The sequence below is a fragment of the Mytilus trossulus genome, chromosome 3 (genome assembly GCF_036588685.1).
Source record: "Mytilus trossulus isolate FHL-02 chromosome 3, PNRI_Mtr1.1.1.hap1, whole genome shotgun sequence".
NCBI classification, from domain to species: domain Eukaryota; kingdom Metazoa; phylum Mollusca; class Bivalvia; order Mytilida; family Mytilidae; genus Mytilus; species Mytilus trossulus.
Genome location: NC_086375.1, coordinates 88,069,466 through 88,192,461, shown reverse-complemented (window position 1 = coordinate 88,192,461; position 122,996 = coordinate 88,069,466). Strand labels below are relative to the sequence as shown.

The 122,996-nt window shown below is 32.1% G+C and overlaps 4 protein-coding genes and 1 long non-coding RNA gene across 5 annotated transcripts; 1 reads left to right on the top strand and 4 right to left on the bottom strand.

The window, feature by feature from the left end:
- Positions 1–8,702: 8,702 nt before the first annotated feature.
- LOC134712751 (uncharacterized) lies at positions 8,703–13,049 on the bottom strand. The gene is made up of 4 exons (XM_063574598.1): positions 12,393–13,049; positions 11,522–11,561; positions 10,598–10,678; positions 8,703–10,115 (listed from the first exon to the last, which is right to left on the bottom strand). The coding sequence occupies exons 1-4, from the start codon at positions 12,765–12,767 to the stop codon at positions 9,703–9,705; spliced, it is 909 nt and encodes a 302-aa protein (XP_063430668.1). The 5' UTR covers positions 12,768–13,049; the 3' UTR covers positions 8,703–9,702.
- Positions 13,050–16,009: 2,960 nt separating this feature from the next.
- Positions 16,010–18,456, bottom strand: LOC134712750 (uncharacterized). Its single transcript, XM_063574597.1, has 3 exons — positions 17,985–18,456; positions 17,471–17,594; positions 16,010–16,942 (listed from the first exon to the last, which is right to left on the bottom strand). Exons 1-3 carry the CDS (start codon positions 18,375–18,377, stop codon positions 16,566–16,568), a joined length of 894 nt encoding a protein of 297 aa, XP_063430667.1. The 5' UTR covers positions 18,378–18,456; the 3' UTR covers positions 16,010–16,565.
- Positions 18,457–21,064: 2,608 nt separating this feature from the next.
- LOC134712747 (uncharacterized) lies at positions 21,065–62,165 on the top strand. Its single transcript, XM_063574596.1, has 3 exons — positions 21,065–21,199; positions 55,896–56,072; positions 61,675–62,165. Exons 1-3 carry the CDS (start codon positions 21,076–21,078, stop codon positions 61,821–61,823), a joined length of 450 nt encoding a protein of 149 aa, XP_063430666.1. The 5' UTR covers positions 21,065–21,075; the 3' UTR covers positions 61,824–62,165.
- A 160-nt stretch (positions 62,166–62,325) lies between these two features.
- LOC134712746 (integrator complex subunit 4-like) lies at positions 62,326–101,945 on the bottom strand. The gene is made up of 19 exons (XM_063574595.1): positions 101,886–101,945; positions 97,365–97,674; positions 97,001–97,107; positions 95,894–96,079; positions 95,065–95,204; positions 94,557–94,677; positions 93,368–93,439; positions 92,532–92,706; positions 91,471–91,676; positions 89,968–90,110; positions 88,864–88,979; positions 87,912–88,045; positions 87,469–87,611; positions 86,987–87,080; positions 86,138–86,206; positions 65,328–65,518; positions 64,429–64,726; positions 63,980–64,100; positions 62,326–63,175 (listed from the first exon to the last, which is right to left on the bottom strand). The coding sequence occupies exons 1-19, from the start codon at positions 101,937–101,939 to the stop codon at positions 63,030–63,032; spliced, it is 2,826 nt and encodes a 941-aa protein (XP_063430665.1). The 5' UTR covers positions 101,940–101,945; the 3' UTR covers positions 62,326–63,029.
- LOC134712749 (uncharacterized) lies at positions 70,132–84,487 on the bottom strand. The gene is made up of 3 exons (XR_010106315.1): positions 84,400–84,487; positions 70,898–71,004; positions 70,132–70,415 (listed from the first exon to the last, which is right to left on the bottom strand). It is a non-coding gene; the product is annotated as an uncharacterized LOC134712749 (long non-coding RNA).
- Positions 101,946–122,996: the final 21,051 nt, after the last annotated feature.

Genomic DNA, 122,996 nt, shown 5'->3' with positions numbered 1-122,996 from the left:
TACTCCTCAAGTTAAAAGTAGTTTCCATTTTTGTGTATTTTATGAAAATTGTACGTATCTTCTAAACCCAATTGGGAAAGTTGAAAGTATTGTATCAGACAATCTTACCAATCAAAATTTCAATAAGATAATTTGAGTATGCCTAATAAACTTGTTTTGTGTGAAGTCTAGTGGAAATTTGCTTGAGAAAATTAACAATAAAATTAAAGTATTTAATTAATAAGATAAAATAAAAATTTCAATGACTGTTTTTAAAAAATGGAGGGCCAATGAGACAACTCTTCACAAGAGGCCAAATGACAGAGAAATTGGCAAATGTAGGTTAGCGTTCGACTTTCAACATTGAAAAAAGCCCATACCGCATCGTCAGCTATACCAAAGATCCCGAAATAGAAAATGTAAAATAATTCAACTGAAAACACTATCGACCCCCTCGGTCGACCCCATGTATGTACATGAACGAAATTCAAATTGTAACACAGCAACAGACGATAATCACTGAACTACAGGCTCCTGACCTAGGACTGGCACAAACGACATACAATGGCGGGGTTAAACATGTTAGTGGGTATCCTTAACTCCCCTTGATCCGGGGACAGTGGTGCAACAGAACAATACAAAAACTATACACACCAAAAAATAAACAAGCAACGCAGATGATCAACAGCAACAGACAATAAATTCTCATTTACCCAACCCTCCCCTAACCTGGGACAGTGGTGTAACAGTACAAACGTTGCGCACGATGTTCCCACAACACGACGTTACACCACCACGACGTCAAAGAGAGTTTTCTGAACTTTTTGACGTACATTTATACAATTTGCAAGTTTCAGTTGCTTTTTTTATGTAGTTGGTTGATTCTAAATCTGCCTCTATTAACTTTGTGATGTCTATTTACAATGATTTTATTTACCTCATGTTGTGGAAATCGATTAAATTATGTTTACCCTTAATTCACCTTAAAATGTTGTATTATCGTAAGTAATGAACTAGAAGGAAGGAAAAATGGGACAGAAGTATACAGTTTTCAATAAATGAATTATAACAAAACTTTAATCGCAGGCTGCTAAAATTGCATGGTGCATTCCATCTGTCATTGTAAAATTTTTCATATCCCGATTCAACCCTAATACAAATATATCCGACAGTCTGCAAGCATAGATGCAAGTAAATAAAAGCATCTTTACCCTTGATTAATTTGAATTGAATTGTATTAAAAAATTCCTTGACACATAACTTGTCGAAATACAACCATTAAATAAAATTATTATTATAAACCGATCTTGAAAATTATTTTCCCAGTGATTTGAAATTGCTTGCTTTTAAAATGTACCAATCTTCTCCTGACCGTCCGTATATAAAACGGGGTTGCATTTATTCAATGAAACTATTGTTTGTCGCTGTTTCCGATAAGTCTTTCAGTTACCTCCGTTTCATGCACAACATGCACTGTGTTTGTTTTTTTTGTAACAAATAGCAATTTCTTTTTAATTATACCACGCAATTTGTTCTAATATCAAGAATATTTATAGTACAATGAAACAAATTTTGCACATGTTACATCGCAAAAAAAAGTGTTTGTTTGGATTTTCCGACGTTTTTTGACGTTTGGACAAAATGGCTACTGTTTTTTAATGTTTCGTAGCATTTTAATCCTGTAAGACCCAAACATGCAGTTAATAAAAAAAAAGAATCTAGAATTTATGTTCTTTTCGTGTATCTAACTTTTGTTTTGGTTAATTATGAATTACGTATTGAAATATCAGGTAAAAAACCTGCATTAATTGCTTGGACAAATGAAATAATAACATGGACAAAATGGCTATGCTTGAAAAACGACTGTGTAAAGATGGTTTTATTCAATCTACAACTTTTGAACCCACGAACAATGAGGCAAATGTTTGTTCTTTCGGTAGATGTTATAATTGTCTCACATTGTTTAGACATTTTTAGCTATGTCTACTTATAAAACTACCTTTCAGCCGTTAAGTCAACGAAAAACGTCATTGGCCATTTTTTTTATTCCAGCTTAATATGCAGCCACCGAGTCAAACGAAATTCGACAAAAAAACGCCTATAATTTAACCAAGAACTGACACACTTCGTTGCTTCTGACAAGTTTCGAGAAGATCAGAAAATAAGAAACAGGACCACTATACATAAGAGATAAAACAGTTGTTCAAAAATGTAACGTTGGACATCCGTTTTTTCACATAGCTTTGTTGTTTTCATCCTCAAATATCCTAGATATTACTAAGCATATGACCAAGAGCTATAAGAACATAAAGTAAAACATATACTGAATTAGTTTTTATAGTGGTTAGTGTTTGTTAACATTTTATTTTGTTTTGCGGAGGAAATTTCGAAGATTCGGTTTCGAATCATAGGGGTTGTAGGAACAGCGTGCGTGACGTTTACAAAAGAGGGACGAAAGATACCAAAGAGACGGTCAAACTCATAAATCTAAATCAAACTGACAACGCCAAGGCTACAAATGAAAAAGACAAACAGAAATCACAATAGTACACATGACACAACATTAAAACTAAAGAATAAACAACACGAACCCCATTATAACATCTACCGATGAATATTTTACAACGATTACAACGTGACCGGGTACTTGTACATCTCAACAACAAAAAGGCACTTAGTAAAGATATCAGAGTATTCACAGTTACTGACAGCTTATTCAAAGCCAATAACAGCTAATTATCAACCAGTAAATATCTACTTTCACCATACATGCCTGAACTGGACACAAATGTAAGTAATTCAAGACAAGTTTAAGTAGTTTTTAGTTTCTTTATAATGTTGTGTTTTGTGTACTTTTTGTGTATCTATTGGTTTTAAGTCATGCCGTTGTCTGTTTATTTTCGACATATGAGTTGGGATGTTCCTCTGGCATTTTTCGTCCCTCTTTTACAAAGTGAATCATTTGAAAACTGTATACATCATTAAGCAAAATATATTCAATTAACCAAGTAATTTGTAAATCATATTTCACTTATAAAATTATTTGAGGAATTTAGCACAATTATAAGTTACTGTATTAGTAAAACATGGCAAACCTGATTCAATAATCAACCAGCATCTAAAAGACTACTAGTTAGATAACAATTCCAATAAGGAACCAAACAATCCAACAAGACACACCCTTGCTATATATTTTATGCAGAACACCATATTTACTAGTGAATATTGTAGAAGCACTCTGTCCACTATGAGACATAAATTTAATGTTCAACAAGGCGTTCCCCGAATCGTTAGGTTAAACAATTATAGTGTAATCAAATATTCGAATACACGAATTAAAAAGGATATAAGAAACAAGCATGACCCAAACTGCTACATTTACATTCATCTACAAGACATAAGTCAAGTAAAGAATTGAACAAAAATTTGAAAGCAACTTATAACTGTATTCATGTAATATGGTTGTTACATGGACAACATGTGGACATATGATTTAGGACACAGGACAAGGCAACGATGTGACCGTTTGTTTTGCAGTTTGGCTTAAGTGGATTCCGATTTATGGTGAGTCTGAGGAGTTAAATTTCATCTGCCAGTCTGCCTCACAATGTTGCATGTCCTTAAGCTAACTTTGAATTGTGTTACCATGATGAAGTACAACGAAAACCGAACTCCATGACAAATTTAAAAAAGTGAAGTTCGTAAAAACGTACAAAACACTATCAATCAACGGAACTCGTTTTATTGCTAGCTTAACTTCCAACTTATGTCAGTTGTTTATAGTTCCATTCATGTCTTATGACACAGAACGCAATCAGCAGAAAAAAGTCTTACATTTGATGACCGTTCTTGAGTAGAAATAAGACGCATCATTCTAGCAAACCCTTCTTGCGGGACTTCAGAGTACCGCAGAAGTTTCTGGTGACACTTCTTTCGAAAATACGAACTAAACGAAAGTTTCGAAGCCGTTTTAAGTTTGTTCCTCAGAGTCCTGCATGACTCTGATTTTTTTTAATTAGATAGTTAATTTTTCATGACCAACGGAGATTTGACAAAGTGGGATATGTATGGGTAAAATTTTGTAGAAATATTATCTTGTCCAGATACCTAATGTATGTCGAGATTCGCCAGTTATTCTATGATTCCATTTGTCTTTACCAATGATTTTTCTATGCATGCATATGGTTTTGTTATCTTTGCCGGTTGATGTTCTCGTTTTCGTTTGTCTTAAAATCTTAAAATAATAGTTGATTTATTTCGTTATCTGAGCACGGTTTCGTTATTGTTTCTAAATTGATCAGCAATTTTAACATCATTTTTTCTTATGGCAGCTCCTGAATTTTTCTAGATTTGATTACTGATCTCGGCTTTTTTGTGTCTAAGATAAATATAGAATATAACTTCTTACGATCGTTAAATTGGTCTTTCTTTACAGGATTGTATTTCTTGTAGTTTTGATTTGATTTTATTTTTTGAGGGGGGTCTGCACATTTTAAAAAGATTTCTTTTCTTTCTTGTAAGACACTTTACTATATACCATTAATGCAAGCTTGGTGCACTCCAGTTGAAGGGATATTTGATAGTACGTGTGTTCCATGTTCCCGATGTTATAAGCTCCCACTTTTATCGTTCTAAGCTTTGTATTTGGGAAAGACCTTGTGATTTATTTTTGAAAGTGCATATGTTTCTGATTTCATGTCATCGGTGTCTGCTCTCTTCAATATGTAAACATGCTTTGCATGGGTTCTTGTGTCGCATTATTATCAATATAAAGACGATATAATCTTCGCTTATAAAGGGAATTGACTTGTATGTTTTTACAAATGTATTCGCACGTAAGTGTCGGTTGATGAGAATGCTGATGTGGGGATATGTTACTTCTTACTCATCAAAGTAGTTATTAGCCTATCAGCTTGCATGTATTATATAGTCAACATATACTAAGGTGGATTTCCGAATTATTATCGGATAGGCTCATGTCTTCAACTAGCCATAATATTGATGATTTATGTTCTTTACGTGTTTCATCCATTTATACATTGTATTAAGGTAACCGATCATCTTCTATTGTCAAATATGATTTGATAATATGATGCTTCCATTGTAAACCGTTGGGAATTTTTTTTTTTTTTTAAAAGAGAGAGGACTTCCAAAAACGAAATATGTTCTCACATTGTGGCATGTTTCAGCACAAATTGTTTGTTTTCTGTTTAGAATCGAGCGAATTTCATATTTTTGTCACCGATATTTGCTCATTATTGAAGGTCGTACAATGGTCTTCGTTTTTTGTTTTATTTATTCACTGTCCTCTGGCGAATAGTTTCGCTGGCATACAGTTGGGTGCAGACCAAGCATTACATAAAGTAAACGCAAGTTAACGCCGCGTGCACATATTTCGTTAGTTAACTTCAAATTTCCAGTTAACTAGTAAACGCACGTTTACTATAATTACGTTAACGTGGTCGAAATGGAAATTTCTAATGTCTACCCTAGTAAACGGGCGTTTACTATGTGTCCGTTTAGTCAGTAGTAAACGGGCGTTTACTTCAGAATTCTTCAAATTTATTTTTACGTGCACTTAAAAGTAAACGGGCGTTTACTACAGATTGTACAAGAGTATTTTTACGTGCACTTGAAAGTAAACGCACGTTTACTTTTCGCGTTAACTGATTGGGAAAATTTAGAAATAAACTTCAAGTTCATTTGCACATTTATTTTATAAAAAACGACCTTTAGTCTTAATATTTTACGTATATGTGTTTCAAACCAGAACAATTCAAAAACTCTTTTAATCGAAATATTTAATTACACAAAATCATTTTCAAAAAGTCCATTAACTTTACTGATTGGCAGATTTTATATATTTTCTTTCAAAAGTTACATGTTCAAATATCGATAGGGAAAGAAAGGTTATCCGAGACATCGGGAGAATATTATATGATGGGATATAAACATCATGGTTTACGTTGTTTCGTTCCCCATTTATAATCTTCTTTTTCTGATATACAGTTACAGCTTCATTATTATTGAAGATTACGAACTGTTGCATGCGCGGAGTATATGTTTAAAAAATATGAACAAAAATTTATCTTTAACTTAGTAGAATACTTGGTGATATTTACATGAAAAAAAACAACAAGTGATTAAAAAATATGTACATTGTTATTTATAGAATTAAATTATGTTGTGGAGAACAGTTGGTGTCAACTGATCTCTGTAAATTTCAATGGTTTGACTTGCTACCACAACTTGTGGCAACATGTTCCATTGAATGATTGTTTGCGGAAAGAATGACCATTTGTAGCTGTCTTTAGAGGTGGATATTTGCCGAAATGTTTGAGTATGTAATTTTCTTGTTCTAGTATCTGATGGTATGAGGACTAGTGATGGGATTGCAATGAGTCCATGGATGACCTTGTAGAACATGATAAGTCTGGTTTTGAGGCGGCGCTCACTGAGTGAGGGCCATTGTAGTTCGTTTAACATGGATGTAACACTACTGGTGTTGTGGTAATTGTTACATACATATCGGGCCGCACGCCTCTGTATCATTTCTAGCTTATTTTTATAATCTGCTGTGTGTGGATCCCATAGACTACAGGCATATTCAAGTTTTGGTCTCACTATTGATTGGTAAGCACGGGATTTGATACTGGAGTTAGAAATTTTTAAGTTTCGCCTAAGAAAGCCAAGAGATTTATTTGCATTTGATACGATGTTGTTGTAGTGAATGTTCCATTTTAATTAAGGGCATACGATACAGTTACAGGGAAGGCAATGACGTTGCTAACGTAATTTGTTATTTTCGCGACGTCAAACTGTGATATATCGAGAAAAGATGCATTTTTCGACTGATTTTTATCATTCAAACTGATTTAATTTGAAAACGAGTTCATGGACCCCTATTTTTCAAAACGGCATTTTGTTTCATTTTGCAGGGAAAATATGTGACCCGAATTTTATAAAACTGTAAATAGAGGATTTTTTTTAATTTTGATAAACATGCAGTAAAAAATGACGTTTTTTCCTCAATTCATGAACATTTGATAAATATGAGTTATTTCTGAATAAAAAATTGCATATTTTTTATAATATTTATAAAATACAGAAATTACCGATTATTTAACAAAAAACAATTTGTGTTTATCTTTTATAACAAAAAAGTTATGTCTTTCTTTCGAAAAAGAAATTACGGCCACAAATCTGAATTTTGAGCAAATATACAAAATTTCGACCTCATTTTACTCAAAAAGTAGCACATGGAGGTATATTTTTTATTACATATTTGATTTCATCAGGTAAAAATTAGCCTATATGCAAATTTTCACGAACTTGTAAATACAGGTTCAAAACTGTATCGTATGCCCTTAAGTTAGACTGTAGGGTTACGCCAAGATATTTTGCAGATGTTACTAGTTCTAAAGTATGGTTATGAAGGATGTAATCGTGTTTAATTGTCTCTTCGAATTCCTAACTAAAACTCGGTGCATTTAATACATTATTTTTAATCGAAATTCACCTTGTTTGCCTTGGATTAACATGTCGATAAGATTCTGTTTTGACAAATGATAAAAAACGTAAATTGTACAGTGTATAATTTGAAAGGGGTATCATTAAAGTGTAATATAAGTATGTACATTTGTACCATCTCGTCAACTTAAATGTTCAAATGTTGCTATCTTTACATGGAAATATAACTAATTTACTATGCAGCTATATATAGTGCTAATATGGTCTGTGTTTTTGGTTATAATGCGAGTCAGTGTGAGGTTAGAAAACTACTGAAATTTGTTTCAATATTCAATATTTTGAATAAAAAAAGGACATGCTGGCACTTTAAATTTATGCAAACAAAATTCATTATACAATTAATCCTTACATAAAAATATAACTCATTTAATATGCTGCTATATAGATTTACATGATAGAATGCTTATATGGTCAGTTTTGGTTGTTGCGGACAAATAATTCTATTATATGAGTCAGTCTGAGGTATGAAAACTACTGAATTTTGATTACGATTCAATATTTTGAATAAAAAAAGGACATGCTGTCACTCTTAATTGATGTGAACAAATTTTTTTAGTCTTAATATTCAAATATTGCTACCTATTTTATTATACAATCAATCCTTACATGAAAATATAACTCATTTAATATGCTGCTATATAGATTTACATAATAAAATGCTTATATGGTCAGTTTTGGTTGTTTCGGACAAATAATTATATATTACGAATTAGTCTGATGTATGAAAACTACTTAATTTTGTTTACTATTAAATATTTTGAATAAAAAAAGGACATGCTGACACTCTAAATTTATGCGAACAAAATTTTATAGTCATAATATTCAAATATTGCTACCTTTTTTATTATACAATCAATCCTTTCATGAAAATATAACTCATTTACTATGCTGCTGTATAGATTTACTTAATAAAATGCTTATATGGTCAGTTTTGGTTGTTGTGGACAAATAATTTTATTATATGAGTCAGTCTGAAATATGGAAACTACATGTATTTACGATATCTCACCATATTCATATGGGAAACCGACAATAACAGATTCTAGTTCTTCGCAAAACAGTAAAAGATTGGAAAAAACTGCTTCAACAAAACTCCTGCAGTACCTCAACTGAATAGTTCACTGAGAATACCATTACTAGCATCTTTATTTTTTTTCTCAACATACAAATATAAATAAAAAAAAATAAAAAAAAACAGAGTCAATTTTATTAACTAATTATGTATACTCATATTTACAATAATGCAGATGACAAATGCGGATCTTGAATGATACCAAGTTATATAAAGATTCAACAAAACGTCTGATAATGATTTCCATTACATGGACACACAGATGGTTGTTTGTTTTGGGAAATGAATCATATTCTCCCATATAAACATAACTATTTATAAATATTTCGAGCTGCACAAGAAAACGAGAAACTTATATAGACCTACAACAAATATGGTACATACTACATTGTGTATTCTTATATTGCTTGCATTAGGGCAGTGTTTGCAAGGAAAGATACTATGTAACTAAATACAACAAAAGAATAATCAAACGGAATTTCGACTCTTTCAAATCGAGAAGAAAAGAATTTGCAATTTAATCAAATTATCCAACACAAGATGACGGTCATTTGATTGAAAACAAAATCATAGGATTAAAAATAAAATCCAAAATGTGTTGCGGAAGCTTTACAGTCTCTTAAATGTCACGATCAATAAAGGCTGCAACAAATGTTAAAATGTCTTGACATGGTTAACAAACAATATTTTGAACAATTCAACAAATTAAATCTGACAAAGCCATTCCCAAGCCATTTATATACTTTTCCATTGCTAAACAGAGGGAAAAAACGTAACAATAAATAGTTCTATGCTGTCAACATATAACTTTACAACAACAAAACTGATTCATGAAAACATCAATCAAAAACAATCATGATTGTTATCATTCTATTTCAACTCAATTTTCAAAACGTAAAATTTTTAAAGCTACTTCGAATTCAATATAAAAACCTATAAACGAGTGCCATTTTGATAAAACTACACTTAAAACAATAAACAATAAACAACGAAGAGATTTAGTACAATATTAACCTCCGATTAAACATGTAAAACATAACATCACACGACACAGATGCATTCCCCCACTCACTTATTCTATCTCATAATCCACATACAACCTTGTCCACTAACACACACAATCACAACCTAAACATACCAAAATAACTAGCATATGTCGATTTTTTAACATATTCAAACGAGTCAACATATGAACCGATCTCATAACCACTTTGTAATTTAAAAGTTCCACATAAGAAGCTGGTATGGATTCGATCAGATTCCGCCGATCCACCATATTTGCTCATCAACATGGAAATTTCTCCTGTTTTGGGCAGATTCGGGTGGCGGCGAGTAATGTTATGATATACTGTCGGTACAACTTTTAAGTAACTCTCGTCTGCAAAGTCGAATGTAACAGCTGCGTATATGAAGTACAGAGCCGAATCGCCGAGATTATGTCTAGGCACTACAAATCTGTTGTCAACAGCACGGATTCCATTGGTGAAGGCTGTTCCAAGTCCATCCTCTCGCAGAGTCCATGTTAAATTGTTTGCTGAGGAAAGAAAATTTAACTGATAACAAACAGATAGTCTACATATTTAATTTAACCCTAATATGAGACAGCCTACTAACTTATAACGTTATACTAATACAGGCAGGTTTTATACAGCGGATCAAACTATTTTTTCAGCTAAATGTTTATGTTTGGAATTTTCCTCTCCATCACTCAAACAATTAGACATTTTAATGTATATCACAATATGTAACAAGATGTTGATATATCATGACATATATATGCATAATAATCTCTTCACCATATATATTTTATGAAATTAACAGAGTTATTTCTTCTGCAAGTTCTGTTTGACGTGCTGTACTCACAAATAACGATAGTATTGAATGGAGTGATTTTTTTATTTTTATTCTAATTGAAACTATAAAGAAATGATGAAATACGCATCAAAAACAAATTTGGTCCAGCTAAATGTGTTTCTTTCTTCAAAATCACTGTTAAACATTAATTTATGTACATACCTGTCGTGTCATGGTACATGTGAATTGAATGTGGTCTCTCCCGCCACCATTTTATTGATTGCCGAACCCTTGAATCTTCAGCTGTAAAAATAAATATATGTTATTGTTATTCAAATGCACAGATATGTCATATTTTATAGAGTAGAAGATGACTCTTTTATTTGATGAACATCATATTATTCCCATGGGTAGCTTGTTGGGTCTGTAAAGAAAAGGTTGACCGATAATTAACGGAAAAGTGTCGCAAACAATAATTTATTGTACATTTCCATCGTCAAAATCATTTACAGATTTCTCTTTCACTTCAATGTCTGACAAACCAAACATAATCATTTCCGATATTCAAATGTAATTTTGTATTTATCTGTTTAAAGCGAGATAACTCTGACATATATTAGATACAATATTCCTGTGCTTGCATTTCCTATCATGATTTTCTTGATAGAGGGTTACTACTCACAAAGAAGCTATTAAACCAAGAGTTCCAAATGGTGAAGTTGAAATCATCCCTTCGTAAATTTTACGAACGCCATCACGAGTTGGTTGACCGTTATAGAATAACCGTTTCACAAATGATATCGGATATGTTCCTTACGTCGTAACTACAATCCCCTTCCCTTTCATGAATTTGACCTACAGAATTAGACTATTTACCGGATTTGTAATCACATAAGCAACACGACGGGTGCCGCATGTGGAGCAGGATCTGCTTACCCTTCCGGAGCACCTGAGATCACCCCTAGTTTTGGTAGGGTTCGTGTTGTTTATTCTTTAGTTTTCTATGTTGTGTCATGTGTACTATTGTTTTTCTGTTTGTCTTTTTCATTTTTAGCCATGGCGTTGTCAGTTTGTTTTAGATTTACGAGTTTGACTGTCCCTTTGGTATCTTTCGTCCCTCTTTTAGAACTGAAATATTAAACTTACTGTAGTCATGTTCGCCTGGTGGAAACTGACGTTCAACAACCTAAAATGTTAAAATAAATAAATAACTAAAATTACATCATGACATAATTTTCAACCCCGATTTCGCAATATTCCTCTATTTGATCGTGTATCACTTACTGCCTTTCGCTATCACCATGATCTATTCACATAATTAGATTGGGGTCTAAACTTGGTAGTTTTATCTTCATATTTTTGCACAATTAAAGCATCAGGATAATAACACTTCACTCTTTCACAATTGATTGTATGCATATTTAATAATTCAATGAATCAGTTTGGAATTAACAGCTATGATACGTCAATCAAACTACACTGTTGTATGGTATTGTGAAATTAATGGTCAAATTACATAACGTGAACATTTTATCTGCATTTGTTCATAAGCTTATAATGTACATTTACACTGACATTAAGTAATTATGTATCAGACTTTTCTTAAAACAAATAATACGTGTAGGCCTTATATTATATTACAAAAAATAATTGTTCCAGCATTTTCATCATGATAGTATCCTTGTTTGTTTGTAGTAAGGTGTTGGGTTTTTTTTTGTGAAGTTAAACGAAAAAAAAACCAACTTAACCCTCGTAATTTTATTTGTTCATGTTAAAAATATAGTAGCAATGATCTTTATGATTCTTTTCAAGCATACACACTAATGAGTGATGTCAAGTTTAGCTACGGACCTAAACATGTAGCTCTGAGGACCTATTGATATTTTATGACAATTTGCGGGTCCGCAAAATAAAAAAAATATAAGAAGAACCATAAGAGACCATAAGAGTTACTAGTAGCCATCTATGTAAATACATTCTATACCCCCCCCCCTTTTTTTCTGCACAGGTTATTTACCTTTCGCATCAGCGTTGTGATGTCTGGGAGACTTGTTATGCAACAAAGCTTCTGTCCGTTTTCTGTTATTTGTATGTGGTCATATAAAGTGTCCTCCTTTTTAACATCAGGTCCAAGATAATCACATGGAAAACAAACTCCAGAATCCGGCATTTTTATATTAACATAATCAGCTTTAGCGTCGTCATCGTCATTTTTTCCAAACGTTTTGAAAATAAACAAAAATATGAGCGTACAGAGTAGAAAAATGTTTACAACAAGCGATACTTTGAACACATTATTCAGCCTCTGTGTATACTTGTCTGTTTTGTTACTATCTGTCATACTGGTTGAATTGCTAATAAGCATGTTATCCGAAGGATTATCTGATTCCATTTTTAAAGATTCCTGCGTTTATAACTGTGTAAATGAATTAAATAGCAAGCACCTGCTGTTAGTATAAAGCATGCATAAACTCCATGGCTAGATCATTTTTAAATGTTGACCTAAGTCTGTTTACTAGAAATTCCCAGCGCTATGTACAATTCTACTTCCATTTTCATAATCTATAAATGGATCGATATTTGCCGCAATACGTCAGCATAATATTAGCTATATTTAGGTCATGTTTACAAACAAATACGATATAAAGAAATCATTGTAATGTACGCTAACATGCGATGAATCGTTTATATTTGATTTGATAAGTGTGTATTAGCAGAAAATAAAATATGAATTGATGTATCGTGGCTACATTTAGTACAATGTATGTTTAGCATTTTCTTTTTGTCTCGTATCCTAAGATATTTATATGTGTAAATTTACAGCGAATATAGGTCAACCACATTTTCAGAAAATTGTATTTGTACATTATGCCAAGGCTATATATAAATACAATAAACAACCTTGACATACATGGGTGATTTTATTATTTATTGCTTAATATTTCCCAATTTGATAAAGAGAAAAATATTCTGCTTGACGACATAAAAATATTATCAATGAACCCCGATTTTCCCCGTACGTTTTAGTTTTGAATAGTAAAAAACAAGATTGGTAGCGTTGAAAAACTAAATAAAATTCATCGCACTTTGCGAAAAAAAAAATCATCAAATGCAAAGGGCAATATCAAATCTGAGATATTTACAACATGTCGGCTACCATTGAATCAACATATTGCATTTCCACATTAATTTAATGATCTATGCATATTTTGTCATTGGTAAGGACATTTTTCGACTCTTAAATAATTGCAACTAATGAAGAAAACAATCAGTACTTGGTGTCTTTTTGTTGTTGCCTATGGATATACAAGTACCCAGCCACGTCAACTCTGTGTTTTTGTTAGATGTATTTCCATTTGAATCCATCTTATGAGTTAATTAATTCTTTTTCAACTGATTTGGATCCCACTTACATGTTTAACTCTGCCACATTATGTATGTACATGTATGTGTCTGTCAATAATTCAGGAGCCTGTAATTCAGTGGTTGTCGTTTGTCGATGCATTACATATTTGTTTTTCGTTCAAGTTTTTATACATAAATTTGGGCGCTAGTTTTCTTGTTTATCATTTCGGGGCCTTTTGTAGCTGAATATGCGATATGGGCTTGGCTCATTGTTGAAGGCCGCATGGTGACCTATAGTGGTTAATTTCTGCGTCATTTGGTCTTTTGTATCATTGGCAATCATACCGCATATTTTTTTAATAGCTAAAGCGGACTATACTTAAGAACACTGATTTGATTCTCCGTGTCTGGTTCAGAAAACGAACAACAGACATGTACATCCATTTGATATATTTTTTTTAGAGTAGAGGGGGCAGAAGAGTTTGAAAATGAATTATTTTACCCATTAAGAATTTTAATTAAAATAAATACATATTTGTCCAACATAGTATGGAAATGCAACATCAAGTAAAATCTGGTCATTTACAGTGCACATGAATACATTTTCGACAGTATTTCAATACAACTCTCTTCCACAGGTCAGTTCAATAACCAAACTTATTTGGTATTATAAATATCAAGATTTCAACAGAGAATTGGATTATGTTAAACTTTATGAAGAGATTTTAACTGGTGGCTTATTGACTGTCTATTTTCTCTAAACTTTCTTTCTTTCTTTTTGCTCATTGTAGAAGACTAAGGTTACCTGTAATTATTTACATCTATGAAGTTGACTATGTTCTAAGTATTGTTTCTAAAATCGAATAAAATCGGCAGTACAGTTCCCAGTGAAAGATATATATATATTATCGCTTGGGTTGCTGTACAAGTTGTAGGTCTACGATGTCGTATAGTTGCTCATTTCTACTTCATTTTGATTCTGACGGACAGTTGTCTCAATGGCAACCATACTACATATTTTGTTATTAATAATTCATGTTGTTTGGTGTAGAACTGTTTATGGTACGGTTTCCATTCGCGTAAAGAAATGGTTATTTAGATTCCAATGAAGAAGGCCGTGATGGCCGAAACGTGAAGGAACTTGTGTTATAGATTTTATAATATTATGTATAAATATACCAGCAATATGTATTTTTTTAATATTTCTCGGATATCGCTTATAGTTATATCAAACAAAATACTTATGAGTTAAAAGAGAGGTGGGTAAGTTTCTATGTGACAACAACCCAATGACACAAATAAATATAACACTTGCAGTTAAATTAGTACACCATTGTTCCTGGAAGTGTCATACGTGTTACATGTCTGTCTAATTTGAAGCCTATAATTCTCTGGTTTCTGTTGGTAACTGTTTTCCATTCTGTTTTTTTCGTTTTATTTAAAACCGACTGTACAGGATTGATTTGTAATCGTTGTTGCAGGCCGTACGGTTACATGTAGTTATTTACGTCTGTGAAGTTGAGTTTTGGTGGATAGTAGTCTGATTACGAATCATACCAAATGATTTATTTGTGTTATAAAGAGAAATCCTAACTAAGCAACACATATTTGCCACTGCAATTGTGACATCCTTTAAGCTGATTTTAACAGCCGGCCATGACAGCACCATTCCCGATTAATATTGTCGAAAGAATGATAAGAATCATGGGAATCGTTGCTATAAATTCAAACTTTAATTAAAATTTGTTAAAATAATTATTTAATCACGACAACAATCAGATATCATTCAGGAAGCGTTTTACGACAGCCTTTTGCAACCGATTTGAATCTATCGCATGGTTAAAAACGACCGAATATATCCCGAACGCGATCCGACAGAGTTCAGACTGTGGTGACCAGATAGTGAACTGATGATGACGGAAAATATACGGCGTTCACACACTTCCGATTAACCAAACGAGAATACTCATATCGTCCGAAGCAGTGACAAACTTTTTCGTTCTGTTTCAGCAGTAGGATTACTAGGATAAGCAACAGACCGTTCATCTTTCTGGTTATGCAATGCCTAGATAATTTGAGCTGGAAGCCGAGTGCTGACGAGTAGATGTTCGGCTGCCAACCTCAGGATATAGTGATACAGGGTCGAACATATGGTGAGGTTTGACTCCATCTTAAGACATCATTATTATCACTAGCAGAGAGCGACAGATATTTAGAGATGAGCGTTTCAATGAAAATGACAGCAGAAAAGCAGAATACTACCATCTGTAAGCAATAAAAGGAAATTCAGAGGTTTTCAAGAACATTTCTATTTTGACCAATAAAGAAATAAGTTTAAACGAACCCTATATCACACATATTAATCAACCAATTAGAGATTTAAGTGAACTTATATACAAAACCAAATGAAAATGAAATTAGAGTATTGTTTTCTCCTTATTATGCGTGCATTTTGTAACAGTTCAAGCAGTGAGGATCGATGAAAATGAACATTCAAAACAAAAATTGCTAAGGATTAATTTTAAAAAACAAAACGTGCATTTAAAAAATAAATCTCTCGTGTAAATCAATATATAAAAAAATTATAGATTATATATGTGGTTTGCTTGCCAATGAGTTTATAATAACAACAACTTTGGGCATGCAGCTAAACCAAACCCGCAATCAAAAAGTAACAACCGAGGCGTAAAGCTAAAATAAAGACATATACATTGTAGTACAATATCGAATCAAATTGTTTTGCGTTTATTACAGACATTCTGCACAATTATAGGAAGGTTCAGTATAAAATGAACCACTGCAAATCTGGATGTTCTATGTCAAACTGTGTGTAAGTATTGCCGAACTAGTATTGTCTGATTTCCTGTAACCCAAAGACGTTGCTAATTTTCATTGCGTAAAGATTTGGTATATTTGTGACGTGCAAGGATAGCTGGTCACCCTTTGCCAAATTCACGGGAAGTAAGATATTTTCTGGAATAAAAGATAGAAGTCCACTCCTATAATGGACATCATTGTGAAATAATACATCGTTTTTGTTTCCAGCATGTCGAACAATCTTCAAAGACACTATACCATTATCAGATGTCTGGTTGATTACTCTGAAACAATACTGCAGTGACACATATATAATATAACTTCCATCAGATTGTACTGTCAAAGATGTTTTGCTGTTGTGGCGGCTTTCTTCTCTCGTGTGCTTCGAAGTCATCAGTGTTACTTCTGCAATACAATTGTTTATTCAAATTATCATTTGTACAACTTAGTTACTAGTATCATGATACGTACATGATGTTTTTAAGACGTTTGTTTAATTGTTCGATTGGTGAGTACGTGTTGCGATGTTCAGTTAAAAAAAAAACAGATAATATTCTAATGGACTAAAGTATAAGGTCTTCGTGCTGCCCCTACTTTTTCTTTATCGATATGACTTTTGTTATCATGTATGTTGTGCTGAAGGACAAACACCACATCTAAGACCTTGCAAAAGGTCGAGAGCGATTGTTCTCACGATACGAATCTAACATGTTGAAGGTGAAGAACCACCGTTCGGAGTGATACTGGTATAGTCTATTAATTCATCATTTGAATAGCTCCATAAGCGGATGCCGGCCCCTGTCCCACTCAGTCCACGTCTGTCCTCTGCTACTAGCTTTGTTAAATAACATCAAAATAATTTTGAACAAAAGTGAAAAAATAAATAATTTTTTGAAAAGAATAAGCCAGCTTCATATTGATGTTTATATTTACCTGATGCGTTATTCTTCCACAAATAATATAATTCACCAAGTTTTTGTCGAAGAACAGGGCGGTTTTCATCTTTATAAAGTTGCTCTTCGCTTAAATTTCTTCGGCCGATGTACTCTGTAGTAAACTGAAAATAAAGAAAACGTCATGATATATTGTATATATTGTCTCTTAGCATCGACAAGGCAGAGCGGCACAAAAAAACTGTCGATGGTAATGTGACCCAGCTGAAATAAAACAAAAACACTGAGATAAAGATATAAAATCAAAATCGAAATACTCTATTATATACGGTAGATTTTCTGAATTATGTTGGATCTCATTTTGTAAATGTATCAACAGTCTAAATGAATAAGAATTCGCTAAACACAATACACAAATTTTGAATAGTTTGAACAAGTCAAATCCTTAGTTAAAATAATTTTGCATGTGAAGATTCCTTAGCTTGTTCACGTTAATTAAAAGACTTGATAGAGTAAAAACTGATGTTAAGAATGCTTGTATAAGTTATACATACCAGTGTTAGTAAATTCCTTACTGCTTGGTCCGATGTTTTGTGGCAGTATTGGATATTTTGAAAGCTCGGTCCATTTGTAGGATTTCGTTCACACGGAACAAGTATGAAATCTTCCGACGGCTTTTTTATTCTCTGCCTGTTAACGTCTGATTTTGATTTAAGCAAAGCTACCCCTGCTGTAGACACGGCTATCAATAATACTATATTCAAAATAATCGACAAAATGCAAACATAACAACATTTTGAGATTTTCCTTTTAGGCTCGATGTTTTCACATTGAAAATTGTTAAGAAACGCGCTGTTGTTTTCACTATTTCCCTCTGTAGTATATGACGGATGCTTGGAATACTTTTCAGATTTACCGGTCGACATGGAAAGGAGTATATATGGCATCCTGCATTGTCTTTACTTTGATTTTAAACTGAAATCGAAAGTACATTAAAACCGAAAGAACATTTCAAACTGGTAAGATTATATTTATAAATAACTATTGATCGACTTTTAGAAAATCATTGGTGAATCATAGCTATAGATGCATACAAATAGTAGTGCTAGTAGCCTACATTCTTCTTTTAGAAAAAAATATTTTCTTTGAAACAAATGAGAACAAGTCTGGATCATTTCCTGTGTTTAGATGTGAATTACGAGCTAGGTCATCCGTGACTTTTATTTAAAAATATCTCTTTTTTCTTTTCTTTTTTTTAAATTTAATGGAATTTTAACGTAAACTTAATATTTGTTACAAACGTCTTTAGTTTATTAGTTCATTATTTTCTTACATTCAGTTAAAGCACCAAACGCGTCCAATGGTGTGCAACAATCATTAACTAGCCAAAGCTGGTTTTGATGCAAACAATTTATCCCAATTGATTACATTATTTTAATTTGTTTGTTTCGTTACAAAGTGGATGCGTTTTGCAGGATGAGGTTGAGGAGATAATAAAACATATTTTAAAGTAAAAAAAAAAATTACTACTCTAAATGTCAGGATTTCCGAGATAGCAGACTACTGATGTTTCTGTTTAAGCGATTGTGTTGGGAAAATTGTATTATCATAATTATATGCTGTGTAACGTGCATCATACACATATCTAAGTTGTACATAACTTGGTGATTCTGTTTGCATTGGATGTTTCTTTTTTCTCTTTTTCTTGAAGTTGAGGGGTTGGTACCCTGAATGTCACTAACTTAACTGTTGCAATACTAAAATATTATCTACCAGGACCAAAGTAATAGAGTAGAGATTGGCCCTTATCTATATGTAGTAATCATATTACAACAGCTAACCAAGACCTTCAAAAGTCTGAGTACATAGATCAGCGTGGGGGTGTACAAAGTATATCACATTATCTAACTTGACTATTGCATTCAGGCATTGCTTAGTGGTAATCAAAATGTGCCGTTGTATCAAAGGTAAAAGTGGGCATACGTGTTATACCCAGATCTCCTAGACCTTTCACGAGTTCGATATCATAGGAAAGAATTGAATGATGTGATGTATATATATGCGAGCCCAGGTGGTCGTGTGGTCTAGCGGGACGGCTGCAGTGCAGGCGATTTGGTGTCACGATATCACAGTAGCATGGGTTCGAATCCCGGCGAGGGAAGAACCAAAAATTTGCGAAAGCAAATTTACAGATCTAACATTGTTGGGTTGATGTTTAGACGAGTTGTATATACATTATGTACACAGCCATGTATCACCATCATTGATGGCGATCCGATGGATACATAAAGGCAACAGTAGTATACCGCTGTTCAAAACTCATAAATCCATGGACAAAAAACAAAATCGGGGTAACAAACTAAAACCGAGGGAAACGCATTAAATATAAGAGGAGAACAACGACACAACACAGAAACGCAACACACACAGAAACGGACCAAGCAACAGACAAAACACCACGAGAATAACAAATATAACATCAAAACCAAATACAAGAATTTGGGATAGACAAGTACCGTGCCACGTCTTATCTCAATATCTCAAAAATAAGAGAAAACACAAACGACTCAACGTTATGTAGAGTTGTCACTGACTCAGACGTACTTATGAATATAATTTTTTCTGTGACTGTATCTTACATTAATTTGTAGGATCCTTTACTACAGATAATTTAGCTGATCTGTAACAATAACATCTTCATGCCTTATATATCATGTACTGTAGTACGCCGCTAGATTAAAACTGACGTGGAAAGGTAACACATGGCCAGCGATAGCTCTTTTTTTGAGAGCCCAGGTGGTCGTGTGGTCTAGCGGGACGGCTGTAGTGCAGGCGATTTGGTGTCACGATATCACAGAAGCATGGGTTCGAATCCTGGCTAGGGAAGAACCAAAAATTTGCGAAAGCAAATTTACAGATCTAACATTGTTGGGTTGATGTTTAGACGAGTTGTATATATATATATATAGTGTCATTTAAAAACAAAAAACAAAATTACCTAACTCCAATGGAAATTCAAAATGGAATCTGACCAATATTCTCTTGGAATAGTGTGCCAGCAAACGTTGAGTTTGTCTGTATCAAATAAGCCTTAAAGGCTTTCTCCAATACTAATGAGGGTCTAAATGCATAGAATAAAAAATATTTAAACTCTATTTAGTACTTTGACCCATGTGGTTAATGTCTAAGTTTACAAACCAAAAACAATACTCGATTTGGACTGCAAATTAAAGACCAATATAAAAAAGAAGTTGTGGTATGACAAACCAACCTCTCTACCTCTGGTACTACGACCCAGATAATAGTACAGTACATACTATAGAACAAACAAAACGCAAACGAAAAATCTACTTAATCGAATGAAATACTTTTGTGGGTAATAAGCTTATCATTTTATGAGACAATTCCGACGTAACCTATCCTTCTCGGAATTCTATCTCGGAATTCTGCAATAGGCGCAATATTTAGGATAGTAGTACAACACACTAACAAAAGACATAAACAAACAATTCAAAGGATTCTATTCTTTTTAAATCCCTAGTATTGTAGTATAAGCAATTAAAAATATAAATTTAATAAACAATAACGTTAACCTACGAATCATTTGTCATTAAAACTGCACTGTATATATGTAGTTTAGCAAATATGAAAATTACAGTATCAAAAGTCCTTGTGCTTGTTAGTGGGCTAGTTGGCGTTATATTTTATTGGTTGGCTGTCATAAATGAATATTGGCATACTGAATCAAGTGATAACAACGTGTCTCAATGTAAGTAAATATTTAATCGTATTTGTCACCTAAGAAATTAAAGAGTTGATCGGTATATATGTAAGCCTCAAATCTATGTCCGGCCTCAAATCTATGTCCTTTCTGCATATAGATGTCCTTTTTAATATTGCGTCATAGACGTTCCAAATCTATGTCCTGTAGTGTCTCACATCTATGTCCTTTATTTACTCAAATCTATGGCCATGTTTGGCTCAAATCTATGTCCTTTCATTGACGTGAAACATAACAGAACGTCATCAAGTACAATAAAAAGTTAACAATTACAGGTGTAAGTACGACCTTTAACACGGAGCATTAACTCACACCGAACGAACATTGAACAAGTGGTTTATATAACAAAACCAAGGTTAACATTTTATCTATTAATACACATGGTTAAAAATTGCTTTATGGTTTGTTTTTTTAAACCGGAGGAAAATCTGTTATGAATGGTGGACTGATGGAATATTTTCAAAAACGTCAACTGGAGATTTATCTTTTTGAAATGTTTTCTGACAATTATCGGGATATCTTTACTTACTCCTACTATTGCGGAATATTTATAATTCTAAACTAATCCAGCCACAAACAAAGGGACTGCAGTGTTGACATCTGGTTTCTGGAGAGAAGAAATGTGCCAAAACATAAAGAATAATTCTTCTCGGGGAAATATTTTCTTTATCAAAGACATTATTACAAGTTTTACATTTAGCTAAGTAGATATCAGCTAACACCAAACAATTGATATATGTTCTATTGTGATTCACAAATTTTTCAATTAAAAATATAAAGAACGTTTTATTTTTTATCAATTTTGAATAATTTTTTGGTGCTAGTACTCAAGGAAAAACATAGATAAAGTGGTATAAATGTCAATGAAACAGCGATATGAACAAATTCATAACGAAGTACGTTGAAGTTGCAAACAAATATTCATTCTTGGCTGTCTTTTTTAGTAAAATAAATATGTGTACTTTTATTCTTAAAGACGGCATACAATAATAACCCACGCATGTAAAGATTTTAACCACACATATGGAAAAATGACTTGATAAAACAAAAAGCATATACATGTACGACCGTACTTGAAACAATATTATAAATACCAGCTAAATAATTTAGCCGGATTTTCTTAAACGCATACTATAATTCAGCTTTTCACATACATGGAGAACACACATCAATTTAATATTGAATTATGGGAAATTACTAAATGAAATAAAAAAAAACTATAATGCCGAACTTATTAGACTGGCATAAATTTGCGCATGGCGAAACAAATTGGAAAAAACATTACACAGATTTTACACCTTATCTTTGTAACGAACACAGATTTGCGAATGACGTCACGATTGAAAATCGGACACAGATTTGAGGCCGAATCTTTTTTACGGGCATAGATTAGCGATTGACGTCACGATGGGGCATAGATTAAGAAATGGACACAGATTTGAGGTCGTACATAGATCTGAGGTTTACATATATAATAATGATACCAATATTTATAATAATATTATTATTATTATTATCTTCATTATCCTCAGCATTTATTTACCCGAATTTAGTGGTGCTACATTGAAGGTTGAATTTAGGTTGATATTTCAAACAATTTTTACTTTTTTTTCATCGGATGAACAAACATGTGTGTACCTAATTATTTCTAATAAATAGTGATATGCCAATACCTGTTTCAATATTTCAAGCATACTTTTGAATAATCTTACCTTATTTTTATTTAATGTTTTTTAATATTTCATGACATGCTGTGTTATTATATATACCTGTATATATGCGTTTTTATTTTGGAAATAAATTGTACAGTCTCTCATGATTTTAAATGTTAATCTTTGTGGATTATTTGTTTTTTATGTTATATACCTTTGTCCAAATTATGTGTAATTTAAGCAGCAGAATCTATAATTTTGATTATTGAAAGCGGTTAATTCTAACTATAAATGCGATGCGATTAATTCTAATATGGGTCTAATAAATGAGGTGAATTTTTATGGATATTTAGACATGCCACAACTGACCATGTTCTTTTGATGATTATGCATTTTCTTGGCAGTTGCAACAAAAATTTGATAGACATTTAAAAGTAAATTCAGATGACTCGATTGTTGTTTGGATGTTTCCTGAGGCAACAGACACCAGATGGTAATTCAAAATCACAAGTTAAAGATAAACTAAAACCGTCATGGCTTAAAACGACAAAGACCGACAGACTTACAGACATACAACAGCACACAAAACACAATATTGACAACATAGAAACCCAAAATCTGAACAACACAATCCCACTAAAACTAGGTGTAATCCTAGATTCCCCAGAAGGGTAAAAGCACATCCTGCACCCTATGTGACACCCGTCCTGTAGTTCATGTACTAGTAAGTACAAATCCAGTTATCAGTTTAATTCGGTAGGTCACATGGAAATGAGATGGGATTGTACTTACAATTTGAACATATTTTTTGAAATGTTTTGTTATTTGATTTTGCCATGTGATTATGAACTTTCCGAATTGATTTGCCTCTAAGTTCATTATTTTCATCATTTACGAACTGATGATTTTAACTTCACAACTTAGAACTCTTTGTTCAAATCCTTCTGTGTGAGCAGGAAATCATGTAAGATAACATGAGTATAGAATATCATATCAACTGAGAGATTTATGCACCGCATATGCGGGAGCTGCTGGAATAAAGCTACATAGAAATTGAAAGTTATCTATTAGGCAGCTGAAGTTACATATTTTGTCTTCAAGTTTTGTATCACCCAACACTCATTATCAATTTCTAGATGAAAGTTAAGCTATGTGGCATTCTTAACTGATATGATGTATCCGTTATCTCAGCGTCCAATGACTATAATCGTTCCAAACGAACTGCATAAGAGTGAGTTAATGGTTTTCAATAACTATAATTAATTATGCATAAAAAATCATGTAAAACAAATTTATAATGTGACAATCACTCAATTCATTCTTTATTTATACATTATATATAAAATATGTGTAACATGAGGAAAATTCAAATTTCAAATCAAATACAATAAATGAGAGAATAGACAGGTAACTAATAACTGAAGTGTAAAAGATCTTAAAATTTGTAAGATACATGCGTCTTTCTAAATGAAGGTAGATAGTTTTTTGATAAATATAGCTAAATTATACAATTATTACTGACAGTGACACAATGACAGCATATCTTGCATTTTCATGATATCCATGATTCCAGATGGGTATCTTGTATACTATTTCGGTGTATATTTCTTCTGACACTGATCAGCTAAACATACAATGCACCTGGACCATTTTAAAGACATGTTAGAAGACCAAATCGTAATTCATTTTATAAACTTTCAGTTTGATTGACAAACTGCCAACAAGGAAGATTAGAAACATTGTTGTTTAAGTGGCTATATAAAGATATAAATTATTCTATATATTATTTGTATTCTTCTATTACATAAGAATCACGATAAGTAATACATGCCCAGGCGACGTGTACGGAAAGCCACAGCTACCGTATGATAAGAATAACCATATCATTACGGGTAAAGATATATCATGAGAAAAATGTTCTATAACTATTAAGACCCTTCGACAACGAAATTTGTTTTACATGCACACGTATAAAAATTGCGGTTTTTATCCAACGCAATCATAGGTTTGAACGTAGTTTTCAATTTAGACTCGTATATATGTTACAGTGAATTTGTATAATCAGGGATTAGTAAGTAAGTAAGTAAGTAAATTTTTTATTATATTGACATGTGTAATCACATTTCAGTAAAGTACAATATATTATATACACAAAAAAATACACCCGACCCATTGGGTCTATAATTCACTTTCAAAAATTAAACGTAATTCTTTATCACGGATTTCAAACAAAATAATGAAAATTAAAATTAAGCTAAATTCAAAATAATTAATTAATAGTGAAAAATAGTGAAAAATTGAAGTAACCTTTTTATAATCATCAATAAATTAAAGTTTTTGATAAATAATTAAACTTGTCCGAATACAACTTCGTCGTTTCCTAATTGCGTCCACCAGAAATTTAGCAGTTTTTCGTGGAAAGTTGATCAAGATATGATAAAGTTTTTCGTCATTGCTCATTTGCAAGTAGTTGACATCTGAAATAATGTCTTTGAAATGTTCATTTTTAAGTTCAGTATAAAGCGAACAGTCAAGAACAAAATTTGTTTTCGGTACAGAATTTACAGATGCGTTCCTCTCGTTGTTCACCAATGTACCTTCCAGTCTCTTTTCTTAGTGGTAAAATTACACAACGTAATTGTGCTACGCACGATCGTTGTGATTTGCTGAGATTCAGTTTAATGTATGATTCTTGTTCAACCATTGTTTTCAGTTTAATGTACGTTCTAAGCTTGGAAACTTTAATAATGTCCCTTTTCCACATAGATAGATAGAAGTCTTGTAATCGTAAGTCCAATTACGACATATCGACGATTTCCTTACGTTCAAAATGGCTGACGAAATCAAGCTTATTAATAAGAATGTCTTTAAAATCAAAGCACCAATTGTTTCGGCATCGCTCATTATCAAATTCGAAAGCAAGTTTTGTAATCCGCTGATCGTCGAACGATATAAGTCTATTCCAAAGACGGGCAATGTTAATGTAATGTCGGTAGTGACAAGGTAGCCATCCGATATCACCATTAATCGCCAGCAAGGGTGTAAAGCGATGTACTCCTAAGAAATAACGTATTGCTCTATTTTGAATATTCTCCAAAGCTTGGAACTTACGGCATCCCCAAATTCCTGATCCATAGTCTAATATAGGCAATACACAGGCATAAAACAGTTTTTCGTATGATTTAACTCCGAACTCTTTAAACTGGTGCATACTTGATATTATTTTCCCCAATGCTCGTCCTGATCCCTTTGATAATGCTTCAATATGCGTTGAGAAGTTTCCATTATAAGAAAACACGACTCCTAAATACTTGTATTCGTTAACATTTTCAAGTTTATTTCGACCAACGCTGAATTCAAAGTTTGTATGTTTAGCTCTAGATTTTCTAAAATGGACACATTTCGATTTACTTGTGTTTATCAAAACTCTCCATCGTTTGCACCAGTCCTGAAGTTTGTCTTACATTTGTTGTAAGTCCTTTTCATTTTTTGCCAAAAGCGCAATATCGTCAGCGTAAAGCAATATAGAGAGATTGCTGTCTTTTAATCCAATTCCAAGATTCATATTGTTTAACTCCATCACCAGGTCATTAACAAATATCGAAAACAATGTCGGCGATAATTTGTCCCCTTGTTTTACACCCGTTTCGCAACAGAACCAATTGGTAAGTTTACCGTTTAATTTCACACAGGATTCAAAACTCTGGTAAAAGTTTTTTTATAGAGTTGTATACCTTTCCATTAATGTTATATCGTAGTAGTTTGTACAGCATCATCTCCCTGTCAATGAAATCAAAGCATTTTTTCAGGTCGATAAAAGCAACGAATAAGTTCTCATTATTTCGGATAGCACTATTGAGGGTAAAAATATGGTCTTCACATGAACGATTCCGTCTAAAGCCGTTTTGTTCGTCCGCTAACAAGTCATTATCTTCTAAATAATTCGTGATTCTTCTATTAATAAGTGCACTGTAAAGTTTACTTATACAAGGCAACAAGCTTATTCCTCTGTAGTTCATAGGGTCTCTCGAATCAGTGTTACAATCTTTCAGAATTGGACAAATAATTGATTTCCTCCATATAAATGGTATAATACTTGTGTCGAATATGAACTGAAACAGATGATGTAGAGTTTCTATAATCAAAGGGAATTTCAATACAATGTAAGAATTTGGTCATATCCACATGCGGAACGGTTTCGTGAGTGCAATACAATATCTGTTATTTCCTCTATAGTTATGTTATTATTTATCAGATCATTTTGCGAGTATAATGGATCTTCCATGTTTTGTTCAAGTAACTGTTTGTGTATTATAGCCTGATCATAATGTTCTTTGTTGAATTCGTCACTTTTGCTTTCATTGTAAAGATTCTGGAAATCTAAACACCATTTCTTAAGGACATCGGATTCCGTTCTGACTGGATTTCCGTTTTCGTTGATTATTTCCATCGGTATTGTGATATCTTTTGTCGGACCTAGTTTTTTAATTTTCTCCCAGAACTCACTTGGATTTTTTGTTGACTTTGTTTCTATATCTACAGCTTTTAATCGTCTGTATTCGCGTTCTGTTTTTCTCAAAGTTTTGTCGAATTTATCCCTTGCTTGTATAAATTCTTGTCGAACAGCCGTTTTCTGTGTCGATTCCCTGTACACGCAAGAAAATCCTTTTCACGCATGCGCATCTCATTCCATAAGTTTTTAAGAGTGTCATTCCAGTAGGGTTTCGTATGCTTATAACGTCTGTTGGATTTATTAGAACTTGTTTTAGGAATTATTCTCATCCATCTCTGCGATAATTAAGTTGCTTAAATCGTCATATATTTTGTCAACGTTTTTCTTGAGTTTCTCTACTATGCTCAATTTGACCGATAAGATTCAGTAAAATTGTCGAATTAATTCGCTTGACATAAAATCTAACGGAATCCTGTCTAGTCTGTGTTTGGAGCGAGTATTTGATTGTCAACAATGTCTTGAGTTGTAAGCATTGCGTGATATCGAAGTAAAATTGTCGTTCAATGCAAATCGTCCATTCAAAACACAGAACTTTGCTTCATTTAAAAATTCAACGAATTCATGTCCATGCTGGTTGATACTTTTATCCAAAATAACTCGTTTCGGTACATTTTCTGTTAAGCATCATGTTTCTGATAAAGCACCAATTCTCGAGTTAAAGGTGAGCAAAAAAACTTTGTGCATCTCTTCCTCGAGATGAGTTTTCGGGTGGTAGATAACAAACAAAAATGATAAATTTGGTATCAGAAGAGAGGTTATGTAGAATCCCTGATTTTTCAGGGAATTTGCAGAATTACTAAAATCATTAGTAATTATATATAATCCCTGAAAATAAACAGTGATTTAACATAACCACTGAACATTTTAATAATTATTCTACAAATTCCCTAATATAATTTCAGGGATTATGAATAATTTAAGGATCCTTCGTTTGATAAAAAAAAATATAGACAAATTATCATTTCACTTTCATATTCCTTGCCTGTCATGTATTGTTTGTTTATTTCCAAAATCCAGCGTCACATGTATAGTCATGTCCTATTTGTAAATCTACAGAGCATGTTATTTGTGGTACGTGTAAAACAAATGGTGAAGATCATTATGGAATATCTATTTTCTTTTCTTTTTGTGTTTTGTCCAAATGAACAAGAAATTCAAACAGAGAACTATAAACTTACGCTTCAAAATGTATAGAAAAACTAAGGATTGACAATTACAATAAAATATCAGAGGAAGCTGGCATTTGGTGTAATATTCTCATAGCAATTCCACTCGATGAACATGTATACTACAAGTTTTTGAGAAATAAATACTGTTATCATTATCCGGATCATATTCCGTATCGCAAGACAAAATTGTTCAACCTTCAATAGTCATGAAAGGTACCAGTATTATAATTTAAAACGCCAGACGCGCGTTTCATAAGACTCATCAGTGATGCTCAGATCAAAATAGTTATGATGCCAAACAAGTACAAAGGTGAAGGGCATTCAGGACCCAAATTCAAAAAAGTTGTACCTAAACCGGCGAAGGTAATCTATTCCTGGGATAAGATAAAAAAAAATCGACAAATTCAAATTTTTGTAACAGAAAATTTAGAAAAATGACCATATAATTCATATTCATGTCAATACCGAAGTGCTGACTACTGGAATGGTGATACCCTCGTGGACGAACGTCCACAAGCATTGTCATCGAGTCTAAAAGACGATCTCACATACACATACCATTGTCACATACTCGGTGTAGTACATTTGGGAAATATACTAGAGTTTACCTCTTTGATATTGGACGATGCATCGTTCCTTACATATTTATCTGGAACTTACTAGCAATGTGTTGATGCATTTGCACAAATCTAATTAAAATATTAATCTCTGATTTCGTTAAACTACATATGAGATTTAATAACTACCCGTATATGGTTTCACTTCTGACGATTTCACACGTGAATTTTTAAACCAATCATAATTCTCCTTAACAAATCTTTGGTGTGCATTCGATACATAAATTTATGAGGTTATAATGTCTTGAGAATACCGAAAGATATAAACCGCAGGTGAAAGAGGACGGATTCATACTCGCTTCAAAAACAATAATGATTGGTAAGTATTTTGTAACTTTGTCATCGAATTAACATTACAAACAAATTTGTAAGGGTTCCGCGGAACCCAGTGTCTCGCCTACTTTTGCTGAAAATCGCAGGCTCAACAAAAATGAGGAAAAAAATCAATAAAAATATTCCTCTCCATACTTTCTTTGATTGTACGACGCTTCTGTCCAAATTTTGTAAAAATCCAGAATAGTTTATGAATCTAATAAATGTTTTAAAAACTTTAACTGCAGACGGTATGTAATGTTAACTGGAAGACAAACTTTTTTTTTTAAATTATAAAAAAGTCCATTTATAAGTAAAATACAGATACATGGGTACAAAATAATAACAAAATTTCCTTCTAGATACTAGCTTCTGATCATAAACTAAATTCTGTCTAATTTTGGTACAAATTAAAAATAGTATAAAAAAGTTCTTAATTTTTTTTACATTAAACCACAGGGTGAATGTGTTGTTTCCTGGCAGAAAATCTAAGTCCATTTAAAAGTAAAATACGGAAAAAATGGTAAAAAGGGATTATTTGTTTTACAAAATTTACTTCTGTATACTATCTTTTGATCATAAACAAGCTTCTGTCCAAGTTTGGTACAAACCCAGGATCGTTTAAGAAAGTTAATAAAATTTTAAAAACTTTAACCACAGAGTGAATGTAATTTTTCAGGCAGAAAAACTAAGTCCATGTATGAGTAAAATACGGAAAAAATGGAATTTTATTTTTACAAAATTTACTTCTGAATACTATCTTATGATCATAAACAAGCTTCTGTCCATGTTTGGTAGTAATCCAGTACAGTTTAAGAAAGTTATTAAAATTTCAAAAACTTTAACCACAGAGTGAATATTAAAAATTTGTTGACGCCGCCGACGACACCGAAGGTTCGACAATAACATTCGATTGGGATGTTGTTCTAAGTAGGTAGCTGAAACAGACATGAATGATTTTAATTTTTTCCGTAAACTCACCAGTTTTGATATGTACGTCATCATTTCGAACACCTTTTTCAAAGTCTTGAAAATAGCAGTCAACGCATGTAAAGTATACAGTTTTGTCGAAGATATACGTTAATTATGTTGCTTTTAATTTGTTCAAACAATAGCTGAGCCTAAAATCGTGAACAAAAAGTACACTAAATTGAAACATAAAAGAACATGCTATGTAGTGAACATTTTAATAGCCAGACTTTCTTCTGTCTTCCTCTTTGAAATATAATTTGCCTAAAATAAAATAAACTGGACACTACTTTCTGTCTCAAGATTGCTCAAATAAACAAACAAAAAAATTATTGCAAAACAAAAATAAAAAGCACTCTCTCAAGTAATCTGACCGAGGTTTAAATTCTCTGAGCATAGTATGCCGGCAAAAGTTGAGGTTTTTCTGTATCAAATATCCATTTCTTTAATACTCATGAGGTCTAGGATATATTGTTTGATGCATAGGATAGACAATATCCAAACTCTATTTATTAATATGATTCTGGTTGTAAATGTCTTCGTCTTTTTTGAGAACATAAAACACAAAATATCCCACTACAGCAATTCGTCAATTGTAGTAGCGGGAGATTGGAATGTTGTTTAAGACTATGACATGGACACATTACATTATAGAAGTGAAAACAACCCCCAGTCAAAAGCCAAGATTCATGAGGTAATGCATGAACTAGATCTATTAGATATATGGCGCCAACAGCACCCTTTTGATAAAAGGTACTCATGGCGGGGTCCAAATCACAAACAAAGTCGTTTGGACTACTTCATGATTATATCAGATATAGAAGCATTTGTAGTTTCATAAGATATAGGGATAAGTTATAGATCGGATCATTCTCCTGTATTGATTAATTTAAGGTTTTCTAGTCAGATAAGAGGGAAGGGTACATGGAAATTTAATAACAGTCTTTTAAGGGATACTGAATTTATTGAGAAAGTAAAAGGGGACATCAAAACTGTCATTGAAGAATATGAGTCTGATCCATCTATGGATATTGAGACAGAGGATAAACAGTTTAATATAAGCTATCAGCTTTTATTGGATATGATTAAGATGAAAGTCCGTGGGTCTGCAATCTCATTTTCGTCTTTCCAGAAAAAAGAAAGAAATAAAAAAGAAAAAGATTTACTATATAAGATATCATTATTAGATGAAAAACTTTTGGAGAATAACTTGCCATCAGTATACCAAGAAAGGGAAGGGATCGAACTAGAATTAAAAATATGAGGGGGAAAAATGTAAAAGGGATAGTTACAAGAGCTAAGGCAAGATGGCAAGTAGAGGGGGAAAAGGGAAGTAACTATTTTTGTAATTTGGAAAAAAAATATTACACAGAAAAAAATATTCCCAAACTTATTTTGGAGGACGAGATTGAGATAACAGATCCTAGTGCTATTAGAAATTAGCAAATACAGTTTTATAAAAAAATATATACTAGTTGTAGACCATCGTTACTTGAAACTCACAGGGACACATTTCTTCAACATGATAATCCTTTTATTACAAAACCGAATGAGGAAGAGGTGGGTTCCTGTGAGGGACTTTTAACAATGCAGGAATGTCTGTCTTCTCTTAAACTTATGAATAATTCCAAATCACCTGGTATAGATGGATTTACTGTTGAATTCTATAAATTCTTTTGAAATGATATTAAGATACCACTGGTAAGATGTTTAAATGAGGCTTTAGAATATGGAAAGTTCTCAATCACACAAAGGCAGGGACTCATTACTTGTATACCAAAGGAGGGTAAGTCAAAATTTTATTTAAAGAACTGGCAACCTATCACACTATTGTGTGTAGACTATAAGATAGCTACAGCAAGATTAGCAAATAGACTAAAAAAGGTCTTGGTAAATGTAATTAGTCACACACAAAAAGGATTTCTAAAAGGTAGGTATATAGTTGAATGTACTAGATTTGTTTATGATCTAATGGAAAAGATGGAAAAAGACGACATTCCTGGACTTGTACTTTTAGTCGATTTTGAAAAAGCTTTCGACCCGGTCGAATGGTCTTTTATACTAGAGGCATTGTAGTTTTATGGCTTTGACCAAACATTTATAAGTTGGATTAAGGCATGCTACTGTGATGCCTCTAGTGCAGTGTTAAACAACGAACATGTTCTTGGATTAATTTGCACTTTTCATAAGTGCAAATTGGAACCACACTTTTTTTTTGTCGTAGAATCATCAAATTAGGCAATAATGTACCTCTGGTGATAAATAACACAATACAAAAATAAATTTGGTATGGCTCGCCCGGTTCGGCAACTGGAGCGAAAACAGTGACAAAATCCTGTAGGATATTTTTTTCTCCCATAGGATTTTTAAAAATCCTACAGGATTTTGAGAAATCCTATAGGATAAAGTCATAATCCCGTAGGATATTTTAAATATCCTATGGGATATATAAATCCTATCGGATTTATTTAACCTATAGGAAAATTTATCTCCTATGGGATAAAATTAATATCCTATGGGATTTAAAATCCTGTAGGATTTCACAAAAAAGTGTTAAATCCGATAGGATTTTTTTTATCCTATAGGATTATCATGAAAGACTTTTTGTCAGAAACTAATGTCCCTTAGGATATTTTTTTCTCCTAAGGGATTTATTTTGTCCTGTGGGATGTTTTTCTCCCATAGGATATTTTTTTCTCCTACCGGATTTTTTTCTCTCCCTTAGGATAAATTTTGTCCTGTAGGATATTTTGTTTTCCCTTAGGATTAACTTTGTCCTATAGGATTATTATTTCTCCCATAGGATTAAATTTTGATATGTTTTGTCATCTAAGATGGATTCGTCAGTTTTGTTGGTATTTTACAAACGTAAAAATTGTTGCTACATAGATATTGATAACTACGTAGCTGCTACGATATTGAACTCAACCTTTGTATTTAGTCTAGCTTCTAAATAGATATTGATACCAGGGTTGGGTTCAATATCGTAGCGGCTACGTAGCTGCTATCAATATTTATGTTACAACTAGTCTATAGCTACACATTCAATAGTCAAAATCTACGTAGCACTTCGTAGCTGCTACGATATTGAACTCGACCCATCTACGTAGCCGCTACGATATTGAACACGACCTTGGGTTGTGTTCAATATCTTATCGGCTATATAGGGCTATGTAGATTTATGACTATTAAACGGGTGGCTAGCCTACCTGCTACATAGATATTAATAGCAGCTAAGCTAGATACTCGTTCAATAGTCATAAATACGTAGCTGCTACGATATTGGACGCAACCCTGAAAAGGGTCGTTATAGTTTCCATAATTATCGAAACGGATACATGGAAATTTTACTTTATAGGATTCTGCAAATCTTGCCTTCGTATATGGTTTTCATGATATTAATTATTAATGGGTCTGATTAATAAATGTTGTTTGTTTTACGTCCTGTGGCAAATATTTCATGTATGTTCAAAACGAGAACACATTAATTATACATACAATAGGTAGGCTTTTCATAGCAAATATAAAAGGTCGACTGAGAGAATGGACATGGAACTTGGAATGGTAATGCAAAATGAGGATATATTGAATAAAAAACAGAATTGCCTCAATTAATTGTGCAAGAGTACCAAATGCGCAGAAGTCTTCTGTGCATGAAATCTATGCTTAAATCGACCATCGTTTTTCACGTACAGTTTTCAATAATATCAATTGGTTAAATGCATTTTGATGGCTTTAATAAAAGGGAGAGTTCTTTTAGATTGGATTATTTATTGCACCTTAGTTTTTTTGGTATGATACTATATTTTTCTGACAGCTTCAGATTTCTCTTGGTTATGTTTTTGCACTTAGTGCGGGAAATCGTGGGTTCAAATCCCGGCCTGGTCAATCCAAATATGTCAACATTTAAAATTGCTGTTCCTCCGCTAAGCAAGTGGAATTAATAATTTAATTACACCTCTCCTCCATTACATGATATATCTGTAAAACAGACTGGTATGCTCGAGTGGCTATATGATGTCTTAATGCGGAGTGTTACCTTGTGAACTAGCGCGTTAAAAATCTTTCTCGATTCTATCAGTCTAGAACAGGGTTCATATTTAGTATAACATTTGGAACTTGAATTTGTCTCTGGGCAGGTATGGATATAAGGCATATTCAACGTTCATTATGTATCTACTAAATCGTTAATAAATAGAGAAGTATTTTCCTTGTACTGATTTTTATTTCATGTACTTGGTTTGATTAAAATATAAAATATATATGTAAATATCTAATTTCCTACCAAAAGATATTGGTTTTTGTTTTCAATTCTTACTCAAATTTAGATATAGAGTTGACACTGCAATGTTTTGTATCAGGTTTATTCCACTCATTTTGCATTTGCCTGTGTTCTATCCTTTTAAAAACCTTGCGGTGAGGCATGGTTTCTGACATCAGAAAAATAAATGAAGTATAGGCCACTGGACGTTAAGCAACCAAGTATTAAACCTCAACTTTCCGTAAAGTGTGTACAATTATTTGTATTTTTAAAATTAAAAAAAAAAGGATAAACATTTCCAAAAACTGAAAATATTTGAGAAGACGCTATTACCTTAGAAGTAAAAAAAATTACTTAACAAAAAAAATAACACGGCAGAAACAAAGAAACGAAAAAAAAACAAGAGAAAAATTTGAAATACCATATACATGTTAAAATCGATATATACAAGCGGATTATAAACGGGGCAGGGTTGAGCGAACATGAATTTCTACTAATTACAATAAAGGTGTCAATCAACTGATTGAAGCACGTGTCGAGAAAATATTTGATAACTTTCTAACTAAAAATGCGGTACGTCTAAACACTGCTAAGGACTCCTTAGTGCACTAAGGACTATACAATGCCACTAAGGACTAGAAGGACTACTGTTATACGTGTTATTTTTGCATATTCTGTTAAAGATTGATATTTAATGCATAAATTTCAAATTTTATAGAAAAATAATCATAAATAAAAAAGATATTCAACATTTTCTAGGCACTTGCCCATTTTTCTTTGATATACCGAAAACCAATGAACCGATTGACACGTGCCAAATAATATAACAACTGATTAAACAATCATATATTCTGTAATTTAAGAAATTGACAATTGTATCGAAAAGATTAATACTTGATTATCAAAATAAAATGTGTTGTTCTTATCTAAAAGTTAAAATGATTAAAAGGACAAATAATTTTGCTTTTGTTTCATTTATTTCCCGACATAGTTATTTGCCATAGGTTTTAATGTTGATGCGCGCCAACTAATAAGTAAGAGTGTGGTCAGCTTGGTAAAATGTTTATGTAAGAAACATGAAGACAAAATGAATATATATATTGATAACTTTTTTGTTTTTATTTTAATTCCGACAAAGATGCGTTACGAGTGGCCTCACTAAAACATGAGTAAATTCCGAAAAAAAACCCCTATAAATCATGATTTTTATTTGTCCACTTTCTATTACTGCTTTTTACGTACTAATTCAATTATTTATTACTTTAAGCACATTATGCTTATCAGTGCAATAAATACAAATACATTTCTATAACACAACATAACATAATACATCAGAGAAGCAAATAAATATCAAGTATTGACCAATAACAGTTTGGTCCTATGATTATGTGCATTAAACAAGAATTTAAACAAATTACGCAAATCTTTTACATTTTCAGTGCTGAGAAGTTGAACTAATTTGAACGACGATGGACGTCTATAATAACAAGGTTTAATAAACTGTCTCCTTAAGTCTCTATAGCTTTCACATTGTAAAACAAAATGGAATTCATCTTCAGTGATATTCAAATTACAAAGAGTACACTTTCTATCTAACCTATTTAATCCATGATAACGGCCTACTTCAACAAACAAATTATGAGATGACAATCTAAGGCGAGTTAAATACACTCTAAAATTCATGTTTAGTTAGATAATTCTGTAAACATACATTATTGACAATATATTTATATAAATAACACTTAGATGAAACGTTCAGTTGATCATCCAAAGTCTGTTTTGCTTGATCATATATCCTTGTTTTTACAAATAATAATAAATTTGTATCAATAATCAAATTGTCTTGGTTATACCAGATCTCATTTAAACCCAAGTTAAATAATAATTGTTGTAGTTGATAAATCCAACTGCTTCTAATATTACAGAAATTATACAGTTGTTCCCTGTAGCAGTTTTTAAGAATACAATTGCTTGTGGATAATAATTTGAACCAGTACTTCACTATGTTGTACATTCTAAGATATATCAAAGGATATCTACCCAATTCAAAATAAACCATAACATTTGTTGTACATTGTACTAGTACGAAAAACGATTGAATTGATAAAAAATCATGTGGCGTCCTTGTGATTTATCAAAACCACTAGTTTTCAACCAGTTTGATATCAGTTTACAAAGGCGGTACTTATTAATTTGAAATTGTTTGACATTTGTCTTTTTTTTTCTTCTAAAAGTAAAAGAAGTTTAAAATAATCATCTAACGAATTTTAGTCAGATTAGGTTTTATTTCTAGTATATGAAAGAGAAATGTTTTTCAAAATGTTCCACAGTGTTTAGTATATTATTTACGAATAATTTCCTGCATTTGTTAATTTAAAGTTAAAGATATAATGTTGAGAGTGCTTTGTAAAAATTACTCACTGTTGAAGGCCGTATGGGTAACTTAAAGTTATTAATTTCTGTGTCATTTTGTCTCTTGTGAATAGTTGTCTCATCACCAACCCTACCACATCATTTTTTATATTGGTTGCAAAAATTTATTATCGTATTGAACTCGTTTTTGTCCAGAAATATATTGCTCAAACGTGTTCTTCATATGATAATAAAATTTAAAAATGAACCATAGCATACGCACAAAAACATGATTTCTGTCTAAATCCGTCTGTTTTCTTGTAGCTTGCATTAAATAAGTTTGGTTACATGTAGTAAATATTTTTTATCAGATGGATGTTTTTTGTCCCCAAGTACATTGCTCAAACGTCTTCATATGTAAATTAAAAAAAGGATAAAATTTTGAAAAAGTACCATAGCAAACGCACAAGGGTGGTTGCATGTAGTAAAAAGTTTATTATCTTATTGATTACGTGTTGTCCAGTAATACATTGCTTAACGTCTCCATATAAGAAAATAAATTTTGAAAAGTGCACCACAAGAAACAAAATAATGTGTTTCGGCTCCATACCTGTTCGAACGCATGTCCGTCGTCGCCCGTATTCTGTCATTTATTAATATATGAACATCAAATTAAAAAACCTTCAATACACTTGAGAAAAAATACTTCTTCATTCTGAAAAAAACACATTAATAGTATTTCAACAACAATTCTTTTTTTTAACAATGTTGTCCATTAAACACAACAAATACTATGATTCCCGTGTAATCAGTTATGTAATATGACACGTGTCAAACGGTTCATTGACTTTCGGCACATCAAAGAAATACGGGCACGTGTCTAAATAATGTTGAATATCTTATTCATCTATGATTATTTTTCTACAAAAATTGAAATTTATGCATTAAATATCATTCTCTACCATAATATGAAGAGATATTGCATGTAACAGCACCCCATCTAGTCCTTAGTGCACTAAGGACTCCTTAGCAGTGTTTAGATCGACGCACCCTAAAAATGACATAATTATAAAATTTGATTTATGATTTTTTACAAAGTCTTCTTCTAGATGCCATATCCGTTGTGATAGTATCATTCCATCAGGTCCTTAGTGCACATTTTTGTTCTTAGTGAACTAAGGAGGTCCTTTGCATTATTTCTACGAATCACATGATTTACATGTATGCTGAGGGAAAAGTCGCACATGTTTTTATTAGTAGGACGAAAGTCACAAAAATGTAATCCAATTGTACACGTTGGGAAAAAGTCTGTGAGAAAGGTTTAAATATTTTTATTTAACATCTTCATATTTTTATCTGCGAAATCATAATTTCGCTAGCCGTTAAGACGGAACGATATTCCATACCGCAGATACCATTTAATGATAGACTTTGTAATTTTTTTAGTTCGAACTGTGTGGAAAACAAAATACATGTTTTAATGGTCTGTCCCGTTTATATACAGACTTCCGATATGAACTTTTTCAAACATCACGTGAACATATTAACTTTGACAGAATGAACACAGAGAAAAGACGCAGTGCTCATATGAACTGTAAATACATACAAAAGTTTTAAGCTCGTACAATAAATAGTTTTTTTATTAGAAGAAAAAAGTGTTCATGAAATTATGATTTACAAACAATATATCTTCAGTATTATTTTTGTCTTTCTTTGTGCATATTTGTTTCTTACATAAAGGTTACTGTGATGTGTTTCAAATAAAATCCCAAGTTTATATACCTTTATTTTCTTTTGCAAAGATAATTTTATTATAATATCTATCATCAGAATATTAGCATTTTAATAAAGATTTTATTCGTAAATTTTGTTACTTATATCAGAGACATATAATACATATGTATTATATGTCTCTGCTTATATTAAATGTGGATATTATTTTAATTTCATCAAAGATTTACTAAAAAAATCCTGGATTTCATTGATAAAGATGTGTGTTGTAACTAATTCATAATTGTATATATTTTAATTAATTTTATTGTAAATTTAGTGTCTCGTAATTTTATGAAGGCTGGCTATCGATCTTTGTTTTAACTGTAAGACCAATGTGCGACGGGCACAGGACGTTTGCGCTTTTTTACCTGTAAAACGATAGGACATTTGCGCTTCAAATACTATGGACATTTGCGCTTTTAATTTTGATTCACCTGTATTAAATTGACCGGACATTTGCGCTTTTTACCTAAAGTGGTCTACCTGTAATCTTAATGAGAAGTAATCATTAAAGTTAAAAAAAATAACTTATATTTGTCATTATAGTTAGTTCACATTTACACAGTCTTGAACATGGAGTTTAAAGTTATAGAGACTAGTAAATGAAAAAAATGTTTATGATTAGGTACATTAATGAACAGGCTCCCCAAACAAGAATTGAGAAGTAGAAACTCGATCATTTATTTAAGTACCAATCAGGACAGATAACAAGAGCAATATTTGTTCACTCATTGGGCTTCGAATATCAAGCTATAACTGACCTGTAATTGTGATGACAGTACATGCATGGTTTTATTTCATAAGAATGTGTACTTTTAGCTGTACATAAACTTTTAAACAAATATCAACAATATGACATGTTTGTGCTATGAAATGATTTTTAAACTTTTAACCATAAAGAATGACTTTAACTCTGCCCGGTCAAACCTGCCGGTCCCAAGCCCGGATAAAAGAAAAGGGAAGTCATAGATATATATATAAAAAAAGCGCAAATATCCTATGTGAAAAGCGCAAATGTCCATTTTTAAAAAGCGCAACTGTCCTATGTTTTGAAGCGCAAGTGTCCACAAAAAAAAGCGCAAATGTCCTATGAAAAAGCGCAAATGTCCCGTGCCGTGTGCGACACTATAATGAAATAATCATTATATTCATCTTTTATATTTAATCTCAATTACCAGATTAAAATTTCACACCTAATTGAACATTGAAGATGACCACTATGTGTATATACCAAGAAACTGCTAGGTGTGAAAATAAGATGAGTCAATTTTATGAGGACCTGTACGGGGGTCCTTAATTCTATAATTGATCAGTCTTTTTTCTGTGTTCTTTATATATAAGCACTTCGTCATTCTCTTTTCCTTATTTTTTCTCTATGTTTCTGTAGTCATTATTTATTTTCCTTTATTCGGCACTTTTAACCCATTATTCTCTATTCATCGACCCCATCCTGACCCTCTTTTTTAATGAACCGTTAGAAAAATACGTCTCGAATGTGGCAGCATACATCACAGTCCGCGACATTATAAACTAGTAAGGCACAACCTTTGATTAATAAACTAGAATAAATATACTAATAAATTGTAAAGATAATATATATTTTTTACAATTTCGTTCGTCCGTTTTTTATCGACAAATGGTTCAGGGGTTTTCCGCAGTTTTAAGTAACGTTATAATAAATTAATATATATATATATTATAGAATAGCTTAAAAGCAGATAGTATTATTACATATATTTATTTCGTGTCAAACCATTTCTTGGAACTTGTGAAGCTTTTTATGATAAATGGATTTTTTTTTTTCGATTGACCTATTGATATCAATAATTTGTTTTATAAAGTTATTAAACCAATTGAAATACCAAACACATGACGAAAAAACGGTCGCCAAAAACGTATTCATAGTCAAACTGTTTGTGCACACGTGCGTGATAAACGGTCCATGATTGATGATCATGAATTTCAATCGATTACACAGATTGTAATCAATATTGAACGTGGCACGTGTCGATAAAATATTAATTTTGTAATTCTTATTAATTATTAATATAAAATATTGAATTATTTATTTTGAAATAGTTTACTTCTATAATTCATTCCTTAGTATCATATCGTCTGGTCCCTTGTACTTGCATCACTTTTTATTAAAATTTTCATCAGAATCTTTCGACAATTTCGATCACACAGATGAAGCTTTAAAAAGTTGAAAAATATTTTCACGAGTCAAACAGTTGACGTGCTTTCTTTATCATGTTTAAGCATGCGAGAATGTATTCTTAAAAAAATCTAAGAGACATAGAAAACGTAATACTACTAGTTTACGAAAATCATTCAATTTTGCATAAAGATGATAACTCTAACTTAAAAAAAAAACGTTCAGAAATATGAAAAGGAAAAGATGGAATTCCTTCTTGAACAAAATACAAAACTAGTAAACGGTTAATGTATATGTACTACTGTAGACTTTGTTATGATGACCTTTAACTTTATAAATATATATTTTTTATTATTTCAATCAACAGGTAAACCTTAATTAATTTTTTCCCCGGAAAAGTAAGATATTTATTTGCGGAAACGTAATTTTTTTTTTTTCCCGGAATCGTCATTTTTTTTTCTCTGGAAAAGTAATACCAGAGACATATAATATTATATGTCTCTGGTAATACCAATTTGCGGAAACGTAAAAACGCCGCTACTAATTTCGGAAAAGTAATGCACGAAAATGCGGAAACGTGAAGTTGGATTTTTGGGAGAAAAAAATAACTACTAAAGGACATGTTAGCGCCGACATGAGTTGTATGAAAAGATTTCCAAAACAACCATATCATTAAGAAGGAATGTTTACATGCTATACTCTCGTACTAGTATTACACGGTTCTTGTGGCGTTCACCTTAGACACACATCGTTTTAACGATGTTTAACAAGAATACCCATATTTAGTGGACACGCAATTTATTCTTTTTTTCTGTTATTGAATACCGAGAAAGAAAATAAATCCCGAAATTAATTTGGAACTTTGATACTCACTAGTTTCCCATCAAAATATTCACAATTAATGTTCGTCCAGTGGCATATATAACAATCTTATTTCTATATGCAATCAACAATGAGCAAAACCCTAACCTTATAGTCATCTATAAAACCCCGAAATGACAAATGTAAAAACAATTCAAACGAGAAAACTAACGGCCTGATTTATGTACAAAATGTGAAAATTCTTTGATAACCTGAATTTTCTTAATTATTTGCCTACAATATATAAGTCACTGTTTAAGAAAAATAAAAGATAAAATTCTTGGACTATTATATTAACGTTAGTATAATAGTCCCAGAATTAAAGTGTTGATAAAATAAGAGCCTCACATTTGAAAGTTTTAAAACATTTCGAAGATAAAAAAAATATATATATACAAAACAGACTTTTTCGTTCATATTGTAACAGGAATAAGGCAGTTAGTTTTCTCGACTGAATTGTTTTACATTGTCATTTCGGGGCCTTGTATAACAGACTATGCGGTATGGACTTTGCTCATTGTTGAAGGCCGTACAGTGACCTATAGTTGTTTATTGTTGTGTCAATTTGGTCTCTTGTGTTCAGTGGTCTCATTGGCAATCATACCACATCTTTAATATATATTTAAATCATTTTACAAGACATAAAACTATTATTTTATTGTGTGTTACTGTTGCAGACAATTCTTTTCAAATATTAAAAACTATTTTAATTCTATGGAATTTTGCATTTGCACCAACTTGAAAAAAATAAAACCATATAAAGAAGCAACATCGAAACTCTCTGTTCTTTAAGCGGCATTTTCACATGAGTAAAATATAAGGTCAACGTTTGAAACTTTCCGTGGAACAACGTCAAAATCGTTGTTTTATAAGGAACGTCGTGTAATGCTAAGTGGCACCAATACCGTGCATTACGTCAATATAAATCTGTGATTTTACTATGTTCACAATTTCAATGAACCAAAGCAAGTTAAACATCGTCCTGTATCCTGGGAACATGTTCCTGCTGTATCTAAATCAAATTGGTTCTCTTCTTCTTCTTCGTCTTCTTCTTTTGGTATACAATAGTCGATCGACATTCGATGATTACATACTGTTGGCATACGTGGACTAGTCTATTTACAAAACTTTTACCCCAATTTATTCAAAATATATGTTTTTTTCTTATGTTTAATGTATACATGTATATATTTTAAATTGCGCTATAGTTCCGTAACTTTCTACCCAGTCGTATAAACGAATCGTCGACAAGTGCGTACATTTTTTTAAATCAATATTTCTGGTATGTTCCAATCTGTCCTTCACTATTGACATCGAGTATATATTACATTTTCCCAAATTCAACCTTGGAAAAAATATTTAAATAGATTGTAATTTCATCAAATCTTATTTTTTCGGTATTATTTATATTTTTATGAATTACATTCTTTACACCAGAAATGTTATTTGTAAACAAGGGGTATGAGTTTAGTTATGACAAGTAAGACAGAGTTGTATATTATACATCTGATAGTTCAAAATGGAAAGTTATTAGTTATCGGCCGTGTACACTGATCATTACCTGCAGAAGTGAAACGATGCATGAACTTACAAGTCCGACAGGAAATCGCTTGAATACCTGGACGTGTCACCTCACACCCCTTACAATACCTTTGGAAGTAATACCTTTAGGCATGCTGGTGATCAGATGAGGGAAGATCAGAATTTATTTGAAATAAGTTTATTACTTTAAAGAATTATGAACAAATTAGATTTTCGAAAACAATTTTCACGGAACACTTATTCATGATTTCAACTTTGACTTTTTACTTAATTCCAATATTAACAGTTTAAAAACAACAGACCATGGTAATTTAAAAAAATGCAAAAAATTTCCGTATAAAGTTAGTTAGTCGGATAAAACAACAGTACGATTGACAAGATATCGACACGCAATTACGACTACATCCTTATTCTTTCAAAAAGAGATTCCCAGGCAACCTCAGAATATAAAGTTTCAGGTTTTGTAAATATTAGTAGACCTGTTACTATTCTTGCGGCCTCTAATTGCAAATTTTCTAATTTCCAAGGATCCGTGTTGGGCAATTAGGGCGATATCTTTTTGCGCCAAAAACGAACTCTTTTGCGCCACAACTTAATTGCGCCAATACTTCTTTTTCGCCACTTAATTTTTAAAACTTTAGGTTTCATTTGCGCCAATAAAATAATCATCTAATTTCGCCAATTTTATTCATTTTTATTTATACATACATGTAACAACTTATAATAAATGGTTGACTTCCCTCTTCCTTTATCCAGGCCTGGGACTTGCTGTTCTTGCAACTTTCACCAAATATAAAAAAGAAGATGTGGTATGATTGCCAATGAGACAACTATCCACAAAAGCTGAAAATGACACAAATGTCTGAAAACATTTTCTTGTAACAAGCTTCTGATTTTGACGGCAACAGACAAAATACTAAGGGAATATAACATCCATTCTTAAAGCAATGTATTGTATAAAGTTGTTTAAAGTATTTTGGAAAACATTTATAGGTTCCATCAGCAAAAAAATCATCTTATATTAATTATACAATTGTAAATCAATCTCGCATCCTAATAAAATTATCTCGCTTTCTTATCCAATATTCTGTGAATATTCTGCTTGATTTTTAAGCTGAGTCGGATACAGTTTCTTCGCTCTATCTATACATTGACTGATGCACACATTTTAAATCTTTCTTCTCTAAATTTTCTTCTTCAATTTCGAAGAGCTCTGAATTTATCATTTTTGAAGGTCGCTCTGGCAACATTCGTTTTTTTCCCAGACATTTTGACTTATGAAAAAATATTATTTTACTAAACAATTTATTTTTTTGGTGAGTTTTCTTAAATTTCTTAAGTTTTTGGTTAAATCTTAAGGGAAAAGGTTAACTATAGTACATGTATGTTGGGCTTATTCTCATTTCGCCTTAGCTGTCAAAATTTATATATAAAATTAATCCCAGTTTGCCTTAGTACAAATTTTCAGGTACACAAGAATTAACTAAGGCGAAATGGGAGCTTCTGTAAACAATAAAATTAAGTTATGTTTTGTTTGTATTGCAATTAGTTGATATTTGTTATTTTGATGTCAAATTCTACCATGAAATACTTTTTAAAGGAATGATTTTTTTTTCATTTGGTGTCCCACTTTTTATAGTTGCTCTTTTTTTTCTAAAAGTTTTTTTTTTTTACTAATGTGTTATATTTTGTAAATAAAGTCTTATTAGAGATGATAAATTGGATATGAACATTTCATATTTTAATGAATAAATAAAGACAAATATCATTCAAGTACAAGGCACTCGTATACATATTTGAAAATTATCGCAAACTCAAAAAGAAAATTTAAGAACATTAGTTCTGAAGAAAATCATCAAATTATGAAATCTTCGGAGAAACAATTAAACAAAAAACTTTTGATAAAGCAATTATTGTTCATAGAAAGAAAGAAAATGGCAAAAAAAATAAACACATTGAGATCCAATAACTTTTTACCGCAATTTTATGCGAGATTAAATCATTTCTCTGAAGAATTCATGATTTCAGACAAAAACAAATGTGGTTTTAGAAAGGGTTATTCAACAACCGATAATATATTTGTGATATATGATTAGCACAGTTTTGGAGATTTTTTAATATTTTTTATTAAAGTTTCTGTTATGTAATTAAACAAGTCTATGGGAAAATATGTTTTTTTTCTTCTTTCTATTAAACTTTTTATGTTGCATAATGTAAAGGATAACTAAATTATTTTGATTTTTCTAACTGCATGAATTAAAAAAAAACTTTTATTAAATATCAACAAACAATATTTCAAGAGAAGCAACTTTCGAACTACATTTCGAACTACATTTATTTTATTGTAGATTTTTCCTGATTTCACAACTTTGAAATAATAAAAATGGTCACTTTTATAAAAAAAAAAAAATTAAAGAGAAACAAATCCCTAATTACATGTTGTTCAAATTGCTATAAAAACACCAAGGTTTAATTTGTTTATTTAATATTTTTATTTAAATTCACATTTCGCCTTAGTTCAATTCCCATCTGGCCTTAGTATATTTTATACCTTTTTTACCTGGAATTCACAGCTAAGGCGAAATGGGAACACACCGTATGTTATAGGTAAAACATGTTCCGGTATGTTATAGGTAAAAATATTTACAGGTAAATGTGGCGCAATTTCATTTCATTTATTGGCGCAATTAATACCAACCAAATAAAAGATAGTGGCGCAATTAATACCTTTTCAAAACTGCAATTGGCGCAAATTGATTCTGCCCTCCGTGTTGAAGGCTGTTCTTTGACCTATTCAATTTTTAAATAAAATATGTTTCAACTTAACGGAGCCTTGGCTATAAAAAGCCTCAAATGTTGAAGGCTATTCTTTGACCTATTAAATTTTTAATAGTCTTCAAATTTCAACAAAATTCCGCGTAAGGGACCACAACTTGGAAATTGAGATAGGTTTTTATAAAAAAATAAAATCAAAGAGAACACAGAGTGTGTAAAGTTTTAAAATTGTTGATGGATAGGAACATTTTTTCTCCATTGCCAAATCAACTGTAGTATTAGCACTCATACCACTAATTATATTTATATCTATTTTCAGCATAGAATATCTCAGTTTGTTATTGTCGACACTTCTATTACATTTTCTTGATAAAACTTTTTAATACATGAATAAACATTTTAACAAGCTGACCATATTCTAATTTAAGAGTTGGCGCCCATCAAAGCCATGCACACGAAAATATTTATAGGAAGAGAAATAATATATAAATAACATATAGCTGAGAGGGTGATAGAGCAGATTGGTACCCCGAGAAAACATTGTCAACCGCGGCGAAGCCAAGGTTGACAATGCTTTTTCAAGGGGTTCCAATCTGCTCTATCACCCTCTCAGCTATGTGTTATTTAATTTATTATACTGAATTTTCTGTTATTACTGTCGATGTTTTTAAATATAAAGTAATAAACTGTGACATCTTGTACATAACAATCCGTATTTATAAAGCGCACATTTGATCAAACGTCTCCGTGAAGGGTAATAGAGTATTTGCCATAGGATAGTGTCGTATTGAATAAAGCGCGCACTTGATCAAGCGTCTCTGTGAAGGTTGATAGAGTATTTGGCATAGGATAGAGTCGTATTTAATAAAGCGCACACTTGATCAAGCGTCTCCATGAAGGGTAATAGAGTAAATTGACACCCTCGTTTTAGCCAATCAAAATCTGGCATTTTGACATGAAGTATAATAAAACAAATTAAAGCACAATGATTTGTCCTTTAAATCTCTGAAATTATCAGCAATAATATTTTTTTTAAAAAGTTTTAGTTACGAATGATATTCTTGCCTTACATGTTGATGTGTCTGTTGTCAGGGATGCACAAAGACCTAGGTGAACAATACTGTCTTTAGTTACATCTAGTTTTTAGTTCCATAAAATTTCAGTTATTGTCAAATTTTGTTGAAGAATTTATTGTTGAAAGTTAATGTAAATGTTCAGTTGCAAATACTACATGCATATTGAGAAGACAATCGAAGAAGTATGGTTACTGGCAAATCTATTCAGGCATCTCCACAATAAAAATATCTTCACAGAAAGAAAGCTATACTCAATAAAAATCAAAAACACTTATGTACGATTTCTCAAAGTTGTTTAAGTAATTGTAGTGTATTGGATATACCCGTTGGACACATGTTTCTGTCTTGTCATTACTTTCAATGAAAAGCTGGTGGTATTCTTAGCCCCAACACCATGTGTTGTTTTAAAATTGCTTCTGATTTTATTCACAGTTTTTATTCAGATGGTGTCACAGTCATGTCTCAGTACCTAACAAGTCGGTTGAGTACAGGAACCCTGATGAGTTCAAAATGATGAGTCCTCTATGCAGAAAGAAAATTCCGCACATAGAGGCGGGCCTCTTTTGGTCATTAAACAATAATGTATAATAGTTCAGTGAAATGGTTGCTACACTAAACACTAAAATGCACTTTTGAACTTAAATTGAAAAAAAACACATGAGATTACCAAAGGATAAAGGTTTCTGCTTTGAGTCAGGCGATTAATGTATACTCATGACTTTTGATATTTCAACCGGCCCCTATTCCTTTAGCAAATGAGGAATAAACAACCACAATGCATTAAACAAGAGAAAACTCGATTTAAAAGAAGCCAGAGTCAGATGTAGAAATAGGTAACAGAAGAAACTACGCAAATGGCAATAATAAACACAAAATAACAAACGGACCAGTAGCAGTAACTCAATGCAAGCTCCATGTTTGAAGTACACTTATCGGTAATTTGTATTATTGGTAGACAAATTAATAATTCTCAAACAGTAATATCTGGGAATATTTGGTCTGCTCCAATAAAATAATATCCTTACCTACTACAAAAACATAAAGAACTATTCTCTGTTCTTTGGTTTTGTTCACAAATAGATTTTCCCCTAATAAGATATTTAATTCTCCTATAGGATACTTATTTCTCCTACAGGATATTTCTTTCTCCCATAGGATTTTTTTTTCTCTCTTATGAGTTGCTTTGATCTCCCATAGGATTTTTAATCTCCCTTAGGATTTTTAATCTCCCTTAGGATTTATTTATTACCCTTAGGATTCTTTTTTTATCCCACAGGATATTTTTTCTGTAATGAAATCCCTTAGGATATTACTTAATCCTATCGGATATTTTTAATCCCATGGGATTATTTTATTAGACTAATATCCTGTAGGATAAAAAATATCCTATAGGAAATGCTTTTATTTTTCCTAAGGGACTTTTTTAATCCTTAGGGAGAAAATATATCCCATAGGATATTTTTATTCTCCTAAGGGATTACAAATCCCTTAGGATTTAAATATCCTGTAGGATATAAAAAATATCCTATGGGATTATGACTTTATCCTATAGGATATCTCAAAATCCGGTAGGATTTTTAAAAATCCTATGGGAGAAAAAAATATCCTACAGGATTTTGTCACTATTTTCACTCCAGTTGCCGAACCGGGCGAGCCACACCAAATTTTTTTTTGTATTGTGTTATTTATCCCCAGAGGTATATTATTGCCAAATTTGATGACTCTACGACAAAAAAAAGTGTGGTTCCAATTTGCACTTATGAGAAGTGCAAATTAATCCAAGAACATGTTAACGGATATATTTCAGAATTGTTTTTATTGAAAAGAGGGGTTCGTTAAGGGGATCCTCTGTCTCCTTATCTATTTATATTAGTTTTGGAACTACTAAGTGATGCTATTAAAAATGACCCTGATTTTGCTGGAGTAACTATTAATGACTCAGAATTTTTATTGAGTCAATATGCGGATGATTCTTCCCTTGTCCAGGATGGTGACAGAAAGTCTCAATGTCTAAATTTGTTTGATAAATTTTCAGAATGTGCTGGGCTCAGGTGTAATGTTGACAAAAATGAGGCCATATGGATTGGGTCAAAAAAGGGTAGTATGGAAAAACTTTTACCAGAAAAAAAAATTGTTTGGAACCTTTCTAGGAGGTTCAAACTATAAAGGTATATGGTTTGAGCTTGCTAAAAGGGATAAGTCTCTATGTAATTTTACAGCCAAGATAAACAGTATCAAGTCACTTCTTAATACTTGGGCCTATAGAGAGCTAACATATATTGTGAGGGTGGTTGTGATTAAAACTTTAGCACTTCCCATTTTGGTTGACTGTCCTCCCTAACCCCCAGATGGGGTTTTGAAGGAGATTCAAAATATATTTTTCAATTTTTTATGGAAAGGAAATAGTTATCAAAAGTACCAGGATTATAATTTTATACGCCAGACGCGCGTTTCGTCTACATAAGACTCATCAGTGACGCTCAGATCAAAATAGTTAAAAAGCCAAACAAATACAAAGTTGAAGAGCATTGAGGACCCAAAATTCCAAAAAAAAACCAGATAAAGTGTAAAGAACAGTGGTTATGTCCGAACACTGTGATGGCAGTCTTAAGATGCCTAATATTTACTATTTTTGTTATAGCGTAAAAATGTCTTGGCTGTATAATTACTAGACCCCCAAATTTACTCTCCTTGGAAAGTGTTGCTGCTTAGTTATATACAAAAATTTGGGGGGACAAAATTTTACATTTAAGTAAGGAAGGATTGCTTTATTTAGCAAAAAAAGTCAATCCCTTTTGGCATGATATCCTGGTTAATTTTTCAAAATTGAAAATTAAATTGAAAGTTGAAAACAACACTGATATTCTGGCCCAGTCCTTATGGCTAAATCCAAACATCAAAATGGATGGCAAGATGATTTTGAAGGGTAAATATATTGAAAATTGCATATTTTTTATCAATGATCTGGTGTCAGATAATAATACATTATTCTCATATGAAGAATATGAGAAAAGGTATAATTTCAATACTAATTTTGTAGAGTTTTATCTTATTTTAAGTGCTATTCCAAATATATGGAAAAGTAGGATAGTAGGTAGTTCTAAACTTGATGATATTGAAAATAAATTAGTAGATAAAGTTAAAAAAAAGAACCTAAGTCTTGTACATTTTTCTATAATTTATTCCTGGAGGATAATCAAAGTATTATCTCTTTCTTCCCGTAACAAATGGGAAATAGACTTAAATTTACAGATTGAAGATTGGAATGCTATTTATTCCATACCCTTCATTATAACCAAAAATTCGTTTTTACAAAATTTTCAATTTAAGATTGTTCATAGGATTTTACCATGTAATTCCTTTTTATATAAATGTAAATTAAAAGAAACTGAACTATGTACATTTTGTTCAGAAGTTAGAGAAAATATTTTTCACATTTTTTCGGAATGTAATGTAACACAAAACTTCTGGTTATCCATTATAGATTGGATTAGAAATTATGAAATCTTCTTGCCTTTTAGTGCAAAAGATGTCATTTTAGGTGTGTCTGAGGATTCTGTCAACAGTAAAACAGTTAATAATATATTGTTGTTACTCAAATACTATATATACAAATGTAGATGTAAAAGTGTATTGCCCATAAAATATGGCGGGATAGAATATTTAAAGTATTGGATTAAAATAGAAAAATACTCTGTATGTTTCTTAACCCCTACACAAAAAATAAAAATGGATCAGAAGTGGCAATTGTTAGAAGCAGCATTTAATTAACAAAATCAATTGTAATATTTATATCTTATTATACCATTATGATTTAATCGATCTTACAAGTATTTATTAACTTTTTATACCTTGTGTCTAATACTGTATTATGTAATTTCACATGTTTCATCTTGAAAAATAAAGTAATTACACAAAAAAATGTCTTAGTTTTACTATAAAAAAAACTCAATTTGGACTGCAAATTAAAGACAAAGCAAACCTCTACCTCTGGTACTACGGGCCATGTAATAGTACGGTGCATAGTATAGAACATAAAAAAAATAGATGAAAAATCTACTGTTTGAGTGAAATGCTTTTCCCGGTAATGGTGTAATCATTTTTCCAAGACAATTCCGACGTCGTCAAAAAGATCTCCTAATGATGTATTCTTCTGACATTTCAGTATTGTTCAGTCTCATTGAAATCTCTTTCTGGAATTATTTCCAAAACATGTGATATAAGTGGAGAATAGCAATGAATTTGATAATAATTATAATCAAACTTTACTCTATGAACGAATTGTGTATTTTCAATAAGTAGTTTTTGAGTAATGAAATTTTCAATTTTTATTACTAATCAAGACAGTCTTTTTTAGTGAAATTTGAGAAAAATGGATAAGGGGTACAAAAAATGATTTTACTCGGAAGATAAACTTCCCATATAACTTTTTCTTTTCAAGTTTCCTAGATATGTATTTTTTTCAATCATTTATAGCAAGGAAGTTAAAAAAAAAAAAGGCATTTTGTTCTTTAAACAGAGAAAAATTACAAATTTACAAAATTGACAACGTGGTAAATTTGACAAAAAAAAGCATCAAAATATGACAAAACTTTCTAATACTAACACCTACCTCTATTTTTTTCTTGTTGAAATTATTCAGATTGGGCCCCTTCATCTTTATTGAGAGTATGAAAAAAGGTTTAATTGTGGAACTGTGATTTTTTTTCCCCGATAATAGCCCCAAAATGGGTAAAAATTGATGAAAAATGGAAAAATCATCAAAATTGGGTACTTTCAGAGGGCCGTAGCAATATTATGTAAACATATATGCATGTGTATATGCGTTTTTACGGTATCTCATGATTTTTAATGTTAATCCTTCCTTGTGAATTGTTTGTTTATTATGTTTATATATTTTTGTCAAAATTATGTGTTATTTTAGCAGCAGAATCTATAATTTTATTATTGAAAGCGATTAGTTTTATCTATAAATGCGTTGCATAAAATATAATATGAGAGTAATAGATGGGGTGAGTTTTCATGGATAATTAAACATGCAACAACTGACAATATTCATTGGATGATAATTTATACAAAACAAAGTGTTCTCTATATGTTTTGTTTTGTATTATTAATATTATGCATTGCTTGACAGTTGCAACAAAAAATTGATAGACATTTAAAAGTAATTTCAGATGACTCGATTGTTCTTTGAATTTTTCCTGATGCAAGAGATACCAGATGGTCAGTAAAACTCAAGTAAAAAAAAACGAAAACCTTCATAGCTTAAAATGACCAAGACAAATAGACATACATACATACAACAGCACACAATACACAGAAACTCAAAAGCTTAGCAATACGATTCCACTTAAACTAAGAAGTATATTCTCCGCATATGCAGGCGTTGCTGGAATATAGCTACATAGAAATGGAAAGTTATCTATTGGGAATCCGAAGATATATATTTTATCTTCAAGTTTGTTTTCATCCGACACTCATTGTCAATTTCTAGATGAAAGTCAAGATAGGGGTCATTGTTAACCGATATGGTGTATCCGTTATCTCAGCGTCCAATGTCTATAATCGTTCCAAACGAACTGCATAAGAATGAGTTGATGATTTTCAATAACTATAATTAATTATGTATAAGAAATCATAAAAAACATATATGTAATGTGGCATTTATTCAATTCAATTCTTTATATACACTCGGACACAAAATATGTGTTACATGCGGACAAATTACAAATCAAATACAAAAAATGACAGAATAGACAGGTAACTAATAACTGAAGTGTAATTTTCTAAAGATATTAAAATTTTTAAGATATATGCATCATTCTAAATGAAGGTAGATAGTTTCTTGATAAATATAGCTAAATTATACAATAGCTAACAGTGACACAATGACAGCATATTTTACTGTTCATGATACCAATGATTCCAGATGGGTATGTTGTATACTTTTTCGGTATATATTTCATCTTACACTGATCAGCTAATCATACAATGCACCTGGACGTTTTTAAAGACATGTTAGAAGACAAAATCGTAATTCATTTTATAAACTTTGATTGACAAACTGCCAACAAGGTAGATTAGAAACATTTTTGTATAAGTGGCTATATAAAGATATAAATAATTCTATATATTATTTGTATTCTTCTCTTACGTAACAATCCCGATAAGTAAAAATGCATGCCAAAGCGACTTGTATCCATAATTAATATGATATGAGATACAATATACGTTAATAAGATACGATTTCAGTGGAGAGTTGTCTCGTGGGCACTTATACCACATCTTCCTGTATCTTATTAATATGTAAAATTGTCACAATAGAGGTACAATCTCGGATCATTAATTTTACAATTAAAACCTTCAAAAAGGACAACAGTTTCCATGGTTAAATAAATGTAATACTTGTAGAGATCTATCAGAGTTTCTCAGAATTTCAACTTCTTTCGAGAACTGTGAGTTTGTTTTTTGGTAAGTGAACAAATATTAGATAAATGTTTGATGTGTCTGGTATATTTAATTCAATCCCCATTATTTTACTGATCCGAATGTCCAGTTCTTCAACAAAAGACTAGTTTGTTTTTCGATACCAGAGGCGACGCCGCCTCTTTATATTAAAGTTGAATAATTGATGACAATTGTTATACACGCCTTTCCTGTAACCAATATAATTCGTCATATCTTAACGCATCAACTGACAAGACCGAAACCAAAGTTCTGCAGTGATACCAATAACATCAATTCTATTATATTAAGAAAATTACTAAGATATGGAACACTAATCATGATTCCACGAGACAGTTCAAACATGCAAAGTTAAGTTCCATGATTAAGCACATACGATACAGGTTTAATCTCATAATGATTTGAAAATTTAAATATCGGCTGTACCTGATTGAATCAAATGTGTAATAAAAGATATACCATCATGTGCTATTTTTTTTAAAGTAAATAGAGGTTGAATTGAGTTTGTGGACGCATTTTTCTTTTCGACAGAGATGCATTAACTTTTTGTTTGAAGAAATAAACATAACTTTTGAAGCTGTTTTTGTTAAGTTATTTGCAATTTTTGTTTTATATTTTTGTTTTTTAAATTTGTACCTTTTATTTTTACAAATAATCATATTTATCAAATGTTCATGAATGTAGAATAAACGTCATATTTTGCTGTATATTTATCAAATTTAAAAAAGAGATGCACTATTGACTTTTTCATGAAAATTACCACATATAATCTTCATACGAATTCAAACAAAATGTCATTTTATAAAAGAGGGGTCCATGAACTCGTTTTCAAGTTATATCAGTTTGAATGGTAACAAGAGTGCACACGCTGAAATGCCTCGCCTTCTTTACTAATTAATGATATTATGTTGATAAACCTAAATATAAAGCTTTATTATAACTATCACATCAATTCAACATTAACCAAGACAACAGAACATTGATCAATGAACCATGAAAATGAGGTCAAGGTCAGATGCCAGGCAGACATGTACAGCTAACCATTCCTCAATACAACAAATATAGTTGACTTATTACTTATAAATTAAGAAAAACAGACCAAAACACAAACACTTAACACTTAGCAATAGACCGTGAAAATGAGGTCAAGGTCAAATAAAACCTGCGTAACAGACATATAGATAACAAAATATTTCCATACACCAAATATAGTTAACTTAATGCATAAAGTATTAGACAAATAGACCAAAACTCATAAACTTAACTTTGACCACTGAACCAGGAAAATGAGGTCAAGGGCAGATGACACCTGTCAGCTAGACATGTACACCATACAATCATTCCATACACCAAATATAGTAGACCTATTGCATATAGTACAAGAAAAACAGACCAAAACACAAAAACTTAACTATAACCACTGAACCATGAAAATGAGGTCAAGGTCAGATGACACCTGCAAGTTAGACATGTACACCTAACAGTCCTTCCATACAGCAAATACAATAGACCTATTGCTTATAGTATCTGAGATATGGACTTGACCACCAAAACTTAACCTTGTTCACTGATCCATGAAATGAGGTCGAGGTCAAGTGAAAACTGTCTGACGGGTATGAGGATTTTGCAAGGTATGCACATACCAAATATAGTTATCCAAATACTTATAATAAGAGGGAATTTAACATTACAAAAATTCTTAACTTTTTTTTCAAGTAGTCACTGAACCATGAAAATGAGGTCAAGGACATTGGACATGTAACTGACGGAAATTTCGTAACATGAGGCATCTTTATACAAAGTATGAAGCATCCAGGTCTTCTACCTTCTAAAATATAAAGCTATTAAGAAGTTAGCTAACGCCACCGCCGCCGCCGGACCACTATCCCTATGTCGAGCTTTCTGCAACAAAAATTGCAGGCTCGAAAAAAATCAGTCGAAAACTGCTTTTTTTTCTGATCAGTCACAGTTTGACGTCGCGACAATTTACGTAAGCAACGTCATCACCTTCTCTGTAACTACATCGTACGCCAATGTAAGTGTCTACTTTGTCGTGAATAAATGAATCCCAAGCTAAGCTTCAAATCTCCAGTAGAGATTCCTTACGACCATAAACTAGAGTTGTGCACAATATGTCTATCTTGTGCATCAAGAATCCATTTGCTTATTATAATGTGACTATTTTACAGCTCCAAAAGATGTATATGTAAGGATGCTGATAATGTTGAGGGGCTGCGGTTGGTTGCTTATGCCTGCATCCTGGTTTATGATGATGTTATCTTACTGTAAACTACACAAAGACTCAACAATGCTCACCCTTCCATATTGGTTAAATAGGTCCGCTATTGTTATATTCAGCATATATGGTAAGTTCTCAATGTTTCAATATAATAATACTTATGAATTTTGTAAATTTTGAAAAACAAAAGGGGAAGACGCCAATGACATTACGAATCGACCAAAGATCGATCTACGTAATTTCAAATCAAACACGCGTCCACGTTGTCAGCTCGGTAGTTAAGTACTTTGGTACTGACATGATTTATAACAAATGAACTAAATTTGCCCGTTTATAAATTGTTACATTATATAGAAACTAATGTTTCAATTGCCTCATGCAAAGTTTGCCTTAGATGGGATTGGCTATTTTTATGTCCTTTTTGTTTTATTATTATCGGTCCTAATACATCCTTGGCTTACATATATTTGGGTTTGAGCCTAACTGACAAGGGTAAATCCAGAAAAGCGCTCTGGACGCATGAAATGAATATCGTGTATATTTATTTTTTTATAAGCGACTTTCCGTATTTGGGCCTTTCTACAGTTCACTTGCGACTATTGTGTCTTTCATTTGCGCAGATTATGCAAAGGTAAATGAAAGATGAATTTGTTTTGTATTTATCAGTATAAAACTCTTCTGGTAGCCAGTTGTACATTAGTCCTAGATTACTCCGTTTGACGTCAGGGAAATCTCGGACTATTCATGTTATGAATTATCAATCAAAACGTAAAAATTAAACATTGTCTCCATCTTACCACGGGTTGGTGAAATAACGATATGAAATGGCATGCGTCTTATTTTCAATTAACGCGATATTTACAGATTTTTTAACACTTTTAAAAACAATAGTCATTAATCACATAGTGCGTTAAAACATTGATTAACTCATCGAAAGCAATGTTAATGTGTAAGATAAATCTTAAACGCGTTAATGGTTATCAAAGATACCAGGATTAAAATTTAGTAAGCCAGACAAGCGTTTCGTCTACATAAAACTCATCAGTGACGCTCAAATCAAAATATTAATAAAACCAAGCAAGTGCAAAGTTAAAGAGCATTGAGGATCCAAAATTCCAAAAAGTTGTGCCAAATACGGCTAAGGTAATCTATACCTGGGATAAAAAAAATCCTAAGTTTTTCGAAAATTCAAAGTTTTGTAAACAGGAAATTTATAAAAATGACCACATTATTGGACCTCTTATTGATATTCATGTCAACACAGAAGTGTTGACTACTGGGCTGGTGATACCCTCGGGGACAAAACGCCCACCAGCAGTGGCATCGACCCAGTGGTGTTAATAGTTATCAAATTTAGTACGCCAGACGCGCGTTTCGTCTACATAAGACTCATCAGTGACGCTCAAATCAAAATATTAATAAAACCAAACAAGTACAAAGTTGATGAGCATTGAGGATCCGAAATTCCAAAAACAGTTGTGCCAAATATGGCTAAGGTAAAAGCTTCCCAAACATGTTTACTACTCAGTTTCAAAGTAACAAGCTTTTCATACAGTATATATTGATAAGGGATTATTAAAGGACCCAATTAGCAAAAACAAATCCTGGTCGATGTGCTTGTTTTCGAGATATAAGCCATTGAAATTTTGGCGGAAATAGTCTCCCTTGATGTTTCATAGCTTTATCATTGACATGTTTAAGTGCTAAAAACTATTAATAAAATCAACGGTACTAATTTTGTTGCACCAGATGCGCATTTCGACAATACATGTCCCTTCAGTGATGCTCGTGGCCAAAATATTTGAAATCCAAAGCTTATATAAAAGATGAAGAGCTATAATCCAAAAGGTCCAAAAAGTATAGCCAAATTCGTGAAAGGAATCAGAGCTTTGCATGAGGGAGATACATGCCTTAATTTATCTTGTCAAGTCATTAAAGATTGCATATTTTGGCGTTAATATTGAGTCACTGATAAGGTCTTTGCGTCGGAACTAAACACATTTATTCTAAAAACAGTTGTTGGCATGACACGGGTTATGTTCTTCTCATATATGTTATGATGGTATGATACTAAACCCCTTACGGGAAGGATTGTGCCTGATGTTCATATGATGAAATCATAATCTTTCAGTCAGTTTAATTGAAGTCTGGAGCTGGCATGTCAGTTAACTGCTAGTAGTCTGTTGTTATTTATGTATTATTGTCATTTTGTTTATTTTCTTTGGTTACATCTTCTGACATCAGACTCGGACTTCTCTTGAACTGAATTTTAATGTGCGTATTGTTATGCTTTTACTTTTCTACATTGGTTAGAGGTATAGGGGGAGGGTTGAGATCTCACAAACATGTTTAACCCCGCCGCATTTTTGCGCCTGTCCCAAGTCAGGAGCCTCTGGCCTTTGTTAGTCTTGTATTATTTAAATTTTAGTTTCTTGTGTACAATTTGGAAATTAGTATGGCGTTCATTATCACTGAACTAGTATATATTTGTTTAGGGGCCAGCTGAAGGACGCCTCCGGGTGCGGGAATTTCTCGCTACATTGAAGACCTGTTGGTGACCTTCTGCTGTTGTGTTTTTTTATTTTGGTCGGGTTGTTGTCTCTTTGACACATTCCCCATTTCCATTCTCAATTTTACTTAATTTATAATAATTTATAATATTTTGTAACAGCAAATTTTAATAACACAAAAACATCCGTATTTTCATGCCAGTACCGAAGTACTGGCTACTGGGCTGGTGATACCCTCGGGGACTAATAGTCCACCAGCAGAGGCATCGACCCAGTGGTAGTAATAAAATCAACGGTATTAATTTTGTTGCACCAGATGCGCATTTCGACAATACATGTCTCTTCAGTGATGCTCGTGGCCAAAATATTTGAAATCCAAAGCTTATATAAAAGATGAAGAGCTATAATCCAATAGGTCCAAAAAGTATAGCCTAATTCGTGAAAGGAATCAGAGCTTTGCATGAGGGAGATACATTCCTTAATTTATAATAATTTATAATATTTTGTAACAGCAAATTTTAATAACACAAAAACATCCGTATTTTCATGCCAGTACCGAAGTACTGGCTACTGGGCTGGTGATACCCTCGGGGACTAATAGTCCACCAGCAGAGGCATCGACCCAGTGGTAGTAATAAAATCAACGGTACTAATTTTGTTGCACCAGATGCGCATTTCGACAATACATGTCTCTTCAGTGATGCTCGTGGCCAAAATATTTGAAATCCAAAGCTTATATAAAAGATGAAGAGCTATAATCCAAAAGGTCCAAAAAGTATAGCCAAATTCGTGAAAGGAATCAGAGCTTTGCATGAGGGAGATACATTCCTTAATTTATAATAATTTATAATATTTTGTAACAGCAAATTTTAATAACACAAAAACATCCGTATTTTCATGCCAGTACCGAAGTACTGGCTACTGGGCTGGTGATACCCTCGGGGACTAATAGTCCACCAGCAGAGGCATCGACCCAGTGGTTGTAATAAAATCAACGGTACTAATTTTGTTGCACCAGATGCGCATTTCGACAATACATGTCTCTTCAGTGATGCTCGTGGCCAAAATATTTGAAATCCAAAGCTTATATAAAAGATGAAGAGCTATAATCCAAAAGGTCCAAAAAGTATAGCCAAATTCGTGAAAGGAATCAGAGCTTTGCATGAGGGAGATACATTCCTTAATTTATAATAATTTATAATATTTTGTAACAGCAAATTTTAATAACACAAAAACATCCGTATTTTCATGCCAGTACCGAAGTACTGGATACTGGGCTGGTGATACCCTCGGGGACTAATAGTCCACCAGCAGAGGCATCGACCCAGTGGTAGTAATAAAATCAACGGTACTAATTTTGTTGCACCAGATGCGCATTTCGACAATACATGTCTCTTCAGTGATGCTCGTGGCCAAAATATTTGAAATCCAAAGCTTATATAAAAGATGAAGAGCTATAATCCAAAAGGTCCAAAAAGTATAGCCAAATTCGTGAAAGGAATCAGAGCTTTGCATGAGGGAGATACATTCCTTAATTTATAATAATTTATAATATTTTGTAACAGCAAATTTTAATAACACAAAAACATCCGTATTTTCATGCCAGTACCGAAGTACTGGCTACTGGGCTGGTGATACCCTCGGGGACTAATAGTCCACCAGCAGAGGCATCGACCCAGTGGTAGTAATAAAATCAACGGTACTAATTTTGTTGCACCAGATGCGCATTTCGACAATACATGTCTCTTCAGTGATGCTCGTGGCCAAAATATTTGAAATCCAAAGCTTATATAAAAGATGAAGAGCTATAATCCAAAAGGTCCAAAAAGTATAGCCTAATTCGTGAAAGGAATCAGAGCTTTGCATGAGGGAGATACATTCCTTAATTTATAATAATTTATAATATTTTGTAACAGCAAATTTTAATAACACAAAAACATCCGTATTTTCATGCCAGTACCGAAGTACTGGCTACTGGGCTGGTGATACCCTCGGGGACTAATAGTCCACCAGCAGAGGCATCGACCCAGTGGTAGTAATAAAATCAACGGTACTAATTTTGTTGCACCAGATGCGCATTTCGACAATACATGTCTCTTCAGTGATGCTCGTGGCCAAAATATTTGAAATCCAAAGCTTATATAAAAGATGAAGAGCTATAATCCAAAAGGTCCAAAAAGTATAGCCAAATTCGTGAAAGGAATCAGAGCTTTGCATGAGGGAGATACATTCCTTAATTTATAATAATTTATAATATTTTGTAACAGCAAATTTTAATAGCACAAAAACATCCGTATTTTCATGCCAGTACCGAAGTACTGGCTACTGGGCTGGTGATACCCTCGGGGACTAATAGTCCACCAGCAGAGGCATCGACCCAGTGGTAGTAATAAAATCAACGGTACTAATTTTGTTGCACCAGATGCGCATTTCGACAATACATGTCTCTTCAGTGATGCTCGTGGCCAAAATATTTGAAATCCAAAGCTTATATAAAAGATGAAGAGCTATAATCCAAAAGGTCCAAAAAGTATAGCCAAATTCGTGAAAGGAATCAGAGCTTTGCATGAGGGAGATACATTCCTTAATTTATAATAATTTATAATATTTTGTAACAGCAAATTTTAATAACACAAAAACATCCGTATTTTCATGCCAGTGCCAGTATTAAAATATAATAAGGTTATTGTAAGACTTAAAAATATGTCTTATTGCTGCTTCTGAATTGTAATACCGGTCTTGCATTCTGTGACATTCAAGACATGCCAGACAACTATATCTAGGCTAATCAACTTACCAGAAACAGGAGTTGGACTAAAGTGATTCTAAAGTCATAACTTCCTGTTCCACTAGTGATTCAATGTTTATTTATCTTTGGATTTTCATATTTTGTTCAAGCATTCCATATAGAAACAAACACGTGTAAACTAAAACAGTAATTTACACCTTTAAATATGAACAAATAAATATGATTGAACATGCATACTACAGCAATCTGAAACTACACTGAAAAATAACTCAAAACTTACAAGTGATAAACTCTGTCCTGTCACATCATGTTCAGCAGTATGTGGTGTTTGGTATTATTCTATACATTGTATCTGGTGACTTGATCTCTATACAGGGGAATCAATTTTAAAACATATTTCTAACCTACCTTTACATGTCTTTAACCAGTTCATTGAATATCTAATAATGGTGATTTAATTTTCTTTTCAGCTGTGTTTGGACTATTGGAAATGTATAGGTTTTGTGAAAATATTGGGCTATCTTGGTTGTGCTTTTTTGATGTGTGCATGGTGTTCACGATCTCCATGATGTACTGGAACATACATCATGATGAAAAGATAGAAATGAAGAAAAAATAATAGACCATATCAAAGATAAATGACACAACATAGCCATTTTTTGAAAATGTTACAATAGCCTTAATTTCCTGTATTTAATATTAATATTTATAAGTAATGATTGTTAAGTTTGGACTTCTACTTAGTTAATATATTAGCAATACAAAACCTGTTTGTGTATAAAACATGTATTTATCTTCATTTTAAGCTGAATATTACTTATTGTGCTATACAGAAATGACCAGTTGTATACAATATTCTTGCATTCTAAAGCAACAATTGTTTGCAAGTCTAAATGTTTTTGCTGTACAAGTTCAAATTTTCTTGAGGAAAATTATCTAAAATAATAAAATAATCTGATCTTGTAAGATTTTATTAGTCAATATTTACACTTCTTCATCGTTATTAAACAAGGCTATGAAAATACATTGGTGGTGAAAAAAATCCACTTTTACAGCAGCTATACTGGATCATAAAATGCATCTTATCTTCATATATTACCATGTCTCCATAACTTTTATCAAAAGAAACAAAGTACTGATATAAGAAACAGATAAGCATCCATGTTATATGACAAAACCTTAAAATCATCTTAAAATAAATAATGTTTTATTTTGACTCATGATTATGTTCCTGAACAGGGAGTAACTTTTCAGTGTGAATGTCATATATGGTCACTTTTCCAAATATTATTCATTGAAGATTTTTTTCTTATGTCCAATTCTTACATGTACAAAAACAGGTATATATTCAGTTCATCATGATACAACCACACGACGTTGACAAGGAAAATCACACTCAATAAATTGCAAACATCCTCATATATAAAGTACTAGTAATAACTGTAATTTGAATACTTTTTCATGATGTCCCTTTTAAACACAAGAAACAGAGTTAGTTGACAGACCTAACCTGGGCACATTATCCTATTTAACAGAATATTCTGGTAGGTGATGCAAAATACTTTTCACTAGGACACATCTCATCTGCCACTTTCAATATCAATTCAAAAGTAGTGAAGCAAAGAGCAGATATTCATAATCAAACTAAAAACCTTCCAGATTCTTTTAATGTGTACTTTCAATCTGCCCCATTGCATCCTTTTAATACATGTAATACACTCAATTTCTCTGTCATAACTAAATTGTGTTATTCTCTTTGATGTAACTGCCTCATGGCTCACTAGGATTGCACAATAATATTTCTCATTCCATTGGAATATATATCTCATCTTTTTACTTGTTTTGGTGACACATAAACTTGAACAGGTTTACTCAAATCAATAGTCTGTTTCACATTGTCCTGTGAAGTGTCCTTGAATTTCTGATTAGATGCAGTCTCCATAGAAACACATAGCTCCACATTGGTTGGTTCTGAAAACACAAACAAAATACATGATTTCCAGAAATACCTATTTTCAATTTATGAATTCATATTTTACTTGATCTGCAAAGATTATGGTTTAAACATTTGAAGAAAACAGAACAGCTCTTTATTAAGTATGGCTGGATAGATTATAACCACCAAAAAAAGATGAAAACACACAAAAAGCATTAACCTAGTAATTATTTTGAATACTGTATATTCTGAATAAAAAATAAAAAGACCATACAGCAATAATAATATTTCATTGATTGTGTGAACATTTATATCATTTATTGGGTACTGATTTCTCTGCTTTCTTTCTTAATAAAAGAAAACAGTTACTTTTTTCAAGACTTGACTTCATGTCTCTATCCAAGTGATCAAATAATATGTGTAAGTAGAAAAGTTTAATATATGTTGCACTACTTACTTCAAAGTGCTTTAGGCTAAATATGTCCTGAAATCTCATTTTTTATTTCAAAAAGGCCATAATATTGTTCTTAAATGGATCTATTTCAAAAAATTACTTATATATTGAATGCTTCTTTTTGTAACTTCATTGGGGTTAAAAGGGTTGATGTGCCAAAATAAAATTATTTTGTATAAATACATATAGTAATAATATCATACCAGTCCTATATATATATATATATTTCTATGAGAAATTTGCAGTATTTTTGTCTAATTAACAACATCAAAATCTTAGGGTCAATTTTCACCCTTAGTGACTTACTCCTTCAAATGCAATAGGTATCTCATTAACATGTTAAGTTTAATACATATAGTACAACTTGTTTTCGGAGGCTTATTACCTGTCCACAAAGAATGGGACATTAGTACTTGTGTGACTAATCTATGTCTCAGTGGTCCTAACTTATGGAAATCACTCGACTTTGGTGTAAACAGCTGGACTGTTTGGTCTGCAAACTTTTTCTGAAAGAGAATATCACCAAAAATAATCAATCTATAATTTTATTCAGACAGCAAATTTAACAAAGTTTAATAGATAACAATCTATTTTTTTGTTTCATGTGTACCATAACCGAGAATGCAAATGAAGAAAAACCCTAAATTTTAGTCTATACTATCTTAAACATTTGTTGATAGCTTTTAATAACACTATGAAGTAATTTTCAGTAGATCAAAATCTCCAAACGTTTCCACATTATGCAGCTAAAAATCTTCATCTTATTTCACAAAAAAACAACCATTGTGAAGTTCTCATTTTACAATCCAAAACTATATAAATGTTTCCTCATACCTTAATTCTTATATTACTGGTACAAGGTACGTTTTCTAACATAACATCTACAGGAACAGCTAATGTTAGTCCAGCAGTGAATTTTAATGGCTTGTCTGTTGGACCAGTTGGTTCAGTTATTACTGCTGTTATCTTTCTGATTTTATTAACTATGGGGAAGGCTGATGGCTTTATCATGGTGGTGGCATGCTGTAAGCTAGTGATGAATTCTGGGAGACCATTTAGGTCAAGGTCATCAACAACAGAGAAAATATAAGTTGTGAAAGCATCTGGATGACACTGACTTGATGATAAGTAACTGAAATAAAGGCAAAAACATTATATTTTAAAGAGTTAAAATATATTAAACATGACAAATGACAAGAAAATGTTATTTTCAATTCATTATACAATAACTTCTGCAAAAAGATATATAGGTTCTCAAAATAGAGGTTATGAAGGGCCTGTGTTGCTTAATATCTATCTATTTATATATTCAACGTTATATGGACACTGTCCAAACATGTATATAAGAACAGAATTCATGACTAAAAAAAAGTTTTCTGGTTTTGCTGATCTCTCAAAATTTTTGATTTTTTTTTAACACAAAATAAATTATTAACAAAATATTTCTTCCAAATAGAAAAAAAAATATTGAAAAAAAGAACCAAAGTTTCTTCAATACAAATACTCAGTGTTCATATGAGTTGACAAAATTCATGACTGAATGTACAACATAAAGAGATGGGAGTTGATAAACAGAGTGATAACACAATGGTATCCACAAAAAAATATAGAGAAAAAGATGTTTACTTCTCAAGGAAATAACCCTTGAAAAACTTGACAAAATTGACCTCAACAAAGCAAACATTGGCACAGTTTCTTTCAATAAAAGCTAACTCACAATGTTTAATTCATACCTTTTAAGATTTTTGATGAGTTTTGTGTAATTCTGTTTCATATCCTGTTGTTTCTCATTTGTCATTTCAGCTTTCATCAGAGTTAAGATTTGTATTGTGATAGCCTTCAGCTCCGTTTGTCTGATCAGTCCTATTTCTGCTATACCCAATCCAACAAAAATATGCTGACAAATTTTGGTCAACTCCAAAATCTAAAACAACAAAAATTTTGTTTAGTTTCATCCATATATAATTGAACTATAAATGTATGAAATCAGTAACATTGATAAATATTTTGAATACAGAGGCTGAAATATATTTATAAGTAAACTTGGTATATATTTATAAAAAGTATAATTAAAATATTAAATTTGGTAACTCATGCCAGGTCCTAGCTGGTATGTTTGTTGTTTATTTTTGGAGCAACATGAATAAAGTGATCAAGTTTATGATGCCCTCACAGAAAAAAATCCACCAGCAGAAATTTTTTACCTACACTACCAACAATTTGACTAGCGTTTACATGTACATTAAATGCCGCTATAAAAACAGTACTTTTAGGAAACATTGCTATTCAGTACATTAAATGCCGCTATATAAACAGTACTTTTAGGTAACATTACTAATCAGTACATTAAATGCCGCTATATAAACAGTACTTTTAGGAAACATCACTATTCAGTACATTAATTTTTATATCATTTTCAGTAATGTTGGGAAAAAGTTGATTACAGTACTGAAAATTACAGTCATTTTTCAGTACTGAAAATTTCAGCCATTTTTCAGTACTGAAAATTTCAGTCATTTTTCAGTACTGAAAATTTCAGTCATTTTTCAGTACTGAAAATTTCAGTCATTTTTCAGTACTGAAAATTTCAGTCATTTTCAGTACTGAAAATTTCAGCCATTTTTCAGTACTGAAAATTTCAGTCATTTTTCAGTACTGAAAATTTCAGTCATTTTTCAGTACTGAAAATTTCAGTCATTTTTCAGTACTGAAAATTTCAGTCATTTTTCAGTACTGAAAATTTCAGTTATTTTTCAGTCCTGAAAATTTAAGTAATTTTACAGTACTGAAAATTCAATCATTTTTAAGTACAGAAATTTGTAGTCAAATTCAAGACCTATTAAAAAAAAATCGGTTATGCTATCATATATATCATAAGCCCCAAGGGTGAGTTGGGAATAGAAATATGCTCACTTGGTCCTGTTCCGACCGGCAGTAAAAAGCTTGATAAAGTTGGGCGTCCGTCTGGCTGTGAAAGATGTATCAAGTTTGCAGCCTCGTCCTGCCAGAATGCATATATCGAGGTTTAATCCAACGCCTCGAGTAAAGAAAGTTACAAGATCTCTGCACGTTAAGAACCCTTGCAACAACTCTTCTTGTTGCATGGCAAAATTTCTGTCCCTTACTTATATACCTTTATTTTCCAGGGGAAGTCGAAATTCCCCCTGATCATCATCGGGATGGGCCTCTATTATTACAAGACCTACTAGTACCTGTTGTATTTATTGTTAACTTGTTCTAGTCCAGAACCATCGTGAAACATTTGCCACTGGACATAAAGCAATCAACAATCAATAAAAAATAATCATCAACAAATATCATAATTTGTCTGGGATAAAAACAAGAATTTTATTTTAAAACTCCATGGCTATATGTATTCTTTCATTTCAACACATTAATACATTAAAGAGGATTCTTTTGATGAACTGTATGACCACATTCTTCATGTGCCTGTTTCAAGCCACGACTTCTCATTTTTGATTGTCTTTATTTGTTGTATGTCATAATTGGTGTGATTCAATGTTTTTGGCGTAAACCAGTGCGGTTTTTTTTCCTGACGATTAGTTTCGCTAGTTATCAAGATGAATTTTACAGCTTTCCATGCGCATTGATGTTTTTATTGTTGATTCATGTGAAAGACGGAAAAGGAGCTGTCATAAAGACAGTCAAATTCAATCACATAAGCAACAAATACAAAACCACCAGACAGAGGTCATCAATACAGTTTTTTCAATATTAAGCAGTCAACACCATACAAGAAGTTCTGAATAGCTCCGACAAAAAAGATAGATGTCATCTAGATGTAAAGCACAATGTCAGAATATCGTTCATCAAACTAAGACATATCTATAACATGACTTTGTCCGACTTAAACCGATTTTGTCGACGTCTGACGTTGAACATTATGGTTATATATATATAGTATCCTTGTTCTGTTGTTGTTAGTTGGGAGGCATACCACATCTCCTTGGTTTATTAATAGAACTAAATATGTAGATTATATATGCAGTCGTCTATATTAAAACTGTTACTCTTTCATACTTTCTTGTAGCACTTGAAATGCAATGAAGTCTTTAATATAGTTCACGTTTCTCCTATAGATAGAAAAGATTCTTCTGATACCATGACAGTTTGTTATCAATAATAATTTAAAAGTTATTTAAAAGAATAAGCACACGTTTCAAGATATTTTTTTAACATTAACCTTGGATCAAGTCAGGAACCTGTAGTCTAGTGGTTGTGGTTGGTTCATTTCGGTCATATTTGTTGTTTGAAAATTGTTTTGTTATACATTAGGCAGTTAATATTCTGATATGAATTGTTTCATATTCATATTTCACATGTTTAAACCTTTTATAGCGACTTTTACTAACTTTATCAAGGTCGTACAGTCGACTACACTTGTGTATATCTACCTAATACTTTGGTGAATTATTACAGTTGTATCATTGAAAATTATAACCACATTCCTTATTTTTACCAACACTGATATTTTCTATTCAACGGCAAGAAAAAAGAACGTTGCTTCTTATTGTTCTTTGTGTGGTTTTAGTATAGCATAAGAATTTTGTCAGCAGTAGATTTTGAATGAAAAGCTGGACTAATTTTTAGGGTAGTAAGGCAGAATCCAATTTAAATACATATTCTAAATATGAAAAGAAATGTTAGTTAAATCTCCACAAAACAGTAACACTTCTACCAAAGATAGTTCAGTCAATTACTAATTGGAGTCTTATTCGGTTTTCTTCATCTTTTACGTTCCAACTAAAAGAGTGTTCATTTGCAAAAAAATGCCTTTTTTGTCCTTGACCTAAAGCACATTCAAAATCGATTAGTTTAAAAGAATTATCTAAACTACAGACAAATTTTCTACCTATGAAATCAAAGTGAATCGAGCCATCACATGATGGGAAATGAACACGAATCGAGTCTTCACAAGAATTTAACAGTAACTGAACATATTTTAGATAATATTATAGAAAGTAAATATGATTTTTTTTGGTCGTGAGCATGTTTTATACAACCTCTCTTTATTTCTTTCTTGTTGTTCAAATTTCTTGGTCCTCAACAGTAAAAGTCCTGTAAGCTCTAACCAATAATGTCTAAAATACAACTTATAAGATGCAACAAGAATGCTCAAGCTGAAACGTCTCGCCTGCTTTTCTATTCACGAATTATTTATGCTGATAGACCAAGGAAAAAGTTTTAGTACAGGTGTCACATAAATCACACATTGTCAAAGATCCATGAAAATGAAGTCAATGTGAGATAAATCAATTTAAGACAGAAAGACATGTTTAGCTGACAATCATTATACACACGTAATATATTTTTGCTTTTGCTTATCTCATAAAAGAAACAGCCCTAACCATGAAAATTACATATTGACCAATGAACCTTGAAAAAAAGTCAAGGTGACTCGTCAGATGAACCCTGCTAGACAGACATTTAAATCATAAAATCATTTCATTCACTAGATATAGTTTTATCTACTAGTATTGCTAAAAGAAAAAGACAAAAACAAAATTTAACATTGACCTGTGCAAATTAGACAAATAATTAGTACACAAGACGCATAGAAAACTAATGACTATAAAGCAACACGAACCCCACCATGGGTTTGATTTCGATGCTCCTGAAGGATATGCTGATCCTGCTCCATATATAAATGTAGCACCCATCCTGTTGCTTATGTTATTACAAACCTTGTAAATAGTCCAATTCGGTAGTTTACTAATAGGTAAGTGAGAAATTAACATAATACAAATAGAAATTTGTTTTCAAGCAGTTGCTTGACATTAAAAATGAGGTCAAGTCCAACAGATATAATACAGACTTTCGTTATACATGTATAAGCCACAAGGTATGAAGCCTCCAATTCAAGTCAATTACCATATGAAATATCAAGCTCAATACAAATAGCTAACGCCGTAGGATTGTTATCTGTACCTTTCGCATGTCACAGGCACAACAAGAAAGCAAAAAGACAAGCAATTTCATGTACATCGATGACTCGAATCCTGGATTTTAGTTGTATTTGTTGATCAACTTTGGAACAAATTACTCAGGGAAAAGGGTCTTACTTGCAAAAGACAGAACGAAAGATGTTCATTCTTTTATGATTTTTTTCTTATCCATTTATCAACTTAATATTCTAAAAATAATTTATTCAAACGCCTGTACCTTCTCATTGCTTGTCTCATGTCAAACAAACATAAAAACAAATCTGTTGATTTAGTTTCCATTCACAATGCAGAGCATGCTACATGTATCAAGTGTACGAATGGTAAACTATGTTTCCCTTTTGATTTTTGTTTGGTGTTTTTTATCGATTGATTGCTGTCGGATTCGAATGCGTTTTTTTTTTTGGAGGAGGGACAGGGACCCAGTCCTCTATATGGAGCTACACGAATGAGCTAGCATAAACTTTCTACATGTCCCACACCATGGAAAAGACTATTTCAATTTTTTGTACCTTAATGTTTCATTTAAAACTAAATTTTCTCATTTTAGAATTTATCTGTAATGTTCATACACTAATTTTAATTTAAATTGTATATTATTATGAACGAGCGTCTAGTTTGGAAAATATACACTCATGGCAAGTTATTACAGGTTCCTTCGGTCTCTTTAAAAATACACCACTGTATGTCTCTTACAGTATAGTTTAAATGTTCTCCCCTGCACATAATTACTATTAGTATCCATGGATTCTTTTATTCATTTGTATGTTACAGTCTTGTAGGATGTTGATTCAATGATAAAATCCTGTTAAATAAACCGTATTAGACTCTTGGAATTCTTCATTCTGTTGCTGAAATCTAGAAATAAAATTCAGGGTACAATTTTCGTAAAATAATCATCAAATACTACGGTAACCTTACCAATCATGGTTATTGTTAAGGGATTTAAAGATGAGTCCACACATTTCGCATTTCTGACAAGTGCAATGGTGAGATTAAGGAATGTTTGTGACTTATAATTTATCATTGCAGTCTCCATGATAAACTAGAACAAGATATTTCTAATAATAACATTAACGGTACCAATTTTTCTGCACCAGATGCACATTTCGACAATACATGTCTCTTCAGTGATGCTCGTGGCCAAAATATTTCAAATCCAAAGCGTATATAAAAGATGAAGAGCTATAATAAGTTAACCAATTTTACCCTTAAAATTAGATCTATGAATATTTTTTAGATTTTGCTATAATTTTTTTTAATTATCCGTAGTTATGGATCGAGTATTATACACATATATATTTTTTTAAATTCTGTATTTTACTGATAAATATACTCACTTTTAAAGTCAACATCACACTTTTACACTAACAGCAGCAACTGCAGGTGAGCTACATAGTTCTGTGGATCCATTTATCCATATATCCCTATGAAGATTTCTTTTTCCCTAGTTTGGTAAAATAATTAAGCTCATTAGTATGCAGAGGAAAACAGTTTTTTACAATTTTAGATAAGTTAACGGACAATGATAACGGATAAAAATTTATGAATATAGCAAAGTGGGCTAAAACAAATATGACAACCAAATCTTTTAAATGGATTTTTGAAACTTTTCTGTAGGCTGATAAGACTTAAAAGAAATTATTTTGCTCAACATGCCCAGAGCATGAGGAAAATTAATTCTCTGCAACTTAAAATGCAGGAACTAAATTGTGTACAAATTAAAATAAATTAAAAATGAAGCTTTGCTGCAGTAAAATATAAACTTGCGTAGCAACAGATCAAAATGATTAGATCTATTCGTCAACCTCCCCCCTCCCAAAAAAAAAACCATCAAATGATTGTCCCCTTAAAACAAAACAACCCTGACCATGGCAACCATAAAACAACCATTGTAGAAAAGTTACAGATTTCATTACAATTGACCCGGAGACAAGTTATAAAGTGACACAGTTTTGAGGGCAACATCCAGTGGCGGATCCAGAAATTATCATGAGTGGGGGCCCGCTGACTGCCTAAGAGGGGCCCAGCTCTAGTCAAACTTCAGTGATTCCCTATATAAGCTAGCTAATTTGTTTTCCCAAAAAGAAAAGGACAGTACAAAATATGTTAAGAATCTAATCTAAAATCAAAATCAAAATAATCCTCGAACAAAATAAAAATTTATATATAGAAAAGGTGACTAGATGCTCTGCAAGGGAAATTTGCATATTTCGAATTCTACTTAATATGTTATTTACCAGCAATTTAAAAAAATAATAAATACATATTTGAGCAATAAAACAAAGAATTTTCATCATAGGATCGGGATATTGTAACATGATAAAATAATTCGAATGTGAAATGGTGGTAGCTAACCACGGATCCAAGAAAAGACACGTATTATATAATTATGTCAATAAACACGATATTAAAATAAGAAGATGTGGTATAATTTCCAATGAGATTTCTGTTTACTACAAGCTATAGCTATTGGAAGAAAAAGCTCCAGTAAAATTAAATTTTATCAAGCTTAACTTAAAGGATTGGAGAGGACTTGTTATCTGAAAGACAGAGAAAACAACATGATTTTTTTTTATATCAGGCACTTTTCAATATTCCCAACTATAGAATCCGACAAACTAACGAAAAAGTTTTTTTTTAGTGAGAACAACAATTTATCAAACCACATTTATATCTTCAATATAAAAATAAAGAGATGTGATATGATTTTCAAAGTTTAAAAAATAAATGGATTTAAGCATGTATAATCGGCTATAACAGATTCCGACATGAAAAATAAGAATGAATACACAAATTGACGGCCTAATTCACAATAAAACAATTTAAGAAAAACATATATGACATACACGAACCAACGACAAACACTGAACTACGGGCTCTTGACTTAAAGCAGGTACATTAAGAATTTGGCGGGTTAAAAATGTCTGTGTGTGCTCATTTCTCCCCAAAACTATCACAACACAAGACCAAACTATAAAAAAAACCAGATGCTCCGCAGGGCGCAGCTTTATACGGCCGCAGAGGTTGAACCCTGAACGGTTGGGGCAAGTATGGACACAACATTCAAGCTGGATTCAGCTCTAAATTTGGATTGTGATTAAATAATTGACACAGCATAGGTTTCTGACACAGAATGAATTTGGTACAATGAACTTAAAATTTTTGTTTTGCCTTTGAGCAATTCTCTATGCTGTTGAATATTAATCCTCTCCAAAAATGTTTGAAGAAATTTTCAATTTTATCTATGAAGTTTTAAATGAGAAAAATTGACCCCCCCCCCCCTTTTTTTTTCACATCCCCCTATCCTTTATTCCAAAACTGAACTCAATTCAAATTTCTAATGGAGTTTGCAACAATAATTACTCATTTAAATACATCATAAAATATAAATATGTAAAAAAGTGCTTGTTATCACTGAATGGTAAAGATTGTTCTAATTTATCAGTCGGTAGTAAAAGTGAATATACATTGTATATTGTATAAAACAATGATTTAAGTTGATTCAACTACCTATTCTGGACAAAGAAAGATAACTCCAATTAAAATTATTGCTATTGCACAATATTGTGCAATTAGATATTTCTTGCTATTGCGCAATACTGTGCAATTGAAAATACTTGCTATTGCACAATACTGTGCAATTGAAGATTTCTTGCTATTGCACAATACTGTAGAATACGTTACTAAGTTGGAAAACTTGTGTCTAATCCATTTGTCTCTTTTTGGAACAATAAAATATGTTTAAACTACAATACTGTGCAATTGAAAATGTCTTGCTATTGCACAATAGTGTGCAATTGAAGATTTCTTGTTATTGCTGAGAACTGTGCAATTGAAAATTTCTTGCTATTGCACAATACTTAATATAATAATTTTAGATCCTGATTTGGACCAACTTGAAAACTGGGCCAATAATCAAAAATCTAAGTACATGTTTGGATTCAGCATATCAAAGAACCCCAAGAATTCATTTTTTGTTAAAATCAAACTAAGTTTAATTTTGGACCCTTTGGACTTTAGTGTAGACCAATTTGAAAACAAGACCAGACATTAAGAATCTACATACAAAGTTAGATTTGGCATATCAAAGAACCCCATTAATTTAATTTTTGATGAAATCAAACAAAGTTTTATTTTGGACCCGAATTTGGACCAACTTGAAAACTGGGCCAATAATCAAAAATCTAAGTACATTTTTAGATTCAGCATATCAAAGAACCTTCAGGATTCAATTTTTGTCAAAATCAAACAAGTTTAATTTTGGACCCTTTGGACCTTAATGTAGACCAATTTGAAAACGTGACCAAAAATTAAAAATTTACATACAAAGTTAGAATCGGCATATCAAAGAAAGTTTTAACCCAATTATTCAATTTTTTTATGAAATCAAACAAAGTTTAATTTTGGACCCTTTGGGCCCCTTATTCCTAAACTGTTGGGACCAAAATAATAACCTTTCTTTTATGGTCATAAACCTTGTGTTTGAATTTCATAGATTTCTATTTACTTATACTAAAGTTATGGTGCGAAAACCAAGAAATATGCTTATTTGGACCCCTTTTTGGCCCCTAATTCCTAAACTGTTAGGACCAAAACTCCCAAAATCAATACCAACCTTCCTTTTGTGGTCATAAACCTTGTGTTTAAATTTCTTAGATGTATATTTACTTATTCTAAAGTTATGGTGCGAAACCAAGAAAAATGCTTATTTGGACACCTTTTTGGCCCCTAATTCCTAAACTGTTAGAACCCAAAATCAATCCAAACCTTCCATTTGTGGTCATAAACCTTGTGTCCAAATTTCATAGATTTCTATTTACTTAAACTAAAGTAACTGTGCAAAAAACAAGAATATGCTTATTTGGGCCCTTTTTGGCCCGTACTTCCTAAAATGTTGGGATCAAAACTCCCAAAATCCATCCCAACCTTCCTTTTGTGGTCATAAACCTTGTGTTAAAATTTCATAGATTTCTATTCACTTTTACTAAAGTATTAGTGCGATAACTAAAAGTATTCGGACGACGACGACGACGACGACGCAGACGACGACGCCAACGTGATAGCAATATACAACGATTTTTTTTTCAAATTTTGCGGTCGTATAAAAATCAGTTGCAATGATCAGATCAGGTGCGGGATCCAAACCACGGAACACCCTGAAACTTAACACAAAATAAAAAAATTTCGAAAAACTTGAATTGGGTTTCAATCACCAAAACTCCCTCTCCCCTCATGCCGGATCCGCTAATGCAGACTCAACTTTTGAGTGGGTCATTTAGGTTTAAAAAAATTGATAACAATACATAATAACTAACTGATATTAAATTGTAACCGAAAAAGGAGAGAAAAATCATTCCAGACGTATGTTCCAATGGATTACAGTAGTTTTAATAAATATTTATATGACAGAAGTATCATGGAAAACCTAAACTGATCATGAATGTGTCAGAAGAGGTAGTATACACGGTTTATGTTCTTCTCATACGTACATATAGTATGATAGTATGATACTAAATCCTTAGGATTGTGCCTGATATTCATATGATGAAATCATAATTTTTCTATCAGTTTAATTGAAGTCTGGAGCTGGCATGTCAGTTAACTGCTAGTAGTCTGTTGTTATTTATGTATTATTGTTACTTTGGTTACATCTAATGACATCAGACTCGAACTTCTCTTGAACTGAATTTTAACGGCGTACTGTTGTGCGTTAACTTTACTTTTCCACATTGGCTAGAGGTATAGGGGGAGGATTGAGATCTCATAAACATGTTTAAGCCCGCCGCATTTTTGCGCCTGTCCCAAGTCAGGAGCCTCTGGCCTTTGTTGGTCTTGATTATTCTAATTTTAGTTTCGTGTGCATAATTTGGAAATTAGTATGGCTTTCATTATCACTGGACTAGTATATATTTGTTTAGGGGCCAGCTGAAGGACGCCTCCGGGTGCTGGAATTTCTTGCTACATTGAAGACCTGTTGGTGACCTTCGGCTGTTGTTTTTTTCTATGGTCGTGTTGTTGTCTCTTTGACACATTCCCAATTTCCATTCTCAATTTTAGTAGTAAGCATCTATCTAGTTAAGAGTTATAATTAGTAATATGCCACTAGAAGCTATTACAGCAAAATGCAATGAGTGTGTAGGTAAAGGTAATACCTTTGACTAGCTAGCTTAATTGTTAGCTGGACCGTGAAGTCATACCAAGGTGAAGTAGCCTACCCTCCTTTCGGAGTAGTCTAGTTGGCCAAACGATGAAAAGAAAAGCTCCCAGGATTGTACAGGAAGTTTCAGAGTGATTGTACAGTAAACTTGCAAGCGATTGTACAGTCATTAAAAATATCCAACATGGAGAAAATGAATATATTTGGATTTCTACTGGAACAATGAACCTCGCATTTTCCCGTTTCTAAGCCTCATACATATAAATTTCAAGACACTATACGTATATTGTCTAATTACAAGAAGCAATTATAAAAAAAAAAGAGAAAATCTTCACGGGAATGTTTTAAAAATCTAAAAAGTACCTTATTCATAATATGGGTTCGCTCTCCATATATTAAAAATGAATTTGCGTTTGGTGTACTTTAGCTAGAACTTATTATAAGAACGGAAAGTTTAACACTTGTTCCACGGTGGGTATGATTGTCCTGCGAGAGAACGTACTGTGCTGGTGATTCGGTCCTGACGGGTGCTGGTGATCAATGAAAAAATGTAAACAAAGACGAAAATGATGATTTTTGACGTTTTCACTCATATGGGTTCATATATAAACCATTAAAAAATTGACTTTCTAAACTGTTTTAGTAAGCGCAACACAAAAATGCTCATTTTCAGAAAATCTCGAACTGAAAAAATAAAACAAAAATGCTCATTGAGTCCGCTTTCTTTACCGCAATCCACACGACAAAACAATTTTGTGAAAAAACGTTGCAATTTATTAAAATTTAGCCTTTTCTCAATTCATTCATGTCCTGATACTGTGCTGGTGGGTCCTGTCATTGTGCTGGTGGGTCCTGATACGGTGCTGGTGATTTTGGATAAAAAGTTGGTCATATTTGAAACAAATGTTACAAAATCAGTAAAATTAGCCAGATAATTGTTGCCAACAGGATCTATAACTCCTATTTTAGCTCTTGTGCATCCATTTGGCTGTTTAATATGTGTTTTCAAATGATCTGAACTTGTATTACATAATAACATAAAAGGGCAACATCTTTCGTCCAACATCAGATAACAATTTATAGTATCTAAAATAAGTTAAAAATTCCACAATACTATATAATTCATTTTATGTGTCGATTTGTTAGTTTAAACATATTTATTTTTAGTGGATTGGGAAACAAGTTTTGCAACTTATATTAATCCCTTTCCACTTTGCGGGTGCGAGAGCTGCCTTGTAGCGGCATTAGCCTACTCTTTGTCGAAATCTACAAGGGTGTCTTTAACGTGCAAGAGATATGGCTCTCTCTTAACACGGGTCAGCCATTTTTCGTCCCCTTCCGACGGACTATCATCGTTTCCTTAAGACCATACTCGCAAATGGTGTCAAGGGAGAGCCGAAAATTGAGTTCCTGAAATTTTCATCCCAAACGGGAATCGAACCAGGAACCTTTGTGTTAGTAGTCCGATGCTCTAACCACTACACCACGGCTCTCACGAAAAAAATCGAAAAGAAGAGACTTTTTTTAATGTCATGATTATCTGTCGCTTTCTAGATCTATGCTTAGCATTTATTTCAGATGACATGGACTCCTCACCCTGCTGACCCTGCTGCCTTTGATAAATTTATCCGTATACATATATTGATAGATAAACAAAAGGCTGCATGCAACACGTATTTTTGTATTTAAAAAGATTCGTTGTAACGAGAGTATTTGTGATGAATGGAAACTGTGAGGGTCACAATCTTAAATTGCTTATAAATGTTGCTGGACCCAGTTTCATTATCTGATCTGAATTTTCTAAAATGTGCAAGATAGATAGACATATTGATTTTTTTTACTCGGTAATGAACCATTGTGTTGATCCCATGCTAAACATAACAAAAATCTCTGTACAAAGGTCTGTGAATTCTCTACAAAAATAGTGATTTTATTTTCACCAAATTCTCTTTTTCTACTAAATACAATAATGAACCATAAAAATAATGCTTAGCAAGAAGTTTCCCCTTGATATATGTACAAAATTATATCTCAATTATTCATTGTCTGTGCTGTGTTGATACTATTGCAGTTTGCACATTTCGGAATTGACAGGCCACAGGAGCGCTCATAAACCGTACACGAAAAGATAAAATATTGATACAAGTACTTGATTTGCATCTTTGAACCCCCACCCCGGCTTGTTTTTTTTAGGAGCCTGTGGTGTCTAAAAATGGTCGATTACAGACAGCCAAGTACACATTTTCCAGGCGTGTTATTGTTGATTGTTAAAGTCCTGAAAACGGATAGATGGAAACAAAAATGTTTGATATATCTGGCTTAAGATTTTTTTTTTTTAAATTTAAATTAAGGCTACATTTTTATATAATAATTCTATGAATTCACAATATAAAAAAATGCAGAAAAAAAATGAATGAAGTGAAATATCTTAGTAAGGAGTCATTACTACAGAGATGGTGTGTTTGACACACAAAACTTAAAAGCTTAGTGATATTTCCAATATTAAAATAAAAGTGTATTTTAGTTGGGTATAAAAAAAAAATTTCCGTTTACTCATTTTCAATTTTAATCAAGGCACATTTTATTTTTATTCATGAAAAATATTTAAATATAGAAAAGAAGGACACATTGTTCACCTCCACCCCCGTAATTCTTTATCAAAAATATTTATTTTGAAATGAAAAAGCTAAGAAATGTTAATTTTGTTAGTGTTCTCTAGGTTATCTCGTCTTCATTCTCTGACATATTCTAGCCTGCCCTTTCATAAAATAGTGATTTTTTTCGTGTTCTATCGATCTTTTGAAGAAAGAAAAAAACCCTGATAAGATAAGATACATTTTTCTTTTACAATACAACTTTTAAATCTTACGGGAAACTATTCCAAGCTTTCACTGTAACCTCGCTCTAACTTATCCCCATTCCTCCCCCACCCCCACCCCACCCCAAAAAACACAAAACAAACAAACCCGCAATACTATTGTCATTCTTATAGTCAGCACTCAATTTTTCACAAACAAATGTGTTTTAATCTGCTAAAGACATGATTCAAACACTCAGAAAGTCCTTTGTTCTATATTTTTGCTCTCCATTTTTATGTAAAACCTTTTACATTTTTATTTTATGGGTTATTGTTGAAGGTCCTACGATAACGTATGATTGTTAACACATACTTCCTTTGGTTTCTTATGAAAATGTGTCCATTGACAACAAACATACCACATCATCTACTTTATATAAGTATTGTATAAATTACACCGTATTTTGGTGAAAAATTATCGTAATACCGAAAATCGTAAACAAATGTTCTTATCTTAAAAGGGGGCAAGAAGTGTTCCATTAACAGGCCAAAAAATAAGATTACAGTACAAATGTATATTTAAAAAAAAAAATAGAAAAAAGTAGGGGTATTTTTTCTATCATAATAACAGTAAACAGATTCACAACAATGTCAATTTCCAGAAAGCAGACAACAGCTAATTAGTCAATAACAGTACAGCATCAATGATCTTGAATATATGCCACTTTTAGCTAAAATATAAAAGCACAGAACCAGGACATAGGAGCACAGAACCAGGACCATTTTTCTCATCAACAGCACAGCGTCAGGACAATTCCGTTTAACGAACTTGCACGACTTCTGCAATATAATATTGTTGTAATATACTTTGCATGGTACTTATGACACATCAGAGAAAAATTAAGCAACAAAACAGTCGTTTTATTGCCGTTCTGATACAATGTAAACAAACCCACCAGCACAGAATCAGCGGTCTCTAAAAACACCGCAAAGGACCTCCTTTGTGCACAAAGGAGCACAAAGGAGCACTAAGGACACCAAAGAAGATTGATAAGAGCACAAAGGACCTGAAATTCCCTTTAAAGCATAAAATTATTATAATTCCTGAAGAAAAATGTAAAAAAAGTAAATTAATTTCAATAAAAATTGCGATTTTTATAATGTACGATTTGGTGTTGTCACCGGTATCGGTTTGCAACCGACATCATATCCGGGCTATGCGCTAAACCAGTTATAATATTATATAAACAGAGAGTACATGTCTCTGATTTTTATGATAAAAACGTCAATTAGTATGCTTAAAATTTTTTGTTGTAATAAAGAGACTTTACCAAAACTACGAAAATAATGTAAGTATTAGCGAGCACAAAGGACCACAAAGTAGTTTGATAAGTGCACAAAGGAACTGAAATTATTTATGAAATGGGGGAAGTGATTTCCAACGAAATAATATTGATTTTTTCACAAATAAAAACCCGTCTCGAAATCGAAAATAAATAAATAAAGCAAACACTGTTTGTCAAGATTTATATCCATTTGAAAATTTAAAGAACTTGCGACAAGTTTAGAATATCTTTACTTAGACCTTCATAAGACAGTTTCAAGTTAGGTCTGAAATATGTCCGAGGAGGTAAACGGACAGAAAGTCACAAATTTGATAGGACAAAAAGTCAAATATTTTGTTGATAATTGTTAAATATTTTTTGAAATATCTTTTTATTTTTTAACATATATTAATTTCTAAGTTTAGGAGCTCATTAACCTTGATAAATGAAAATGTATTAATTTTTTAATCATGCAGAGGATATATATTTATTGGCAAAATGAAGCCATTTAAGCCTCGTTGATATTTTGTTTTCGTAACAATTATTTAATAATTATTGATATTTATTAAATAAATTTTTATTACAAAGTTGCTTCATAACTAAAACTTCAAGAAAAATACATTTTTTTTTCAAAAGAAGTGTTTTCGTGTTCAAAGAAAACCAACCTCAAAACTGAATTGTGATTTTTTTGTCCTGTGACTTTTTTCTGTTACTTTCTGTCCGTAACTGTTTTGTACAGAATAAAATTTGATAAAACAGAGCGTGTATTGAAATTTCTGAAAAAAATACGAATTCGGAAAAAATCAACCCAATTTTCCTACCTTCAGAAAAAAAATCACATACTGTCCCCTTTGTGGCTTAGAAACGTTTTCTTTAAAGTAATTTGAGACTCACCAAGTAAGAAAATTTCGGTACATACTTTGTTTTTGTGTAGAATAAATTGTTTTAAAACAAAGTGTGTATTGAAATTAATTTCATGAAATACGAATTGACAATTCCAAATTAATTACCTACCATAAGAAAAATGTTCATACCGTTTCCTTTGTGCCTTTAGACAAGTTTTCGTCATAGCAATAAATATTACCATACATAAAAAAAAAAACAAGCTGATGATGAAATATGAGACCAGCTGAGAAAAAAACAGCAAAGCATCGATATTCTTACATGATTTTCTTAGTTTTGATAAAGTCTCTTGTCGTAAAAAAAAAATTATAACAACAAAATAAATGAGCTTTTTATCAGTTATATCATATTATAACTATTTAAAAATTCACATACGCGAGCTGTCACATAGCCCGGATATAAATTCGGTTCCAAACCGATAAGGGTGACAACACCAAATCGTACATTATAAAAATCGCAATTTTTATTGAAATTAATTATTTTTTTCACATTTTTCTTCAGGAATTATTGTAATTTTATGCTTTAAAGGGATTTTCAGGTCCTTTGTGCCCTTAACAAACTTCTTTGGGGTCCTTAGTGCTCCTTTGTGCTCCTTTGTGCACAAAGGAGGTCCTTTGCGGTGTTTTTAGAGACCCCAGAATCAGGACCCACCAGCACCCGTCAGGACCAAATCACCAGCACAGAACGTTCTCTCGCAGGACAACCATACCCACCGTGTGCTCAGTATAATAAAAAACACCTAATGACTGGTTGTGCGGGTAATATCAAGTTTGTTGTCCCTTTGCATACCAACTATTGCTCTCGGCTTTGCCTCGAGCAATAATTAGTACCTCAAGGACAACAAACTTGCTATTATCCTCACACCCAGTCAATAGATGTATAATATTTTAGTCTGAAAGAGCATGATTTATATGCTAGTTTTAATGGCCCTTTTACTTCTAGTAGTTTTCAGTTACTACAAATACTCTTATTTTGGTGCTTCACGTTTATAATCTTTAGTAAATGTTAGTTGTTTTTGTGTCTCGTACCGATCTTTTGGGTTAATCAAATTGCAACGGACTTTTAAACATTGTTTTTATGTTATACTATTACAACACTGACTGTCTAAGTTTAGAGGTTGAACGCTCACACACATGTTGAATCCTGCCACATTATCATGCGCATGTAGTTGAGTGGTTATTATTAATTTTGTTCATATCTGTCGACTCATATTTGATGTTTTTAGAATGGGTTTGTTGCATATCGTTAGGGACTTCAGTGAAAAAACTATGTAAATTAAGTTTTTAAGATCACCTGGCCCACAGCTTTTCTCATCACTTGGCGTCCGTCGTCCGTCGTCCGTCGGCGTCCGTAGTCGTTAACTTTTAATCAAATTTTCTCTGAAACTACTGGGTCAAATTTAACCAAACTTGGCCACAGTCATCATTGGGGTATATAGTTTAAAAATTGTGTCCAGTGACCCGCCAAACTTACCAAGATGGCCGCTATGGCAAAAAATAGAACATAGGGGTAAATATATATTTTGGCTAATAACTCTGAAACCAAAGCATTTAGGGCAAATCTGACAAGGGGTAAATTTGTTAATTAGGTCAAGATCTATCTGCCCTGTCACCTGAATCGTACAATGGGTTGTTGGGTTGCTGTCCCTGATTTGGTAATTTTAAGGAAATTTTGTCCGTTTTCGGTTATTATCTTGAAAACTATTATAGATAGAGATAAACTGTAAACAGCAATAATGTTCACCAAAGTAAGATCTACAAATAAGTCTGTGCGGTGACCCGGTCAACCAACCAAGATGGCCACCATGGCTTAAAATAGAACATAAGGAGTAAAATGTAGATTTTGGCTTATAACTCTGAAACCAAAGCTTTTAAAGCAAAGCCTGCAAGGGATAACTTGTTTATCTAGTAAATGTATATATCTGCTCTAAATTTTTCAGATGAATTGGACAACTGGTTGGTGGGTTGCTGTCCCAATTTGTAATTTTTAAAGAAATTTAGCTGTTTTTGGTTCTCTTGAATACTATTATAGATAGAGATAAACTGTAAACAGCATTTATGTTCAGCAAATTAAGATCTACAAATAAGTCAACAAGACCAAAATGGTCAATTGACCCCTTTAGGAGTCATTGCCCTTTATAGTCATTTTTTTAAATGATTTTCATTAATTTGGTAAATTTTGGTAAGTTTTTACAAAATGTGTTCCTCTGTAACTAAAGAACCAAGTTCATTACAGATAGAGAAAATTGTAAGTAGCAAGAATGATCAGTAAAGTATGATCTACAAACAGATCACCATCACCAAAACACAATTTTGTCATGAATCCATCTGTTTCCTTTGTTTAATATGCTCATAAACCAAGGTGAGCAACACATGCTCTTAAAAACCTCTAGTTATCCTTCATTAAAACTGTTTATGTCGTCCCTTAGGCCATTAGTTTATTTCGTCTTAAATGTTTCACATTTTTTTTGTCGTAGCCTTTCATAACTAATATACAGTATGGGTATTTGTCATTTTTGAAGGCCCCACGGTTGGTTATAATTGATAATACTACTTCATTGAACTCCAGATGATAGTTGCCAAATTAGCAGTCATACCACATCTCCTTACTTGTTATGATTTTGTATACATTTTTCGTACATGACTTTAAATTTCGCGTCCTGTCTAAACATATACAATGTATATGAAACATTAGTCGCTTGACGTTAAAAGCAAATATCTAACAATCAATCAATTTAAACTCGTGTTCAATAAGTAGAAAATCATTTGATTTTTGGGGTTAAAAGGGGGAGGTGGCAGGAGGTCTTCGAATATAAATATAGTGGTCTGGCAAGAGCTTGAAACAAAAAGCATGCTTAGCGACAAGTTAAAACTTTAGAAATAATAAAAAAAATCCGCAAAAAATCGTCCTGCCCCATTCCCATCCTTAGAATAACAAAAGGTCGTACCCTTACTGTCATTGTCCGTGTGTTTTATTATTTGGATCCAGCTAGTTGTCCATATATTGTGTCCTACTAAAGGGGGCAACTATTTAATATTCTGGGGGAGGAGGATTTTGAAAATAAAACTCAGCCTTAATTATCACAAAAAATAAATGGTTTGTTCTGTGGTATTGTCAAAATACATAACCTGACTTACAATGTATTGAAAATAAATAACTCTGCAGGTCTATTCGAAAGTATTAGGTGGCAACAGTTTCTTCATAAAATTCATTTTTCCAAAAAAACAAGTCGTGAAACACTTCCGAAAACTTCATATTATAAAATTATAAATATTATTTAAATATACTTGAAATGTCTGAAAAAGGGTTTCATTTAACTTGAGCTATATTGTGTCAGAAACACATACCTCACTTTCATTTACGTTATAATTTTATATATACCCAAAATTGGAATAAAAAAGAAGTATCAATTTAGATATTTCTCATCAGACTCGTTATTTTTCCTTAAATCATTTATTCGTTTATTTCAAAGACTATATTTTTACTTTAACTTTGTCTGAGTTGTCATTATAGATGGTCCAAGTTGTCCCAGGACGGACATGTTCTGCAACCAACTTAAATGCCCCAAGTTTGAACACCTTATTTGATTTCGTGATCACCATACAGTACTATCCAACCGAAATGTGAACTACTTTGAAATATTTCGTAAATTTTTACCTTAAAGAATCCTGGTCCTGAGTAGATTTGGATGTTGTCGTCAGCAAAAGATTAAAACACCGTTCATTGCGGGCTTCCGTTGTCGTTGATTTCTATATAGTATGTCAATTTCATCATGGAACACTTTTTCCACAATCAGAGGTTCATTAAGGGATACAAAAAGTTTGATATTCAGTATGCTAATAATATATAACAGTTACGATTTGAAAATCAATTTAAATTTAGGTTACAGTAAAAAAACAATAATAGGTCAATGTCTTAAAGATATAAACTTTTTAGCAATCTGAATAAAACTGGGGAAAGGAAGGGCGCAGTAAAATATCGCCCTTCCCCAGTTTCGCAGTCTCATACATATTTTTTGTTAGGGGCTAAGAAACTGGGGGACAACGAGGTTCTACCGAGCCCTTCCCCAGTTTTGCGTCGAGAACAAAAAGTTTATATTTTTCTGACATAGACCTAATATTGTTTTTATACTCCAACATAAATTAATAAATTGATAGCTATTCAAATCGTAACACAAACGACAGACTTATGTTTATCCCTTAATGGACCCCTGATTGTGGAGAAAGTGTGCCATGATGAAATTGACATCGTACACAATATAGCTTTGTTACAATATTTTATATGAAATAAACACAACTTGTTGCAGTATAAAAACATTTTATATTTTTTATGACAATACCTCATATTGTATGTGTAGAAGTACTTAAAGATGACAAAAAATTAAAATGATTAAAATTTTCAGTACTGAAAATTGACTGAAATTTTCAGTACTGAAAAACGGCTGAAATTTTCAGTACTGAAAAATGACTGAAATTTTCAGTACTGAAAAATGACTGAAATTTTCAGTACTGAAAACAACTTTTTCTCAACATTACTTAAAATGATATAAAAATTAATGTACTGAATAGTGTTGTTTCCTAAAAGTACTGTTTATATAGCGGCTTTTAATGTACTGATTAGTAATGTTTCCTAAAAGTACTGTTTATATAGCAGCATTTAATGTACTGATTAGTGTAATTTTCCGAAAGTACTGTTTAAATAGCGGCATTTAATGTACATGTAAACGCTAGTCAAATTGTTGGTAGTGTAGGAAGGTAACTGACAGACATAAGGCAGTAACACATGAACAAGATCAACATGATTGCCATGCTCTAGAGAAATGTACTCTCGCCTTCTATAAATAAGGAATTAAAATGTGAGTTTCAAAGTGTCATTGATGTATAATAGCTATAGAAAAATTATGATAGTGGTCTTATAATTCCAGTAACAATGGTCAGAGTAATTTAGTTAACTTCACATGTTGGCAAACAATCCTCCTTAGTATGAGATGTTTCTGTAAAACAGCATGATGAAGGGAATATGACAACAAATAATCCAACCATGGATGAAAGCTTAATGTCAAAATATTTCGTAGTATTGATGTGTTTGGCTAGTTGGAAACCTATGCATGGGGAACAAAATGCAGCCTTCAAAAAATGTGTATACAATAAGTCAATCTAAATCCTAACATATCTATGAAAGTTGTAAATAATACAACATAAAGATCAAGGAATTTATGCCTTTGCATGAGTTGAAGACAAGTTTCTGCAATATAAGACATTTTTTTATCTAGCGCAATCAATGGAGTATTATTATTTCATTTAGGTTAGTGGTTTTTTTTCATTGTGAACTGTGATATTTCAGAAATTAGTAGCTCAGAAAAGACATTATCAAAGACATTAATTTAAATTCATACCTTTTCAACAGTAGCAAGAGTATGGTTGTCCATTATACAACTACTAGAAACTGTTTGTTTAGTCATCAACTAAAATGAAAAATGTATCTATTAACTTATTATAACTAGATATACCAATCATAACATAAAAGAACAAAAATGTGTCCATAGTACAAGGATGTTCTACTTGCACTTCCATTTTCTCTGTTCTGTGGACAATGAAATTAGGGTCAAAACTCTAATTTGGCATTAAAGGAAGAAAGATTATATTATAGGAAACGTGTACTAAGTTTCGATTTGATTGAACTTCAACTTCATCAAAAACTACCTTGACCAAAAACTTTTACCTGAAGCAAGACAGATGGACAGATAAACATCTGAAAATCATAATGCCCATAAATTGGGCATAAAACAAAACAAAACAAAACAAGTGAGCCAGTTTGATTTCTTCTGACATTGCATGGTATAAAATGTGAAAATTATTGTGATATCCACCTAGTCATTGCTAGTTGATCATGAAATACTTGCACTTATAAAATCATTGCAATACTGTCTGAGTATAATTACATTAGATGTATGTTTCATTATAATACGTTATTCTGATTGGCTAACTGCACATCACATGTTATTCCGTAAGCAATTGCATTAAACAATAAAATTTATCATTCATGATGACACGAGGTCTCACAATAAAGTGCACAGGTGAATTAAATAAAACTTGATAAAATCGTGTTTTTATGATCCTAGCTAAAAATGTAATTATAAGTATTGAATGCTTCTTTTTGTAACTTTAATTTATAGGGCGGTCAACGCTTTTACATTCCAATAAATTTACAAAAAGAAGCATTCAATTCTTAATTACAGTTTTACCTGTGTCAACAACAGCTGACTTTGTAGAAAGTTACCAATACATTCAGCAGATGCAGAATTCCTACTATCTAGTTCAGATATCTTGTGGAGATCTCTGAAAGTTTAAACACGAAATATACTATATAAAACTGATCAATTCAGGCAAAGGAAAGAATATGTTTAAACGTTCAATACAAATAATTTTTGTCATATACTTTCAAGTATCAGGGGAGTATTTGTATTTCTTTCTTCCATATTTCCAGGGTTATTTTAATAAATACAAGGCAGAACAACACATTTTTTCAGTATTTATTATAATAAAGATTTAAAAAAAATATCTATGGACAGACTTTTGATAAGAATAAGATAATCTTTCAGCTGCATTTAGAATGAGAACATGTAGAATAATTCTTATAAAGAATTCTCTGTAAAAAACAAACAATTGACATTAGGCAATATTGCCGATAAATGTACTTTGTTGATTTCTTGTATTTAGATCTTACTTGACTATAACTTGTAACATTTGTTGTGCTGTATTGTTTTCCATAGAGCAAATATTTTCCACCTGTTGTGTGATCTGTTGTATAAAGCTAGACACACTACTGGATGACCCTGGTAAATTATCATCTTTGTCTTCATTTTGATTCTGAAATTATGATACTAACTATTAAGTTTATATTTAATTATGTTTATTAATGTACATAGAAGTTATTTCAGAAACAAATCAAATTTTGGGTTGCATCTTCAAGATCATACAATGCATCTAATTTTGGTCTTTGAATTTAAAGAATATAAATCATCCAGCTGATACCTATCACAAAAAAGTAAAAATGCTAAATCGTAAATCAAAGCACTATCAATACTGTGAGAAAATCAATCTGACATGGTCACAAAAGCAGCATATCCATACATATAAATGATGTCACTTATAACAAGCCCTCATTACCTTTAACACTGGTACCAGATCTGGTAAACTTTCCCTGAGATATGTATAATGCTGCCAAGTGTAGTCCTCAAACATGGTCATCATAGTAGGACAACTAAAGGCAGCATTAAATACCATCAATAACACACTTATGTCTGGGAGATTGTTAAAGTCATAATGATGAATTCTGGACATATGTATGATGACATTTTTAATCTATACTGCAGAGCCTTACTTTATTCTTTTCTTTTATTTATTATCTTCAAATACTTTTTTTCAAAAGTAATGCTTATTTTCTCAACCATTAGTATCATGACAATTGGAGAAATGTAATTCAGTTATAATTGAAAAATAAATGCAATATATGCATAAAACAAAGTTAAGGTTTAAATTCCACACAAAAAAATCCACTATGATTGCTCCAATTATCAAATACTTAAGCCTGAAGAAAATGCTTTTCAGACATAAATTCAGCATGTTCAAAGAGTAAAACAAGCTGTTAAGTTTACAGGTTAAGATAGGTTTATAAGTTAATTTAATAGTAATGAACCTTTCAGGGCTGTTCCATAAAAAAAAAAACCATGGGGCTTGGAGAAGGCAGTTTGAATTTTTTCAATGGATTGGTGGAATTATATACAGTGAAAGTGCAAGAGAATTTCTAAAATTTCCTCTACAGATGAGGGTGGTAAAGGGTTATTTTTGTGCAATATGTTTTGCCATTTTTATTTCACGTGCAGCCGTTAAAAGGTTTGATTCACCGAATTTAGTGAAATGGGTAAAAAGATCCACGTGCAAGACATTTTTAATTGTTCAATCATCGTTGAATGGGAATTTATTTCTTGTTCTTCCGTGAAGATACCCCCCTTTTAGCCTCTCACAGATGGTTCTTCAATTAAAAAAAAAAAGTTTATCCCAGGCTCCATGTATGTTTAAAAACCCATACAAGATAATTGATAACAATTTCAAAGGATACATGCTGGATCATCCATATCTGGTTCTGGTGTATCAAAGTAAGGATGAAGACACAGGAGTGTAGGAACCAGTGGTAAGGTCAAATGTGGATGCTGCTTTCCTAAAAACTTCATACATCTGAAGAAAAAAGAAAAAGAAAATGTCATTCAAATATATTTCTTACAGCTTTAATGTTATAATTCATCTTTTTAACAGGGTCTTTTTTATATATGTGATTAGACTATTTTCTAACTCTATTGTAATGGTTGGTGGGAACAAATGTTTTTGTTTTTCTTTCAATGATTTCCCAAGATTTTATATCGATACTATTGAGTTTTTTACTTTTACCTATTTGTTTCAATGTATTTGAATAATGAGTATACCCAAAAGAGCAACTTTTGTCAAACAAACCTAGAAAATATCTAGATGCACCAGTTTGTGATCTATTTATAAATATTGATTTTGGCAAATTTAGGATGTCACCTTGATGAATTAGATGGCATCTAGACTTAAATACATGTTTTATACATAATGTTGATACATATTATCGAGCCCATGTATTGTCAATTGTTTATTTTAGACTTTTTGTAATTTAAAACAAGAATGTGTCCCCAGTACACAGATGCCCCATTCGCACTATCATTTTCTATTCTCAGTGGTTCGTAAAAATTGGGGAAAATCTCTCCTTTGGCATTAAAATAAGAAAGATCTTATCATAAGGGAACATGTGTACTAAGTTTCAAGTCGATTGGACTTCAAATTCATCAAAACTATATCGACCAAAAACTTCAACCTGATAACCTGAAGCAGGAGGAACAGGTGGACGGACGCACAGACAAACGAACGCACATACCAGAAAACATAATGGCCATAAATGGGGTATAAAAACCCCATAATAATAGAAATTTTAGTATGTTATAAATCAAATAATAGAATTTGAATCAAATTATTGAACATGAGTTTGAGTCAAATTTATGAAATAGAGTTTTGACAGCTAATGCCCCTTTAACAAGAAAACATTATAGGCAGGATAAAATTATTATCACTGTTTTTTGTGTTTGTCATATAATCTACTTTTACAGTTAGTATTTTAATAAATAAAAAAAATAATTGCACAGAAACCTACTTCCAAACAGATCTTTTATCTTGTGGATATCTCCTAAGGTTATCTAGTAGGCCTACGATACAAGCATTCAAGCTTTCCTTTGTTGACACTCTTACATCACATAACATGTCTCGTAAAGCCTCTCTTGTAGTAGTGGAGAAATCCTGTCACAAAATAAAACAACATTTGTGTTAAAAAGGGTAACGTTGAATCCTAAAAAAATATTTCTTGCAAGTCAGGACCTCTTCGGTAGTTTTTTTTTTTTGCTGATCTTAACAAATTTGGTCAATGATAGGAGATATCTAAAAAAAATTATTCAATTTATTCAAACCTGTCTTAGACTTATAGTGATTTTGAGCTTGACTAGTTTATGCAATTGGCTCTAGATATATATTGACCCATAGATATTTTTTTTTGTGATGTATTTTATTGTGCATTGTTCAGTTAATACCAATTAAGTTATTTGTCCGCATAATATGATAAATATTTTCTATACAGTCTATACATTCTACCCGATAGTACTCCTGGGGAAAGTTAATATTCCTTCCTCATTTGTTTGGCAAATCAGACCAAACTGTAATACTCAAAGTATGATTTCCAACTGTTTTTCACTTTTATAATGTAACATATCCAGAAATCAACGCCACTTTGCTCATTTGAATGGTATACTAATAAAATCGGATACGGGTCACGGAAATTATATTGAAATAATAGGGATTTTTTAAAAAATATCTATTTTAATTTCAGTGATAGACAGGTTGCCAGGGCAGAAAATAAATATACACAACAATATACACCATTTAAACGAAACATAATGACTGTCGTTGCAAAAATCAAGGTTCCTGAGCTATTTTGAAAATCGAAGCGAGAGGCTTTTAACATTGCAGTATAAAATACAGGCTAAAATGGCTGAAATGTCAAATTTGCTAACTTCGTGGTGAAAATTGACTGAGAAGGTCATTAGAAAAACAAGTTGCCGGGCTGAAACTTGAAACTTGGATGTCCAAAGAATAAGCAAGTGCAAACCTTGTATGTGTAGTCGTTGAACTCTAGGTTCCCACGTAAAGTTAAAATGCCAATATTTTGAGAAGAATAAACTCACGAGAACATAAAAATTCACTTAATTTGCGTTCATTGTTTTGATTTTGACCGCCTGACAACTTTACGGATATATCAGAATGATTATAATCAAGGACTCAGTGACGGACAACTTATAATATCCGTGTTTTAAAGATTTTAACGATATCAAGCCAGTTTAGTTCAAACTATAATCACGTGGTACAATTCTCATTTACATATTATGAATATTAATTAGCAAAAGCACTACTAATTTCTGGCTATGATACGTCTTTCAGTTTTTACCTGTAATACTCCAAGTATGATTTCCAACTGATCTTAAAGTTTTTACCTGTAAAACTCCAAGTATGATTTCCAACTGATCTTCACTTTTTTAATGTTTTACGTCTTTCAGTTTTTACCTGTAACACTCCAAGTATTATTTCCAGCTGATCTTAAAGTTTTTACCTGTAAAACTCCAAGTATGATTTCCAACTGATCTTCACGTAAAGTCACATGATTGCTAAGTTTCCTCAGACTGTTGATGGCATTGAGTCGCACACTTTCTATCTCATCATTAAACATATCTATAATACTGTCCTGAGATAAAATAGCAAACTCCTGAGACTGGGCTGCTAACTCACAAAGGGAATCTAATGCTGCATTCCTGACCTCTACAACATGACAATATTAAATGTGTAATGGACCACAGAGGTATATCAACATTAATGGATGATTGACTTCCCCTGTACATTGGTTTGCTTAACCCCAGTACCACAAGCATGTACAAAGGAAGACTTGACCATATACCTGGTTCACAATTTTTTTTAAACCTATGTTGACCATTGTGTAAAACGGGTAAAAACTGTTTTGGTTAAAAATATTTTTTTATTAATATGGACAGTTTAATATATAGTAGATAAAAAATTGTGCTTTGATCAGTAACTATCTTTACAAATAACATTTATAAGTAAAACATTTAATTTATTGCAAAGTGAAAAGACAAACAAACAATCAAACCATTTCCTGTCAAATGATGTACTGTTTAGGGAAGACATCAAAAGTTCAATGCAGGATACAAAACCTAATTCAGATAGTTTTTTAATGACCCCCTACCCCCCTCTTAACTTAACTCGGTAAAAATTAATTAACCCAAATGGATATATGTAAAATCGATGTAGGATAAACAAAACTTGCAGCAAGTTGAACCCCCCACCCCCAAACTATTTGAATTAAGTTTTCCATCCTTCATTGATCTTTTGATGTCGTCCCTTACATGATGATTGTATACTGCAAAACCATGTTATATTTCCAAAATTATTCCATGTTATATTTGTGTGACCATAAAGATGCCATACAACTCAACTTTTCAAAAGTTACAAAAATTTATCAAAATTCTCACAAATAACTTAATCTACTCTTTCTCCACAGTACTTCAAATATGAAGGTGATTATGAATGAATAGTCATTTAACCATAGCAAGAGAGGCTACAGATACCAAAGGCACATTTAATAAAACAAATAATTACCCAGAAATTCATCCTCTGTCCCATGTACAAATGCTCCACAAGCTCCCATGTTCATCAACGTAACAGATTCTGGGGCTACTTCATCTTTAGGAGCATCATCAGCCCATTTCTGTCCTGAGGACCATTCTCCAGAGGCATAGTGGTCCTTTGCTCTCTCATGGGCACTCTTCTTTTGCTAATAAATATAAAGTATAAATATATGTTTAAGGACAGACATAATTACCTAACTGCCACATAAAACATATACATGCTTCTGTTGAACCTATTATTTTTGTTTACATTTTCATGATTTGTTGCTTAAAATGTTTCTTCTCAATAAACTGTGTTGATATGGAAATGGATGACTGAGTATATATAAAATACACCTGGTCAGGTTTATGCGTCTATTTCAAGTCAGTGGTGTTTGTTAACCTTTCTCTTTTTTTCTGGTTTGTGTGCTGATGTTAGATCTTTAGTTATAGGCATTGGGTTTTCTTAAATTTGTCGAAAGATGATCTAAATCTTTCAATAAAGTGTGGGCACTTTTTATGACTAAAGTATGGATGGTCAGGATATATTTGTTTATGATTTCATGTAATTCAGTTACAATTTGAATACTCAGATATAGTTTAAGACTATTCTAAAGATCTATGCCATATTCATTTCAAACTTCTGTATACTGTAGTATGAAAAATTCAATTTACCAGGTAATGTATTTTGGAATACATTTGTATCATCAATTGAATGAACCATCAAATTTTCTCATGGTTTGAATTTAAAAACATCATCAAATGTAGAATAAGTTGAGGTCAATATTTACCAATCATTATTTGTCACTATCAAAATACTTCACCTACCCTCATGTTTGACATAAGTTTCTTGTCCAGAGTCTGTTCTAAAAACTTGGGACTGACTTGATGTAAAGATCCCTGAAAAATCAATTATACTTGTTATTCTATTCTCATAGGTATATAGGCATATTACCAAATACTGGATTGTAAAACAGTACAGAGAAACAAAGAAATGTATGCTTCATTAAATAAATATTCTGAGTCCAACATTTTTGGGGATGCTATGTATATAACATAACTACTTTCATTTAAATTTAGAACATACACATTAAGGATGTATTCATCTGACTTTCTAGTCTCATTCAGTCTCGGTGAAATCTCGTTCTTGAATAATTTTCAAAACATGTGATAAAAGTGGAAAATATCAATTAATTTTAAAAATATTATAATCAGACATAACTCTGTGAAAAAATTGTGTATTTACAATGAATGGTTTTTGAGTAATCCAGTTTTCAAATTTTACGATCAATCAAGTCAGTATTTTAAGCCAAAATATTGAGAAAATGGGTTAGGGATACAAAAAATGATTTCACAAGAATCATGTACATCCCATATCATTTTGGTCTTTTCAAATTTCTTAGATATGTATTTTTTCAAACATTTATAACAAAAAAAGTTGAAATAATATGCATTTTATTCATAAAACTGAGAAAAATCACAAAAATACAAAATTGACAGCATGGTAAATTTTACACAAAAAAGCGTCAAAATATGATAAAACTTTCTTATATTAACACCTACCTATAGTTCTTTTAAGTAAAATTTATTTAGATTGGTCCACTTTATCTTCATAGAAAGCATGAAAAAAAGTTTAATTGTGGAACTGTGTTTTTTTTCACGATCATAGCCCAAAAATAAGTAAAAATCGATGAAAAATGGGAAAATCACCAAAATTGGGCATTTCCAAAGGGCCGTAGCAAAAAAAGAAGTGCACCACCATATGATTTTTTCTTCACCAATTATTTTGATACAGGCTTCTTAACCCAAAAATCAGGTTAAGAAAAAAAGTTTAATTCTAGAAATGTTTGGCCCCTCAGAGGTGTACATCCTTAAAGGGAGATAAGCATTAAAGTTTGATAAACCTGGTCTTTGGGAAAAAGTGAATCCTAATCTAGATCTGTGTTGAGAAGTTTGTGTGCGATGAAGTTGATTTTTTATATTTCTAATGTGAAGTTTATTAAAGAGCTTTACTAACCAGTAAAGTTGCAGCTTCCACTCTGACTTTCATTGATATATCGTTCATCATATTACAGATCTTAGCAAAACCATCGTCAACAAGTCTGATTTCATCATCAGATTCTGGAACTGGCACCTTACTAAAATATAAAGTTAACACTCTAAATTATGTTCGCTATGCATAAATGTTTCAAATATCACACCAAATGAAATCAAAGCATGTCTAGCAGTAAATAAAATATAATCAAAACATCATTCTTGAAAGTTATGCTTGTACACATGGACATCACGTGTGTATTTAATATGTATTGCTTGAATTGGACATATATATAGAATAAAAAAAACTCACTGTACATGTATGTTGTTAGTGCTATCGAAAGTTCAGACAAAGCTTAGAAAATATTGTTCAGATTGCATTTTTTTTTAGATGTTTCAGGAGATTCAACTATTTTATAACTTCTATCACATTACCGGGGTAAGTTTTAAAAAGATGACATTCTGAAATGCCTTAAATAAATCCTGATCACCTTTCTGGATAGAGATGACACAAAATCCACATAAGTTTGACAGCAGCTGTTCTCACATCCTCATAATCATCTGTTAAAGCCTTACATGCACGATCATATACTGATAAATCTATAGACTGGCCTCTCTGGTGTAACTGTTGCTAGAAATAGGCAAAAAAGTCAGTGTTAAACTTTTATAGGTAGGTTGATATAATATTGATATAAATACAAATACAATTCTTTGTAAAATACTCAATAAAATTCAATTCTTTGTAAAATACTCAATAAAATTCAATTTCAAATAAAAGTTATGTTTTTCTTAATCATCTTTGTGGATTAAGGACTGTAGAAATGCTTCAACATGTTCAGATTGGTAATATTTTAGGTTAAATTATAAAATCAAACACTATGAATGAACTAGACAAAATAAATACATTTAAAGTTGAAATAATGTTGATATATGCACATGTACATGAAAAGGAAAAAAAACAGATATTATTTTTTTGTGGAAACATTGACAGCAGCCCCCAAAAAAAAGGCAAAGGTGGTTTATAAGCATCTTTATTCACAGGAAATGCCTACAACTATTGTATTTCACTTTAGAAAGCCATAGGAATAGTTTGTGTTATTTTTTTCTTTATTAGTCAAGGTAAAGACACTGAGCCATCTGAGGTAAACAAACTTTAATGAATTGTATTCCCATTTTATTTTCATAGATTAGTTGTCTTCGTCTTCTTTTAATTAGATATGGTAAAACAAATAGGCTAAATTGATTTACCTCATTGAAGAACATTTTTATTTTAGGTTTTTGAAATAAAAAAGTATCATATTTAACATGGTTAATATATACCACAGCTCTGAAGGCACTAGACCTAACTCTGGGGTCCTGGTCTTGTGTAAATGATATCAATAGAGTCTGTACAGATACACTTTCCTCTGATTGGTCAGTATCTTTAGAAATGGTATCCTGGGATCCAACAGCACCAATCAAATTTAAACAGCTGGATCTTACTACATGTTGTGTATGTTTCGAGTGCTGAAACAAAAACACCCTTTTGCTGTTATTATATAAATTATAATCATCAGCGCTTATTACAAAACTCATTTTAAGTTTGATGATGTATTGTATTGTATTGGACGAGTTGCAATTGTAGTTTTGTAAACCAATTGATGTTTTTTTGGACTTAATTTGTTTCTTTTCTGAAAGCATGTAAGCATGGATAGAAAATGGTTATATCATTATGTGCTGAATCTTTTGATGAATATTACATATACATGTAGTTTAATTGTATGTAAACTTTTGTTAGATTTGTTGACATAATAGGACTATTTGTCTTTCAACTGAAAATAGTGAATTTTTGTATCAAAGGATGAATAGACCTTACATGTTGCCATTTTGGACAGATTCATGGTGAATAGACATTATAGTGGAGCATGTGTTTGACATGGAGACACCTTATCTATCTAATGACAATTTATATATACAGAATAGTACAAGTAAATGCCATTTACACATTTAACATTTATGTATTTAAAACAGAAATCCCACTGCAAATGTTTGCACCTGTCCTAAGTCATTGTTAGTCAGGAATCTGATTGTACAGTAGTTGTCGTTTGTTTTATGTAATTTATATGTGTTTCTCGTTTCTCTTTTTTTTATATAGATTAGACGGTTGGTTTTCCTCTTTGAATGGTTTTACACTAGTAATTTTGGGGCGCTTTATAGCTTGTTGTTCGGTGTGAGCCAAGGCTCTGTGTTGAAGGCTGTACATTGACCTATAATGGTTTACTTTTTAAATTGTTATTTGGATGGACATATGGAGAGTTGTCTCATTGGCACTCACACTACATCTTCCTATATCTATCTACATTTACCATAATATATAAGTCAATATCTAAAATTGAATTATTTGCCTTTGAACTGTTTAATTAAAAGACTGTATATGTACAGACATACCTCCGTAGCAAGCTGTACTATCTTAAGATGTAAATCTCTATTGTCAGGGGCAGATAATCCAACTGTCTGTAAACTTTGCATCAACTGTCCAATAACCTTATGGGATTCTAAAATTACAACAGAGCTCACTGTACATGTACAGTATATAAAACATTACATATATCAATACATACATGACATATATCAAATCTAATCTTAAAATGAATGCTGGTTTCAGAGGGTGATTCAATCTAAAAATAACATGTATTATACATGTTATATATCATATGTAAATCAGAGTAGTACACCTTATACACCACTGTGACTTTGGTTGCAGGGAAGAACCTACATATCCCCACTACTGCAGAATTTATCTTTTACTTACTTTCTGTTTTGAGGAGTGATATTATCTCCTCCACTATAGAATCTGCTGCACATTGTGGATGTTTAGACAACAATCCAAGGATATGTGCAATCTTCCATCTAACAACTGATTCCTTTTCTCTGTGATAATGGTCTACTAACTGTCTAACAATATTGACAACATTTTCTCCAATCTGAGACAACTGACGTTCTAAGTGTATAAGACTACTGACTGCTTCCTGTGTGCTGGTCCCGACAGTAAGATCAAGGTGGACTTCTGGCAGTAAAGGTTTCTGGACTAACTTTAACTTTTTAATAGGCCTAGGTTCCTCCTTTATGTGACACAATAATAAAATAGATTATTATTATTTTATTATTTTATTATTTATTATTATTTAAAAGAAAAGATAAAAACACATAAATAAATGAATAAACAAATTGATTGATCATGTTGACAATGGTTGATGGAATTAGGTGATCTAAATTTTAATATTCCATTTGATAAAGAATCGTTTTTTTTCCTTGTCTCAACATGACAGGGACATTGACATGATTGACATGAAAATCAGGTTAGAAAGGAAAATTTTCATTATTCTGATTAACCATTATACATGTAGCCCCCTTATAATATTAAACACTGTGCTTGTTGTATTCTTGTACAGTTTGTCTTAATAATTTTTTAAATTTTTTTTATAACATTGTCTTAATCATATTGAATCACTTGTAATCATTGTATGTAATTAATGTTGATTGTTCTGCTCCTTGTGCATATTGTGGGCGCTTTGATAATTAGCAATAAAATACATTTGATTTTGAATTTGAATTTGTAGCAGGTTTAAATTACATGACACAGTAGCCAATTTGACTATCTGAATTGACAGGTTAAAAAGTGGTAAGTTAAACTAAATAATGATTATAGCGTAAACTCATATACCATGTACATTATCTTTAATGGCCTTTGATAGTCTTGTATGTTTTTTTCAAATTTGATTCATGTAAACATATTTTCAAACATCCGTGTACTTTAAATTTCTAGGAGGTGAAATTCTCAGAAATTTACCTCAAACTCTATGGGAAAATACAATTTTAAATTACAATTTAAACCATTACAATGTAAACCAAATGGTAAAAGATATCACAAAGATTTTTAAAAGACATATCTTATATGATAAGGAGATTTGAACAAACAATATCAAATTTAATTTAAATGATTCAACAAAAAATAAATTGAGTTTAAAGTTTGTGTACCTACAAATGTATCTATATGGTAAAACATGAGGAATTGCCGCTGCTTCAACTCCAGTATTCAAAAAGATAAACACAATCTAATTATCTGATTGGTCAATCTTCAGCTGTGATGCAAGAATGAAATTATGTTTATGTTTCAGTTCAGTAGGACATCCATTGTCATTGAATTTGTACACATTTGTGTTAAGGGGCCAGCAGAAGTCCTCCTTGAGGGGCAGGTGCAGGATTTCTGGTTGTGTTGCTTACCCATGGTGGCGTTGGGTTGTTTTCTGCTCTTTGGTGGGATTGTTGACTCTTTGACACATTGCCCTTGCACCTCAACCAAGCATGTCAAATGGAATATATAATCATGTAATTTGAAGCGACCGTCATGACCATATACTCACTTAAGGAGGCTCGCGGGTATAAAATTTTCAGAAAAAAATCAAACGTTTATTTGTCATTACAAATTTTATTAATTACCTTAAGAAATTGTTACTTTATCATATGGTACAAAAATTATTCCAAAAAATCAATACGTGTTGGCCCCAGGTGACTTTTAAAATGTAGATATCATTGAAAAAGCTCCAAATTATCTCCCTTTGGTGCAAAAATGCCATTTTTTGGCATTAAAATTTTAATATCTTTTTTAACTCATCGGTGACCTATATTTTTATTGTTATTTTCGAAAAAGCTGTACATAAACTAAATGATTGTAAAATTTTAGCCATTTCTGTAATTTAGTTGTTTTTTAATTTCTATATGACCGCTTTTTCTCCTATTAGTTCAACAGAAAAAAAGGACATTAGCAAAAATGCATGCTCTTTTCGAAGGCAGATTGTGAGCGTTAATGAACGGTGACCCCATTTTTTTATTTCATTTTTCTATTCGGTATAAGACAAAGTTAATTTATACAAAAATATAGCAAAATCTTATATTAAATTAAAAAATTGATTTAGACCCGCGAGCCCCCTTAAATGATGGCAATAAAAGTCATTATTTTGGTTTGATGAAATGAACAGACTTATTAGACTTTTGATTTTAGTTGTGTATATCTGTACATTGCTAATTCCACTTGGCTTTTACCTGACAGGAAAGAGCACCCTTTAAGTTTAAAGGCTAAAGCTGTTCAGACTGACTTGACACACTTTATTTCTTCTTCCAACTAGTTGCAATGAATAGCAGTTACAAATTGATCAGTTTATATTGTGTGGTTTAATCTATCTAGTGATTTCGAATATATCTTTAATACCTTGCCACGCAATTACACATTTTACACATACCCCTTTCCCACGCGATTACACATTTTTACACATACCCCTTTGCCCCGCAATTACACATTTCTACACATCACAGTAAAATCGGTATTACTCTAATTTAAAGGCGAAAATAATGAAATTGTAAAAAGAAACGAGTTGCTGAAAACTTCCCCATTGTTTTTAATAAAATTTTATGATCGAATAACGTTCAGTGTACGATATTTTTGGAGCAGACGACAGCTGTAGCAGATATTTCGGAAACAAAATGTCCGCCGTTTTTCACTGACGCTGACATGTCTGAGCAAAACAGCTTATACTCTGATGAGGGCAGTGACGACAATGAATTATCAAGTGGGGATGAATGGCTGGAGAATTATAATGCTGAAGTCGATCATGGTTCCCCTGACAATACACCCGTGGTATCAGTAAAGAGGCCAATGACGAGGACGATGCAGCTCCCGAAAATGCAGAACTTGTTTGGAGAGAAACATACGAAGAACTTGACATAGACCCCTTTATTCAGATCACTGGTCCATCACACAATCTGAACCCTAATGCCAGTGAGCTTGAGTATTTCAAGCTTTTCTTCGACGATAATATGCTTGAGAAAATTGTGAGCCAAACAAATCAATATGCAGCTCAAAATGGCCCCGACCCACTCTGGAGTGATACCATCCGGGATGAGATTTCGGCTTTTATAGGTGCTTTTTTCATAAGTTAATATTATTCAAAATAATTAAAACTATGTTCCACACCTTTCAGAGTTAAAATTTACCAGAAAATCCTGTTTGCCAGATATATATCTGGTTAAATATTTGCACATACTATGTACATAAAAACACAGGCAAAAATTCAAAATTCACTTCAATTTGCCATCATAAACCTTTGCAAAGTTGAATAGACTTACCATAAACAAAGAAGAACATATACATTCCAAAGATAATAAACTAGCGAAATATAAAAATCATTTACATGCGGTTTTTAATGCAATTACACTAAAACAAAACGTCAACATGTACACGTTAGAAAAACAAAACAAAAATGTCAAGGACGTAAAATGACGTCAAAAAAATGTGTGTCACATGACGGGCACCTGTCAATACCAAAACAAAATTCCTAAAATAAGAAAGGTCACATAGTGCGCATTTTGTTTTAACTGTACATTGTTGTACATTGTTGTCACGGTAAATAAAGATCTGAAAAATTCTGAAAAGAAAAGTAAATGCTGTATTATTAATACGCAACATGTACTTTATTTGGTAATTTATGTTGAAACTGGAATTAGTATTTCACGTATATTTTTTCAGGGATGCAGATATTAATGGGAATAAACCAGCTTCCTGATTATTCCTTTTACTGGTCCAATAATAAGTATTTGGGGAATCAGGGGTTTAAAGAAGTCATGTCAGTAAAACGGTATGAAAAGCTCAACCAATATATCCATTGTAATGATATAGAAACTGATGTCCCTTTAGACCAACCTGGGCACGATAAGCTCCGCAAGATACGCCCTCTTATTGATTCATCTCTCCAAAACTTCGCAGCACGATACAACCCAATTACGTGCAAAATATTCAATTGGTAGGCCATCTAAAAAATGGTGTAAATATTTAATGAATTTCATAATAGATCTTTGTATTGTGAACTCATTTATTGTAAAGGCAGAAACAGAGGTTCCGCAAGTAGCCCGTACTAAAAAGAGGTATAGGCAATTGGACTTCAGGATAAATTAAATTATTTGTCAACACAACTTATAGGGAATTTCGCACGATTGAGGACACCAGCACCACCAATGAGACCGCGAGCAACACACGCTCATTTGAAATTGGGCCGCAAACGTTCCACATGCAAACTTTGCACAAAAACAGGAGAGAAGAAGCGTAAAACAACACAATAAAAAAATAACTGATACAAATTAGATTTTGACATTTTCTCTTATTGTTTACATGGGTAATTTTTACAGATACACACATTGTAAAGTTTTACCTCTGACGATTTGTTAGATTAGTACAACGGATATTACTATAACAGATGTAAGGAAAAATAAAAACAATAACCTGGATAACTTGGCTAAATTCGGCAACAGCCCTTTTCTTCAACAAAGCTGCCATTCGGAAGTGGTGGGAAAATAATAATTATCAACAAGTACGGTAAGAACTCAAATTTCCGTATTTAAATTTTATTTTTTTTAAAAAGTGCCTGATATTCGAATTGATTAATAAAATATAATTTATGTATCCAAAATCAAGTTATTGATCATAAAAAAACAAACAACAAACTTTTTTCTTCAACAGTTATGTACTGCTGAGTTCCCGAGACCAAAAATCTTAAAGTAACTTGTGATCTTTTAGATTTGAGACAGACTAAACCTGGCAGCACAAGTATGGAACTCCCTCCCTTATGGGACCAGAGCTATGACTGCTTTTGGTCAGTTTAAACAAAATCTTGGTGATGAGGGCAAAAATGTTATTGCTACTGAATAAAACAGTTTCTGTCAATTGCAGTGCTGCGTCATAGCTGAAATTTCTGTCTTTTTCTGGTCTTTAATTTTTTGCTTATATATTAATATTTGATTTTAAATCCCAGTGCGTAATTCCTTTTAAAAATAACGCTTTTTAGTTTTGTTAGCATTTTTCTTTCAGAAATCGCTATGAGGGGGGATAGGAGGGGTTCTGATCCCGAAATCCCGGGCTTAAAAACACGAAATCCCGAAATCCCGGGCTTAAAATCACAAAATCCCGAGGTCTCGAAATTGGAATAAAGAATTCCCAAATCCCGAAAGGGTCAATTTAAAGACGTCATTAAAAGTCAGAGAACAAGAAGATCTGTCCATTTTGTAACATGAGAAAACATTTAACATACACAAATATAGTTATACACAAGACCAAATATTTTGAATTTTGAATTATTTAAACTATAATTGCTGGTTTTTTTCTAATTGTACGTTCATAGGTATAGGGGGAGGGTTGAGATCTCAAAAACATGTTTAACCCCGCCGCAATTTTGCGCCTGTGTTAAGTCAGGAGCCTCTGGCCTTTGCCAGTCTTGTATGATTTTTAATTTTATAGTTTCTTGTGTATAATTCGGAGTTTAGTATGACGTCCATTATCACTGCACTAGTATACATATTTTTAAAGGGACCAGCTGAAGGACGCCTACGGGATCGGGAGTTTCTCACTTCATTGAAGACCCATGTGTGGCTATCGGTTGTTGTCTGCTCTATGGTCGGGTTGTTGTCGCTTTGACACATTCCCCATTTCCTTTCTCAATTTTAATAGTTTCTTTTCTCTTGGATAAAAAAAAAGATGCAGTGGAAATTGTCCTTACCCCTTTTATACTTTCAAAAGTGTGTTTTATGTTCTTGCGTGCCTTCGTATAAAGGCATGCAGGCCGATCTTCTATCACGTAACAAAATTATCCCTTATCAAATAATGTAAACATAGCTTTCCCATTAACGTCATTTAAAAAAGCAAGAAAAAAAGGAAACGATTCGTGCCGTTGACAATACAGACCAAGCAGTAGAATATAACCGTATATTTCATTAAATTAAAACATAAACATGTTTGTGCTTTTCAAGTAATTCACGGACACAGATAGGGATATCAGCTTAATTTCTGATAAATATCAGGACACGAAAGTATTATACATTTTACGACTAAATAACTTTTATTAAAACTGTAATTGTGTTTTCTAAACATAATTGATAATTTATGCACAGTTTATAATAGTTCGAAATCTGCAGTTTGGCGCTTCGAATGCACGAATTTATAAAGAGTAATTTTGTGAATAGATACACTCAAGACGGTTATTTTTAACCTCCTTGATACAATGAACAAAAATATGCTTTAATTTTTCAAAACAATTTAATAATAGTTAGCTTAATACATGCAAAGTAAAACATTTATCAACAGGACTACGCATAGTAAAACTTAAAACCAATAGGAACAAGCAAACTGAAACCTAAAACCAACAAGAACAGGCGTTATAAAATCCTAAAAACAAAAGGGACATGCATAGTAGCACATGCACCAACAGAAACATGAATATCAAAACTGTTATCCAACAACTGAAAAAGGACACGCATAGTAAAACATTCAACCAACATAATAACACATTTAATGCAACAGACAAAGGCATAGTAAAAACGTAAACTAACAGGGACATGAATGGAAAGTAAACAAAAGACATTCATATTAAAACCTTCAATCAACAAGGACACTCATAGTAACACCTCCAACCAACAGGGACACGCATAGGTAACCTTCAGCCAACAGAGATATATACAGTTAAACCTCAAACCAACAAAGAAAACAAAGTAAAAATTTCAACCGACAGGGAAATACAAAGTATAACTTTCAACCAACGGGGACATGCATAGAAAAATCATAAACCACCAACATCGTACATACTAGAATCTTAAACCAAAAGGGATAGATCGACAAAGTGAAACCTTCAGCCAGCAGGGACATACATGTTAAAATCACAAACCAACAGAGACATGCATAGTAAAACATTCAACCAACAGGGACACGCATAGTAAAACATCCAACCAAGAGTGACATACATAGTAAAACCTTCAACCAAGATTGACATTCTTAGTAAAACCTTCAACCAAGATTGACATTCATAGTAAAACATTCAACCAACAGGGACACGCATAGTTAAACCTACAAACAAGAGGGACATGCATAGTAAAACCTTCAACCACCAGATAAATGCATAGTAAAACCTTCAACCGACAGGGACATACATAGTAAAACCTTCAACCAAGATTAGTATTCATAGTAAAACCTTCAACTCAGATTGACATTCATAGTAAAACATTCAACCAAGAGGGACATGCATAGTAAAACCTTCAACCAACAGATAAATGCATGGTAAAGCCTTCAATCAACAGGGAAATACATATTAAAACCCTCAACCAACAGGGAAATACAAAGTAAAACTTTCAACCGACAGGGACATACATAGTAAAACCTTCAACCAAGATTGACATTCATAGTAAAACCTCCAACTAACAGATACATGCATAGTGAAGCCTTCAATCAACAGAGAAATGCATAGTAAAACCCTCAACCAACAGGGAAATACACAGTAAAACTTTCAACAGACAGGGACTTACATAGTAAAACCTTCAACCAAGATTGACATGCATAGTAAAACCTTCAATCAACAGGGACACGCATAGTTAAACCTTCAATCAACAGGGACACGCATAGTTAAACTATCAAACAACAGGGACACGCATAGTAAAACATTCAACCAACAAGAACAGACAAAGTAAACATTAAACCAACGAGGACATGCATAGTAACACAAACACCTACATAAACATGAATAGTAAAACTTTTAACCAACAACTGAACAAGGACACGCATAGTAAAACCTTTAACCAACATGAACTTGCACAGTAAAACATTTAAGCAACATACAATGGCATAGTAATTCCTTAAACCAACAGGGACACGAAAAAAAATCCTTCAAACAAAAAGACATGCATATTAAAACCTTCAACCAACAGGGACACGCATATGTAACCTTCAGCCAACTGAGACATATACAGTTAAACCGTCAACTAACAGGAACACGCATATTAAAACCTTCAACCAACAGAGACATACATGTACATAGATCAACATTCAAATAACAGTGACACGCATAGTATAACATTCAACCAACAGAAACAAACAAAGTAAACCTTTGACCAACAGGAACATACATAGTTAAACATTAAACCAATATTAACATGTTAAGCAAATGTTTAGTAAAACCTTCTTAAACCTCACCAGTTACATTAAAATTTAAGAAGTCAACAAGAAACAGCAGATTTGCAATTAGCCGTAAATATAGAAAAAAAACATCACCATATGCAGACTTTATATTTACAATGTACATGCATTGTCGGAAAGAATTTAATAAAATATTTGTATGAGCTTTCGAAAGGGAAAGAAATAAAACTAGATTTTCTTCATTTCTGATCAATACAGAAATTGCCTAATCTTTGTTACACGAAGGATTGTGGATTACAATATTGTGTCGCATACGTTTATTTGTAAGCCAGTTTTGTGAAGAACAACGTTGATTATCTAATTTTTCTAATTTCATATCTTAATTATCAAAAAAGATATATAGGATACAAATGTTTTTGGCATCAATTTAGTCATTAACCTTGAAAATTGTTGCCACTTCAACGCAGTTATTGGTAACAGTACACAATCTTTAACCATTGGAAAGTCCAATTTCTGCTTTATTTGATATTAACCATCAATATTTCCACTTAATCACACATATAGCAGATTTGTTATATACTATGAGCATACATGCCAGTCCATCGGCATTAACGATATTGATATTACTGGAAAGAAATATTGTCTTTCCGAGATATCCATCTAACACTCCGTTTTATGGTTAATTAGACAACTGCTCAGCTGCTTCATACATTCTGTAATGCATCTTATTCTATTTAATTATTGCAAATATTCCCTAATGTCTGATTTTATGACATACAAGTCCCCTCAACCACTTTAACATGAAATAAGCGTCCCCTAAAACCAATTAAATAACAAATTAGGGAAACAAGATTTATATGAAGATACACATTTTTAGATCAGTTTCATTTTGGTTTATTGAAAATTAGCTGAATTCTTTCGTTGATTGGGTTTTCTATTTTTCCAGTAATTTATTGCATCTTTCAGTCGTCGTTAATAAATCTGTTTATAGCTTTGTACTCTTCATTAACAAACATTGTTTTGTCACCCCATCAAAACTTTCCCAAATATAATCAACACTTACAGTAACAACAGGAACCAATTTTAATTATCAATCATAGAACGTATTTTAAAAACTGAAAGACTGTCTTACGTTGGTTATTTATATTCCATATTCTAGTTCTATATATCACTTTAACAAACAACCTCAAAATGGGATTATAGTTCAACCCCGCAAAATTATGTATGATCATGTATTTGCCTGTCCCAAGTGAGAGGTCTATAATTCAATGGCTGTCGTTTGTTGCTATATATATCATATTTGTTTTTCGTTCATTATATTGTACGTAAATCATGCCATTAATTTCTTGTTTGGATTGCTTTACATTAGTCATTTCGGGGCCTTTTATAGCTGACTATGCAGAGTGGGGTTTTCGCAATGTTGAAAACCATACGATGACCTGTTATAAGTTGTTAATTTCTGTGTCATTTGGTCAAACACGAGAGAGTGATATGTTTTCAAATGATAAATTTTGACAGTGCTCACGTTTACAACAAAACAATAATAGTTATATAGATGTATAAATGTCAAATATACATAATTTTCGACCTCATCGGTTACTCCGGCGAATCATCTGTCGAGTAATTAACCAGATTTCGGGGCCTTTTATAGCTGACTATACGGTTTGAGCTTTTCCCATTGTTGAAGGCCATATGGTGACTTATAGTTCTTATTTCTGTGTCATTGTGTTCTCTTGTTGATAGTTGGGAAGCGCAAATTTTTGGTTCATATATACAACTCGTCTAAACATCAACCCAACAATGTTAGATCTGTAAATTTGCTTTCGCAAATTTTTGGTTCTTCCCTCGTCGGGATTCGAACCCATGCTACTGTGATATCGTGACACCAAATCGCCTGCACTGCAGCCGTCCCGCTAGACCACACGACCACCTGGGCTCTCAAAAAAAGAGCTTTCCGGTGGGCATGTGTTACCTTTCCACGTCAGTTTTAATCTAGCGGCGTACTACAGTACATGATATATAAGGCATGAAGATGTTGTTGTTTACAGATCAGCTAAATTATCTATAGTAAAGGATCCTACAAATTAATGTAAGATACAGTCACAGAAAATAATTATATTCATAAGTACGTTTGAGTCAGTGACAACCCTACAACATATGTATCCATCGGATCGCCATCAATGATGGTGATACATGGCTGTGTACATAATGTATATACAACTCTTCTAAACATCAACCCAACAATGTTAGATCTGTAAATTTGCTTTCTCAAATTTTTGGTTCTTCCCTCGCCGGGATTCGAACCCATGCTACTGTGATATCGTGACACCAAATCGCCTGCACTGCAGCCGTCCCGCTAGACCACACGACCACCTGGGCTCTCAAAAAAAGAGCTTTTGGTGGGCATGTGTTACCTTTCCATGTCATTTTTAATCTAGCGGCGTACTACAGTACATGATATATAAGGCATGAAGATGTTGTTGTTTACAGATCAGCTAAATTATATATATATAATATTATATAGTATAGAAAAATAAGATGTGGTATGATTGCCAATGAGACAACTCTACACAAGAGACAAAAATGACATGTATTGGAGAAGCAATAACTATTAAAGTAATTAATGTTTAATACAATAATAAGCTTTATAATATTTATTTGACCATCACGTGAGGCAATTTTTATACATTGCATAACGGCTCAATTTCCTAGAAAACATTATTTTTTATATCTACTAAAACGTTTTACAATCAGGAGACACATCATTAGTTGGTCAAATGTATCACGCATTTACAGATTTATTGTGAACATGAATTTTGAGTCCATTTACAGAAATGTATTATACATGGTAATTCACATACACATAACATATATTATTAATATTTATTTGACAAACACTCTAAGGTATTGCCCTTCAATTCTGTATGTTGGATCTCATAGATCATGTGACCAGACTGTTGTTGCATTAAATCATGGCATGCATCTGGCATATTCGGGAATTGATATCAATTCGCTTATCTATTATTCTAAATGCGACATAAATTTGCAATGTGATTCTCGTAAAGGTTGCAATTGGTATGATGTAAAACACACAATAACCGGGAAGGTATTGAATTGCCTTGTTATTATGCGTTGCCAGAGATTGTGTTTCCATACCCTTATTTGCCGTTTAAGGCTTGCTTAATTCCAGTATATGCGATCATTTTTTGATACGGTTTTGTAAAGTATTTATTAATTGAAGCTCTATGTTTTTTTCTGTTTTTTTTTCTAATATTATTATCATAGATATGTTTTTGCTCTTTAATTATCTTTCATTTATCTAGTGAACATGATTTGAAAAGGTATTGATTGAGCGCAAAAAAAACTGACAGTCTCCCAAACATTTGATGGCACATGTTTGATCTTTTTAATTTAGTCACACCACCAAGCATAACAATTCATATTGGGCACCACGCATAAACAGTATCAAGAAATGCAAGGCCACCTTCCATGAGAGAGATGCTGAAACGGACAATATTATAACAAATCGGGATTTTGCGTTTTTGCGAGGAAAAAATATTACATGCAAATTTTATGAATGTCAAAATAGTTGCTAACAAATTCAAAATTCAAATTCTTTATTTACACTCAGACACAAAATATGTGTTACATGAGGACAAATTACAAATCAAATACAATAAATGACAGAATAGACAGGTAATTATTAACAAAAAAGTAATTTCTAAAGATTATAAAACTTGTAAGATACATGTACATGCATCTTTCTAAATGAAGGTACTAGTAGATAGTTTCTTGATAAATATACATGTAGCTAGATTATAAAATAACTGACAGTGACCTAATGACAGCATATTTAGCATTTTCAGTATAGATGGGTATTCTGTATAATATTTCGGTATATATTTCTTCCGAAGTTCAGTAATAGTACTATTATTACATACATATAAATAATGATATTCATCACCAATACATGATTCATTACATAAGGTACATATGCGATCTGTTCTAGCGATGTTGTACCATCTGCCAGTTTCCATAGGAATTTATAGTGTACATGCTCTTAGTTTTGAAATCCAGATTCTTTTATCCTGTGGAAGACGTAAAAGATAATTTTCTAGACCAAACTGAGATTTAAATAACTTATAATATTCGCCACGAGACGAGTTATCGATATTACTGAACCACCTTTGAAGAAACTGATCCTGAAGAATCTGTTTTATAACGGATTTGATAGTTGAATAATCAATGTATTGGTTGAAAAACATATAACCTAATCCTGAGTTGTCAAATATAGATTTTACAAATGACACCCATTTAAATTCACAAATACCGTCAGCATGTAATTTGAAAATAAGTTTATACATAGAACTACTAAGTTTGTTTTCATTTTTTGCCATTCTGCTCCAAAACGATAGCATTCTTAATTTTACCTTAATTTCAAGTTCCTAATTCTCCATATACCATAAAATTTGGAGTACTTGATCTCAAATTTAAAATCTCTTGCAAAATTGTAGATGGACTTTTTCAATTATATCAATGTTTTCAAATCCCCAAATTTCTGATCCATATAATAAAATAGGTTCGACAAGATAATCAAACAATTAATGTGTAAGCCAATAGGTAAATGTAAATTTATAATCTTTATATAAACAGCAAAAAGTGCTTTTTGTGAATGTTCTACAAGCTTTTTCTTTGCACAAACAAATGACCCATTATAATTAAGCAAAATACCAAGATATGTATAGCTATCTACAATTTCAAGAGATGAACCATCAAGTTTAAAATCAAAACCCATTTTCATTTTCTTTTTGCTAAAAACCATCACTTTAGTTTTACCTATATTCACACCAAGTTTCCACATTAACAATACAATACGAATGCAACATCATGTTCTTGTGCCAGTTCCAAACCAGAACCGTGGGTGGACCAGTGATTGTTTTATGTCGCGTGATTGGTTATTTAAGGTAAATGGTGATGATTGTTTTTGATAAGTTATTCAAACATTACAACTGTACTTGTTTTAAGAGCTTGGCACATCTTGACAACAGCTACAGGCCGGTTTTCAAATCTCCTGTATATATATTTTTTCATATTTCAAACTTCATACTTTTAATTTCTTTTTTTGGTAACAAACCAGAACTATTCTTACAGATCCCAGAATGAGGATTTAGAAAAAGTGTTTGATATTAACAAGGTAATACAATGAGATAAATAATGCAATTTACATGAACACAACTGAACATTATTGTTGTAAGATATTTTCTATGAGTCGATATTTCTGATGGGTTTATTTCTCAGGGACGCTATAACTCCGAAAAGGAATACGTTGTCGACGTTATCTTAATTTGTTGTTCAAAGAGTGTCAATGCAAATTAAAAACAATTTATGGAAGCAGAGTTCCATTAAACATCACTTTTAAGTCATAAAAGACTAATGTGTTTTTACAGCATTCTTTAAATGGTCCATGTGACCCACCAGAGAATTATTTTCTGATTTGCATGATGTAAACTATGTAAATCTACCGTTAATTGCCTTTGTTTTATTTATTATCAACACCAGAAAGTAAGGATGTCAGTTGATATATACACAATAAAGATATAATGCTTTGTATATATTTTTGACCTTGGTTACATGGTTGTAGTTCTTGACTAATGAACTAATGCGATGAATAGTATACATTGATGATATTGACACCTTATGTTTGTGGCATAACATCTTGGCCACAAGTCTATATATTATCCGGTTTAGTATTAAATTTAAATTAAGATCCATTTTGTTACATCTTGTGATCAATTTTATTTGGCAATCGACAATGGCAGTCAATAGGGTTAAAGAACATCAGTTGTTCGACCTGTTAGTCAAATGCGTTTTGTTTAAATACACTTTTTCACTTTTTTTTGGGTCTTTTGTAAAATGTTGTTTGTGCTGTATTTAGACCCTTTTACAACGAAATTTGTTTTACATGCACACGTATAAATATTGCGGTTTTTATCAAACGCAATCATTGGTTTGAACGTAGTTTTCAATTTGGAATTGTTTAGTATCTATAAAGCATAACAATTCATATTCGGCGCAATGCATCAACAGGAACGGGAAAGGTGTTGTCACCCTCCATGAGAGTGATGTAGAAACAGACAATATCATAAACACAGTCGACAATTAGTGTGGTACTACAAAACAACTTTCCTAGTTTGTCGGGTTATCAGTAAATTTTCTGATGCCAGTTTTCTACAAGAAGCAATAATACTTCTTACAAATATTATACAATGTAAAAGTGGCATAAAATGTTATTTAAACACTTAGAAATATTTTATTAACAAAAACAAATCGTGATTTTGCGTTTCTGCGAGAGAAAAAAAACATTACATGCAATTTTATGAATGTCAAAATAGTTGCTAACGATGCAATACGAATTCCACATTATATTTTTTGTGCCAGTTCCAAACCAGAATCGCGTGTAGACCAGTGATTGTTTTATTGTCGCATGTTGGTCATTTAAGGTAAATGGTGATGATGGCAAATCTTGGATTGTTTCTGATAAGTGTATTCCAAACTTTCAAATTTGCTTGATTTAAAAGCTTGGCACATCTCATCTATCAAAACCATTAGAATTGTGTACATCTTTTCTATTAAAAAACCTTAATGAATACTATTAGTTACTATATATGGTGTCAGTAAATTCAATATAGGGTAAGATAAAGCTATATGCTCATCGTTCAAAATGTTTAGGTAGCTTAAGTGTTTTAAAATCTGTTATCTATATATATTTATATTCTATATTTCATATTTCCACTGTCGTTTATAGTAACATACCAAAACAGTCCTTATAGCTGTCAGGAATTAAAAAAACATTGTGTTACAGATTTGGAAAATGTGTGTGAAATTAACAAGGTATTAAACAATTCAATGTAGGAGAAAAAAATGCATTAAAAATAACCACAAATCATCGTTATTGTTTTCAGAAACTTGATATTTTCTATAAGTCGATTTTTCTTGATAGGTTTATTTCTCAAGGACACTGTAATTTCCCCAAAGAAATAAGTGCTCGTCGTTATCTGAATTTGTTGTTTAAAGAGTGTAAATGTAAATTAAAAACAATTTATCAAAGCAGAATTCCATTAAACATCAACGTCTACTCATAAAAGACTAATGTTTTTTGCAGCGTTCTTTAAATGGTTCCATGAGACCCACTAGAGAATTCAAACTACTTGCGAAAAGTCGTTCGTTCAAATTATTATTTGTTGATTTACATGACGTTAACTATGTAAATCTACCGTTCAATGCCTTTGTTTTATTTATTATCAACACCAGAAAGTAAGGATGTCAGCTGTATAATATACAATAAAATATTTTGCTTTTGGATATATGTTTGACCTTGGTTAGATGGTTGTAGTTCTTGACTCTATGGTCTTTTAGGATGAAGCACATCATATCAATCTTAATATATTTTTGAAATGTTTCAAAACAATTTCTCGAAAATAAGATGTCATTTATCTTATTGTCGACAAATTGTCGCACATTGAACCCAATTTTGCCCAAAAATGACTTTGAAGTGCGTTCTTATGTATTTTTAAAGCTTTGATATTGTAAACTGTATCAATTCAAAACATATGCACCATACTTGTTATTTGAACTATTTGTGGACTGATTGTTATTAAATTATCCCAGAAATCCTCACTTTATGAGGATTTTTACAGTATTTTTTCAAAAAATGACTTTGACATGCATTCTTATGTATTTTTAAAGCTTTGATATTGTAAACTGTATCAATTCAAAATATATGCACCATACTTGTTATTTGAACTATTTGTGGAGTGATTGTTATCAAATTATTCCAGAAATCCTCATTTTATGTATATTTTTAATGGTTTTTGCCCCAAAATATTACATTTTATTGCAGTTTAATGTCAATTAAAAACTCTGATATAGTTGTTGGTGTTGTTATATAACATATGCATTATTGGATACATTTAACTTGTGTTTAATAAATTTGTTATTACTTAAATCCAGAAATTCTCACTTTTTCTTTATTTTTTTACTTTTTTGCCCAAAAATAGTGAAAAAATGATTTTGCCATGTGATTATGGACTTACAGAATTGATTTTCCTCTAAGTTCAGTATTTTTGTGATTTTACTATTTTTATGAACTAATGCTGAATAGTATACATTGATGATACAGCCATCTAGCAATGCATAAAGAAGGAAATATAAAAAAGCCCGTACAAACTTTAAATTTTGAACCTTTGAATTTGTGCTTACATTGAGTAACACGATGGATGCCACTGGTGGAGCAGATGCTACTTATCCTTCCGGTGCACACGAGAATATCTCCTGGTTGGTTTCGCGTAGTTCAGTCTTAAGTCAAATATGGATTATTTTGTTAACTTAATAAATGCATTTTCGTCGGCTTTCTTCTATGGCGTTGTCAGGTTATCTCGATATTTGAGTTTTGAATGTCTCCACACCATTGATTATTTACAAAATGACAGTATATAAACAAATAGAATAATCTCCCCATCATACCCCCATGTCAAGCTCCAGATAAAGGGTAAACAATATGTATGTAGTTTTAATTTAACACCCTCGTTAAAATTCCTACTCTGTAATTTCCATTTACTCAATAATGAAAGGCCAGTGTGAGCTTTTGATATCACTTAGTTTCCGCCGTCTGTCATCGTCCGTTAACTTTTACAAATTTTATCAATGATACCATATGTATAATATAATATTTTTTTATTAACTTCTTTACATCGAGAGAAACTGACAAAGACTACCAAAGCTCAAAATAACACGTGATGTGTAATATTATAAAACCGTTAATTATAGATGTAATCTGAAAAGTAAAAACGTTTAGAGTTTATGAGTTTTGAACAGCGGTATACTACTGTTGCCTTTTTTTAGACGGTCGAGATCTGCAAGTTGTTTATTTTGACCAAAATTGTCAATAGTTATCAAGAGTACCAGGATTATAGTTTAGTACGCCAGACGCGCGTTTCGTCTACATAAGACTCATCAGTGACGCTCATATCAAAATAGTTATAAAGCCAAACAAGTGCAAAGTTGACGAACATTGAGGATCCAAAATTCCAAAACGATCCTTAAAGAGTAATAGCGATTTGTACCTTTTTTATTGTTAAAGTCTAGTGTTTTTGAAAGATCCAGGGCAACGTTAAGAAGCGCATATGACCAAGCAAAAAGGGACCTACAAATAATTGAACACAATCGAACTTTTCTTATGAGTTTTAGCATTTTTTTGCCTTTAAGCTTAAAAACCAAAGAAAAAGACAAAACATATAAGTCAATAGGATCAGCAGGTCTAGTTCTACAAATTTGTCAGTCGACTAAAATTACAAGTAATTGCCCTCGATTTACGTTCTTTTTTACAATTCATAATAACTAACATATGGATATAAGTGTTCTATAAACTAAAAATGTGTTATGTAAAGATTATAGACCTGCATGGGTAATAATTAACAAAGCAAATTAAATGTCTTTTGGTAAATTGCTTTTAATGAAATATGTACAAAACATGATGATTAGCTTGAAATGACCCTTCGTCCTGAAGCATGCATTGTCATAAACACTCCTTTTTTTAATATACAGTTAAATCGAAAATTAATTAATCGCCGTCGGCATCTTTTTAAAGAAATGGAAATTCTAAATTAGGACAAAATAAAACTCGTTAATTTCTCAATCCAATTTCCAATTTTAACATAACTTGAACTGAAATGAATATTTCCATTGTTATGGAAATGTTTTTTTTCTCTATTTATACTTGAACATCGTTTCGTAATTTCCTTTCTCCATATTGAGACTGGTTATTTTGTGCCATTAAAATCTAATTAAAACACGAGAACTAATGTATTACTAGTAATTTAGTTGGCTAAAATTGTAAAGTATTTCTTGCAGTGGTTCTGCAGTATATATCACTGCTTAAATGGTGTATTTTATAATGCTTTAAATAATAAGGCTTCAATCTGTTGAACTGTTGTTTTATATTGTAGTTTATTTTGACAGAGCATTTCTTTATTGGCACCATTGAAATCATCCTAAATTCAGGAGGCTGTTGTTCAGTGGTTGTCGTTTAGTTGATGTTTATATAGATGAGACCGTTGTTTTTGCTGTTTGAATGGTTTTACGCTAGTCATTTTTGGGGTTATTTACATATTGCTGTTCCGTGTGAGCCAAGGTTCGGTGTTAAAGGCCATTTTTGACCTACATAAAGGATTTACCTTTTACATACTAGTATTGTGACTTAGATGAAGAGTTGTCTCATTGACACTCATATATATATGCATCTGCATGAGCTATGGAAGTATTAAAGTGTAAAATGGGTGTTATGGGCCAAAATATTTAACCGTCTATCGCAGAAAAAACCCAAAAGGAGTGAGAAAATCAGAAAGATATGGTATGATTGTCTTTGTTTTTATAGTCATTAAGTTAATATCACAATATTGGTAGCTGTACCTCCATTTTTGACATCTATATCTACTACGTCTGTTTGTTTTGTTCAAACAGCGTGGTCAATATAATTGAATTTGATTGACTGTCATACACGTGCGAGGTTAAGCTAGCTATAAAACCAGGTTTAATCCACCATTTCCTACATTATTTGGTACCAAGTCAATAATATGACAGTAGTTATCAATTTGTTTGATGTGTTTAAGCTTTTGATTTTGCCATGTGATTAGGGTCCTTCCCATTATTGTTTTATGATATTTTTTGTAGTCTTGTCTTTCATTTTTGCTTATATGTTTTGTCCATATGCATTTGTGTGATTATTTGTTACATGTCTTGTCTCTCATTTTAGCTTTGTCTATATGCCTTTTGTGTTTCTTTCTTACATATGACGTGGTTCTCTACTTATACATCCTGTTATTGTGTTATTGTTCTATTAAAATGTTTGTATTCTTCATATTTTTTTTGGTCTATATGCCTTTTTGTGTTTCGTTCTTACTTATGACGTGGTTCTGTACTTCTACATCCCGTCATTGTGTTATTTATCCATGGTAAATATATGTCAATATATTTGTTTGTTTCTTGAGTGATGAAGATGATAATACAATGTTGACTGCAGTACCCCTAATATTGACATTTTAATTCATAGTGTATGTTTGTTTAGTTCACACATCGTTGTCAATATATACGAATTTTATGCGACTGTCAAACAAGTGAGAGGTTCAGACAGCTATAAAACTATAATCCATCATTTTCTACATAAAAAATGCCTGCACCAATAAAGGCAACAGTAATATTCCGCGGTTCGAAATTTATAAATCGATTGAGAAAAACCATCCGGGAAACGCATCAAATATAAGAGAACTATACGACACAGAAACACAACATTAAAATGTTACACACACTGAAACGACATACATTATATCATTGGCCATTTTCTTGACGTGGTACAGGACATTTTAAGAAAAAAACAATGATGGTTTGAACCTGGTTTTGGCATGCCAAACCTCCCGCTTTTATGGCAAGCCAGGCATGCAACAGTTGATTTCCATTCGTTTGATGTGTTTTAAGTTTTGATTTAGCCATTTGATTATGCACTTTCCGCTTTGCATGTTCCTCGGAGATCAGTATTTTTTTTAATTTTACTTTTTCTCTCCTTTTAAGGGATGGAAGAGCTTGCAGATGCTATTCAGACTTTAGAAAATTGATCAGTGTCGGAGCAGAAAGTTGAAACAGGGTTATTTCAACGACGGTCACTTTTCATTCTGAATAAAGTTCATCGGAATATATCAAGATATTACTGATCAATATTCCTTATCATGTTGGTCTTGAAGTAAAGATTCTAGGTACTGACGTTGTTTATCATCTTTGTTACATTTTCTAGTTGTATTTTATTTGTCTTTGTAAATTATAATTCGTAACTATTTAGTCTATTTTGGTTATATTCTTTTGACGTGGCTCGGTACTTGTGCATTCCGCCAAAATGTTGTTGAGCTGTGTTCATGTTTTGTATTCTTGTCTTTGATGGTTGCTTGTATGCGTTGTCTATAAGCCATTTTGTTTTTCTTTCGTGACAAGTGTGTTTCTTTCTATAGTGATTAAGATAATAATGCAACTGTTTTACAACTGTTTTTGACCCGACATTTTTATCTATAAGGTTTTAAATTTTCCTTGTTGTTTTGTTTTTTTGTTATTTTACACTTTAGAAGAGAAGTTCATTTATTCGTCATAATAAAAAAAAACCGCTTTTTATATATTTATAAAAAATATCTTGAAAGATGTAAACACCTATTTAGGAATCTACATCTATAATAATTATGTATGTAATGCATCATAAACGTTTTTCCATGAACCCGATAACCCTAGCGCCGTTTGTCTTCCTTCTAGTTGATATGTTCTGTTTATCGCAGCCAATATTTATGGAAGGGGACAATTTTTATCGACATCTATGACAGTTAAATGGCCAAGAAAATGATGTAAGACTGAATTGTCGCAATAAAAATAGAACTTAGTAGATTTTGAAATCCGGTAAATGCGAAGCGTAATTTGTATTCCAATTAAATTTGAATATATCAAGAGTTTGTCGATGTCTGAAGTCTTACATGATTAAATGTATGGTTTTCTTGTGATTTAAATAAAAACTCAAAACACAAATATCTATTCTTTTGTTGTTGGGAGAAATGAATACTATAACAAAAATATCGATTACATGTTACTGAATTTGATAAACAAATTAAAACAACCAAAAAGAAATATCAGTGTACAACAATTTTCAAATGATATAAATAAAAAGTTACACTTTTATTAAAAAATGTTTCTTAAACTTAATTCTGTCAAAAATGTTATAGGTTATTATTTTCAGATACAGGTTTTTTTATTGGGTGTATTTTGTACCTTAAAATATTTGCTTTATGTATTGATTTGAATTTCCTTGATATACCTCTATATAAGACAACATGTGTAATATTGTATACACACCTATGATAAATATTTAACCAATCAGCTCACCTACAGCTATCACTAGCCTGTCAACAGCGTGGTTATGAATTCAGTACCAACTCTTCGACTCCACTCCTCATTGACGATGGTTGCCAGTTTATCTGGCGAAGGTTGCTGGTTCTATGGTTGGCTTTTTCCATCAATCAAAACCAAAATACATCCAACAGTGCTGGTAGTTATCAAGGGTACCAGGATCATAATTTAGTACGCTAGACGCGCGTTTCGTCTACATAAGACTCAGCAGTGACGCTCATATAAAAATATTTATAAAGCCAAACAAGTAAAAAGTTGAAGAGCATTGAGGATCCAAAATTCCAAAAGGTTGTGCCAAATACGGCTAAGGTAATCTATGCCCTGGATAAGAAAATGCTAAGTTTTTTTTTCGAAAAATTCAAAGTTTTATAAACAGGAAATTTATAAAAATGACCACATTATTGATATTGATATCAACACCGAAGTGTTGACTACTGGGCTGGTGATACCATCGGGAACGAAACGTCCACCAGCAGTGGCATCGATCCAGTAGTGTAAATAGTTATCAAAGGTACCAGGATTATAATTTAGTACGCCAAACTTGCGTTTCGTGAACTTAAGACTCATCAGTGACGCTCACATCAATATTTATAAGGCCAAACAAGTACAAAATTGAAGAGCATTGAGAAAGTGGCGTTTTCATTGGTAACCGATTCAACACTGTTTTAAATCGTTGAATATTGATTTATCGGTACCAATAAACATATATACATTCAACATTCTATGACCTGTCAATGCCTATTTTTACTATTGAACAAGATCATGGGTTTTTTTCTGACTGTAAATAACTTTTTACTGCTAAATGTTAACTTATCTTTTGAATAAATTAGGATTATTAACTACTTCTTGAAATAACTTGTGAATTTCTCGATTTTACATATAATTTTTTCGTTAATGACACTCTTCCTTTTTGGTAATTAGCATAACTATCGAAAGAACTAGTGAATTAACAAGTGAAACTGCGAGCTACTGCTCACTGATGATACTCCGCTGCAAGTGAAAAATATTAATATTAATAGTGTAAAATCATACAAGTGTTCGGTAAACAGGAAGTTATAGACTGATGAATCTGAAAACGAATCACACGGTTTAGCTGACTTTTATAAACCCTGAAACCAAATTTTTGATATCCTTGTATTGTAATTCCTGAGAAAAATGTGACGAAAATTGTCAAATTGGCTATCATGTTTTAAATCATACAAGTGTTCGGTAAACAGTAAATTGTCAAGTGATGAATCTGAAAACGCACCACACGGTACAGAAGACTTATTTAAACCTAGAATGCAAATTTCAAAAATCCTTATATTGTAGTTCCTGAGAAAAATAGGTCGAAAAATATACATGGGACGGACGGACGGAAGAAAAGATGGATGGACAAACAGAGGTAAAACAGTATACCCCCTTGTAAAGTATAATTATCAAAATAGTGTTTTAAGTTGAACATAAAAGTGAAAACTGAAGAATCGAATTCTGTTCTAGTTAGAAATTGTAACTATGAAACCAACAAATGTCTGTTGGTTCTTGTGCTTTATCGTCATTGCAAGACTCAGTTAAAGATTTCAAATTTAAAAAAAGAAGCCACAACTTGATCTAGTGTTGATGTTGTTTATCGATGTGTTTTGCTAATGTCGTTTTAAATGCTTTTTCGTGTCTTAAATTGACATATAGTCAATTAAAAGCGCACTTGTGTTCTAAATGTGAGTTTTGTTCAACCTTAAAGTAAGATCACTGGGTACTCTGTAGATAATTAAAGGAAGTAACAATGTATGTTTATCGTGGTATGGTGTGATTGAAAATGTGTCAACATTTGAATCTGGCAGTAATTAGAGTAGATGCAATGAAAGAGGTGTAAACAGTTTGACGACGATGGAAGTTTTAAAGGATCTAGACCGGCTGTAAACAGTTCAACTACCAGTCATTAGTACATAGGCAATTCCTTTATAGGTTTCAATGTGAATATTTTCAACATGTACTGAGTAATTATACAGGAATGATCACAAGGGTGAGATTTTATTGTATTTTAAGCAAAAAAATATTTGTTCTTAAACCGTGATCCTACTGCAACGAAATCCGATAATATGTTGGTCATCCATGAAGTTACTATTACTTTGTTAACTTTTTTGGATTCGAGCGTCACTGATGAGTCACTGACGCGCGTTTCGTCTACATAAGACTCGTCAGTGACGTTTGAATCCAAAAAAATTGAAAGGCCAAATAAAGTATGAAGTTGAAGAGCATTGAGGATCAAAATTCCTAAAAGTTTTGCCAAATATAGCTAAGGTAATCTTTGCCTGAGGTAGAAAAGCCTTAGTATTTCCAAAAATTCTAAAATTTGTAAACAGTAAATTTATAAATATAACCATATCAATAAAAATTCATGTCAGCACACAAAGTGCTAACTACTGGGATTGTGATACCCTCGGGGAAATAAATCTCATATTTCATGTGATAATTTGTGAAAGTAAATTCAAGCGATTCGTTTTGATAGCTAGGGAGTAGTAGATATACCAAAGAGAATAAAAAAATATCACATGATATGATGATGATCTGATTTTATTTAATCCTTCTTAAGGAACTTGATTTTTTTCATTAAACATTGACTAATAGGTGTTTGCATTGCAGGTAACGTACACTGGTACCAATTATATGTTCAGATCGATATTATGAATTAAGAACTGTGTTTATGTCACCTTTATCGACGTTTATTCTGATAATCTTTTTTTTTTAATTATAACCTTTACAATAAATCCACAACATATAATTTTATTTGAAATCATTTGATAGTTGCTTATGCTCTTAACTATCAATGCGACACATAAACAAGATAACATAGCTTTAATTTGTTTTTATGAATTTCATACATATGTTCTTACAATACAACTTCCACTACACATATGTTTTTTTATCTTAATATACATACCTACATGTGTACCAACTGTTGATATCTTTTTTTCATTCTGGAGTCGAATGATCATTCCTTTTCTAAGTAGCAATATTCCAGCGGCGTCTTCATGCGGTGTATGTGTCTCCCGATTCATGCGATGTTGGCGTGCTTGCATTTCCTATCAAGATTTTCTTGATAGAGGGTTGTTGCTCACAGGGAAGCTATTAACTCGAGAGTTCCAAATAGTGAGGTTGAAATCATCACTTCGTAAATTTTACGGACTCCCTCAAAAGTTGGTTGACTGTTATGGAGTGGACGTTTTACAGGTAAAAATCAGCTGTGAAACAAAAATAAAGGCTTATGTTAGCAACACAAACACATACCAACAAACCGGGGATAATGGTAAATGTTCATAATTATGTAGAGTTAGCATTCAATGTATTTTGTTAATCTTTTTTTGTATATTGCAAAATCAAACATAAAATAAAATGGTTTATATTTCTTCAACTATTTTAATAGTCCGAATAAACTCATCATAGATACCAAGATTAATATTTTTTAAATACACCAGACTCGCGTTTCGTCTTTAAAAGACTCGTAAATGACGCTCGAATATTTTTTTTTTAATTTAAAAACCAGATAGAGTACGAAGTTGAAGGGCATTGAGTACCTAAAATTCCTTAAAGCTTTGCCAAATACAGCTAAGGTAATCTATTCCGACTTGGCTCTTGAGCGTGTTTATATAAACTTAGGATGTATTTATACTTTTCTTTTTCAAAATGTTAATGTTGCTTTTCTGTTATTTCCGAGAGACAGGTAATAAATGTAGTCATTGGTATTATAAATTGGAAAACACAGTGCCTTTTATTAAATGTAACATATTCATTTTTGAACGATATATAAAATTGAAAAAGGAAATGGGGAATGTGTCAAAGAGACAACAACCCGACCAAATAAAAAAACCAACAGCAGAAGGTCACCAACAGGTCTTCAATGTAGCGAGAAATTCCCGCACCCTAAGGCGTCCTTCAGCTGGCCCCTGATGTCAGAAGATGTAACCAAAGAAAATAAACAAAATGACAATAATACATAAATGACAACAGACTACTAGCAGTTAACTGACATTCCAGCTCCAGACCTCAATTAAACTGATTGAAAGATTATGTCTTCATCATATGAATATCAGGTACATGAAACAAATCACTTTCTAAAGAAATATCACTAGACATGAGACAAACAAAATATTGTGATCTAAAACCGAACAAATACTACAATCTTTCTTCAGAAATGTCACTAAACATGAGGGAAACAAAATATTGTGATCTGAAACCAAACATATGTAATAAACTTTCTTAAAAAAATGTCGATAGACATGAAACAAATCACTTTCTAAAGAAATATCACTAGACATGAGACAAACAAAATATTGTGATCTAAAACCAAATATATGCAATAAACTTTTTGAAGAAATGTCACTAGACATAAGACAAATCACTTTCTTAAGAAATGTTACTAGACATGAGACAAACAAAATATTGTGATCCGAAACCAAACATATGTAATAA

Coding starts and splice junctions, on each gene's coding strand:
- LOC134712751 (XM_063574598.1), bottom strand. CDS start 12,767: ATGGAATCAGATAATCCTTCGGATAACATGCTTATTAGCAATTCAACC. Junction 10,679..11,521: donor ACCAGGCGAACATGACTACA/GTAAGTTTAATA, acceptor TTATTTTTACAG/CTGAAGATTCAAGGGTTCGG. Junction 10,116..10,597: donor CATGTACCATGACACGACAG/GTATGTACATAA, acceptor TTCTTTCCTCAG/CAAACAATTTAACATGGACT.
- LOC134712750 (XM_063574597.1), bottom strand. CDS start 18,377: ATGCCATATATACTCCTTTCCATGTCGACCGGTAAATCTGAAAAGTAT. Junction 17,595..17,984: donor TAAGGAATTTACTAACACTG/GTATGTATAACT, acceptor CTTTATTTTCAG/TTTACTACAGAGTACATCGG. Junction 16,943..17,470: donor GTGGAAGAATAACGCATCAG/GTAAATATAAAC, acceptor ATTGTATTGCAG/AAGTAACACTGATGACTTCG.
- LOC134712746 (XM_063574595.1), bottom strand. CDS start 101,939: ATGGCAGCTTTGTTGAAGAAAAGGGCTGTTGCCGAATTTAGCCAAGTT. Junction 97,108..97,364: donor ATCACTCCTCAAAACAGAAA/GTAAGTAAAAGA, acceptor TTGTAATTTTAG/AATCCCATAAGGTTATTGGA. Junction 86,207..86,986: donor GTCAGCTGTTGTTGACACAG/GTAAAACTGTAA, acceptor TTTTCATTTTAG/TTGATGACTAAACAAACAGT.
- LOC134712747 (XM_063574596.1), top strand. CDS start 21,076: ATGAAAATTACAGTATCAAAAGTCCTTGTGCTTGTTAGTGGGCTAGTT. Junction 21,200..55,895: donor TGATAACAACGTGTCTCAAT/GTAAGTAAATAT, acceptor ACTATTTTACAG/CTCCAAAAGATGTATATGTA. Junction 56,073..61,674: donor TGTTATATTCAGCATATATG/GTAAGTTCTCAA, acceptor TTTTCTTTTCAG/CTGTGTTTGGACTATTGGAA.